At 42.2% G+C, this 121896-nt stretch overlaps 2 protein-coding genes across 2 annotated transcripts; one reads left to right on the plus strand and one right to left on the minus strand.

Moving 5' to 3' along the window:
* Window positions 1–29184: 29184 nt before the first annotated feature.
* Window positions 29185–56422, minus strand: LOC115102948 (protein Wnt-9a-like). The gene is made up of 4 exons (XM_029623414.2): window positions 56220–56422; window positions 33065–33324; window positions 32134–32396; window positions 29185–29769 (listed from the first exon to the last, which is right to left on the minus strand). Exons 1-4 carry the CDS (start codon window positions 56420–56422, stop codon window positions 29278–29280), a joined length of 1218 nt encoding a protein of 405 aa, XP_029479274.2. The 3' UTR covers window positions 29185–29277.
* Window positions 56423–67996: 11574 nt separating this feature from the next.
* On the plus strand, window positions 67997–99578 carry LOC115101762 (protein Wnt-3a). The gene is made up of 4 exons (XM_029621228.2): window positions 67997–68234; window positions 83189–83427; window positions 93728–93993; window positions 94181–99578. The coding sequence occupies exons 1-4, from the start codon at window positions 68140–68142 to the stop codon at window positions 94658–94660; spliced, it is 1080 nt and encodes a 359-aa protein (XP_029477088.1). The 5' UTR covers window positions 67997–68139; the 3' UTR covers window positions 94661–99578.
* The last annotated feature ends 22318 nt before the right edge of the window (window positions 99579–121896 follow it).

Genomic DNA, 121896 nt, shown 5'->3' on the forward strand with positions numbered 1-121896 from the left:
GTACATCTAATAAGATTAACCATATGACTGGACAGATACTGATCCCTGAATATGTTTTTTGAATGTTAAATGTTACCTTTCAGGTTTTTTAAATGTTTTTAAAAATGTTTTTAAAGTTTTTTAAATGTTTTTAAAAATGTTTTTAAAGTATTTTTGTCTGACCCCAGGAAGACTAGCTGTCATCATGGCAGGCAATGTGGATCCTAATGAAATTAAAATGAATTAAAGTACTTTCATAGATACTTTATTAATTGGGGTGTTTTCTTCACTTTTTACAACCTTAGTTATAGGAAGTATCTTTAAGGCATGATATGCTGTCATAAGAAATGGTTTTGGTAGAAGGTACAAGGCTGAAGACACGTCATTTACCTTTTCAATTACAACGTGAACAGTTTGCACTTTAAAACCATTTAAATTGCCTTTCGTCTGACAGTTTTCACATAATGTTAAAATCACTGTAAAGTGAATGTAAATTCCATTGGAGCCCGTCTCAGTTTTCGCCAAGCTAATCCCCATCACATAATCACCCCTGAGGTTTCCCACTGATCTAACTGTTTGTTGACCTCTGACCTCTCCTGGTTCCCACCAATGCTCTGGGGATTATATAACTTGTCACAACCCTGGGCTGTACACAGAGGGCGCACAAGTACTGCTTTCCTCTGCAAATGTTTTTCCCTCTGAAAAACGGTCTAGCTTGTGTTAGCTTGTGGTGGCTAACTGTGGCTAAGTGTTGGTCTTTGTCCAAACCGTTCAGATGCTGCTTTAATTTCCTTAAAATTCAATGTGATACAAATTTGACATTAGAGAGGCCACCTTAATCCCCCCTATCATTTCCACAGTTTGACCTCTGACTGCCTCATCTACGGGATCAATGTACTGTAGCCATCTACACCTCAGCTTTAAATGTAATGGGAACAAGATTGTCCAAGTTACTTTATTAGGAAGGTCCTCAATCTCTTCTCCTCTCTTTTCTCATTCTCTCGTCATCTCTTTGCATTGGACTATAGCCCAATTGTTCTCCCAATGCATCATGGGAACATGTCTTTCATCATTGTCATCCTATCAGAAGTTTAGGGTCTAGTGTGAGTGTTGTGTGTCTGTAGGGTCATAGAGTAGGCCAAAGATACAAATAGTCCACCCATGTATACTCTCCTCCCACTATTTCTCCTCCGAGACTCGTACAAAGCCCCATCACCCAATAGAGTATACCTCCATCAGACCAAACCGCAAGAAAGGGAGGAGAATAAACAGTAAAACAAAGTAGCGGATCAGCAGTGGGATCAGTGGTCTAGTGTCAGGAGGACTGACTGGCATTCTAGTTTCCCAGGCAGCCTCCAGCCTGGCCCGGCTCTGCTGGGCTCCGTGCTCAGAGGGGGCAGCTCCAACCAACTCCTGCTGGCTTCTTATGGGCTTAGGCCACTGGACTGGTGGCACCTGTCTCCTCTTCAACGCCAGCCAGGCCGGGGAGACTGCCCCGCTAGCCCTGATCCCAGCACTAATTACTGCTCAAAGCAGTACGGATTTATTGCGCTCTTCTACAGGCGCCAATGGAGCCGCAGCGCAGCAGCTCACAGCTCCCCCAGGCAGCCAGGCAGCAGATTTAATTTGCCTCTCTATTTGGCCCGGAGGTGGGCAGACGGATGTGTCAGACATGTGGAGGACACCAGAGAAATGCCTTTGTACTGTTCATCTTCGATCGTCACTTGGATTTGGATGGTCTGCCATGTCTAGAATATGTGAATGTTGTTCTAATGACAGGACAGAAATACCCTGGTTCATCACATATTTTGAGAACCCCTTACATGTCATATTCTGATGATACTGGGGGGGATTAAACAAGATACAGTAGCTACATACACATACTTTACCTTTGGAATAAGAATAGCCTGAATGTTAATCACCAATTACACCAATAATAACTGAACAAAGAGTTAGCTAATACACGATCTTAGTCACGTCACATTTTTTTTTTAACTCCCTTTCCCTGGAAAGAATTACCACAAAGACAATAGCTGTGATACAGCAGCTAGTAATTGCTACTCATGCACCAATCTCAAGACTAGAAACAGGGGCTGGCTAATCAGGCCTTTGAAGGTATTCCAGTAGCCTAATGGGACGGGGAAAATGACATGAAATGCTGCGACAGTTTGTGACTTTTGTAGATTGACATATAAAGATCAGCGTACACCCACACATGCAATACGCATACTTATTTCTCCCCTTCCTTGTTGTACCATTATTACCATACAGTATTAGGGCCAAGTCAATGACACGGGACGTATAATCTCTGTGTGTAGAATGACTGACATGCCACGGACCACACGTTTCGGTGTAATCCATCCCACTGTAATATAATGATGCACAGCCAGCTATACCCTCACTGACAACACACATGAGCCACACATTTTTTTCAGATTGTAAGTAGGATATGCAAGCAACGTCAGATTACATCTCCAGAGGCAAGTAGTGCATTTGATGGATTAATCGCGGCCAGGGCTTTGAAAAGTAAAACATAATGTTACTACACTGGCGGACAGGTGGAGGAAAGGCTCCCTGTTCTTCAGAGACTCTATTACATCCTAACTGGCAAACAGTGCGGCTGATACATTTTTGTGGATGGTTATAATTATACTAAAATACGGGGGAAAAACGTGGAATCATCACTTGACTTACTGAGAGAACCTAGTTGGAATAGTGAAAGACGTGTGGACTAAATCAGGTCACTTTCTACTAATGTGATTATCGCTGTGAACCCCAATACAGCAATCCCTTGTGGACTGAGACCGATTCTACACAGCAAGTAGATGCTGTCTACAAAACAAACTACGGACAATTTACTGCACTATAGAGGCATCTTCTCTTTGTGGATGTTTCATGGTTTATTGTATTTTTTTATTGATGTCAATGAACCACTATTTAATTTCTTTACAGCTGTGTGTATTCTAAGCAAATAAGCACACAGTTCCAGATATACTGTAAATGCTCAAGCCCTACACCCCAACCCGAGCCACCTCTGGTCTCTTGGCTGTTCCACCCCTACAGGGGTTCAGTTCCCAGTCAGCCCAGTCCAAGCTCTTCTCTGTCCTGCCACCCCAATGGTAGAACCACATTCCCCCTGAAGCTATGACAGCTTAGTCCCTGCCCACCTTGCTGATGACTACTTTTTGGGGGGGGGAAATGTCCTTGCTACGACCGTGACACATGGTTTTCTCACCCAGCTATCTCAAGTCTGTCACTTTGCATAAGAGCGTCCGCTAAATGACTAAAATGTCAAATGTACAGTATTTGTTCTGATTATAACCAGGTGAAGGATTTGTTCCACTTCCTAGGCAGCTGACCATAAAACACACAGACCGTGTGCAGTGACCCCTTTCACACAGTAGCCTATTCTCACCAACTCTTTGTTTTGCCCTGAATTCAGACTGGGTCATTCATTTTACTAGTTCCCTATGGCTTAATACATCCTCTGATGTTTCCAGCACACTGCACTTAACATTCCTGATGTACTTCTGGTCACTTGTGTGTGTTGAAGTGACAAAAAAAGAAGTTATACCCCATGTAACGTGCACTTATCCAAAACACCATACAGACAAAAGTTAGAAAAACAAAACTGTCTGTAACTCTTGGCCCTCTGCCATCATATACTGCTGAGATAAGGTCCTTGCTCGATGAAGTCATCGGAATGAGGCCAGCTCTGGGAGGTCAGTGTACTCTTAACCCGGCAGCACTCATGCAACCACATCTACTGAATATAATGGGCCAATTGACACAGGTTCAGGTCTGTGGAATGATAAATATTCCTTCCTTGACTTTACAGTGACAGCACCCGGAGTGGACCATGTGCCTCAGCGGTTCCGAACCTTTTCAAATAAAGAAATCATATTGATAACATTGATAGAGAAGTCGGAAGTTTACATACACTTAGGTTGGAGTCATTAAAACTAGTTTTTCAACCACTCCACACATTTCCTGTTAACAAACTATAGTTTTGGTAAGTCGGTTAGGACATCTACTTTGTGCATGACACAAGTAATTTTACAACAATTGTTTAAGACAGATTATTTCACTTATAATTCACTGTATCACACAGAAGTTTACATACATTAACTTGACTGTGCCTTTAAACAGCTTGGAAAATTCCAGAAAGCTATATCATGGCTTCAGAAGATTCTGATAGGCTAATTGACATAATTTGAGTCAATTGGAGGTGTACATGTGGATGTATTTCAAGGCCTACCTTCAAACTCAGTGTCCCTTTGCTTGACATCATGGAAAATCAAAAGAAATCAGCCAAGATCTCAGAATTTGTTTTTTAGACCCCCACAAGTCTGGTTGGTCCTTGGGAGCAATTTCCAAACACCTGAAGGTACCGCGTTCATCTATACAAACAATAATATGCATGTATAAATACCATGGGATCACGTAGCTGTCATACTGCTCAGGAAGGAGACGCGTTCTATCTCCTAGAGACTTTGGTACGAAAAGTGCAAATCAACCTGGTGAAGATGCTGGAGGAAACAGGTACAAAAGTATCTATATCCACAGTAAAATGAGTCCTTTATCGACCGCTCAGCAAGGAAGAAGCCACTGCTCCAAAACCAACATAAAAAGCCAAACTATGGTTTGCAACTGCACATGGGAACAAAGATTGTACTTTTTGGAGAAATGTCCTCTGGTCTGATGAAACAAAAATAGAACTATTAGGCCATAATGACCTTCGTTATGTTTGGAGGAAAAAGGGGGAGGCTTGCAAGCCTAAGAACACCATCCCAACCGTGAAGCACGGGGATGGCAGCATCATGTTGTGGGGGTGCTTTGCTGCAGGAGGGACTGGTGCACAAAAAAAATAGATGGCATCATGAGGTTGGAAAATTATGTGGATATATTGAATCAACATCTCAAGACGTCAGTCGGGAAGTTAAAGCTTGGTCGCAAATGGGTCTTCCAAATGAACAATGACCCCAAGCATACTTCCAAAGTTGAAATGGCTTAAGGACAACAAAGTCAAGGTATTGGAGTGGCCATCACAAAGTCCTGACCTCAATCCTATAGAAAATCTGTAGGCAGATTGGCAGAACTGAAAAGCGTGTGGGAGCAAGGAGGCCTACAAACCTGAGTCAGTTACACCAGCTCTGCCAGGAGGAAGGGGCCAAAATTCACCCAACTTATTGTGGGAAGCTTATGGAAGGCTACCCGAAACGTTTGACCCAAGTTAAACAATTTAAAGGCAATGCTTCCAAATACTAATTGAGTGTATGTAAACTTCTGACCCACTGGGAATGTGATGAATAAAAGCTGAAATAAATCATTCTCTCTGCTATTATTCTGACATTTCACATTCTTAAAATAAAGTGGTGATCCTAACTGACCTAAGACAGGGAATTTTTGCTATGATTAAATGTCAGGAATTGTGAAAAACTGATTTTAAATGTAGTTGGCTAAGGTGTATGTAAACTTTCGACTTCAATTGTAAAAGTGAATTGAATAATGTCATGTCATGATTCAAGGGGAAATTCCTTGCTTGATGCATGCAATACATTTCTGTTGCAGCAAGACTCAGCTCACGCCAATTCGTATATATTATCAAGACCTGATTTCTTTTATGTCTACGTAATGAAATATGTGATTATTTTCCTCTGTACAGTAAAACGAATGAATCATGTTTCCTATAAAGGTATGCCATCTTTTAAATCAGGTATGGGCCTTGTCACCTCCAGATTTTCATTTCAACATGATATGAGTTGTTTATACTCTACAGATTGACAGGATGAGAAAGACCAGCTTGTTTCTAATTGACCAACTGGCAGAGGTGATGTAGCTCCTTATTGCTCACAGGTAACAGGCCTTCAAGACATTAACCCAGCATCCCAAAGGGATCCTAGGAAAAACAAACCACAGTGTTTGACCTTTTCAAGAGACTCTTGTACCATCAGGCTCCCCTTACAACTCATATCAGCTTCCATTGAAGTCCAAACAAAGGCTCAGTAATAGTAACCAAATAAGAGACAAGCTCTGAGCAAGAGCCCTGCCACTAGAGCCAAGACACCGAGACATTGTGGGACGTGTGATTGTTGCAATGATGCAGAACCAGCCACCCAGAGCGAACATTTTGCAGTCAGACACAGTCTATACAATAGAATACACTATGTCAATTCAATTGGTGTTCTCATTTTTCATCCTCACACAGTATTCATACACAGACACCACAGTACACTATAGGAGAGAGAGAGCAAGAGTTGTCTTATGTGGATATTATAATTGATTGCTTCTCAGATATACTCAGTTCTGTACTATAAGATTTGCTGGCCAGAAATGTGTGACAGCCTTAAGAACCTACTTTAACACTTTACAGTATCAGTGGTCTTTGTGGTATTAAAAGTCTGCTGGATCCTCTCTATTCGTATACATTATATATTGCATTGACACCTAAGGATGGTACTGCCAGGGGAGTAGCCCATTATGACTGATTTTGTAAATATTTAGGCTTAGCCACATTAAGCTGATTTGGGTACTTTACTCTGCTGGTCTGCCATGAACACTTAAGGCTAAATCTCCTTAAATTTGTACTGTGCCACTCCGCGCAAGCTTCACATCCTCCCTGGGACAATATAAATGCCTGATTTGGCAAGTTACATCATCAGGATTTTAAAATATTTAATAGGGGATTTATGGACGGTTTATGATTTTATGTGGCTTTTTAAACTCTCTGCCTTGGCGACAGTGTCAGGGGTATGGCGATTTCTTTTGGATTTGGGTCTGGTGTTTTTGGAGATCATTAGAGGAACGCTTTCTTTCTTTTTTAGAAAGTTGGGAAAGTCTGGGCAGACCTGTAATAATTGATTTGAGGGGCCAAGGAGCCGAGGGTTTCTGTCTGAGTGTCAATCTACTGGTCTATTTGGTAAACGAGAGGCCCAGTACCAGGTTCTGGTGGCGAGACAGCAGAGATGTTGTGGTGAAGGGCTAGGCTAAGCTCTTTGGGTGAAGTGTAGCTATCCCTGTGGTTAGGCCCTGAAGGAACAATTACTGGAAGCCATAAAAAGGGTTTAGAGAAAACATGATGAGCATTAGGCTCGAAGTTGAAACAGAGATGTTTGTTTTTCCAAAACAAACGTCGTCTGTTTTAAATGTTGAGACATTTTTGTGGATCTCAATCAAAACGCGGAATGCAGAAAGAGAAAGAATGCCTGTGGTTGAATCTTTGATCCCTTCTTTCAAGGTGCTACCGCAGACCACAACGTCCAAAATAAGGGAAATCGAATTAAATTATGAAGTTATCCTAAAGGGTTTTGTTTCCTCCAAAACATGAAACAAAACTGACATTTTGGGGAATACAAGATAAAAGGGGTTGTCAAAACGTAATCCTGGGAGGGTTTCACCATCCGTGATTTTATTTGCAAAGAACATGGAATATGCAGTAAATGAAAGGGTGACATCAGTGTTCATTTCAATTGTGGTGTCGCCTATCAAAAGCTCTGTCCCCTTCCCATCAACCCCATGTCCAAACATCACGTGTGTAGTGCAACACAAATTAATTGGTTTCTGTGATTCCATCTCCAACGTTAGGAGGGCTGTGTTACCCCAGTAATCCCTGCACTGAATCTTCTATCTCGGGCAAAATTCTTAGCACAAGCCAGCCTGAAGAGCCAATGACAAGCTGGTCACACAAGTATTATGTTTTATGTTTCCCCATTACTGTCTACTGTTTCACATCGAGGTTAGGACCATCAAGCAAACTGCAGCTTACAAAAGAATGGGCCCATTGATTCCCCAAGGAATAATTTTAGTGGAGGGAGAATTTAGCACAGGCCAGCTAAGAGAGGGCTATTAGCTTCTTCTACAGCTCTGTGATCCATGACTGGGGAGCCTCAGTCTCAGTCAGAAGGGAGAAAGGGGACCCCAGCCTGGCACCGATTCATTCCCGTCAGCTCACTCTCCAAGCCAACAGCCAGTGTGTGGGAGTGGTGGTGAAGTCACGTTTAGTGCGGTGTTTGTTTGTTTCATTATCGAGCACACAATGGATATATGGGCTGCTTCCTACCTGGAATTCGATACAAGATAATTCATCAGGGTCTGTTTTCCGATATGTCAAAGATAAGCAATACCTGTGAGATAAATATATATTAAATAGTTAACTTTAAAAAGCTATTATCAGTATTCAGACTGTGGTATTGCATAGGCTATGTATTCACATGCTATAACACTTCCCAGCTGTCCACTTAACAGCTTTATCACACATACAATATACACATACATCACAATCACAATGTGTCCCCTTAACTCTCTCAGTTTGGTCCTGCTGTGTGTCCTAGGTCTCAGAGTCCAATGGAGAGCCCCATCTGCCAGGGTGGGGCTGTTGAATTCCTCTTTCTCAGGAGAAATCAAAGTGGTCCATCATTACCTCTCCAGACTCCCCTTTTCCCATTTCAGCACCACACTGAACTGAGATATCAGCTAACACGTTATCCTCTTAGCCCCTGAGACTGATAGCCAGCAAGGGCCTAGAGCCAGGAGCGGCCATAGATGCCGGTGAATGGAGCAGGCGTCACAATCACAGAGACTGTCAATTGGTCACAAATAAGGTTTTCCATTCACACTTACTGGCCAATTGCAATCAATGCATGTTCATATACTGTAGCCCAATAAATCTTACCCATAATGGTATGTCAATTATATATTTTTGTGCATTATTTAAGAGAGTATTTAGTGTACTACTGTGATCCTCACTGTAATTATCACCCAATGGTCAAACAATTTTATGTGACGATGGCTGCGTTTACACAGGCAGCCCAATTTTGTTCTTTAGCCGGATGATTGGTCTTTTGAACAATCAGGTCAGCTTTTTTGCCAATTATTGGGCAAAAGATCAGAATTGGGCTGCCTGTGTAAATGCAGACTTTGAAGGATTATACAATTACTGTGCCATATTAATTATCCCAAAAATTGGTAATCTATGTATTCATGATGTCACTGAAAAAAGAAACAGACAGGTTGAGTGGATTTCCCATATTAATATGAAATGGGGGAGTTTTGCACACATCGGTTAAGTTGTTGAATTCATAAATAACTTCTCTGGTCACCTGTGGTGGATTACGACATTTAGCGGTAACCCATATATTGCAACACAACACTACCAATGAGTAACAAAAAACACCATTAGTATCGTATTGTTACTACAAACCATTACCCCATGGCAATAAATATTGGGTGACATTGTCCCATTAGTTTTGCCTGCCTGGACTACTTATTCAGGAACATTTGATTGAATACCTTGGCTCACTTCCCCCATGTCAATACAGGAAGCCAAACTCACCAGGTTTTTATGATTAAATGGAGAAATTTGGTGAGGGTCCTATTCCAGACACCTTGCCAAGTCATTGTATATCACTCAAAAGGAGCCAAAGAAGATGGAGAAGAAAAAAACTGTTTACATGTAAAGGACTAACATTAATATCTTCAATGTAAAGTCTTCCAATAGCTGTGAGATGTTTCTACAAGTAAATCTGGCGTTTCTCATGTTGCGTTGTCATTCGAACAGGGTTAGCCTAGTGGCGTGAGGTATGTAATAGCTTATCTGAAGCCCAAAAAGTGAGATGTCAAGAAGCAAAAAAAAACATTTCAGCAGCCCAAAGTGCTGGCAACTACCCAAGATGCACCTGCACATTCAATTACTCAGAGGGCAAAGGGGGGAGGGAGCGAGGGAGCGTTACTCTGTTACTCCTCTCTCTTTCTCTCTGTAATAGTCTAGACACCCAGCACCTGCTACACATTAATCTCTAATAGCCGCTAGATGCTGGATACAGCTGGATAACATGACAACATGGACGTCTGATTGACGACACCTTTTCCCTCGGCTCAGTTCCGTCCCTGCAGGGCCGGTGGCATACTCCTCAGCTTTCTCTGTGAAGAGTTAGCATGCAGCAGCAGCCAGCAGCATGGGTTTAGCCTCCACATCAACTCGGCCGGGCAGGAGGAGGGATGTTTATGGCTGCTTGGAGGTGTACTCATGGGGGAATCTAAAAAGGTGCCAGTTATGCTTCACACGTTCCTGTGCCTGTCGTCTTTGCAGGTGCGTTGCCGGCTTGTTGGCAGAAGTCAAACACTGACATACTCTTTACATAAGACAGGAGTGTGGTTCTGGAAGTTGTGCACCCACTGCAGGGTTGGGGTTGGTTCTCACCAGCCACCTCTTCACCAGCCTGCAGTACCAACATCATTGTTTCCTACAGCCAGAGCAGACCAAGGCACTAGCCCACCCCATTGGAAGTAGTCATTCTCATCCGACCTACTCCCAGTTTATGGGGCACTGCACTTTTATTTTGAAAGATCTAGCCATGGCTCACACTTGGTCCAGTTGCTCCCTTTTTCTTTGTATATGCACAACAAGTGCACTTGTAAATGATTCCAATGCATGCTCTGTAATTTTCAATTCACATACTTTAATAAACAGTGACACATCGTATGTGTTTAACCCTAATTAATAACCCTCCTGCTGTGTTCTGGTCGAATTGTACCGATTTCCAAGTTTTCTCTCTGACAAATGTAGTTCATTTAATCTGATTGTCATAAGGTTCCATGACTTTGTCCACACAGGGCACCTGAACACACAAAACACCTTTTGATGATTTTCATTACATTTTGGGTGTTTAATTTAACTTTTGTACACCTGTTGTGTTCCCAGTCAAAAATGACCAGTCATTAGAAATTAATGTGTGAGAGTACAATTAGTGTATAAAATTTAGTTCATCATCAGATGGACACACTTCCTCTCCTAGACCCCCACATGCATGTGTGTTTATTATGGATTTATAATCAGCTATAATGGGGCGGTCATTTTGGGCCGGGAACACAGAATTAATTAACAGGAATCGAACATAACAGGAGGGTTCAAATCTACGCCACTTAAACAGCTGCAGATTAGAAGAGCCACTTGCTGTGGCTGTAACAGTACGACGTTGTGAGCAGTCAGGTAGGTCATGATCGTTGGAGTATGCAGCACTCCAAAACAACTCTGTGACACTCCTGTGGAGCAGGTTGTACTCTAGTGAACTGTCGACACCTGACTAAAGGAAATATGTGCTCTCTGTGTGCATAGTCAGCCAGTGGAAATGTCGTACAACATTTTTGAAATCCCCCCCTCTAAAATACACCCATACATCACACTTGAAACATCTTGGATTTCAGAGATCTTTTAAGGCAGAATTTTTCAACTAACACCAATTTAACCTGTTAACAGGTAAATAATGAAATCGTATTTTGAATATTTATAGTAGATATTCAAAAGGGTCATGCCTGCCAGGCTAACCCTTCGTTATGCACACCTGTCACCATCATTACGCGCATATGCGCTCAATGGACTCACCTGGACTCCTTCACGTCGTTGATTGCCCCCTCTATATCTGTTTGTTCCTCAGTTGTGTTCCCGTATCAGCATTATTGTCATTTTGTTTTCGCCTGTCTAGACGCTGTCCCTATTCTGTTCCTGTCCGTGTTTCATGAAATGTTCACTCCTTGTACTTGCTTCTCGTTTCCAGCGTCTGTCCTCACACAAAAGTATAGGCCTATTGTATTCAGGGTTCATAGAGTTCATAGATCCAGAATGAATTATGTAGTACTAGATGCCTTTTAAAAACCCGTCCTCAACAGTGTTTGTTACATTGAGGCCTCATCAAAATTGTAACATCTCGTGCTTTATGGAGTCGTGACTGAACGACGACAATATCAATTTACAGCTGGCTGGTTATGTGATGTAATTGGTAGGATAGAACAGTGGCGTCAAGGGGAGGGGTCTATGTACTTTTGTAAACAACAGCTGGTGCACGATATCTAAGGAAGTCTCGAGCTATTTCTCACCTGAGATAGAGTTTCTCATGATAAGCTGGAGACCACACTACCTACCATGAGAGCTTTCATCTATATTCCTTGTAGCTGTTTACACACCACCACAGTCAGAGGCTGGCACTAAGATAGCATTGAATTCCGCCATAAGCAAACAAGAAAACGCTCACCCAGAGCGGCGCTCCTAGTAGCCGGGGACTTTAATGCAGGGAAACTTAAATCCGTTTTACCAAATTTCTATCAGCATGTTAAATATGCAACCAGAGGGAAAGTAACTCTGGACCACATATACTCCACACATAGAGATGCATACAAAGCCCTCTATTTGGCAAATCTGACCATAATTCCATCCTCCTGATTCCTGCTTACAAGCAAAAATTGAAGCAGGATGCACCCGTGACTAGATCAATAAAAAAGTGGTCAGATGAAGCAGATGCTAAGCTACAGGACTGCGTTGCTAGCACAGACTGGAATATGTTCCTGGATTCCTCCAATGGCTTCATCAATAAGTGCATCGATCATGTCGTCCTCATAGTGACCGTACGTACGTACCCCAACCAGAAGCCATGGATTACAGGCAGCATCTGCACTGAGCTAAAGGCCAGAGCTGCTAATTTCAAGGAGCGGGACTCTAACCTGGAAGCTTATAAGAAATCCCGCTATGCCCTCCGACAAACCATCAAACAGGCAAAGCGTAAATACAGGACTAAGATCGAGTCAAAATACACCGGCTCTGACGCTCGTCGGATGTGGCGGGGCTTGCAAACCATTACAGACTACAAAGGGAAGCACAGCCGAGAGCTACCAGACGAGCTAAACTACTTCTATGCTCGCTTCGAGGCAAATAACACTGAAACATGCATGAGAGCACCAGCTGTACCGGAAGACTGTTTGATCACACTCTCCGTAGCCGATGTGAGTAAGACCTTTAGACAGGTCAACATACACAAGGCTGCAGGGCCAGATGGATTGCCAGGACGTGTACTGCGAGCGTGTCTTCACTAACCTTTTCAACCCCTTCCTGTCCGAGTCTGTAATACCAACATGTTTTAAGCAGACCACCATAGTGCCTGTGCCCAAGAACACTAAGGTAACCTGGCTAAATGACTACCGACCCGTGGCACTGACGTCTGTAGCCATGAAGTGCTTTGAAAGGCTGGTCTTGGCTCACATCAACACCATCATCCCAGAACCCTAGACCCACTCCAATTTGCATACTGCTCCAACAAATCCACAAATGATGCAGTCTCTATTGCACTCGACACTGCCCTTTCCCACCTAATCAAAAGGAACACCTATGTGAGAATGCTGTTCATTGACAAAATCTCAGCGTTCAACATCATAGTGCCCTCAAAGCTCATCAATAAGCTAAGGACCCTGGGACTAAACACCTCCCTCTGCAACTGGATCCTGGACTGCTAATGGGCCGCCCCCAGGTGGTAAGGGTAGGTAACAACACATCCACCGCGCTGATCCTCAACACAGGGGGCCCTCAGGGATGCGTGCTCAGCCACCTCATGTACTCCCTGTTCACTCATGATTGCCCGGCCAGGCACGACTCCAACACTATCATTACATTTGCCGATGACACAAGAGTAGTAGGCCTGATCACCGACAACAACGAGACAGACTATAGGGAGGAGGTCAGAAACTTGGCCGTGTGGTGCCAGGACAAAAGATCAAGACAAAGGAGATGATTGTGGACCAGGCACGCCCCCATTCTCATCGACGGGGCTGTAGTGAAGCAGGTTGAGAGCTTCAAGTTCCTTGGTGTCCACATCACCAACAAACTAACATGGTCCAAGCACACCATGACAGTCGTAAAGAGGGCACGACAAAACCTATTCCCCCTCAGGAGACTGAAAAGATTTGGCATGGGTCCTCAGATCCTCAAAAGGTTCTACAGCTGCACCATCGAGAGCATCCTGACTGGTTGCAACACTGCCTGGTATGGCAACTGCTCAGCCTCCGACCGCAAGGCACTACAGAGGGTAGTGCGAACCGCCCAGTACATCACCGGGGCCAAGGTTCCTGCCATCCAGGACCTCTATACCAGGCAGTGTCAGAGCAGTGTCAGAGGAAGGCCCTAAAAATTGTCAAAGACTCCAGGCACCCTAGTCATAGACTGTTTTCTGTGCTACCACATGGCAAGCAGGTCCAAGAGGTTTCTATTTTGCTTCTACCCCCAAGCGTCTACCCACCAGCTTCTACCCCCAAGCCATAAGACTCCACTGCCACTCTCTGTTGTCATCTATGCATAGTCACTTTAATTAACTCTACCTACATGTACATACTACCTCAACTAACACATTGACTCTGTACTGGCACCCCCCTGTATATGTTGTCATTTTATGTTTTACTGCTGCTCTTTAATAACTTGTTACTTTTATCTCTTATTCTTATCAATATTTTTTGAAACGGCACTGTTGGTTAGGGGCTCGTAAGTAAGCCTTTCACTGTAAGGTCTACACCTGTTGTATTCGGTGCATGTGACTAATAACATTTGATTTGAACACTTCATTCCAAACAAACAAAAAATTTACCAAACGGCTCCACAAGAGCTCATTCGTCAGCCAGATAATTTGACTAGTGTTGTGGGGAGCTTACCCAAAGGATGACCCGCTGTCAGTGTGATCAGAGAATGCAAGGTGCACCCAGCCAACCCCCGGTCCCAAATAGTTACAGCCAGAGGAATGGAGAGCACAGAGAGAGAAGGCACTGACAGCTGTGGAATAGTGATGAGTAAAGTGAATACATAGGAACACACAGCAAAGACAGACAGTTGCTCAACCTGTCAACAGAGTCTCCGTAATTCAATAAGTCAAGGTGGAGGACCATTCCTGTGTGACTGCAGCAAAACCATAAATAGCTGTCAGGCTTGTGAGTTTTTTTAATGGTAATCTCACCTGTCTCTCTCAACAGGTCTAGCTAATGTAATTGAAAACATTGTGAAGGAAAACGAGAACCACTGACACACGGAATGTATCTTTGTCCTCGTCTGCTATGTATGTGTTTGCTCTCCTGTTTTAACACGTTGCAAGAATCTCCCAATCCGTCTATGGGTCAATGTGTTTGACAATGCACCCCTTGTTCCTAACATTCTCTCCAAATGAAATGATCTGTCATTATGTTTGTGTTTGATACAAATGATGACAATGTTTGAATGTTTAGCATCGCTATGGAAAATATTTTGGGGTGGTATGTTTTGACAATACATATTTGTAAGAGATGGCAATGTTTGATTGCTTGATTTTTTTTCCCTCAGTCAATTTGTCTTTTTGACAATTCGTCTAGTCCAGTGGTTGCCAAACTTTTTATAGTCCCGTACCCCTTCAAACATTCAACCTCCAGCTGCGTGCCCCCTCTAGCACCAGGGTCAGTGCACTCTCAAATGTTTTTTTGCCATCATTGTAAGCCTGCCACACACACACACACTATACGATACATTTATTAAACATAAGATATTAAGAATGAGTGTGAGTTTTTGTCACAACCCAGTTTGTGGGAAGTGACAAAGAGCTCTTATAGGACCGGGGCACAAATAATAATATAATAATAATAATAATACTTCATTTTGCTCTTGATTTAACCATCTTACATACAAAACCTTATTTGTTCATCGAAAATTGTGAATAACTCAACACAGGTTAATGAGAAGGTTGTGCTTGAAAGGATGAACATAACTTGCAAAGGGCATCAGTGTCTTCAAAGCGCGATTTGCCAAGGCAGGATACTCCGAGCACAGCCCAATCCAGAAATCTGGCAGTGGCTTCTGATAAAATGTTCACAGAACCTCTTGTTGCAATTTGAATGAGGCTCTCTTGTTCAGATATCGGTAAGTGGACTGCAGGAAGGTCATGAAAGGGATAACTAATTCAGTTGTTTGTGTCATCCGTTTCGGGAAAGTAATTGCGTACCCAACTCACTCAGGTGCTTCCCTATATATCACATTTGACATTGTCCGTAAGCTTGAGTTAATTTGCACACAAAAAATCATACAATGATGGAAAGACCTGTGTGTTGTCCTTGGTAATGCAGACAGAGAAGAGCTCCAACTTCTTAATCATAGCCACAGTTTTGTCCCGCACATTGAATATAGTTGCGGAGAGTCCCTGTAATCCTAGATTCACATCCTTCAGGCGAGAAAAAAAAATCACCCAGATAGGCCAGTCGTGTGCAAAACTCGTCATCATGCAAGCGGTCAGACAAGTGAAAATGATGGTCAGTAACTTTAATAAGCTCGTCTCTCAATAAAAAAAAATGTTTTTAAATTTTGCCCCTTGATAACCAGCGCACTTCTGTATGTTGTAAAAGCGTTACATGGTCGCTGCCCATATCATTGCATAGTGCAGAAAATACACGAGAGTTCAGTTAACCATTTTCACTGTAGTGTCCAAAACGTCTTTCACGCTGTCAGGCATTCCCTTGGCAGCAAGAGCCTCTCGTGGATGCTGCAGTGTACCTAAGTGGCGTCGGGAGAAACTGCTTGCACACGCATTACCACTTCACTATGTCTCCCTGTCATTGCTTTTGCGCCATCAGTACAGATAACAACATGAGCAGCAGCTATGTTTAGCTACAATGGTTAATGTGATTGGATGTTAATTATTTGACTAGGTTACCTGTATTTGACATTGTGTTGTTAATTGCGCGAGAACACTAGATGGTTTAGTTTTATTTCTGGCAATGAAACGAGGATACTCAGGTGAGAGAAAAAACTCTTTGCCCCTTTGGAAAATATATATGGACTGTTTGAAAATGTGAGTTTTTAAAAAATGTATATATACACTACAGTTCAAAAGTTTGGGGTCACTTAGAAATGTCCTTGTTTTACATGAAAACATGCATGAAATGACATATAGTCAAGGAAATATAGTCAAGACGTTGACAAGGTTATAAATAATGATTTTTAATTGAAATAGTAATTGTGTCCTTTTGTCAAAGAATCCTCCATTTGTAGCATTTACAGCCTTGCAGACCTTTGGCTTCTAGTTGTCAATTTCTCGAGGTAATCTGAAGAGATTTTACCCCATGCTTCCTGAAGCACCTCCCATAAATTGGATTGGCTTGATGGGCACTTCTTACGTACCATACGGTCAAGCTGCTCCCACACAGCTCAATAGAGTTGAGATCCGGTGACTTGTGCGGGCCACGCCATTATAGACAGAATACCAGCAGACTGATTCTTCCCTCAATAGTTCTTGCATAGTTTGGAGCTGTGCTTTGGGTCATTGTCCTGTTGTAGGAGGAAATTGGCTCCAATTAAGTACCGTCCACAGGGTTTGGCATTGCGTTGCAAAATGGAGTGATAGCCTTCATTCTTCAAGATCCCTTTTACCCTGTACAAATATCCCACTTTACCACCACCAAAGATTCCCCAGACCATTCCATTGCCTCCACCATGCTTGACAGGTGGCGTCAAGCACCCCTCCAGCATCTTTTCATTTTTTCTACGTCTCACAAATGTTCCTCTTTGTGATCTGAACACCTCAAACTTAGATTTGTCTGTCCATAACACTTTTTTCCAATCTTCCTCTGTCCAGTGCCTGTGTTCTTTTGCCCATCCTAATCTTTTATTTTTATAGGCCAGTCTGAGATCTGGCTTTTTCATTGCAACTCTGCCTAGAAGGCCAGCATCCCGGAGTTGCCGCTTAACTGTTGACATTGAGACAGGTGTTTTGTGGGTACTATTTAATGAGGTTGCCAGTTGTCCTCTTGCTCAGTTGTGCCTCCCACTCCTCTTTCTATTCTGGTTAGAGCCAGTTTGCGCTGTTCCGTGACGGGAGTAGGATACAGCGTTGTGTGAGATCTTCAGTTTCTTGGCATTTTCTCGCATGGAATAGCCGTAATTTCTCAGAACAAGAATAGACTGATGGGTTTAAGAAGAAAGTTCTTTGTTTCTGGCCATTTAATCAAACCCACAAATGCTGATGCTCCAGATACTCAACTAGTCTAAATAAGGCCAGTTGTATTGCTTCTTTAATCAGAACAACAGTTTTCAGCTGTGCTAACATAAATGCAAAAGGATTTTGTAATGATCAATTAGCCTTTTAAAATGCTTAACTTGGATTAGCTAACACAACGTGCCATTGGAACACAGGAGTGATGGTTGCTGATAATGGGCCTCTGTACGCCTATGTAGATATTCCATAAAACAATCAGCCGTTTCCAGCTACAATAGTCATTTACAACATTAACAATGTCTACACTGTATTTCTGATTAATTTGATGTTATTTTAATGGACGACAAATTTGATTTTCTTTCAAAAACAAGGACATTTCTAAGTGACCCAAAACGTTTGAACGGTGGTGTATATATATATTTTTTTAAATGTGAATCACATTTTTATTTGACATACCCCCGATGGCATTGCGCGTACCCCAGCTTGGGAATACCTGGTCTAGTTCAACATAGTTTGGATAACCTTGATTACAGACATCTGACAGCCTTGTCTGATACCTTATCCTTTATATCTTATATATCCACTTCTTTTCCACATAAACGTGTAACAACGTTAACTACGTACGTTAACTAAATCGCTAACAATGATTTTCAACTAAATTGCATTGATCAGGTGGAGGAGATGAGGAAGAGTATCCATGGAGTTGGTTTTAGAGTGAAACAAACCTACCGCAGGCCATCGTTCTAATTTCCTCTTCAGAATGATCTTCAAATTCCCTCTTTTTCTCAAAGAAAAGCAGCATTTCAACTTTCCCACCATCTCCTCTCAATATCTGTCCTCCACTCTTCATTGTGACTTAAGTCTCACTTGGACCCGGGCCAGTGTGTTAACTCCTGCAAAATCAATGGATTAACACATTTCACCCCACTAATCTTAAGGGGCCGACCTCAGTCAACAAATGACCAAATTCACACAAAATGGAGATCCGCCCCTCTCTCCATGTTTTTTCTTCCTCTAGAATAGTTCCCCCTTCTTTACGAGAGGCTCCCATTGAAATCCAGCAAGCCACTCTTGTTGAGCTCTTTGTGACAGATCTTTAAGTGCCTCTCGGTTAAACAAGACCCCCCCTATCCACTGGGATTCAATTTGGTTGGCAAACACGGGCCTGGCTGAAAAAAACTGCCAGGGTGGGAATTCACACTAAGACAAGCTATCTAGCATTTGTGGTTGGGATTACAACAGTAGCTAGGGATGGAGGGCTGTAGGGCTCAGTGCATTCCTCAAACTCAGTCACACATCTACCACCTTTCATTATGCCATTCACTATTGGCATGTCTCAAGGTGTTAAAATACTCGGAAAAGAAAAATAAACTCACGGGGACGGACCCTTATTTGCACAACAACATAATTAACTATAACACTGTTGTTTGACGATTAATAGACACAGTTTTATTCAGTAAATTGAAAGTGCTTGAATTGGCATCATGGACTTTGACGTTGACTCGAATGAGTACAAATTGTGACAGTGCTCCATGAGACACTCTATAAATGTCGGTAGCTAAATAGACTGGTTGAATTGCACAGCTGGTGAGACAGAGGGTGTCTGCCCACAGCCTCTCACCCCCAACAGTAAATGTCTGTTCTGCTGCAGCTCTACAACGGTTTTCCTTATACAGTGATACTGCTTAATATTGTTTAATACTGTTGATAGACCACCAGAAATATTTTGTCATCAAGAGAGTGAGAGAGATAGCGAGAGTGAGAGAAAGAGAGGGAGGAAGAGAGAAAGAGAGAGAGAGAGAGAGAGAGAGAGAGAGAGAGAGAGAGAGAGAGAGAACGAGAGAGAACGAGAGGGTCAGAGGGAGAGAGAACGAGAGAGTCAGAGGGAGAGAGAACGAGAGAGTCAGAGGGAGAGAGAACGAGAGAGAGAGAGTCAGAGGGAGAGAGAACGAGAGAGAGAGACAGAGAGAGCAAGTATAAGTTAGCGGCACTGCACTTTCACAGGTTGAGCAGAGAATATTTTTGTTAGAATATCTGATTTTACGGGCTACTCAAATGCTTTCACTACCTTACTTTAGCTAACGCCGGTTATGACCCATGAGGTCAGCGTTTCTGTTGACTCTGTGCCATAGTGTCTGGTAGTGTGTGTGGACTTTCTCCACCGTGTGCAGCTGTGCAGGGCTCTGAGCTGGAGGGATGCGGCGCTCACAGCACGCACCACGCTGTCACACTGTTTGTCATTCCACATGTCAGTCAAAATTGAGCTCTCAGCCAACATGAACACATTTCGGTAAGAGGATACAGGCGGAAAGCTAGAGTTCTTACCGTTAACATCAATGTTTCCCATGTTTCCCATCCGGACCTTTGTCGGTTGTTATTTTTGTAGAAATCAATAACTTCACAAGAATTACTCTTCAGTGAGAACATGTATTAGATGTTTAATTATATGCAAAGGGGTCTTCTCATTTATGGTCGTTTGGACTATATTAGAATCAACACATTCATCTGGGTGATTGATTTACGGTCACATTTTAATTTGAAAAAAATGTGCCCCATTTTTCTAGATTTATTTCATTTAAATGTATTTTGGTACATCTTCCCATTCTAAATAAATAAATGTGGTGGCTTAATGACTTTAAATCATTTTTACCATTATGATGACATTGTGCCATCATTGTGCCATATGGTAACATTTATGAAGGTAACACCAATGACACATTTTTGGTAAATAAGGATTTTCTGAAATGGAAGCCACAAATGATTAAATCTAAGGTTCTCAATCCTTTATAAATAATTTGCCCAAAGTGATATGATTAAAAAATTTGCTCACAATTGTTATTTCCCTTCATTTAAATTGACTAACACCAAGTGACACTTTGGATTTAGACAAACCAAATTTTGAATGGAATCCTCAAATTTATGACATACTAAAAGGGTGTGATTAGCTAATAGACACCTCCCCCAGTAACAGAGAACGCTGAAGCTCCTTGTGTATCTTTGCAATGAGTGACTTGCAACTCAATATTAGGAAGGTTATTTTTTACTTATCTATTTTTTTACATAACACTTATTTTTCTTGAAACTGCATTGTTGGTTAAGGGGTGTCGAGTAAGCATTTCACTGTAAGGTTGTATTCGGCGCATGTGACAAATACAATTTGATTTGATTTGATGTGTTCTTAATGTTTTGTACTCACTGCATTACATACTTCTGTTCAATTTCTGGCATTCAAAATAATAGACAGATTTCTCTAAATCTCCAAAACATGTCACTACAACTCTAAACATCACTACTGGGTACAAGCCATCACCCATCCCATGTCCCATCACACATTCCCCGGGTGGGCCAGAGGCGCCTGGTCTAGCCACGATGCCATGTGGCCTAATCACATAAGCACACAGCCTAATCCTTGGGACAGCTGGGGAATCTTTACTGGACAAACGTTAGCAGGATCTCACCATCCCCATCCCCATCCCCATCCCACAGAACCCCCTGTTTCATCAGGCTGACCAACAGGCTGCAGGCAGACACCCCGATATAGACACAACCTGATATCCCATAGTCAATGATCATGTACGTAGAGAGCAGAGCCACGATTATATGTTCGCTAATTGGCAACATGCTAAAGTGGGTATAGAATTTCACCAATGTTTTTGTATTTTATTTTGACTAGACGTTTGCAGTAAATTGTGTTATACAGTATTAATGTTTACCATGTTGAACCTAATTCATCCAGGCCTGTCATGTCATTGAATTATTTTCTTTTCTTTTTTATTTCACCTTTATTTAACCAGGTAGGCTAGTTGAGAACGAGTTCTCATTTACAACTGCGACCTGGCCAAGATAAAGCAAAGTAGTTCGACACGTACAACAACACAGAGTTACACATGGAATAAACAAACATACAGTCAATAATACAGTATAAAAAATAAGTATATATACAGTGTGTGCAAATGAGGTAAGATAAGGGAGGTCAGGCAATAAAATAGGCCATAGCGGCGAGGTAATTACGATATATCAATTAAACACTGGAGTGATAGATGTGCAGAGGATTAATGTGCAAGTAGAGATTATGGGGTGCAAAGGAACAAAATAAATCAATAAATACAGTATGGGGATGAGGTAGTTGGATGGGCTATTTACAGATGGGCTATGTACAGGTGCAATGATCGGTGAGCTGCTCAGTACATTCAGTACAGTACAGCTGAATGTACTGTAGAGTACCTGGAAATTTTGTGAGAAAGCACAGCCTCTCCAACTAGTCAATATTTCATGTTTCCCTGATGCAAACAACATATGTTTATAGGTCATAGGTCATAGGTCCGGTGAAGGGAGTTTTCCCTTTCGTGATAGCAAGCATTTGTTATAGTCCTTGGTTTTCAATACTTATCACAGATACCTCTATGCTGTTGGAAGGCACTGTTGGAAGGCACTCCTCTGAAGAAGGCACTGTGCAACTCTTGAGTGATGAAGTCAACAGGATGTGTGTATCCCACATATCCTTCAGCTCTGACAAATAATATGCACTACTTTCCTGGTTGGATATCCATGGGGATGAAACAGTTTTTTTTCGGACTCGTCTCTGCTACAGCATTTAGGGCATTCAACCCCTCCGAGAATGGGATGAATAACGGAGTAATAGGAGGAATTTCCTCTCAGAATAAAATTCTGCTAACCCTGCACCTCTCCTGGCAAGTGCACCAATTCCCCCTGTGCAATCGCGAGCACATCAGCCCTGCCAAACGCAAAGGCTTCTACACAGCTCTATGTTTATCCCATCCCCCTAGAAACCCCGCTATGGGATCTCCAGGGCTTTCCTCACTCCCCAAGTATGTATGCCAATGAAAGAAACACATGCTCCACTATTATTTATAGATTTATTTGTTTATTTATTATGATTATAGTTTTCCTGAAGGAAAATGTTGACTTAGGCCCATCTGAACATTATAGAATTTATGTTCTATATTGACCTATTCTCCTGGATTTGGGTAGGAGTGGGAGCATGTGAAAAAGGTGGGGATTTTGAGCGATTGGCTTTGTCATGTGAAGTTGACATTTTTATGATTGGGAACAACGGTTGAAAACCTCCTGAGCCAGTTATGATCCTTGTCCATCTCATCTTGCCTCAGACAACGTCTGCTAGGGTTCTCCTGACGGTGGGAAAGAAAGTGCTAGCAGAACCTCCTGACTAGTGGCAGAGCGGTTACAAGTGGACACACTTAAGGCTGTATTCAATCTGTGAAGCTGAAGTGTTACAGATTGCGCGCTAGAAATTTGAAGGCAATTTCCGATTGAGCCGACGTAGGCAGCGTTTTACCATGGATGCAGCCTCAGCTATGTCGGGAACATTGCCTTTCAATTTCAATCATGGCGTTAAGCTGAACATCGGTGATGCGGATTCAATAGAGCCCTTACTGTCTCGATAACTAAAAGAACATTGCCTCTCGACATACGACGAGTAAAGGCAAAAACAAACACCCATCATTAGTCATACGTGTTTACTAACTATTGATCCTCATTACCATGGTGTCAGGTGCCATGAGTGGTATAGGTTGCTAGTAGCTTCAAATTGCGGAGTATTTACCAGTTTGCTCAGACAGCTAACTGACAGAAAGATGCCAATTCTATCACATAACACGCCAGCATTTGAGCTTAAACAAAGGAAGTCCTTGTCTTCACAGCAGATACCTTAGCAGGGGTCACAACCAGATGCGCAAGTAATTTTCCTCCGCCTGGTGCATTTTATTTTGCTCTTGTTTTGAGAGATGCTGAGCTCACATGTTTTTCCAGGCATGGGGGGACAAGTGGGAACCTTGACAGGTACTTGACAACAATCAAAAACAGTTGTAAACAGGGGACGTTATTGGGCAGGGCGCAGGAAGTGAGCGAGCTAAGGCAGCACTGCCTAGCACAGACCCCTCCTATCACACTTTCCAGACAGGAACTAACTTTTTCCCAAAGAGCTAAAAAAGACGAAGAAAAAACATCTAAATGCACAGACCTGTATGAGCTAAGGTGTTTTTACAGGGCAGGGAACTCACTCCCTGTTTCATCCTGAGATCGTCCTTGGGCAAAAATGTACGGTTGGGGCATTCTGATGAACAGTCTGAAGTCATATGGACTGCTGTGTACTACTGGTAAAACTCTGCATTTTTCAGGTAATTGTTAAATGTCTGTCACTGGCCAGTCTCGACAGTCACTTTTAGGTTGCATTCTAGCTCTCCAAGCAGCAGTAGCACACTTAGTAGCAGCTAAGCGGCAGCTATGGCCATGCACCTCGTAGGTCTCAACACTACATTTAATTACAGAGGAATCAACTAAACCACAATCAACAGTCCTCAGTAAAACATCTACAAACTATAAGAAGTACACTATCCTCTTGTAGGATGGGGGGCGGGCATGATGGGATGTAAGCATTTAACAATTATATGCCATTTTCAGCAGTTCAAGGGTTTCCAGTTAACATTATCTCATAGCCTTCTTCACTAAGCTTTGAGCATCTTGAGCCTATCCGCCTATCCCATTGTGTGCCTCAGCAGAGCAGAAGGATGAGAACGATAGAGAGAAAGAAGGGGGGGGTGTATTTGAGGCTTTTATTCGATTTTTGATTTTTGAGGCACGTACTCGATTTTTGTTAGTCTGTGCTCTAGTGGCACCCACTTCCTACATGGTAGCAGCTGTCAAAACGTTGCTGGATGACAGCACACCGCAGAGCTACAGCTCATATTAGAGCCTGGTACTGGGCAGGAAGTATAGAGGGGTGGGGCAGAGTGGGGAATATTCAAGCCACACTGTTCCTCAGGGCAAGGTGAGTAGGACCCTGGGGAGGCATATCTAACACCAGGGCCCTCCTGCTTGTAACTTTAGTGGCTGGGTAATACAACTACACGTGTTGAGGATATCTCTGGGCTTTTCCAGTGATGTTTTAGGTATTAGAACAGATACACTCCCCTGTAATTGAGTTTTGTTTTCGCAATCTGATGTGAGTTTTTCTTTTTTTTCACTGATGCAGATTCAGGGACTCTAGGTCTCTTTCTTTTGGATTAAGTCAGGAGTTCCAGGCATGTGCGCATTGAGCCATGAGAAGCTTCGTCCACGTAGCTTGTTGAGAAAGAAAACTCCCTTAATTCTTTACACATCTGGTAGGGGAATTGAGTTTGTTTAAATAATACTAGTTCAACAGGGAGATTGTATCAGTTTTGGCAAATGTGCCCAGTACTGTCTAATCCAAAAGAGAGTGAAATGTTTATGTTGATATCCTATAGTAATGAGCTACAAAATAAATGTGTTTGACTTTCTGGTAAGCAGACACCATGACAGATTGATCATGTGTACTGTACGATGAAAGACTAGGGTTGTAAGGGCTTGATAGTCTCATGCTACCCTTGGGCGTCGAAGGAAGACATTTGAAATGTCCTAGCAAACAGAGGGTGCGTCTCCATGATGTATATGGCAATCCAACAGGAGTCGGTATCAGATTCTAATGAACACTTATCTCAACATGGCGTAACACGTCGCAGACATGGCCTTTCTTGTCCGTGACATCAGTCCATGACAGGGGACGCACAGCGTTTTCCAACTGAGAGTGGCTCTAATAGCCGGACGTACTTGTCTTGAATTTGATGACGGAGGTGTGTACCTCTCCCTCTATTTAGCTCCACTACTCTTAACCCCTTAAGTCTCCAGAACTCCGAACAGCTTGGAAATACTATTGCATATTGGAACCTATATCAACAAGTCGCTTTGAGTTATGGGTAGAAGGAAAGGTGGATTATTAGTGGTGTAGAACTTTTACTGTTTGCTTGCTGCGACTTGGACCAAACTCCTCTTAGCAATGGCTATATAACCACTGGGTATGAATGAGACCAAACGTTCACATAATTTAAAAATTCATTTATTATTTCAGGTTTTCTTGCCTTTGTTATACAAAGATGTTAAATAACTTAAATACATTCTTACCAGTCATTCGTGATCTGTTTATACCTACAAGCTATACACATGAGGTAGAGGACAATAATTTAGGTTCCCATAAGACATGAATAAGTGAACATGGACAAAGCTTTGCTGGTATAGTATTATCACAAAGAGGAATAGATGTTTGTTTTGTTTATTGGCAAGCACAGCACAAATCCTAAAACAAATGTACACAGTGAATGTGACCCTCTCATCAGAGTATACCAAAAGTTGAATGAGTTCACACCAATACCACTCTGTGTTTGGTCAGTATGTTTATCTGCACAGAAGGTTATGTTACGGGGTACAGACAGAACCCATACACCTCTCGCCAACCCCTCAAACAAACTGATCACGCTACAAATCGGAACGCTAGAAAAATACTTGCGCAGTACTGTGCGATGTCAATTACATAAAAGCACCAAGCTGATTATGATCTATTTAATTGCCTTTAGAATTGCCTTCAGATGTGTTGTATATAACAGTTGAAAAAGGGAAGAGAAGTGTTAAGTTACTAAATTTGTAAGGATTTGTTTTGTGCTTAGGAACTGCAAATGTTAGAGTTATCTATAGAAACGGACTTTATAGAATACACTGCCTCTTGAAGCCTCCACCCCAAAGAAGCAAAACACTCATACAAGCCTAAAGGAGAAAAATAAACAGAGTAAAAAAAACAGGTATATAAAATCAGTTTTGACTTTACGTTATTTACATTAAACACATGCTCATAAAATATCTCAAAATAATTTATCTTTCTTTTATTTTCACTTTTTCTACAAAATAGATTTTTATACATGATCCACTGACAACTACACAGTGCAGAGCTATGAGTTCAAAAAATAGAATATGAAGGACTAAGACAATCACAATTGAGAAACAACCGTTGCATCATGCCGTCCTTTGTCTTGAAAAAGAAAACGTGTGTGTGTATATGTACAGTATAAAACATACAAAATACATGCAATGTGCATCCTGTATTCCTCCCGTCATGACTCTGTTGACCTTTTATATACGTTCAATAAATTACCACTGTAGAGAACCAGTCTTGTGCAGAGGAGCGTGTGTAGAATACACTCACCAGAAGCTGTGGGAAGCCGGCATTTATGCTCAGGCTCCTTAGCAGAGCCATTATGGATTCCATGTAACGTGCAAAGTTCTATGTAGGTTTTGACCATTCGTTATTTGGCATGTTTGGAATCCAGCTCTAGAGGATGAACCAACCAACCTTCGCTAGGCTAGACGCCCTTCTCAAAGCATGCTGCTATTCCTTGATCAGTCACGGTGGGTTGAATCATATATCAATCCTGTGTCACCGCTTCTAACGTAGCATGCCAATGCCCTCGAAAACAGCTCGGACCACAGCTATCTAATAATGTTTTTTCACTTACTGATGATCACGTACAATCAAAAGTTTTCAGCAGCAATGTACTCCATATTCATGATTTAGCCGTAGGCTTATGCATCAACTTAAATTTGACCACTTGCCTTTCCAGCATCAAACGTCTTGGTCCTAACCTCCTTATTGCTACCAACTTCCTCTTTACTTGCCTGTGAGATTTTACCATGTGCCTCACTCTTGTCTCTATACCACAGGAGAATAAACCATTGTTATTTACAACAAGCAAAAGGAAAACACAAACATATGCACTGTTTATACTCATAAATACAGGATCTTTAAATACTTTAAAAGGGGAAATGATAAAGGACTTCTGGGGCTTCAGTGCGTGAATGGGGCTATCTTACAATGTCGGGTTCCTCCCTCAGTAGTTCATTCTCACCCACCTGAAACAGGCAATGGTTGTATATCTAAAGGGAATCTAAGGGTGACTTGGCATCTCATGAGTTATTGTGGGTGTTTTAGAGGGTTGGCTCTGCCTTTTCCGCCAGTCATTTGAAGCGTCGCGCATCCAACATGACATTTTAGACATGTGCAACATAACAGTAACCTGCCAGAGAGAGAATTACTGTCAAAACAACACGAAAGGAGATTGTAACCTTTGCAGTCGTGGAGTTGTGGTAGCCACGCCCCAAAAACAATGGATAGACAATGCATAGGCATACAGCTAGAGCATACATTTGCTTTGTCGTCGCAACACACATTTTTGTCACCTTGTTGTTGCGAGCGTCAGCGGGACTATATCTGAAATACCAAATTTGCTTGAGGGTGTAACTGTGTAAGCCATTTTTCCATTGGATCATACTGTTCATTTTCAATCTCCACCGTTAATACTTGAATGGGGGTGTAGAGAGGAAGGAAGGAAGGATATGAGAGAATAGTGTTATTATAGTATTATTACAGGCAAGATTTGCTTTTCTTTTTTTAAATAGAGGGCTAAGTACCAAGAAGCTGTTCTAGTTAGAGCACTGTTCATCTGATTGGAAGATGCATTCTCCACTGGTCAGGCGGTCTCCTGTTGTCACGGTGACAGCAGTAGACACTAAACTCAGAAAAGCAAGTCCATTCTCTCACTGAACTTTCATTACATACAGGTTTTCTTTTTTCTTTTTACCATCAGTCCAAATAAGATATAGTGGTTTCAGTTATTCCCTGAACATTAGTTGACTTCGCTCAAGGCCAAGAGTAGCCTAAAATGACTGGCAAATGTATTCACCAACAATTTCACTCTAGTGTAAAAGAATCAAAGACAAATGAGCGTGTTTTCTCTCCTCGTGAAGGAGTAGTCCCAAAGGGTCCATAAATGATCCACAGAGTGAGACAAAGGACACACATGTGCTGCTTTCCAAAGGGCCTTGTCAAAACAAAATAAAAAGCAGAAGAGAGCGAGAACACACAAACAACAAAGCATTTGTGTGGTTAGTGGTTTGTTGAAACATATTCAGATAAGTAGCAAGTGTATATAATATCATTATAATACAATTTAATTTATTTACATACATATGCATACACACAATGGTGTGTGTGTGTGTAAATATGTGTGTGTAGAATTCCTCTTACACCCTGTCTTCTTAACAGTTTCTGAATATGGTTACCATGATTGCCATATGAGTTGTAATTTGACCCACCTCTTCACCCTCACTCGCTAACACACACACACGCACATTTCTACATTGGGCAAGGCCCAAAAGCCAGGCTTTTACCATTACGGTCATTCTATTGGATCCTCATTAACAGCATGCTAGCCGGAGACAGCGGCCAAGTGCTGCTTTTTCTCACTGACACATCTGACTGCATGTTGAATAGGTGAGGTAGCCTTTCCTCCAAAGCTCCAACTCTGCAACGAGAAAACATGAGACCCACGTTGACCCTGTTGTCAGACAAGGCCAATCTCCTCCTGCAACCCCAACCACCATTGGCTGGGGCCACGGGGTATTAAAACAAAACCCATAGAACAGAAAATCCCTCAAAGTGCTTATAAAGGTCCTCCATCTCCATCGTCTTGCTCTCTCCTCTGCCGCAGAACTCTCTCTCTCTCTCTCTTTATGACAGCCACAAGGGGGTTGAGTGAGAGTCAAACCTCTGTCCTAGAACACCATCCCCCCCCCCCCCCCCCTTCACCATCAACAACCACCCTCCACTTGCTGAGTCCGGTCAGAGGCAAGGGGCGAGCAGGAAGCTAAGACTGGGCTAACCTTTACAGGTGTAGACCTCTTCTCTCTGCGTGCACTGCTTGCATTCGACGTAGCAGCACCAGCGCACCTGACACTGGCATGGCCGGGTCACCACGCGGCTCTGGGTGTTGTGGCCCCTGCCGCAGCATATGGCGTCGCAGTTCTTGTCCTTGTAGCACTTCCTGGCCGAGGTGCCCGGCGAGTACTTGCTGGGCCGGCAGAAGCTGGGCGAGTCCTCGATGTGGAGCAGGTCCATGGTGCGTGGGATCGGGTCGTTGCTGGGGCCCGTTGAGGGGTTCTGCTGCTGCTGGGGCCGGGCCTGGGAGATTTCCCCCTCCCCCGTGGCCTCGTTGGTGGAGCTGCCCACCTTCAGTGAGGTCTCGTAGCGCTGTTTCAGCTGCTTGCCGATCTCGTGGAAGGGCGAGAGCTGCCTCCAGCACGTCTGGACGGTGCAGGAGCCCGAGACGCCATGGCATTTGCAGGTGGTCTCCACCCCTGCTTTGATCACCTGGTGGTGGGAGAGGAGAGGGACATACAGTCAGCCGTCACAGGGCATCAAAGGGACTACCTGAAATGACATAATATTAGCTTTGACCCATTTTGCACTTTGTATGGACAGCAAGGTTTCAAAGAAGAAGAAAATGACCTAGACTCCCCTGTAATTTCTGCAGCACAATGGGCCTATGTAGTAAGTCCTAATTTCATAAGAAATGTGTCCAATAGGAAGCCTTTACGCACACAGAACATCAGTGTATTAAAATGTGATGAGAACAGAGGCCATGATTATCTTCTCTGTGTATACTCATACATACCACAGAGTTAGACGATCTAGAGCCTCTAATTATTGCTGATATACTGCCATTAACATAATACAACATTGACATGACAACAATGTCACATTGTTGTCACTCCCCAACCAAAGAATCTTAATTAAAAAAATTCTACACTATAAGCAATAGTTTCAAAGATAATGTTTGTGGGTGGGAGGGTGTCGATACGGAGTGCTACGATAACATTCGGTAATAGAGTTTGATTAAAGTCATCATGGTTATTACTAACAGTAAGTGGAGGACACGCTGAGGGGCACTTTTTCCGAAGAAAAGATCCATTGAGTTCCTCGGCCATGGGAAAGAAGGAGACAGAAGACTCAGACCCTGGCCCCTGTTCTTGGTTTGTTTTAAGGTATGTGGGAGTCAAAAACCCCCAAGGTCCATCTCTTTCACCAGGCCAACTTCATAACTCTACTGTTTCGATTCAAGTAGGGGGGGGGGGACTTTAGGCTAGCAAGTGTAAAGCAAAACAAAACAATTTTTTACGTCAACTATGTTGAGGCCTGAAGATTTCTCATAATACATATAACGGGATCTACCCAACAGACGACACGGAATGTGGACTCGAGTTGAACTTGAGAGAACACCTCTGACCATTAATGCTCGACCAACTTTAACTTGTGGGGGTGTGAACGGGTGTGTTTAAGGCTCCTTGTTTGGCCAAAGACAGCACTGAATAGTACACGTTGCGACGTTGCTTGAAATCTCTGTGGCTGGGAATGGTTCATTTGTGTACAGCTCAGTAAGCATCGGCCGACCACAACGTTAAATTAAAGGTTATGTGTTAAAATCCATAACGTGTATTCTCCAGAGGAGGCCTGGAGTGGACAGACGGTCTCTCTCCGGTTCTGTTCTCACACACTGGGAAACAGATGGGGGAATACGAAATAAGTGCTGCATTATTCGCCACACTTGCAGTTTAGTTCAGGGAAATGTGAAGTGTCAGCTTTAAATGTTCTAGGGATTCCAGAGGCTGGCACATTCCAAGATTTGTGCTTCATGTGGGACGTAGTACACCTCACTAAATCTGAAAATAAGAAAAAACCTGGACCAAAACAGTGTTGTAAATCTTTTATCACAAATAAAAGAACCTGAGAATGGATTTGGAGAGCCAGGCTGAAAAGGAAGAGCACACACCACGGGTCTTCGGGGAGAGGTTTGTGTCTGCTAACATTTGGGGAAGTGTGCTTCTGCTATAATTTATATTCATGCTAAAATTAAAATGGCTACAATAGGAGAAAATCTGAGTCAAGGTAGCGGCTGCCAGGACCTTGAGTTTGCTTTGGCTTGACATTTTAACACCATTCTCTCTTCTTTTTGATTTTACTATTAAAATCACGTCCAAGCCGGGGAAAAAAAAAACTCACTCCCTCACCTCAAACAATTGTCGAATCTCGCTAAGGCACAAACAACGGCAATTAAATCTCTAATTTGAGAGGAAAAACCAAAGTTTGATTAACGTGTGGCCAATTTAAGTGATTTAGGCTGGCCTTTCATCTCACCATTAAGTGGGATGCTTGAGGATCTGTAGTATTTGTTTAATAACCACAGGATGTGGGTAAACGATTCTCTGTCGACCATGGGAACATAGCTGTAAAAACTCTTGTCATTGTTATTCCTCTCGTGGTCACATTAAATTCCTCTCTGGTCATTTTCACTGGTTCTGGTCATTTTGCTGTGTCTTTAGAGACTGAGGTAAATTTGGAGAACAATAATTTACCAACCCTACATTATATAGTTGTCTGTAGGAGATTCAGAAAATATTCACCCTAGAATACACCCACGGATCTTAACCATCTCAAGACAGGACAACATAGGCCTACGTCCTTAAAGTAGCTGTACAGGGCAAAGGTAAAGCAAACTACACTGTCAGTCAGTCAATCAATCAATCAACCAGCCAACCCAAAAATATTCATTGTTTTTGTTTTACAGGAAAAGTTGTGACAAAAGGGCTGTTAGCGGGATACACTAATTACTGTATCCCATAATTCAACAAGATGAAATGTACCGCGTCATCCAACACGGCTCCCCTCCACACTCACCTTCATGCCCACGTTAGTGTTGTGCATGTCCACGCGGGCACGCAGGTCCTTGTTGGAGCGTTTGCCCAGGAAGTCCTTGACAAACTTGTTGCTGTACTTCAGGTTGTCACCACAGCCGCCCCACTGCCAGGCCTTGCGGTTCTCCAGGTCTGGGGCTTCATCGCAGGTGCAACGCTCCATCCGCCCGGCGCTACAAGCCTTGGCCATGGCGTGAGTCAGGCCTGCTGAGGAGACGGCATACAGGAAGGCTGTCTCCTTAAAACCTGGAGTGAGGTGTGGAGCAAGAGGAAGGATATCAGCTACCAGCTTCCTAATGGACACTCAAAATGAGCAATTGAAAGTTGCCATTAATGGGAAAATACACTTCAGCTTTCTACTGTACTATCTACTGTGGCCTCTCTCTACTGTACTATCTACTATGGCCTCTCTCTACTGTACTATCTACTGTGGCCTCTCTCTACTGTACTATCTACTATGGCCTCTCTCTACTGTACTATCTACTATGGCCTCTCTCTACTGTACTATCTACTATGGCCTCTCTCTACTGTACTATCTACTATGGCCTCTCTCTACTGTACTACCTACTATGGCCTCTCTCTACTGTACTATCTACTATGGCCTCTCTCTACTGTACTATCTACTGTGGCCTCTCTCTACTGTACTATCTACTATGGCCTCTCTCTACTGTACTATCTACTATGGCCTCTCTCTACTGTACTATCTACTATGGCCTCTCTCTACTGTACTATCTACTATGGCCTCTCTCTACTGTACTATCTACTATGGCCTCTCTCTACTGTACTATCTACTATGGAATTACAAAAATGTTTCTCCACCTCCACCCATGAATGTCAGAAAGGAGTTATCTGTAAGTTGAAAACATATTACATTTATACTTCTATATGAAGTTGGAATGCTTTTCTGTCCCTACCTCTTTTCAAAAGGTTGGCTCTGTAGCGCCCCTCTAAGGTGCAGTTCCACCTCTCAAAGCGGAACTGGTACTGGCACTCCAGGGCACTCATGCTGATGGCCTCCATGAGGGTCTCGGCCACGCCCGGGTCCCGTCGACACATCCTCCGCTGTTTCTTCTCCAGTTTGAGCCGGTCACACAGCTTGTAGTGGGCCCTTCCCACGTTCTCCTCAGGTTGAGAGCTCAGCGGTAGAATGGACAGGGGTTCATTACCTGTCAATCTGGGGAGAGAAATAGACACCCCTTAGCTACTGACAAATGCTGCTGCAGTACCCAAAGGTCTACCTAAGTCTTATTACAGGCATTACCTGTCAATCTGGAGTTGAGGGGGGGACATGTTGTACTGTAACACACTGTTTGGAGGGTTCGGAGAATGAAAAATAATTTATGGGAACACTCAGTCAGTACAGTGGACTGAGAATATGAGGAAATGGTATGCTAAGTCCCAAACATAGAACGCTGACCTTTATGATCTAAGTCAGAGCTGGTTAATGTTCGAGGGAATTTGGCTGCAATTGTTTGAAGGTTGCAATCGACTTAATGGTTAATGTGCAGGGGACTGCAACACTTTCTAGAGATTGAGATCAACATTCCCCATATGTGAGGTGAGTCTCGGCCTCCCGAGTGGCGGAACGGTCTAAGGCACTGCATTGCAGTGGTTGAGACATCACTACTGACCCGGGTTCGCTCCCAGGCTATGTCACAGCAGGCCGTGACCGGGAGACCCATGAGGCGGCGCACAATTGGCCCAGCATTGTTTGTGTTAGGGGAGGGTTTGGCCGGACAGGATTTTCCTCCTATTGTGCTCTAGCGACTCCTTGTGGTGGGGTGAGTGCCTGCAAGCTGATCTCAGTCACCAGCTGGATGGACACATTGGTGTGGCTGGCTTCTGGCTTAAGCGAGCAGTGCGGCTTGGCTGGGTGGTGTTTTGGAGGACGTGTGGCTCTCAACATTTGCTTCTCCCGAGTCTGTAAGGGAGTTGCAGCGATGGGACAAGACAAACTACCAATTGGGGAGAAAAAGGGGTAAAAGTAAAATAATATATTTAAAAAATAAAAGGATAGGCGTGGCTGTGTATATAGCACATTCTCAGAAGGGGAAGAGCGTTCTGTGCTGATTTGTCTTCTTTAGGGTAGCTACCAATAAGGTTGCTTGTCATAACATCGCTGGCTAGACAGCTAGCTAAATTGACACAGGTTGGTTTAAGAACAAGCGTTTGTAAATTCACTCAAGGGTGTCAGAGTGAGCTCAGAGTGCGCTCTGGGCGTTCGTAATTTCAGAGTGTTGTCAGATTGTCCGTTAGTAAATTCAGCGTGTTTCGCTCTCAGAGTTTTCAGAGTGCACACTGGACGCTCTGGCGGAGTAGGGTTGATTCGAACGTTCTGACCTCAAAACGGAAGTCAAACACCCAAGCTAACTGGCTAAAGTTGGCTAGCTTCCTAGCTAATTCCAGACAGAAATGAGAACACCTCACTCTGAACATTTGACTTGCCATACAGAGCTGGTTAGAGTGTTAGTGACTGTAACTGTGTATTTTAATTAAGTTTTTTTTTTTTGCCAGTACAGAGCGTTCAGATGATATGACAGATTTAAAACAATGGTCCCACACATTCAATTTGTCCGTCACATCACAGGCATGCTAAACAGTAGCCAAACCAACAGATACATTGCTTAACATTTATATCATATCCCGGGGACCGTCACTCAAGGGGACCAGCAGTGTTTAGATGTAAACATGATCACACAGCAGGCTTTACACTCATTATAGAATCCCCATACAAACTTCCAGTGTTCAGGACCCTAAAGCTGCAATTCATTTGAAATATAATGAGTATAAGCTTAGTTTCTAAACACGGTATAGGAGGAGAACATGTGGTAGAGTTGCACTCCTTTCGTCAGTTTATTTAAAGGAAGTGTATATAAAACACACAAGCTAGCACCGGGTCTGCCACATAGCTGGCAAAACCCTCCCTGACCAACTAGTGTTCTGAGGTTGCGATGGATGGGGAAAGCAGAAGCATTACTTTCACAAAAACACGCAGGGGACATGACTGTCAGCCTGTGACCATTTTGGTCACACCATCTGACAGGATTGGCAGGGTAGTTGCTCATTATGTGCAATTTCAGGGCCTCTTTTTACACTGTTAAAGTAAAAGAGAAGAATACATGGATTTACAGAGGAACTCACAAACACATTCCTGCAACGGGCCCGGGCCCATAACGCCATTACTGAAAGAGTTTGATGCCTTTTAAGTGTCAACATTTCCCTGCTAATATTGACACCAGCTAACAATCTGAGGTTGTCCTGACAACAACCGTAAACAAGGGATAAACATATTAGATGTACTCTGGAGGTGACAATGGGAGGTTGTTTCTTCTTCTCTCCTCTATATAACTGAACTGCTCTGCTCAGTGACACACGGTGACCTGTCTCTGGCCTCTGCCATCAAAATGTTGAGCTTAAGTGAATATCCCTTCTATCAATCTTGATAAAACAGGGGAGGTTTACTTTATCTGACTGCTTTAGCATGTTATCAGGAGAGCTGAGGAGGAGAGGATCCTAGTTTAATTGTCATGTTTAAGTGAATCCTGCTGTGTCTCATTCACAAAACAAAGCTCTGATTATGCCATGTTCAATGAGAGGCCCATGCAGATCTCACCAGTCACATGGCCAGAACAGGAAGTGATAGCTAATCTAGTAACTATGAACCGAACAGTAACTTTTCAGTGAGGAAGGATTCAGGCCAGGTCTGCAAGAGTAGGACACAAGCTAATGAGAGAGAGAGTGAACAAGACACAGCCAGCCAGTCAGACACTATTAGCATTTAGCTAGCGTGTTACTGCTGCCAATGAACCAGAAACCTATTCAATTCCATTTCCAGCCCATGAGTCATTTGGGTACAACTATTAACCAAATCACAGCCATAGAGCTTCCTTCCAGATGTCCCGGGCATGGACCGTGTTGCAGTGAATGTGAACGCTGATTGATTCACTGTCTGTACCTCAAGAGAGTTACTGTGTACTTCTCCCGTCTGTGTACTTCTCTAGTCAATGGTGCTACACGTTCACTTACGACCTAATTTGTCTTCTGTCACCATTCAGAGCCAAACGGCCTCACTGAAGAGGTCACAGAGGTCATATTACAGAGAGAGAGAGACATCTTTTAGATCTGATAATAACTGATTGTGAAGTCTTTCTCCTGATCCAAAATGGCAGCGTACCTTTAGGGAGATATTGTGTTGGATATAAACAGTTCTTTTTCACACATTGTATCGCCGGAATGACTGGTAATGACTGGTAACGGCATCCAGATTATAGATTTGTCTTCGGTGAAGGGAAACGTTTCTGCGGAATAGGTCATCCAGAGTGATGGTAAATATGTTTTTGGGTACGGGATGTCATCTTTAGGGCGGGAAGATCAATGTGTAACATTACAGGTCTCCCGGAGTGAAGAGGCTAGTCAAATGGCTCGTCTCTCTTTTTTGCCTTTCCTAACTTGTCTGACTACTATAGATTTCTTAAATGGAAACCTGGCAAGCTGTGTCTTGACAGAAATGGTTCTCCTGGCTGGCTTTAGGGAGGAAAAGAGCTCAAATACATTAGTCTGACTGTGCCACATTCTGCACTGTATGTATAGAGACACTCCATACATACAAATGCTATATTTATCCATCTTAATTGTTATTCCTTTTGATACTATGTGTATCCACTACGTATACAACACCGTGAGGAGAAAAAGAAGGAACTCAAGAGCAAATTGTACCAGTTGACGAACTGTTAGAATCGTGATTGACGAACTGTTGTAATCGTGACTGACAACATTTCTGCAACATTTCTGCTGTGGGCTGAGGCTCAATATTTGATTGATTGCAACACCATTTAGAGTACCTGGCTAATTAATTTCGACATGTCATCAGGAGAGCCAGGATAATGTAAACTCCAGCCGTGATAAACTCAAGTCCTATGATTGATGCCTGAAATGCAATAACATACAAACTTAACTGAATGTAGATATCGCTGGGGAAATTAAATCAGCAACGTTACCCAGGAGATGCAAAGTGGAACAGATTATTTTTGAAGCTTGGCAGCCACAGTAAATGAAGCATATATTTTTTTTGTATGATTTAAAATTCCTAGAGATTTTACAGTTGTATGAATCATGCTTCTGAAGAATGTAAGAGCAATAGAAACAGCAACCGGGGGCTGAAATATAGTCTATGCGTTGTATAGTACGCAACGATTCAATTATGTTAGGTACATTTCTTGCTAATGGCATAACTCTAGAATGTTTACTACTTGTTGCACTAAATATACATAGGCGTGCCATTATTATCAATAACAACAGTGGTGAAACTCCCACAGACAAAAAAGGTTGTCTTCATTTTCCTGAATCCTATCACCATGGCGTGTTACATTCCTCAACCACTACTGTCACTATCACCGTCTCCTTGGTGTTACCTCTCCATAGATCACATATGGCTGCCTGTCTGGCCCTCCAAAACAAATCAAGTCAAATAAAATGCAATTTCTCAAAAGTGTCTTTGTGCTGCGACGTCATTGTCTGAGGCAAAAAAAGATACTCTGAAGCTGGAGGGAGGCCAGAGACAACATGAATCTTTTGGACTACTGCTCTGCTGTTACTGACTTCCATTTTTTGTTGTTGCAAGTTACCAAGAAGGCTGGGGGGGCAAAGTGTGGATAGGAGGAGAAATTTCAGAGAATGGAGAAACACTTCTTCAGGTCTCGGGAGAATAAGCTACTGTGGCTCCATTCTTGTGCATGTTTCCGCTCTGTGGCAGACCAGTGTATAGTCAAATGATATCACAGATGTGCTTTAATTTCAGTTTCCCCCGTCTTCTAAAGGATTTCTTATATCTAGCTGTGAGGCTGTATTTTAAAGGTTTTACTTTTTGGGCTTTTAGAACACTGACGGAAATGATTATTTTACTTCTTAAAGCTATCCTAAATATGCACAATGGTAGTTCTAGTGCTTTGATTAATTGTGCCACTGCATATTTCCTAACAAGCACATTTGACGAAGTGTAAGACGAAGAAGGAGAACACAAAACCATACAGGTAAACTAGCTAGCTGGTACTGGGTCCCTAAAGATCCCTTTACCGCCATAACGTGACCAAAAAGAAACCCAACGTCACACATACTCACACAATGCTGAGCAGAACCCAGTGTCACACACTCAACAGGACCACTGCTGGCTTCTGCAGAGCGAACTAATCTATTTAAACTCACTTGGAGCAAAGGATGGAATCAAAAGGAGAGTACGGTGCACATCTTTGGTCAAACATTTGGACACAGGACCTCATAGCTTCTGATTAGGAATAATGGAAAGCCTAACCACAATGCCTTAATCTCTATGGTCCTGAAACATGTGCAAACTACAGTGTGTACAGTACATGTTGACAGTGTAAGGCATATGAACTAAAGGGATTATAGGTTGCAGGGTACGGAGCTACTGCTAGGTCTATGTCTTACACATTAGAATGTAAGAGCATGTAGACCTGTGTTTTTCTATCATGAAGCGTTTTAGGAGGCTGTTTTTGTTTGAGGTGTTGGCACAGCAACACACATGGAACATAACACCAACAGAGACATAATAAAGTTCACTATTATCCTACGTGAGGTAGGATTCTTACTGCTGTTTTCTCAGCTTGGCTTTTTAAACTCACTCACTCACACACAGACATCATCGACCCGAGACTTCAAAGGAGAATAATCTCACTCATTGCCTTGCCTTTCCCCTCCCTGCATGCACCTTTCACTGGGTAAACGAACGGACTGAGTTTGTTTAGGCATTTCTCTCCACCTGTCAACGCTTCCCATTGCCCGGGACATTTACTTCATATAAATGTTTCAATGCACAGAATGGCAGAGTGAAAACGACTCAAATCATCAAATCAAGTAAATGTTCATTGGTCGCATACACAGATTTGCAGACGTTATCGCAGGTGCAGCGGAATGCTCCAGAATGAGCAATGTCTGAGTCAGGAATATAAATACACATGCACTATATACAAAAGTATGTTCACACACATTCAAATTTGTGGATTTGGCTCTTTCAGCCACACCTGTTGCTGATAGGTGTATAAATCAAGCACACAGCCATGCAATATCCATAGGGGAACATTGGCATGTAGAATGGCCTTACTGAAGTGCTCAGTGACTTTCAACTGCCACCGTCATTAGACCGCCACCTTTCCAATTTCTGCCCTGTTAGAGCTGCCCTGGTCAGCTGTAAGTGCTGTTATTGTGAAGTGTAAAATTCTAGGAGCAACAACAGCTGAGGCGCAAAGTGGTAGACCACACAAGCTCACAGAACGGGACCGCTGAGTGCTGAAGTGCGTGGAGCGTAAAAAATCGCCTGTCCTTCGTTGCAACACTGTCTCCCGAGTTCCAAACTACCTCTGGAAGCAACATCAGCATAAGGACTGTTCGTCGGGGCCAAGAAACACGAGCAATGGACATTAGACCGATGGAAATCCATCCAAATTTGTCCAAATTTGAGATTTTTGGTTCCAACTGCCGTGTCTTTGTGAGACGCGGAGTAGGTGAACAGATGATCTCTGTATGTGTGGTTCCCACCATGAAGCATGGAGGAGGAGGAGGTGTGATGGTGTGGGGGTGCTTTGCTGGTGACACTGTCAGTGATTTATATTGAATTCAAGGCACACATAAACAGCATGGCTACCACAGCATTCTGCAGTGATACGCCATCCCATCTGGTTTGCGCTTAGTGGGACTATCATTTGTTTTTCAATAGGATAATGACCCAATACACCTCCAGGCTGTGCAAGGGCTATTTTACCAAGAAGGAGAGTGATGGAGGGCTGCATCAGATGACCTGCCCTTCACAATCACCCAACCTCAACCCAATTGAGATGGTTTGGGATGAGTTGGACCGCAGAATGAAGGAAAAGCAACCAACAAGTGCTCAGCATATGTGCGAACTCCTTCAAGACTGTTGGAAAAGCCTTCCAGGTGAAGCTGGCTGAAAGAATGCCAAGAGTGTGCAAGAGTGTGCAAAATGCAAAGCATTTTGTTGACGTTGAGGGTGAGGTTATTTTCCTGGCACCACTCAGCCAGGGCTCTCACCTCCTCCCTGTAGGCTGTCTCATCATTGTTGGTAATCAGGCCTACCACTGGTGTGTCACTTAGAGATGAGCTTGGGGGGCAGGCACTATGGTGTTGAAGGCTGAGCTGATAAGTTCTAATCGTCACCATGGGAACAACATCCTCTATGCTCTTCCTGAAGAACCCAGTCACCAAGTCATTGTATACGCTGATACTATTCTCAGAGGCGACCTGGAACATTTCCCAGTCCACGTGATGAAAACAACCTTGAGGCATAGATTACAATTGGTCAGCTCAACATTGAACAGTCCTTACCACGGGTGCTTACTGTTTAAGTTTCTGCCTATAGGTGGGGAGGAGCCAAATGGAGTCGTGATCTGATTTGCTGAAGGGAGAGTAGGGGGCCTTGTACCTGTCCCGGAAGGGTGAGTAGCAATGATCAAGAGTTTGTTATGTCCGGGTAACACAGGAGATGTGTTGATCAAATTTCGGTAAAGTTTCCTCCTATTTTCTTTATTAAAGTCCCCAGCTACAATAAATGCGGCCTCAGGATATGCTGTTTCCAGTTTGCACATAGTCCATTGTAGTTCCTTGAGAGCCATCGCAGTGTCGGCTGGGGGAAAAGTATATAGGGAGGTAATGCGTTCAGCATTTGATGGTGAGGTATTCCAGATTGGGAGAACAAAAGGACTTGAGCTCCTGTATGTTACCACAATCACACCATGAGTTCATTCTTTTGCGCAATGGATGTAGAACCCCATAGCTAAATGGACATAGTATGTTACAGTTCCTGATGTCTCTCTGGAAGGAGATCCTCACCCTGAGCTCCCATACTTTATTGTCCAGGGACTGAACGCTAGCGACAAATACACTCGGAAGCGCTATTCTCCCCGGCATCTGCGGTTTTGTGCAGCCCCCAGGATGAATAGAGCTGCCTCAAGTTTTTTTAAATGGTCCAGGTCAGGGAAGTGGAATTTCTGGTGACTGCCAATCTAATGTCGAAAAGTTATTTTTGGATGCAAGTAATCATACAAAAAAATGATGTAAGAAATAACACGCCAACAAAAAAATACTGGGAGCTAGAAACAGGGCGACAGTGTCTGTCGGTGACATCTTATTGACTCATTACTGTAACACTCGTCGAAATGGGTAGACCAAGGCGTAGCGGGATTTGAGTTCATCATCATTTAAAAAAATGTGAACCAGCAACAAAACAAAAAAGAGAAACAAACAAACGAACGTACAGCCTTGTAGGGTTCAAAAGCAACAATACAAAAACAAGATCCCACAAACAACAGGTGGGAAAAGGCTGCCTAAATATGATCCCCAATCAGAGACAACGATAGACAGCTGCCTCTGACTGCAAACCATACCAGGCCAACATAGAACTACAAAAACTAGACTACACATAGAAATAATAAACTAGAACACCCCCCAGTCACACCCTGACCTACTCCACCATAGAGAATAAAGGCTTTCTGTGGTCAGGACGTGACGATTGCGCAGGGTGAGTTTGTGTGTGTGTGTGTGTATTTGTGTGTGTGTAGCCACACAGCCCTGGGTCCCTGGTGGAAATAATGTATTCAAACTAAACGTTGCGGTCATCACCCTTCTGTGTTCATGTCAGAGCCCCTACCATGACCCTGGCCTGCACTGCCGCAGCACTGGTTAATATTATGGCTGTTAATGTCGCCCTTCATCTGGGGTTTATAAAGGGTTTTTGAACGTTTATTATGGGTTACATGTGAAGGGGTAGTATAAGAACATTCAATCACATATTAGCAGCTTGATAATCCTTGATATCACGTACTCTTTGGCCTAATATAATTGCTCATCTTAATGAGTATGTAATCACTAGGGACGTCAACGTTAATGTGTTAACACATTACATGTTTATTGACGTTTGTTTTGTTGACGCCATTAATCGCCTCTCCATTTCTTCGCTGCATGGAACATTTTAAGCACAGAACACAACAAGGAACACAGCTACAAACAAGGCTAGTCCCTTTCTATCGCTGGGGACCGTGTGCTTCTAGCTAAAATACGTTTTGCCCAATATTACAGGGAGCTATCGTTTCATTCTCAGACGCAGATTCTTGCGTATGTTCCTAGCTGCTTTAAATGACTCGCGGGATGCTATTCTTTGGTTTGATAACAAACAACATTGTTTAGCCAGTCATGTTACCTACTCAGCCAGCTAGCTAGCAACGTGATAACTTGACCACTAACCAGGGCTAGGCTATGCACACATTTGGATGGCACAGGGAGAATTCAAAAGGAATAGGCTACTCAAAGAGATGCTTCATAGAGTGGAGTGTGTGTGTGTGTGTGTGCAGGAGTAAGTGAGAGAGAGAGAGGGCGTGGGAGGGATGTAGGGTGTTGTAGGCATATAAGTGTGTAAAGTTATCTGAACAGTAAAGATGGTTACAGTGTTTTCATAACATTGTTGGATTCAAATGCACTTTGTATCCATAGAGCCAGTACTTTTTCCTATAGTCACACTCATTTAGAATGCCTGGAGCTTTAACAGTACTTAAAACTGTATGTGTGTGTGCGAGAGAGAGAGAGAGAGAGAGAGAGAGAGAGAGAGAGAGAGAAAGAGAGAGAGAGAGAAAGAGAGAGAGAGACAGAGAGAGAGAGAGAGAGAGAGAGAGAGAGAGAGAGAGAGAGAGAGAGAGAGAGAGAGAGAGAGAGAGAGAGAGAGAGAGAGAGAGAGAGAGAGAGAGCTGTGCGCAAGTGTTAAACTTCAAGGACATTGATAATAGGGAGTAGGCCTACTTAAACATTGGGAGCATTAATAGCTTTATGTTAGTGACTTTTGTGTTGTTTATGGTGAAAACGCTATTAAAACCTTCTAATATAGATCATTTTGTGTTTCCGTCCCTCACGATCAAAGTATGCCTGTAACTCAGTGCACTGCGCCTTAAATGGAAAAATCTTTCTTTAGAGCCAAATTCTAAAATTGCGATTAGCTACAGAAAAGCACGCGATTAATCGGAAATATACAAACACATGCAGAGATTTGGGCTCGTCAGTCACACTTCACAACAACTGTATGTAAAAAAAAGTGCCGCTCAGTGCAAATTCTGCAGAGTCACATAAAAAACATGCTGTGACAGGGAGAGCTGCAGTGCAACACACTGATCGCTCTGTGACAAATACGCCCTTTCTGTTGTGAACTACACGATGACTGATGAACGTAAGACGGCAACAATGCCTATTAATATTCAGTGTTGAATTTGATTGGCATACAATGACGCTGAGAGACAACAAATGATAACTGCCCCCCCCCCTACTCCAATCAGAGCAGTGTTTTTTTTAGACTGCACACCATTGGTTGTTTTGAGAGTTCCAGTAGAGATTTGGGACAAGGCATTGCATACTACACTTGAGTATCATTGTCTCCATTGCCCATGCATGGTTATTCTGGTTGCACTGGTTGGTCAGCAACATTGGTTGAAGGTGTTGTCACAAAGCTGACATGTCAGACAATACAATGAACACATTCCTACATGTACGTGTGAGGGAGTTCGTTTTGTGAGGAGCACAATAGCACAAATGAACTGGGGCATATACTGTATGTTAAAGGTTAAAGGTCTTGAGTACTTCAACTCTCCACTGCTTTTCATAGTTGAGGTCAGGTTCACTACGGCTTCTATATATCAAACATAGGCTACTGAAGGTTTGACAAATGTGCAGCTAGTGTGTACCCTTTCACCATCTCCACCCCACTTGACCAACAGGTTCTGTGCAGGTACTGTACATGTGACTGCGTGTCTGCGTTTGTGTGTGCATGTGGGCGTCATACGCGTGTGTGCAGCATTTGTATGTTTGTCTGCATTTTGTGTGTCTGTGTGGGTGTGGGTGCATGTGCTGCTACCTATAAAGTCAAGATTCAACCTTGGCTGAACCCACCCAATCAGCAAAATCAAGAAAAAACCATCTCAATCGTTATCCCGATTTTCATACGCCATACCGTTTCTGTACCACACTGGGGTATACGCTATTACAGAAGGTGCACACAAGGGGTGTTATTTCCCAAAATATATATACAGTACCAGTCAGAAGTTTGGACACACCTACTCATTCAAGGATTTTTCTTTATTTGTACTATTTTCTACATTGTAGAATAATAGTGAAGACATCAACACTATGAAATAACACATATGGAATCATGTAGTAACCCAAAAAAGTTTTAAACAAATCAAAATATATTTCACATTCTTCGAACTACACAACCTTTGCCTTGAACACTCTTGGCAATTACAATTGTTTCACCTTTATTTCACAAGGCAAGTCAGTTAAGAACAAATTAGTATTTTCAATGAGAGCCTGGGAACAGTGGGTTAACTGCCTTGTTCAGGGGCAGAACGACAGATTATCACCTTGTCAGCTCAGGGATTTGATCTTGCAACCTTTCAGTAACTAGTCCAACACTCTAACCACTAGGCTACCTGCTGCCACAATCTCTCAATTGTTTTTTTGGGGGAGGGGAACAATAATTTAGGCAACAGGGATCTTGATCCAGGAGGGAATTAAATATTTGTTCTGTAACCAAGAAGGTTGATCTTGACATCTAGTCACTTAGTTAGCAAGTTAGCAAACCAAATGCAGAGATAGAGCCCTGAGCTGGATTTAATTTATTTGACATGTCTTTGATTTTTTATAGTTATACGTAACTTATAGCTAGCTATAAGCAGTGGCGTAGCACACACTCCCATCGGTATTTCAAAATACCCTGGTACACGGTATAAACGGTATACCGTCCAAGCCTCGTCTCAACTTGCTGGTGTCCCTAAGGTCAACTCCCTCCCTCCTCTCTCCCTCCCTGTCTAACTTTCCTTCCCTACCCCCCTAGCTCCCCCTCCTCTCCCCCTTTCTCTCTTTCCCTCTGCCACCCCCTCTGCTCTCCCATCTCCATCCCCTATCCCTCCCTCCCCCCTCACAAGGCTGCCTCCCCCTCCTCTCTCCTTCCTCCTCCCTTCCTACCCCCACAGGCCAATTTACTCTAAACAAATGCCAATCATTCCCCCCAGCTGTTGGCTCAAAACAAAGCCTGCTCCCAGACAAAGCGAACCAACCAGCTGTCTTACTAAAGGTAACCCAAAACAATGGCAGCCAGCCAGACAGACGTGTGAAAAGTATGCGAGGCTAGCAGACACAACCATTGCCCGTATGTAAGCACTCCCCTGTCCGTATAATCTTATTCAATATGATCAAAAAGGCCAAATTGATCCCATATCAGCACTCCTGTAAGACTGTTTGTAAATACAAACCCTTGGTTAGTTTACCTTTCTCCTCTGACAGTTAGGGACCAACCACCATGCTCACCTCAGAAACATGCACATGTTGTCAAACCCTATGGTGGTAGCCAGGCTATTGTAAAGATGTAAGGGGGAGTTTTGAAAAGAAAATCTGGGCTGGGTGTGACCTTGCCCTGATCCATGTGTGTGCCTGTTTATTCCGTCCCTTCCTCCCTCCTACCATTCCCCTGCTTGGTTTTCCCTTCCCTCCTCCACAGTATGCTCTAGCTAAATGCTCCCTGCAGGAAAAGAAGTGTCCTCCTCTCCTCAGAAAGAAGGTTTTGGATTCACTTCAGACCACCCTGCCCAAAGCCCTCGTCCCATCTGGTGTCTCACAGGCCCTGCCAGAGGTAGTAGGAATGTCAGTGTGGTATACTCCCTCTGGCCCAGCCTGAAACCAAGGCTGCTGCCTAGGCTATGTCCTACTACTGACTGAACTGAAGCTTTGAGTAATGGGGAGAAAAACTCAATTTTGACTGGGGCAGAAAATGTTTAGGTTTTTTGATAAATTGATCTGTACTGGTGGAGATTAACAACACGTGGTTCATTACAACTTGACAAACTCTACCAATTAACATTGCTTTGTAATTGTTGTCATCATACTTTGCATCATTATGTCCAAGTTGAGTCACAGTTTGGACATGTCCCATTTAGGAAAGTGACTAGAGGGTCAGAGATGACATCATGCTTGGTCACGTCCTTTATGGGTCAGCCGTTGAAGATTCCGCCCTCACCCCCTCCACGACTTAGTGAACAAGATTGTGTAGTGTTAACAGACTATGCATCATGTCTTCCTTATTTCGGGAAGGTGCATTACTCAAACGATAATGACTTACTGAAATGTGAAGTTATATTGGTCTGTTTTGGCACAGAGAGGATCTGTCATGTGTCCTGTAAGTGTACAGTATTAATATCAGGCTATAACCATATCACTCAATCCTCTCTCAACCAATGGCTAATCTTAGCTTTACCTTCTCAATAACCATTTACTCTTTCCCCCATATCTGTCTGAAATGACATGTGAAATGGAAACCGTGTCACTAAGGTTGGCGAAAGAAGACCGCATATCTCCATTCTCAACAGGGCGCAGCACTGCACAGGCCTTCCCGTACCCTCTATACAGATGTAGGATCTGCGTAGAGCACTCTTTTGAATTTTGTTTTACTTTTTTGTTTTTTTACCTTTATTTAACCAGGTAGGCCAGTTAAGAACATGTCTTCATTTACAACTGTGCCCTGGCCAAGATAAAGCAAAGCAGTGCGACAAAAACAACAACACAGAGTTACACATAAACAAACGTACAGTCAATAACACAATAGAAAATAAAAATAGAAAAATCTATGTACAGTGTGTGCAAATGTAGAAGAGTAGGGATGTAGGCAATTAATAGGCCATAGAGGCGAAATAATTACCATTTAGCATTAATACTGGAATGATAGATGTGCAGATGATGATGTGCAAGTAGAGATACTGGGTTGAAAAAGAGCAAGAGGGTAAGTAATAATATGGGGATGAGGTAGTTGGGTGTGCTATTTACAGATTGGCTGTGTACAAGTACAGTGATCGGTAAGCTGCTCTGACAGCTGATGATTAGTTAGAAAGGGAGATATAAGACTCCAGCTACAGAGATTTTTGCAATTTGGCAGCAGAGAACTGGAAGGAAAGGCGGCCAAAGAAAGTGTTGGCTTTGGGGATAACCAGTGCAATATACCTGCTGGAGCACGTGCTACAGGTGGGTGTTGCTATGGTGACCAGTGAGCTGAGATAAGGCGGAGCTTTACCTAGCAAAGACTTATAGATGACCTGGAGCCAGTATGTTTGGCGATGGATATGTAGTGAGGGCCAGCCAACGAGAGCATACATGTCACAGTGGTGGGTAGTATATGGAGCTTTGGTGACAAAATGGATGGCACTGTGATAGACTACATCCAGTTTGCTGAGTAGAGTGTTGGGGGCTATTTTGTAAATGACATCGCCAAAGTCAAGGATCGGTAGGACAGTCAGTTTTACGAGGGTATGTTTCGCAGCATGAGTGAAGGAGGCTTTGTTGCAAAATAGGAAGCCGATTCTAGATTTAATTTTGGATAGAAGATGCTTATTGTGAGTCTGGAAGGAGAGTTTACAGTCTAACCAGACACCTAAGTATTTGTGGTTGTCCACATATTCTAGGTCAGAACCATCCAGAGTAGTGATGCTAGTTCGGCATCGGTTGAAGAGCATGAACTTAGTTTTACTAGCATTTAAAACCAGTTGGACACGGAAGGAGTGTTGTATGGTGTTGAAGCTCGTTTGGAGGTTTGTTAGCACAGTGTCCAAAGAAGGGACAGATGTATACAGAATGGTGTCGTCTGCGTAGAGGTGGATCAGAGAATCACCAGCAGCAAGAGCGACATCATTGATATATACAGAGAAAAGAGTCGGCCCGAGAATTGAACCCTGTGGTACCTCCATAGAGACTGCCAGAGGTCCGGACAACAGGCCCTCCGATTTGACACACTGAATTCTATCTGAGAAGTAGTTGGTGAACCAGGCGAGGCAGTCATTTGAGAAGCCAAGGCTATTGATCACTCTTTTGTTGCTGAGAATTATTCTGCACAGCAGCAAATGCAAACTTGTAATGTATTCAAGTTTTAAAAAGGCTTCTAAAGTTTGTAATTTCCACTTTAAAATGTCCGACTTTATTTGCCCTAACGGAAAATGAATCAACTCCTACAAAAAAATGCCCATTAATTATAATCCCCATAATAATTCCTGTTGCTGCAGGATTATTTTCCTGCTGTAGCAAACTGTCTCAAATTAAGATCCTACATCTGTAGGATGTACTGTACAGCAGTCAGGACACTCCCCCCTACCAGAGAATCATTATGAACCTGACCTACTGTATACTTTTTAATCCAGCAAATTAAATACATCACCTTTTTCTAGACATCAGCAGAGTATTCTTTCCCAACCTTTTATTCAAAATGCTACCCTGATCTTAACTGTTGGCTCTGTTCAACGTGCAATTCTGAGTGCTGACTGCACTGTAGACCCTAGCCATTGAGCGGTCGGTAATGTATTAATAAAGGGATGGTTGGGGAATGGGAGCATGGAGCTTGGTAAGAGGTTTAACTACAATGTGAGAACTCAAGTCTCCTAGGGTCAGCGGCTCAATTGTAGTCACTGTGTGACTGGCACAGATTGGGCGCAACGCAACAGTGTCCGCATGACTCCCCTGTTCTAGCCTATGCCATGGTACAGAGCAGCGCAGGGCACCCCTGTACCAGCACACCAACTGACCGACGCACCAAACACGTTCAGTCACGGCACACATTCATACACACCCACCCCATTCAGACACACACACCCCAGTCACACAAACACACGCACGCACGCACACACACACACACACACGAGCCATGAGAATCAGATAGAAAGGGAACCTGTGTATTTTAAAAGTGTACTTTTAAATAAGACTCTGTACATACTCTGTACAACAAGTAATTGGTTATGTAGGTTATAGATTTGTAATGCACACATTTATTAATTTACTCTTACTGTAGAGTGAGCACTTCCCAGGGGTAATCCAAGCATGTAAAGTCAAACCACTATTAAAAAAACAGTAGCTGCGGGCCTCCAGAGTGGCACTGTGGTCTAAGGTACTGCATCACAGTGCTAGAAGCGTCACTACAGACCTGGGATCAATCCGCAGCTGTATCCCAACCAGCCGTGATCGGCAGTCCTCTATAGGGCAGCGCAGAATTGGCCCAGCGTCGTCCGGGTTAGGAGAGGGTTACGCCGGGAGGCTTAACTTGGCTCATCGCACTCTAGCGACTCCTTGTGACGGGCCGGGCGCCTGCAGGCTGACCACGGTCGTCAGTTGAACGGTGTTTCCTCCGACACATTGGTGTGGCTGGCTTCCGGGTTAAGCTGGCGGTTATTAAGAAGCACAGTTTGTCGGGTCATGTTTCGGAGGACGCATGAGTCGACCTTCGCCTCCCGAGCCCGCTGGGGAGTTGCAGTGATGAGACAAGATTGAAATTTGGGAGAAAAAGGGGGTACAAAAAATAAACCAACAGTAGCTGGTTTCAACCATGCATTAGTAACTGCAAGTGGCTAAAGTTGAGTCATATTATTAACAGTTATTTACAGTTGCTAAGGAAAGATTACAAGGTTTCCTTTCTTCTCTCTCTCTGGGAATTCAAATTAGAATGGCGGAAAAGCCAGCAGTTGGGAAATTCAATACTCAAGCTGTAAAGCCACCAAGGGTGGTAGTGGTACAGTATATTGTTTGCACTGCAGTCTTAGTAGAAACATGAATGGATGAATGAATGAATGAATGTGATAAACTACCATCCTGTAGCTACACACTGGTTATAATATCAAGGTACTAACCATTGGTTACAACTGGAAGAGGTGTAATTTAGTCTCACCTGTCTCATCCGCCTGCATTCAATCTAGTCATAATGAGATTCTTACGGTGTTCCATTTGGGCAAGAATCATCACACACTGACACTTTATCACCCAATTAAATACAAATTTCCTCTGCGCTGACTGCCTGACTGTGATACATGGTAAGACTGCATGTATCACACACACACACACACACACACACAAGCATGCTCCCACAGACTAGGGTAAAGGAGGAAATTGGCCTGTGGTTAAGGACGGACAACATATGACATGGCAAACCCGCCAATTAACGTCAGATCATCAATCTCAGGCCCATAAAAGTATTATGATTCTATATTGGCTTGCAAATGATCCCTGTCGAGGCTATGTCCCATCTGTAAAGGACATCATGTGTCTAACTCTGTATACCTTCACTTACCAATGAGAATATGTTTCCATTCCATATCTGTGGACTACCCAGCCATGAAGTACACGGCTGACTGGCAAGGGCTGGATAGGAGCAGGAGCCGCTCCCTCCTTTTAAAAAGCCAATATTTCTTAACTGTGGTCGGTCTCGGCATGCCGACGATACCAGAACCTTAAGCCCTTCGGATGTGAGTGGGCCAACGCGCATTTTAAAGACCTTCCCAAATGCAATAACAATGTAATCTTCAACATATACAGTAGAACCATATCATTATACTGCACAGTGTGTATCCGGACTATCCACTGCCCAAGCCACTGCAGACACCATCCATTAAAACCTTCACAACAAAGGTATGTGAGTATATAAACCTCCAAAATAATTCATCTCTAAAAAAATGTATAATTAGAATCTCACTCCAACAGGCAACATTTGGTCGAGGAACCATTTCCATGGCAGACTGCCTTAACCTGCTATTCAAGGAGCAATCGTGGAGTGAAATGAATTATTCCTTTCACAGCACAATACAGCAAGGCCCTGCTATGAGTGAGTAAAGTTGAAAGACATTGGGCATCCAAGTGGATCAAATAATGCATTTTGACCACAACTAAGCATACATGAAACCATTTTATCCTGAATTTGAATTTACACAGTGTCCGGTGACTTTAGATTTGGCTGTTTTCACATCTCATTTCCCACTCTCCTAAGGTTACACAAAGCGGGTATAAAGTGCTGATTGAGACCCATCCTGGGCTCCACAAAGAGGCTGCTCCCCCTTGTGGCAGGCTAGCACTCCTTTCACCAGGTTGACTGAGCAGACATAGACCTAACACTACACAGTGCAAACTCTAACTCATAAGACAAGCTTGCAACAATACTGTGCCAAATATATCAGGACGGACAGAAATACAAAGATAACAAAGCTCTCTCTCTCTCTGTATTCACAAAGGGCATAACACAAAGGGTTTTTAGCTAAGCCTCCAGCAGGTTTGCGTGGTGTAATCTCACCACCAGCCAGACTCCATATGATCACAGCTAACCCCAGGCAGCCAGCGGTGAGAGAGAATCCTATCTTCTTGGCTCACGGTAAGGTGATACCCTTTGAGGTGTGGCTGCAGCCACAGGATATCCTCTGATGTTGGGAAATCCCTCTATCCCAGGCAGGGAGCCGCTCCCCACCCTGCCTGTGAGCTAGCCTAGCGTCAGGGCTAATCAGTGCTTAAGGCATCTGTAATGAGAAGCCCGCCACCACTGTCTGCCAGCCTAGCCCCACGCCAACGTCATCCCTGAGCCCACACTCACTCTTAATGACTGGTAATCACCCGGCATCTCTCCACAAACCACTGGGATACTAGCAGCAGCACTCCCATTAACCAGTAGACTGAGGTGGGAGCAGGAGGGAAGTGTTTAAATGGAGACTGACTGTTGAGTAGACTACAACCTCTTGTTTCATCTCCATGCAACACTGAAAACCGACCAACTGGGGTTCGAACCTGGGTCTTCCGCCCACCACAACTGTTTTAGCACTCTGAGCTAAAGCCTAGGCATTAACACTGGAGACTGTAGAGAAGCAGAACAGTGAATCTATTGCAGGCAATGAATGAATCTGCTTTATGGCATTGTGTTAGGCATATTACCACTCTCTTAATAATGGGGTTGAAAACTATAGGTGGACATGACCTTTGGTAGCTTGAACTGAGGGCAGGGTACATGAAGCTGTCGCAGAAAGAGTGATTGGTGATTCACCATACATAGCATAGCTGTGGGTAGGATTCCTGTATATGCCGCAGCATGTGAACTAAATAAAAACAACGTCGGTTTTAGTCAGTTTAAGACTTGCATTGAACGCAGTTAACAAAACCACAAAATGCCTTTATATGGGCCAAAAGTAGCGTGTAAATGAATGGAGTTCGCTTGTTTAACAGCATCTTGCTGAAACTCCATAACATGAACCCTTCAGTCGGGGTTAACTAAGTGAACAATCTCACTCTTTTCCCTTCCTTCTTGAAAATACCACCCAACAAAGAATATTCCCTCAAGGTACAATTTGGTCAAAGCCAAAGAATGAAACTGCAGCAAACTTCCTCAATAGTAAGCCTAATGATACTGGGATGTGAGAGAGAGGCAGCACCTGCCACAACAGGCTGAACAGGGGAAAGTAAATGAGTGCTCACATTCTTGTGGCAAAGGATGACAATTTGAGCGGGTGCTTGACTACGCTAGGAATCCCGCCCCGCCCTCTGCCGCTGCAAACTACGGGCAACAGAGACTGTGTTTATGTTACACTTACGCTCCACCGCACTCTGGAAATTGGGTATGCAACATCGACCATCTATTTTGAGTAAATCAGTACCCAGGAAGAGGGCCGGAGGATGTGCTGTCCTCGTGCTCATGGCAGATATTTATTTGAACAAGTGTGTGTTAGTATGTATACTTCACTCAATGTCAGCCAGCCCAGGGCTGAGCCTGTCTGTCTGTCTGTCTGTCTGTCTGTCTGTCTGTCTGTCTGTCTGTGTGTCTGTGTGTGCGTGTGCGTGTGTGTGTGTGTGTGCGTGTGTGCGTGCGTGTTGCACAGTGTCAATGGTGTCAGGTTTCTGGCTTAGCTTTGGGGAAGTAGCAGTAACATGTTGCATGTATCCATGTCACCTGGGCCGGGTCTCTCTGTTTGTCTCATGATCTCTGGCTTAAAGTTCTAAATCACCCACTGACAATCATCTCCATCATATTCTGTCCTCAGGACATAAGTCTGGACTTGTATCCTCATACCAGATCACCCTTTGCACTTCCAAGGCCACAGATCAGATTGATTAGAAGGAATTGGAAAGCTCTACCTGAATAAGTAGACATGCTTTAAACGGAGTGCCAGTTTTGCGCTTCTTAATTGTATGCAACTGGTTAGTTACTGAGGGCCATTGGTGGTGTTGCTGGATGGTTATGATCTACCGCTATCACTAAGTCTCTAGGCCTCTGAGAGAGAGAGAGAGAGAGAGAGAGAGAGAGAGAGAGAGAGAGAGAGAGAGAGACACAGACACAGACAGACAGACAGACAGACAGACAGACAGACAGACAGACAGACAGACAGACAGACAGACAGACAGACAGACAGACAGACAGACAGACAGACAGACAGACAGACAGACAGACAGACAGACAGACAGACAGACAGACAGACAGACGTGACTTAGAGATGATGGGGTTTCCATGGCGCCGGGCTGCTGAATCATACATAATTTTTCACGCATCAAGACAGCATAGCAGTCTAGATCCTAAAAACACTAAGTAATGACAGTTACCCTAAAATGAAAAGGTGACATATGTTTATTATCTGTAGTAACATGTCTGATTTACGGCGATAATAACTTCCTCTAGTACCTGTCAGGGGACTTAACCTTTTGAGAAGTGACACATTAGGACTAAATGGACACCCCTTATTATTTCATGCAACTTCCGGCAACTCAAACCATGAACGTTGTCCAAAAAGTCCTTATTTCCAAACAGAACTATTCCTTCCACCCTTACATGAGATCTGAAAGATCCAATTCAGCTGTCCCGGAGGCCTAACAAACCAGTTTACAACTGCATAATGTCCACAACAGGTCCTGGGGGGCCCGTCCCTGTGTTCCCCCACTGGTTCACAGCTAAATGATGTCCTTATCGCCGAATACCCCTGGAACTACTGCTGGTGTCATCGCTCACTCTCATCACTCTACAATTAAAACAGCCACAATATTTCCGTGCTGCCAGTCGTTCCAATGTGTTTGGGTGCATTGACTCACCTCAACTTCATAACAAGTACTGTTTGCAACACGAGGGGGTATCGATTACCGCATGCTGCAGACAGACTGTGAGAACGATATATCTGTGTTCGTTGGTAGAATAAAGGATCCATAAATAGGATACCAAGGATTCGGACTGAACTCTCTCATAGTTGCTGTGAGATTGCAGGTGCACCAGGAAACGGAACGCAACCTGGGAAGGAGCCGTCTGTTATAGCATATCCAAGCTATAACCTGCCTGCTTGCTGTAGGCTACTTGTATACTTTCACACCAGAGCTTTGAAGACCCTGCTGGTATTGCATTCATTTGAGCTCTCCTTAGGGTTCATTGACAGGTTAATAGTCTTCAGAAGAAGTCTGAAGGATGACGAATGAAATTCGTCAGACAGGACAAAGGCTGCCAGCAGCCTCGGTATATTGAGGTGCAGGCTACACCTGACAAAGACAAGGCGTTGCGTGGGAATAACGTTTTTTAACTGCTCATTCAATTTTTAAAAAAAAAATACTGTCCTTGACATGAGATTATCTCCTAAGATTTGGAAACAAACTATACATTCAGGACACATTATTTAATGTGTTTTAAACTGTTTTTAAACTTAGTGGGTGTGTGAACCCTACACCAGAATTCTCTCTATCCCGATGTTTATGCTGGATGGGGAATTTTCTCTGCAAGCTGAAGAGACGTTTCATCCACCGGTTGAGCTGCATTTCTTTATTGTTACCAGCTGTTGCGACTGAAGCCTACACTCACCTTTCGCTCCATGTCTGTTTTCAGTGCCGACTTACAATAGTATTACAAGTGTTTCAACAAAATATTCACACAGATGTCTGCTACCAGTCATTTAAATATGCCTGGTATCATCAATGTCTGAGTAATGAGCATACCTGTATCTCTCGCTTTCAGGATCACCTTTCTGTTGAACAACACTTAGAGCCTAAATGGGTTGTCAAAACTAGTCTCGGGGGAACCCCTCTGAAAAAGGGTCTTCGAGGAACCCATGTGTGAAGGTTCAAACCGGAACCTTTTTGTGATGGGTGAGATTCAATTTGGAACTTTTTTAATAAAATATTGTAGATGTGGCAGCCTATCAGAACATTGGAGCCATGGCTTATTTGAGGCGTGGCTTTCAGACAGTTATTCTTGGCCACCCGTTAGGGTGAATGTCATTCCTGTTTACTATGTTAAGTTTGTACACTGCAAATTGAAATGTTCCTTGAATATGAATGCATATGACATATTCTAATATAATATTAACAATGCTGATTACAAGTAGTAATAAATCATTAACCATTCCAACTGGGGGATTTGCATAGGAACTCATACACCTCTGTAAGCATCAAGTTGAAGCTACAAAAGTGTCCGTGTTCACCATTAACATGTAATGACAATACAACAGAACAGGAATGACATTTACTCTAATGGGTGGCCAAAATAGATCTATCTAAAAGCCACACCGCTACTAAGGCAAACCGCCAGTCCAGGGTTCCTCCAGGAACACCCTTCGCCACATTGAAACATTAAAGGTTCATCCAAGAACCCCTCAACTAATGGAAGATGCAAATATGAACCACTGGCCAGTGTTCCTTACGGAACTCCAGGTGTTCCTTGAGGATCTCCAGGGTTCCTCCAGCCGCCACTAATTCTAAGTGTGTTTGAGAACCCCCAACCCCTCCCTATCCCCTTAAAAATCTGCTTCGGCATACACTTTCGGTAGTCTGAGCTATTACACTGGTCAATCAAATCAACCATTTCAACGCGACGGAATAATCTCACGTCAACCTGCTCTCACCACCGGTTGTGACAGCCTACTGCGCTACACAGGTGCTGTTGAACTGTCAGTTAGTTCTATGCAACAACATTGCAGATACCTGAAACAAATCACAACGTAGCGACAAGGACACCAGTATCTGATTCATTTGCACCGCATTTGATTTTAGAGGAAACATCAACAGTGATGAATGTACGTTTCATATTTTCGGACATATTTAGGACTACGCAATACGAAAGTAGAAACATTTCAATGAACGGTAGGCTAATATGAGTAACGTAATTTATCCGGTCTATCAAAGTTGATCTAAGAGCGCATGACATGTCTCGTAACAAACTCAAATCAATGACAGTGTCATGAACATGTGGATGGATCCAGTGCCTACCCGAAATACGCTGTGGTCGGTCCGGGCAAGTTGAAGAGGTACACTATAACTGTGAACGATAACCATCCCAGGAGTAGCTGTCCATCCAGCATTTTGCTGCGGCTCCAAGGCAGATCATTTCGTTTCTCCTGAGTAGCTGTGTAAAATCCCTTGTTGTACGTTCGGCACTTCTTATACAGAGAAGAATTTTGCGCTCCTCCCATTAGCAAGAGAACAAGTCTGAGTGAGGGAGAGAGAAGGAGTGGGTAACAGAGAGATACAGAGAGAGAGAGAGAGGGACTTGCTTTGTGGAGCTGATTGTTAGAGATTATAATTATGCATGATGTTCAATATTCAATATTTTACATTATGAAATCAATGATATTGTCAAGTGTTTCCAAATGTGCGCAGGCACGAGCGTGCACACACAACCACAGCCTTACTTTACAGACTGACAATAGACCTTCTAATTGAAAAGTATTTGTTATAACCCAACATTATTATTTTTATGGAGTAATTTCCCTGCATACAGACAGTAGGCCTAAGGAACTCTGTGAAACTGGGTGAACTTGTCAAGAGCATGTTTAGAACCTTTGAGGTAGAGGCTAGTGAAGTCAACAACTCCTGATTTTGACATTCATGAGCTGTCCCTCTGTGTTGGAAGGTGTCCAGTAGTCGTTGTGCAGCATGCTAACTGAGGTCAGCTGAGCAGAGGTGTCAGTCTGCTATATCCTTTTTTTTTCTTTTTTTTACTGCCAATTGGTCAATGACATGTCATTTCTGGAATGGCAAGCTAGCCTTTAGGGGCTAGGGGTTGTGCAATAGTTGCATGTAGCCTAGCCTACACCACTAAATGGCTTGGCTTGGAAAAGTTTATGCGTTACCTATTTTTCACTGAATCATCACTTCTATTGCTACAGTATTCTGTGTAGCAGTGACTACACTGAGTATACCAAACATTAGTAACACCTTACTAATATTGAGATGCGCCCCCCCCCCCCCCCTCCAATGATTTCCACGGTTGTGTCAAGTTTGCTGGATATCCGTGGACCATTCTTGATAGACACGGGAAACTGTTGAGCGTGATAAACCCAGCAGCGTTGCAGATCTTAGAACAAACCCGAAGTGCCCCGGGAACCTACTACCATGCCCCATTCAAAGGCACTTCAATACTTTGTCTTGCTCATTCACCCTCTGAATGGAACACATACACAATCCATGTCTCAATTGTCTCACGGCTTGAAAATCCTTCTTTACACCCGTCTCCTGCCCTTCATCTACACTGATTGAAGTGGATTTCACAAGTGACATCAATAAGGCAACATCGGTGATCACCTGGATTCACCTGGTCAAGTCTGTCATGGAACGAGCAGGTGTTCTTAATGTTTTGTATTCTCAGTTGGCACTATATGCTCATTCAAAATGTGTTCTGGTGCTGGGTACTTCTGTCAAAAAGACATTATGGACAAATATAATCCCCCGTGTTGCTCTGCTCCCAAAGGTGAATGTATTGGCTACATGGAGAGAAACACTGTTTAGATCACCTGCAGACGCCTGCAGCTGGCCTGCATATGTTTAGCGAAAGCATAATATATCACAGACAGTGTAACCATTACTCATTCTTTTTGGTCAAATATTCTCCACCTACATCAAAGATCAGTGAATGTGCCTATAGCATTTGTGGAATCTCCTTTTCAGTGTTATTTCTCACAAGAGAAGAAAACTTAACTAAGTTTGAACTGAACTAGGTACAAACTGAACTAAGTACGGTTCATTTGTAGTTCACAAACTGCATGTGCAAAGCGTATTTCTTTAGGCTAATATTTCGCAAGAGCAGAAGATGGAACCTTTTATTAGTAAGCACAAATTCATACTCAAAGCCATAAATCAATAGGATTTTGGCAAGCGTGCTTAGGAAAAGATTGTCTATGCTCGTTCTGGTACTTCTATTCCGATCTATAGTGTTCGGTTGCATAATAGAAACGTTCATGGTCATCAATTTACACACATAATCAATACATTGCATGATTTTCAGACACATTAAGATCGTTGTTTCGTTTTTTAACAGGAGCCTGCTGCCTGACATATTGTGCGCGCGCACCTTAATCTATGAAGCAAGGAGTAAAAGATAGATATGGATCTGGACTTGGGAAGAATCCAGCTTTCTTCTCCTAGCCTGCACTTGGGGAAAACTCATGCCAGAACCAGGGATGAAGTCTATTCATCCCCCAGAATGAAACAACACATCCCCATTCATCACAAAGATCACAGTAACGTTCACACCTGTACCAGGAACAGCCATGCTTCTGCCAAGTTTCTGTTTACCGATTGGCCAGTTCTGCTAGATAGACAGCATCACAAATAGGGGATACGAGTGAATGAGAAATGAGTCCAAGGAAGTGTTGTGCTTGGTATGACTACATACAGGTGTCCACTTTGCATCCCACTTTTTTCAGTCAGTTCAGTTCTGAATCTGCGCCCCAGTAAGAGAGAGGTCCCTGGTCTGCTTCTTATTAGCACCTGGTTTAAAGGAGATCAGCTGGAGGATTTGTCGGTTACAGTACATGACAAGAATGAACAGTAATCCTGGCAGGCATTACCCACTGGTCCTGCATGTCTGGTGAGTGGGGTAATTGATTCCCACACCCTGCTTAAGTTAAATGCTCGCCCTTCTCATTACACCAGGCTGAGAAACCAGGAAAACAGTCCTCTGGTGTGTGTTTGTGTGTGTCAGTACTTTTCCCTTCAACTTGTTGCAACTACTCTACCCTACTCCTCTGTTCTTCACGCCTCTTGACTTTAATCTCTCTCTCTCACACCTCTGATATGGCGGATATGATGCCTGACTGAATTTTTTCATCAATTTGTTATGCATTTTGCATTGAGGAACGTGAATAATATAAATTATTTTGTATGTCGAAATATCAAATATCGCGTGAAAGGTATCCGTAACTAAATGCGGGTGTAGCTTTTGTCTTTTCTTGTGAAAAAGCCAACCTGGTCTAAACTCATAGTGTGACTACAATGCTCAGACAGGATTAGGAGTTAGCCTGCAGTGTTGCATTTCTTTGCAATTACAATGAGTTTCCTCTGGGCATTGAGGTTAGGAGCACTTCTGAGCGCAAACCATTCAAATGAGCTGGAATGTGCTGTAGGATGTTGATGAAGTTCGAGGTATTTCTTTCAGCACAGGCTAAACCTAAACCTGATGGCTGATGTTTGCATGGCCCCAGATATCTTAACACGTGTAGACTATCTGCACCTTTTTCAGACACAATTGATGCCCACAGTAGATGCCCTCAACAGTTTGTTCTTTGTCAGTCCTGTGACTGAACCAGTGAGCTCAGAACACGCCAGAGAAGTTCTAGCGTGGGGTTTCTGGTACTACTACAGTACTTCCAGTCTCTTGTGTATTAGCCTTGCTCTGACCTTGTCTTGATACCGTATCCGTCCAATCCGGCTCTGCTACCACCACCACCAACCTCCTCTCTTGCTCTCACCACCCCTACTCTGCCCGGCCAGCCCACAAGATCTTTTCCATGCCCCAGACATAATTTGTGGCTTGGGATGTAGGCTGACGGTGCGTCTGCGCTCACTGCTGTTTCAGGCACCCGGTCGTTCAGGTCGCACCATGTGCACTGTGCAGTTCTCAGGACCAGCCAGCCAGTCCACTCTTCCTTCGGAACCGGATAAGTAACTGTTGTTTTTGAAACGGCAGTACATGCACTGTCAATCCCTGGATTGTTTTGATTGTGTCCCTGGGTACACTCTAAATGACATAACTCATCCACTTACCCAACACTGCTAACTGGGGAGGAGTGAGGTAACTATGTGGGGGGGAGGGGAGATACCCTCATCAACTCTGTTGGTTACACATTATTTAACCACAGACCTGCGGACGTGATTGAATATCATAACAAATAATGTAATCAATCTAGGGGGGCTGGATTTGGAGTAGTGTAACCAGGCAACAGGTATTTAGTCCTGTTGTAAATTAGTGACACCAGGATATCCCACATGCAACTTCACCTCATCATCTGAACTCCCCAAGGATGTACTTATTCACAGTACAGGTTTCTGGCATGTATGACATAATGAAATAAAGGTCAAAAGGAAAGCTTACAATGACAAATACTGGAATTAACGTCAGAGCTGTAGCTCACTACACATGTAGTATACAGATTATGCTGAGGTCTTTGTTGATATTTTTCACAATGGGACAGTACTGTATGATCTGTACACTAATTCAATTCTATCACATTTATTTTATAAAGCCCTTTTTACATCAGCAGTTGTCACAAAGTGCTTATGTACAGTACTAGTCAAATGTTTGGACACACCTACTCATTCAAGGGTTTTTCTACATTGTAGAATAATAGTGAAGACATCAAGACTATGAAATAACACATGGAATCACGTAGTAACCCAAAAAAATCATTGTCCTGTTGAAAAACAAATGATAGTCCCACTAAGTGCAAACCAGATGGGATGGCGTATCACTGCAGAATGCTGTGGTAGCCATGCTGGTTAAGTGTACCTTGAATTCTAAATAAATAACCAACAGTCTCACCAGCAAGTGCAGTCGCAAAAACTATCAAGCGCTATGATGAAACTGGCTCTCATAAGGACCGCCACAAGAAATGAAGACCCAGAGTTACCTCTGCTGATGGTTTTTGCAACTGTACTTGAAGAAACTTTCAAAGTTCTTGAAATTTATCAGATTGACTGACCTTCATGTCTTAAAATGATGATGGACTGTCATTTCTCTTTGCTTATTTGAGCTGTTCTTGCCATAATATGGACTTGGTATTTTACCAAATATGGCTATCTTTTGTATACAAACACAATTGATTGGCTCAAACGCATTATGAAGGAAAGAAATTTAACACGGCACACCTGTTAATTGAAATTGCATTCCAGGTGACTACCTCATGAAGCTGGTTTAGAGAATGCCAAGAGTGTGCAAAGCTGTCATCAAGGCAAAGCGTGGCTACTTTGAAGAATCTCAAATATAAAATATATTTTGATTTGTTTAAAACTTTTTGGGTTACTACATGATTCCATATGTGTTATTTCACAGTTTTGATGTCTTCACTATTATTCTACAATTTAGAACCCTTGAATGAGTAGTTGTTTCCAAACTTTTGACTGGTGCTGTGTATATATATATATATATATATATATATATATATATATATATATATATATATACGTCCACTATATATATATAGTCAAAAGTTTGGACACAACTACTCATTCAAGGGTTCTAAATTGTTGTATATATAGAAACTGTATGTAAACTATATATATAAAAATGGTTGTATATATATATAAACTGTTGTATATATATATATAGTATATAGATTGTCTATAGCTTTTAAGATAATACAGTAGGTTATATGGCAGCATAAAGTGGGAGCTCTCCAGTCCCAATGAATACCTTAATGGAACTTAATCCCAAGACTTCATTTGTGACATGTAACTTATGGTCCCTGCACATTTTCTAGTGAAATGTTATGACATAATTGAGCCAAATTGTATGTGCATGTAGTGGCATGTCCATTCTCGAAAATCCCTGTCTAAATGACACCTTGCTATGGAGACTTCGCTAATGGAGGACTCCAATGTTTTTGAGTGAGGGTTGAGTTCAACTGAAAGTGCTAGCCTTTCTTTGCCTTGTTATTCTTCCAACGCAAAGAATAACAACATCAACATTGTGAGATTAAACATTTCTTCGTGATAGTAAAGTTTGATCTTAGTTCAACAAAGTCCAATATTGCAGCACGTTATCGTAGACAGTAGAGAATTACACTGTATGCGGGTTAGCCTAGGAAGCACAACAACAAAGTATATTTGACAAGTTGATGTCGCATTTCAAAGGTCTATTTATTAACGAAACACTATATCTTAATGTGTGGTCTGTTTAAATGGACAATTCACTCAATTGACTACATTCCGTTTCAAGCCAGTGTTACTCGTTGTGCATTATAAACCCAGAACATATAGTCTGTCATTTGCATAGACCCCCCCATCGGACATAGATATTATTCATTTATTCACCAAAACCACAAGATATGATCAGTCCAGTGGTTGCCAAGCAAACAAGTGAACACTCAGGGTAAACCATGTATACAGAGTGACAAATCTCCAGGATCTGCTATTTGCCTTTACTCTCTTGAGTACATTTTTTTAAACAGGAAAAAGCATTGAACATTGCGGGATGTCATTTTATTTTATATAGTTCATGTGTATCCATTGAAATGTGTTATGGTGTTGACAAGATTATGTTTTATTTTTCCTTTTTGAATAACTAAAGGAACAGCTGTGGTCATTGGTGTCTCTCTTAGTCAGCAATGATGACCTGGGATGACCCGGAGATAGTGTCATTGTCTGTAGGAAGGGAGGGAGAGAGGGAGGGAAAGAGCGAGAGGGAGGTAGAATACGTGGAGGAGAGATGCCTGTGTCCCTGCTCCCTGTGTCCGTCCTGACAAGCTGCAGTTGATGAAAGCCATTCTGTCCTGAGTTGACAGGGAGGGTGTTCCTGTGATGTCAAAACATCCACTGACTGACTCTCCTGTTCAGACACTCCACTGCTTTATCTGTGACCTCAGCTCTGACACAACTGTCCAAGTGCCTTAGAGGAAGAGCCCAGTGATCAAAGGCCAGGGCTGAGGCGACACATGCAGATAAAGGGCATAGCAATGGGTTAAGGCCAGTTGCAGATGAAGGGCACAGCAATGGGCGGAGTGAGGCTGTACAGGCTACCTACAGCTTTCCTCCCTTCCCACCCATCCGGATCATAGCTCATCCTGACACATACACAGATCCATGCGCACACACACACACATACACACACGTCTGCCTGTCAATTTGTGTCCTTAGTCCTCAGAAACTGGAAGTACAACGGCCATGACCTTGTCCATCCGTCCTGACATAGTATGATGTCATACACATCCAGTCCACAGATGTTGGTGACTCTACTGTCCTAGAGACTGCCCAGAGAGGATGTGTCCAGAGTGGAGGTCACCTTCAATGCTGTCTTATTAATATTATGTCTGACAGTCACTCAATTAGCCCTTTGAAATGAAAACGTTTCTCTCCTCCATTAAAGAGGGTAGCCACTAAAATGTTTTGCCCGCAAGGCAGAGGGGCCCCCTGACCAAATCTCGCCTAGGACCCTCAAAAGGCTAGGGCCGGACCTCAGAGGGAGACAGAGTGGTATCAACACCAAATGGCAGCGCCTATCCTGCCAAGAATAGCAGCTTTAAGCATGTCTTTAAGTGAAGGGGAAATTGATGGGTAGTTTCCAGGTGTGAGCTGAGCTTCTCCTGGGGTGTGTCCTGACGTAGACTGACACTTATCAAGGCACAGCTAACTCCCTTCTCTCGTTTCCTTGGGAACTTTGTAATGTAAACAGAGCAGCAGCACTGGAGGACTGGCTGGCTGTATTTAATCAATAGGTTGTGTCTCCCTGGCCTGGGCCGCTGCTATGTGTTCCTGTTGACTGCATTTGAACTCACTCACAGTCAGGACATAGTGGAATCGTGTTCCAGACAAGAAACATTTGATCGTGCCGTTACAGCTCAGATGGGACACTGTACACATCTCAATTGCCGTTGTAGTTGTCAATGTTTGTTTGAATGCTGATTTTGCATAAGTATGGTTTTGTAACTGAACCTGAAACCAATTTTTGGGAGTTGGTGATTGACATGCAGTTTGGCTAGACTTGTAGCTTGACCTTTTGTTTTGTTATCTTGTCTGTAAAAAAAAAAATCATACTTTAATATATCTTTGTTAGAGAACACATTCTATTGCAGGAAATTAGCAAATACTTAATTATCCACTATTGATTGTCAGATCTGTTTGTTTTATGTCTGATAATTGTTGCCAGTAATCTAAATATAGTCTATATGACAAGAGGAGCCAAGGAAACACAAACAGAACAATACTCAATGAGAGGTGAAACTATCATTTCATTACGCAATGCTGACATCTAGTGGTTGACATACTTGCACAATTAATCTTATTCAAGTGCGCTACAAAAATACTCAGATCGCCCACCCAGCTATTGGGTTATTTTCCCTGGATAGCAAATAAAGCAGATATTCCAGTCTATGAGTCAATGTAGACTGAAACATGAACATTAATAGACCGTCAAACTGCAGAGAGAAATGAAAACCGGGAAAAGAAGGAGAAAAATGTCCTCACTGCAATAATTTAGACTCTGTACACTTTTGAGTTATAGTTAAATAACAGTGGCATGTCACTGTTCTGTAAATGCATAACGGATTGACTGTAGGCGCTCTGAATGAATGCAGAGAATCATGTTGTTAGAATAAATGAATGATGTGTATGAACATGTGTACAGTGTGTCTATGGAATCAACTAACGCGCGTCTCAATCCCCGTGTCTGAATGGCACAGTGTAATCGTTTATTTTCACGCCTCAGCTAAAGAATCACATTAGTAATGAAAATAAAAAAGTATGATTGATTCGATGTTTTCTAAAGTCATGTCATTATAGTATGCTCTGCTGTCTTTTGTCAACGAGAGGCTGAATGAGCCATGTGCAACCGGAGACACATACAGGGCTGGCTGGCCAGGGTCACTCACTGCTATGGACATGGCTTGGCCTTGACATCATGCTGTGGATGACATCATCATGGCAGTGAGGTCACCCTGGCCACATAGAGGTGCCATAGTGGCCAACTGACACAATGTCGCTCTGTTCCCCTCGGAGGAAAAAAACTGAATGGGCTAGCACTGCTGCTGCCGGAAAAGTAGCAACAACGACAGATGTATAACACCCACGGGAGAGAGGACAGGGTCACACTTTCAATCAACTTGCACGGATACTGTTTACGTATATTTGTATGTATTGGTGTGATTAAAACAGTAACTACATAGTAGCTAACTATACTAAGAGCCACTGGTAATCTGAAACATGATTTGATCTGTTATTTCAACTCAAGTAAACAGTCATCATTCTCTCGTAAACCTGAGAGGCAGCTAGGACTTGGAAGGCTCCAACACTTCAACCACGACGTCAATCTGACATTCGGCTGTGCGTGTACGCAAGCTGATTCATAAAAACTAATACTGGCAAAATCATATCACACAGACTTCATGCAGTATAAATGGTGTGATCGTCACCTCCAGGCTGGGCAGTTACACTGCACAGACATTCACATGACATGCCATGCTATTACTGTAAACTGAGAAGACATGTGTTTTCCTCACCACCCCTGACTTAGACCGCATGCCAATGCTGACAGCGGTTGGAAAAAAGGCATCGTTCACACTTCCTCCCTGCCAGTACCCATTGACATATGGTCAGTACCCCCTTCCTTCTGCCTGCTTCCAGATTTTCCCTTCTATCCGAGGCAGGTTTGGCACCTGGTTCTCTCTGCACCTGTAGCCCTCTCTAGCTGCAGCCGCTGAACACCTTGGCTTCAAACGACGTTTCAAGAGAGACTATTTATAAATGTATTTCAAAGTATCTGAAATCTGGTGTTTAATCGAGTGTTCATGGTTAAATATGACTCACCAAGAACAAGAACGACAATTTTCAACACAACTCATTTTGTCTTGACACATAGTAGTAAAGGAAGGAATCACTTTCCTGTGGAGAAATTGTGACCTATTGTCTTGTCTATCAACAAGACCCCCTTGGCTCATCAGAACTGAACCACAAAGCATTCTATGTCAATCAAGTGGTCAACTGTAGTGTACCGGATACAGACAGTTTAGGATGCGTACAAGAGCAATCATTGAGAAGACGGACGTTTCTGCAACCCGTTCTAAGCAGTGTATGTCTCGAGGTCCTACTACGGTGACATTATCTTCCTGATAAAAGCTGTTGATCCGTTTGGTCCCCTGGTCTTGTCTGCTGAGTGGTTGTGCCACCCCTGCTCCTTATAAAAATGCACCGAGTTCATAGCACGCTCAATGTCCACAAGATGGCGCTAGAACCAAATGTTTCACGCTGGGAATGCAACGTAGCTGGGGGTAGTGCCTCTTCAGACGGCTCTCATCCTACTTCTGATGGCTCGCGGTTTGGAGGCTTTTGAAATGAGAATGAAATACATTTATGAGTGAGTGAGGGGTGGAGTTAATGAATTCGTGAATCAACTGATTGATGAATGTGATTGTGTATCACATTATATTAACCAACATAAATGTTTTTAAGGCAAAACATCCATTAAAAACGTATTGATGAACAAGAATGAAGTCCGTCATTTAATTCATTAATGTTGGATTCACAAAAAAAAATGTGTATCTTATTAGGGTTTCAAAAATGTCCGTTTGTTTATTGGGTATAGAAAATGTGTAAAACTGGATAAAACTGCTGCAGGAAATATATAATTTAAATGGGTGACTGGATTTGAGTATAATCCATTTGCTTGGCATTTTAGTAGTTGTTGCCTACTACAACTTGGTTCCCCTTTCTCGTCAATTCAAAGCTTATTTCAGTGTGAGTTTACTTTAACATGACAGTCCGTGCAACTATAGGTCTATGATAAGCTATTTATTTAAACAATCACCGCAAGAATATAGTTAGAGCGAAGATATGCATCCGTGAGTGCATATCAATGGGGAATGAGGACTAGTCCACTTCCTATTAGATCACATATCAACAGCCACTTGACATTGAGAGAGAGGAAGTACAACACCATGTCATTTAAACTCACCACAGCTAGGGACAGGCAACCATATGTACTTCATGCTGCAAAGACATGAAGTACATAGATAGCCCGACATATGTGTATGGACAATTCATTTTTTTTAAATGTATGGTTTATCTCGCCAATAGTACAAATTATATTATATTCTGTAAAGTGAACAATATTCGATTCCAGATTAGGTGGTTCCTTATTTGTAGATATTTGATGATACTATTTGTACAACCGACATGCATTTCTCTCTTGTAGGCCAAAACTTTTGTCATGATAAATGAGATAAATGGCATTAATTATGTGAAAGTGAATCGATAAGAACCAAAAGCTTTCAATTAACCCTAACATCGCAATTTCAACGGATATCACAATGTGTAAAAAGTAAGCATGTTGTCAAATGCTGCAGAAAATGACAAAATATAGTCACATAAAATGGATAACTGACGGATATAATTACATGTTCCATCTTTCAAAAATAACCCAAATTCGTTACATCATTTTTTCTACAACCTAGGCTATCTGAATGGGTATAATAGTATAAGGAACATTCTAAGGATCATGCAAATATGGTTTGAGGTACTAATTTGGGAGTAATGATATAACCACATCTGCAAGTTAAAGTTCCACGTTTTTAGTACTCAGCTCATCACTTACAAAACAACTTCTCAGGTGTATGTAGATGCATCCATAATGACATACAGGGGACAAATGAAGGATTAGAAAACTGAATAGCGGGGCTCAAGCAATTCACACATATTTATTTCTGCATTTTAGCAGCTTCAAACCAGGGAGTGAAATCCGGACAGGTTGTTATAGCTACCCAATCCACGGGGGTTCCATGTCTATTTAAAAGACCTCGGACCCTCCCTCTTCTCCTTTAAACAACATTATATATCACACACAGCATGCCAATGCGACCACGTCTTAATGAGCACTAAAACATTATCTTCTTAAAATGGGCTCATTCTTGTGTTTGCGTTCAGCCTAACTGACTCAGGCAAAGAGCGCACGCAAGGGAACGAACAGCGCTCACCAGAATTTCCCCTTTGGCAGTACCTGCTGATTGGGTCCTAAAAGCAAGCTGGTTTTAACTTTTAATATTTGGCTCCTGTGTTCTGCCATGACTAGTCGCAAAATACTGTTTCTCTAACCTAGCACTAGTTTTAGGACAAGGTGAGACATTTTGGTAAGCAGCGCAGATTGTTTCGTTTTTTCTCTCATTGAAAAACGAGTGTGCGCGTATGTGCGCGCGTGTATCTGGTGAAGATGTTTAGCGAAACTTTTTTAAGGATGATATACCTTGGATGTTTCCTGTTTCTTTGTGGGCTTACGCATGCCATACCAAGTTACCCTATCTGGTGGTAAGTTTACATTTCACTCTACTTTTAACTTCAATTCTGCAATATCATATGATTGTTATGCCTACCTGTTATTTCAACAATATACAGTACTTTATGTTAATTTATTGTTGCTTTCAGTTCGTTTCTTTGAAAGGATAGGCTAATATCAGCATGTGGTTTCCAACACTGGGCACCCTGGCAATTAAGTTGTAGCCCATCATACCGGTCTAATTGACCCTGTCAACGGACAGTTGGTATCGACGTTAACAAGCTGAGACGGAATCGTGAAGATGGGTTACAAAGCTAGTCGAGTGAAATTGTATGAAGAAAAAAAAATGCACTTGAGTCAATGACACTATTGATTTCAAAGTGCACACTGCGGAAACAAGGGTATAATATCGACGCAGACTGGCTATGCAGAGTAAAACATTTTTTTGTGCAAACTAGTTTCAGCATGATTTGATTAACTTAAAAAGGGGTCATGCTCCGTTCTGCTTGATTCAATATTCGATGACAGACATTGGCCTAATGGCAGGTGCAGAACACATTCGTTTATGAGAGAGGCAGTGGGAAAAGGGAAAGGTACATTTTTGGGGGGAACCAAAATTAATGATGTTATTATTTTAATGAGACTGATATATTTAAAAAAAGAAGAAGAAGAATGTGGAATCATAATTCAACAAAATAAGTGCAGTTTACTTTCCTTCCAATTATTACTTTAAATCAGAACATGTATAACGCAAAATGTACATTTCCTAGTAATCTCAATTATTTTTTTCGATATCATGTAATGAATCCTTTATACACAAATTTAATAAACGGATTTCACTATTAAGAATATTGATTATTTCCCAAGTATTCAATTGAAATCGGCATATCAGTTATGTTATCCAATGCAGTTGTGTAAACCCATGAGATAGAGGCTACACTACAATCATGTGGATATAGCCTCAGCCACTGATTCAGCCACTTTCAACGATGCTTCATTAACTACAGGTTTATTTGGTCTCCATAGCCAAATAATCAAATGACATTTATTGGTCTTCTTATGGCACTGATGTTGATCATTTCCCAAAACAGTCAAATTCCCTTTGACGTCTTATTGTGTTAAGCAGTAGGCCTTAGGAGAATGAGGGATGCCTTCAAGCCTTGAGTTGGGGGCCAGTTGAAAAATGAATGAAACCCAATTGCCCATTCCCAGATTGTGGAAATTAGGGTGGGAGATTTTCAACTGGAATTTTCTTTTGATTCTAAGTAATCCATCGTTGACCTAATATTTTATTTTAAAGGTAAGAGCTGTCCGTTGTCATCTCTTGACAAAATATGAACTGTTTTCTGAGTTATTGACTATTGAGTAGGCCTATTGCATGTTATAATATTATCACGATTGAAGTCACATTTGGAATTGAAGTAGATTGACTGACAGGCCATTAGAGGAGCTTTAATTGATAAATGATTGATTTCTGTTGAGAAAAGAAAAATGATGAAAGAAAAGAGTGGGATTTGAGCCAACTGGGCATTAGGTGGTCTGTTAGAGTCAGCTGATCAAACTGAGAAAGAACAAATAATGGAAAGGTGCAGTTGGAGGATAGGAAATTGGATGCATGTGAATTCCATTCACTCATCTTGAGGATGGATTTCACAGAAAGGCTTGTGGAACCCTCTTGTTGAACAACTCATCTTCCCTTGAGAGAGCAGACATTTGTCGGATTCTGCAGCTCAGAGGCATTAGAGCCAGAGGATAGGGAATGCTACAGGAAAATACACAGTCCTAGATCAGAGATCCTCAGTCCCAAGAAATTCACTACAGGTTTGCATTTCACCAATCACACACTGCATCCTTCAACAAATCAATATTTTCCTGTGAAATATTAAAGATGCTGTGTCCTGCACTTATTTCAGCTAATAGGTCTCCTGGTGGTAATACTGATGAGAATCTAATTACATGCTCAGCTGGACAGAAATCCATCATAAACAGTGGTGGGCTCTCTAGTCCTAGATCAACACTCCTACTCTTAGACCCAGGGCTGGGAAAGACTGGCCAAAATCAGGATAGGTTCATTCTGTGGGGAGAAATCTAATGGTCTACTTCTGTTTTTTGCAAACCTCTCTTTGAGTATCCCCCAGACGTTCCCCTATTTGATCTATACCAGTACCCAATTCAACTGGTGATAATCATCAAGCCATTTATCAGCCGTTTTTATGTCAATATCAAATCATTTCTGGGTAACAACTTAGGTTCCGTACAGTGATTGCTTTCAATTAAAATTGTCAAAAATAAACAAAAAAATAGCTTTTTAGCAAAGGGCAGTTTCTCAAACAATAATTTTGATAGGAATGTCTCGGAGTGCTCTGAGTGGGGAGGGGAAAACTGAAAATTAACCGTTATTGGCAGAGAGGTTTGGAACTACCTTTCTTATTGATCTATTAACTCATTTTCTGCAATAGTTTTGGGGCGACAGGGTAGCCTAGTGGTTAGCGCATTGGACTAATAACCGAAAGGTTGCAAGTTCAAATCTCCGAGCTGACAAGGTACAAGTCTGTCATTCTGCCCCTAACAAAACACTGTTCCTAGGCCATCATTGAAAATAAGAATTTGTTCTTAAACTGACTTGCCTAGTTAAATACTAAAGGGAATTATTACCATTTCACAGTATTATTTCAACCTCATATTGTGGAAATATATTATAAAACACAGGAAATCAAGTTTTTGATTGCACTGGGACTTTACTGTGCCTTCAGAAAGTAATTACACCATTTGACTTATTCCATATTTTGTTGTGTTACAGACTGAATTAAAAATGGATGAAATTGTTGTTGTTTTTCACACCCATCTACAGACAATAATGGCATAGTGAAAAATATTTTTAGAAATGTTTGCATATTTATTGAAAATGAAATTCAGAAATATCTCATTTGCATAAGTATTCACACCCCTGAGTCAATACTTTGTAGAATCACCTTTGGCAGTGATTACAGCTATAAGTCTATCTGGGTAAGTCTCTAAGAGCTTTCCACACATGGATTGTGCAACATTTGCCCATTATTCTTATCAAAATTTTTCAAGCTGGTTTTCAGGTCTTGCCATATATTTTCAAGTATATTTCAGTCAAAACTGTAACTCAGACACTCAGGAACATTCATGGTCTTCTTGGCAAAGAACACCAGTGTAGATTTGACCTTGTGTTTTAGGTTATTGTCCTGCTGAAAGGTTCATTCATCACCCAGTGTTTGGTGGAAAGCAGACTTTCCCGATAGGATTTTGCATGTGCTTATCTCCATTCCGTTTATTTTTTATCCTCAAAAGATTACAAGCATACCCATAACATGATGCAGACACAATTATGCTTGAAGATATGAAGAGTGGTACTCAGTAATGTGTTGTATTGGATTTACCTCAAACATAATACTTTGTATTCAGGACAAAAAGTTAATTTGCTTTGCCATTTTTTTGCAGTATCACTTTAATGCCTTGTTGCAAAAAGCATGCATGTTTTGGAATATTTGTATTCTGTACAGGCTTCCTTATTTACACTGTGAATGGGGTTAGTATTGTGGAGTAACTACAATGTTGTTGATACATCCTCAGTTTTCTCTTATCACAGCCATTAAACTCTGTAACTGTTTTAAAGTCCCATTGGGCTCATGGTGAAATCCCTGAGTGGTTTCCTTCCAGCAACTGTTAGGAAGGACACCTGTATCTTTGTAGTGACTGGGTGTACTGCTACATCATCCAAAGTGTAATTAATAACTTCACCAGGCTCAAAGGGATATTCTATGTCTCCTTGTTTCTATAGGTGCCCTTCTTTGCGAGGTATTGGAAAATCACCCTGGTCTTTGTGGTCGGATCTGTGTTTGAAATTCACTGTTCGACTGAGGGACCTTACAGATAATTAATTGTATGTGTGGGGTACACAGATGAGGTAGCCATTTAAAAATCATATTAAACGATATTATGAGTATTATTTGACATTATGGGGTATTGTGTGTAGGCCAGTGACACAAAATCTCAATTTAATCCATTTTGCATTGAGGCTGTAACAGAACAAAGTGTGGAAAATGTCCAAGGGTGTGAATCTTTTCTGAAGGCGCTGTAAGTAGAACTAGCTGTGGCTACTCAATGAGAGGTCTGGGAAACACTGGTCTAATACAATGCTGACAGGGAGGGTTGTTCCCTGAGTTCCACCAGAATCAAAGTGACAGAGTTATGTACAAACCACAGTACAAAGTCATTCACCCTCTCTTTTTCGATCATAAAAGAGCTGTCTTGTGAATTTCTTTTTTTGTGGGGCCAAGATTGTATCAAAACACCAGAACCAGTCATGATGACTGACAGAAGATGGCAGGCTTCCATTTGGTCACAGCAAACAGCCTCTGGCACCAAAATAAAGTCATCAACTTGTGTGTCTATGATTTGCTATTGGTGGGTGGGTCAGAGCACTGATTCAATCTGGGCAAGAGTGCAACGACGAAAGCAAAACAGAGGCGAGCGTATCCAAAGACGCCGCTGAGCGTTCTCTGGGCTTATTGTGTCACCCCTACCAATACAAACAACGCTCGGCTGAATCTGCAGCACCAGGCTATAAGGAGCTGAAGTGAAGTCACCATTGAACTCTGCATAGTTTATGTTATATTGAGTTTTGATTCATTCTGGCTTAATGGAAACTAGATACCTCACTAAAGAGTGAGATAAGAAGCTAAAATATAGGCTTGTGTTTCATGGTACTGTAACCTAACCCTCCTGCTGTGTTCCGGTCGAATTGGACCGATTTACAAGTTCTCTCTCTGAAAAATGTTGTTAAATTAATCTGATTGTCATACGGTTCCATGAGGTTCCATGACAAAATTGACCGGTCATTAGAAATGAATGGGTGAGACTACAATTAGTGTATAAAATTGAGTTCAGGCACATGCCCATTCATCAGATGGACACACTTCGTCTCCCAGACCCCCACATCCATGTGTGTTTGAGCACACACACACACGCACGCACGCACGCATGCACACACACACACCTCACTCCCCTTCTTGGCTTCCATGGCAACCCCCATTGGAACCTTTCCCCAATAGAATCTTTCCCCCACGGGAACCACACCTGTTGGCATTCTCACAATAAATCGCAACATTGTTTCAATAATATATTGAACTTTTCTCACAGCTCTGGTATATAAAGCTTTTTGAGGCCTTGCTCACAATTCATTCTGTGGCACAATGACCAAATTCTATACTGTATGTGAGGCTCTTGATCATATCTTTGATCATGACACTGGTGAGGAGGAGAGAGTCCTTGTTAAACTTTGACACAAAGTAGTCTGTGATAAATAGCACAATATGTTTCATCTGAGTATTTGTTATAGTCAAAATAATCCATACGTTATGCTTTTTTTAACTCAAAATTTAGTTGTATGAGCTCAGGTCAATGAGGCCTACAGGTCATAAATAGCAAATAGAAGTTCACAAAAACTTAAGTTGATAAAAAGATCTAACACAACATTAGGTGATAATATATGTATTAATATGGATTTATAATCAGCTGTAATGGGGCGGTTATTTTAGACCAGGAACACAGAATTAATTAACATGAAACGAACACAACAGAAGGGTTAAACCCATTTTTTTACATAACACCTTGCTATTAAACAATACGTGCCTTTTAACTCCTCTCACTAAACGTGTCTTTACTTTTGCAAATAACTGTCAATCATCCAAGAACTGACAGATATTATTATAATGAAAAGTCGCTTTGTGCAGGTTTGTTGGCAGAAGCTGGTGCCTGAACGCTGCTTGGAGTTAGAATGGTTAGAATGTACAATGGTGGAGGATTGGTTGAGGATTGGTGGAGGATTGGTGGAGGATTGGCTGAGGATTGGTGGAGGATTGGTGGAGGATTGGCTGAGGATGTGGGTCTCGACCAACACAGGTTCATGTCTCTCCAACTCCTCGACCTGTCATGGCTCAGCCTGACTGCACCCCCCACACACACACACACACACACACACACACACACACACACACACACACACACACACCACACCCACCTTAAAAGATAAATACCTGGAGGTGAAAGCTTGCCGCACATTCCTTTTCCCAAACGTGCTCTCTTGATGTCAAAGTCGGCTCCAAAGCCCCAGGGCCTGCAAGAGTAAAGTGGTAATTCTACGGTACCCTGCTTGGGCTTGCTGAAATATGCATTAAACCTAGTCTGGATACACTTAAATGAGAGGTGAAAAGATCTATACTGACTGAGACTAGAATCAAACATGATATCTATTATTTTCTCTTGTGTGTGTATTTCTGGTGATAACACGCAGCTACTGTTTATGGAGATGACACAGGCAAGGTTTCGATGAATCCTCAATCTTGGTTTTGTTTGAGTTTGTGTATCACCTAGAGGAAATGGTTTTGTCTTCTCAGTGGCAAGTGGTAAGGAACAGTAAAGGAATCTGGTATAAGACACATGATTAATTCTTTACCTTTGAGAAAATAGAAATAACCTTTGTAATCAGAATCCCTTTTATTCGCTAAGCTCATTCACACATACCCAGAATTGTACTTGGTGACATGGTGCTGCTGGCAGTATACATAACCTGGTCTCAGAGCAAAACAAATTATATTTGACAGAAATCTGTGCCCCTCCATTTAGTATGATCTGTTACTTTACGTTATGTTACATTACATTAGCCAAAATGTTAATGTTGTCTGTGATGAGGTTCGAACGCGCAACCTTTGGGTTGCTAGAAGTTTGCGTTGTCTGTGATGAGGTTTGAACACCCTACCTTTGGGTTCCTAGAAGTTTGCGTTATACACCCACCCAGCCACCCAAACCAAACACTGCACTTTTTGTTTCTAACCTACTGTCTTATCGAACATAATATATCATACTAAACTGATCAAATAATGTAACCTAATGTAAAGTAACATATCATACTAAATGGAGTAGCACAGATTTTTGTCAAATATAATATGTTTTGCTCTGAGACCAGGCTCTGAGACCAGGCTGGTAGACAACATATTATATTATAGAGACAGGAACAGAGAGAGGAATTTAGTTCACATTAGAAGTTAGATCTATGAATTACAAGGAGGAACAATTTACTAATAAATGAAAACATTTTGCATTCAACTTAAGACCACAAACTCCATATATCTTAAATGGAGTTGTACAGCATGTAAAATATGTATTTGTTAGTACTCAATAACACCATGTACTCCATAGTCTACCTCTGTAATAAATCCATAAATCCTATGGTTGAAGCTTTCCCCACTTCCTCTCCTCCTACTTCCTAACAGTAATAGAGGTGACCTGAATCACTCAGCCTGTATCGCACGTCCTCAGAAGCAGAGCCAGCGTGAGGGCCATGGGTCTGACTGCCCTAGGGCCCACACACCTATAGGGGCCCTGTAAAGGGCCCCCTGTTCTTGCAGATACAAAGAAATAGAAATAAAGAATAAACATTATTTAACACTATGAATCATGGCAAACTGGATAAATATTATATAATATATAATAAAATGTAATCAAATCCTGGAATTTGTCTGAGCTGGTGTTGGTTATTTTATAAAGCAATGTGCAGCTGTGTCTGTCGCTATACCCCCTTGAGGGGCCCCCTGCATGGCCTTGGACCAAAACGCAATTATCAGAAATACACCATTCTAAAGCTCAACTGATACGAGTGGTTTCATGTGACAGAGGTGAAAATCTCCATTAGAAACATTGAAAGAGGTGAAGTCTAAAGATGCAACTCGGACGTGTTGCTAATATGACTAAGATTGTGACTTTGGCTTCTGGGCAAAGAAAAAACGTTGGTATGAAAACCAATAGAACACGAGAGAAAAGTTGCCTTCAATGGCATGTCAGGAAGTCTTTATAAAATACAGAGTGGGATTTGCCATAGCTAAAGGTACTGAGACACCTGCGCATGTGCGTGATTTTTGTTACATAGCTGCTGCCCACTCCATACCGTCTCTCCCTCCTTCCAGATTGTTTTATGTAGCTGAGCTCACAATGCTGACTACGTAGCTGCTGCTTCCCCCTCCTTGATCGGCCATGTACGCCGTTGTCTGGTGTAGCCTACAAACTCCACGTTGTACACAAAAGACATGGTCAAGTCAACATGTTCAAACTATCGTAGAAGAGTAGGCTATTAAGCATAAGCACGATTTCATGTTATTTTTCAGGAGGGGAGTTAGGCTAAATGCAAAACAAAACTGCCCACTGTCAGACTCTGGTTATACATGCTTGGCTGCCTAGAACCTTCGCTGCCCAGAGGTGGAACAGCTACCGTAGGTTGCCTACTCGTGCTGTACTTCCATGATCATTGAGAAGCTAAATAGCAGTTTAGTGCCTGTGTGTTTCTAAGACACAGATCGTTTTTTACCCCAATGCAAAACTCAAGTGGGGAGTGACACCTAATTAGTGTTGTAATGTTATTTTTTCATCATCATTGCAAACATTCGCTCAGCAGGAGGTAGACAGGCAGTCAAAGTAATAGTGTTATTTTTTCAGTAACTGTGGCTAGTGGCTACAATATGGCAGCAACTATAGCCTACGTCATCACACAAAACAATTACTGTTTTTGCAATGTGTAGGGACTGCTTCCTGCTTGTGCACCTGCAATATTCATTGCAACAGACAGAGAAGGTTGTAGCCTTCATAATGGGCTATATATTTTTTGGAATGTTCATTCAAATTGCCGCAGGGTTTTTTAAAAAAATTTCAGCTGTTTAGAAAGATAAGGCAGACATAGGCCACATCATCATGGTTAAGAAGAGGGCGAATAAAGACAGAAACGTCAAAGGATTGGGGGAGTGTCAGCAGCTACATATATTTAAAAAAAAGGGGTGCTTAAAATAACACATGCGCAGAATATGATCCGGATCCTTAAATTTGAGAAAGAAGTTTCCGGAGTGGCCATGGCCTACACAATAATCCCCCAAATGTTTCTACGGTTGGATTTTGGCTAGGTCACTTTGAAGCAAGGTAAGACATCCCTTGTAAATAGGCTAGGAAGTTAAACTTCCAGGGTTCAAACAGTTAATTATATCTTCTCAACATGCAGACTGCCTTCAACCAAAGCCAACCCTAGCCGTTAGGGGGCCCTCTGTGAAATCTTGTTTGGGGGACCCCCTACCTGGCGGGGAAAATATTTTAGTGGCCCCCCCTCGATGGCGGAGAGGAAAACAATTACGTTTTTGAGTTAATTTCCTGCAATGCTACACATTTTGCCATGGGGTGTAGACAGGGCTCTAAAGTGCGACTAATTTCATTGCATATACAATGAAATATTTTGCTGTGCAACCTGAAGTTTTCATTTGGGAGCAACAGTTTCTAAAACGAAAATCAAATAAATTCAATGAGTAACAATATTTAGCCTCAACAATGTTTTCTACTCTGCTCAAACAAGCTGTCACATCATGCTGTCAATTCATTCACTCAACATATTCTTCCAAAACAAGAACAATGTTGCTTTCCACATTGTTTCTGAAGATGAATCGATATGTTCTCTATTATACTATTGGTTTGTGTATCTTACTCTCTGCAAAATGGGAGTTAGTTAGCTAGTCTAAGGCAGCTGGCATGTGTTTAAAATAATGCTAATCGCTAACTAGCTAGCATTTAGCTAAATGCACTAGCTAGGGCAAAGCAAACGTTAGCTCTAATACAAGTTGCTACCAGTGGTGGTGTAGATCAGTATGTTGTAATCGTTGTCTAAATGTAACATCATTTCAAATTTGACTAGAGTCCTCTGGGAAATATTGAACAACACTTTGGTTCCTACCCTTTCATAACTCCTACCTGGCTTTTTGATATGTTGTCATGCTAAACACCAACCATAGAATTAGAATAATCATTCTATTTCTATGATTCCAACAGTTCCAACAGTGGCCAATTTGACAGAGCTTGAAGAGTTTCATTTTTTTTGTTGCACAATCCAGGTGTGGATAGCTCATAGTGACTTCCGCAGAAAAACTCACGGCTGTTATTGCAGCCAAAGGTGCCTCTACAAAATAGTGACTGAGGGGTGTGAATACTTATGGAAATTAGACATTTCTGTATTTCATTTACAATACACGTTCTAAAATTTGTTTTCACTATATCATTATGGGGTATTGCGTGTAGATAAGTGAGAAAATAAACAAATGTAATACATTTTGAATTCAGGCAACAAAATGTGGAATAAATCAAAGGGTATTGCTTCGTTGAGGTCAAAATAGCTCTTACAATATTTCAGTGGTATAAATACTTGGTAGAACTGTAATGCAACTACCCTCTGAAAAAAATGTTATTCTATGGAAAATGTTATATAAATACCAGAATTCCTAACCTCCAATATTCTGTATGTGCAACTTGTTATGGTATTTAAGTTGTTTAACATTTGGTTTAAAGTGACTGAGGATTTGGGCATGCTTTTTTAAGCATCCTGCCATAGGCCCTACCACTCCCATTGTTTCACTAGCAGCAATGCTAATGCTGGCTGTGGGGTTAGTAAATAAAGAAAAACTAAGCCATATTTTTGGTCATTATCTCTCAGGATCAATGGTTGAATAATTTTGTCAATAAAATTAAGTATATTTCAAATGTTGGTGTACCGCCCCGTTTTTAACACATAAATAAGACACAATTCATATTTATTTCAAAATTCTAAAAATGAAATGATACTACTATCAAATTATGGTAAATCAGCTTTTTAGTACTAGGGTGGATTGCACTTTGGAAAAGAGATGCTCATTATTTATTAAGCGAAATATATATATATTTTCGATTTCCAGAATATGGAAATGAAATGTTTTGGTTATATTTTATTTCAGGTAACATTATTTACATGTCTAATGATGTAATTTTGATAAAAATTAAGTTTGATATTTTGCTATGATTGTTGCTTTTTCCAATAGTTTATTTTTGGGGTCAAAATTATCCCAGTTATCTATGTATGTAAAATAGGCCCAGTAGTAGAAAGGTCGGTTCCTCCTATTTTTAGAAATCAAAACCCAGTTTTCTCGCACAATTGCGTGTAGAAAGGTTTTGCAAAGACTGGGTTTATAAGAACAGATGTTTGAGGAGCTGGGCAGTGTGAGCGTTCACTACGAGACAGGGTTTTTCCAATAGGCTCTGTATGCGATGCGCATGTGATAAATAAGAAACATGACGAACTAACAAAAATACAGACATTTAATTCCACAAAATTATGCAAATTAACCTGTAGACCGATAAGCTTGACCAGTCAAATTTATTTTCAGCAGTTAACCAACTAACGGTTAACTGTTGACATCCCAAGTGATGATGCCTAATTTGCGTTTTATGATCGGCCATATCAGCTATTCATTTTTTTTAAACGATTTGGTCAGAATGGCGCCTCGAGAGCACCCCACTCCCTCTGTGCTGAGACTAGCGCCGCTCCTGTACGTCCCGAGACTTATGACTGTGTCTATTGTCCAGGCAGGTTCTGTTTGTCTGTCTGGCCTGTTCTGATCTGATCATCTACAGTATGCACTCACACAGTAGTCATACAATACTAGCTTTAACCAGCTCACACATGGTCAAACAGGAATCAACAGGTAGCACCTAAAATCGTACAACCATATTACCAGGCATGGGGAACAGCATAATGCAATACAAAAAGAAGCTCAGCACAATGGTGAGATAAAAACATATACAGCAGTACAGTATCTATGTAGCTAGCTGGATAGGTTGAAACCAAGCCACTGTTTGTTTTCTTACACCTGCTGACCTCACTCAACACCCACAGAGACATTCACAGGTTCTTCCTGGCAGAACAGAACGTCTACAGGTCAAATGAAAAGCTGTGCCACTTGTTTTCCCTTCTTCCTCCCTCAGTCTTTCCCAGACAAGATCTTATCTGCTCACACTTGCGGAGGGGGGCTGTACTTGTGTGGCTGGTTTCACTTGGCATGGTTCAGAAGTCATCACATTCCTGCTCTACATGTTATGGCTATTAGGAGCAAGTGTCTGCGGTGGGTTGTGATGTGGACTCAGGTTTCTGTTGTGCGAGGTCCGCCGTGCTCAGCTTTAGCGCCTTAGGGTGCGGATTGACAAGCGCCAAAGAGAGGTCCATTCGGAATAGGAGTTTCCTTGTTTACTGGCATGCTTTGCTTTCGCTCATATGTATCGCAGACAACATGCAGGCCGGGAGGACTTGATATCCTCTCAGACACTTCTAGAGCCTGTTTCCCCCCGTCTTTCTTTTTTCTATTTCTCATATATGATTAACCAGAGGTCTAGTCATGTCTCTGAGCCAAGGAAAATAATATGGGAAAGCCTTTAAAGTGAGCATGACACATTGCTCCGCCATTTGCTCGGGGATATACTTTGGAAAGTACTAAATGGCTACACTTACTCGGTAACCCATTGACGTACGTAGGCTACAGACAAGAGGTTGAAGGCAGACGCATGAGACTGGGTGTATTCAGTTCAGCTTCATTTGTTAGCGCAAACAATATATCTGCTACGTTGACTTGATTTGCGACGCAAACGTCTGGTACACAAGGTCAGCCTGTCTCTCAGGAACGACCTGGGTCTCGGGTTCTCCAGTTGCAATGTAACTTAATTAAGCGTTGTGATGATCGTACCAGTCGCATCGTTATTTCCAAGGCAGCGTTTTTAAGTGTTTCCCGGGAACAAGCCCGCAGAGAGGACGATCGCTAAGTGCAAAAATGACAGGCAGTAGCCTAGTGGCAAAAATAAAACTCAATATGATTTCAATATGATTGAAATATACTGTATAGGCCCATGTAGCCTATTTATCTTTTAATGTAGTTTTCTCCGTTTTCATTTGAAGCATTATTTGATCCGTCACTTGTTTGTAGTAATTGCAAATACTTTGGCAACTCTGTATTTGTAGTCAACTTCGTTCTGAAGTTATTGGAGCTTACAGTCAGACAGATGCCTAGCCTAAACATCTTGATTGTATGTTTAACGGAGATCTTCTGTGAGTAAAGTCATGTGGAAGGGCAAAAAGCATCTAACGATGCACTTTAGCTGCTCTACAAGTGTCTGGATCACTCGTAGATGTGCAAACGTCTTTAAGGGCAAACGTTACTAACAAAGCCTCTGGGAAACAGTTCGGCTACTAAAGATACATCGTAAGATGGTTCTAATGATGATCTCAACGCTACGAAGTCTCTGGTAAACCTCTCAGTGTAGAGTGATACGCTTAAATCATCACTTTTTTTAGAGTGGAATTTAGAAATGCCTGGGGTGAGACTCTGGCTCTGTATGTTAATCTCGTTGTTGTGATCACAGAGTGATTACTTCTTTTACATCGTTGCCCAGGTCAACAGATAGTGAGATAATTGAGCTGCACAAGTCCTGCCTGCTCCCACCTGCTCTGGCTTGAGGCCTACTGTCGGAGCCACGTTTGGGAGTGTCAAAAACAGTGAGCGGATATCCCTTCTTTCTATGTACTTCATCTTCTTTTTGTCCAGCTCCTGTTATTTTGGATGAGTGTAAAATTCCCTTGTTCTACTGTTGGAGGTTGGAGCAGATCACTGTGCAAACAAACACTGCACTCTCTGTCTCTGTCATAATGGCCAAATCACTCAGACGTGGATCGCCAGATTACTGTCATCAATAGCAGCTTCAGCGAGGACTGAGTTTACTGCAGAAGGAGCTGTTGACTGGAGTGCCAACGAGGAACTTGTTGCTACTCTGCAGTAGTTGCCTTGCCAATGACAATAGGAAGTCAGTTATTAGATCAAAGTTTATGTTGCGGTTGTAATATAATACGTTTTTATTCATGGTGAACGGATTAGTATAACAATCCCATTCATATAATGAGGTTTATCCAATCCTATTGTCTCTATGAGTTGTAATTTACCTGAGCTGACAATGATGGATAGTAATTGGAATGGAATTAACCCTAACTGTATGTGGTACTCTGGGAGAGGGTGAATGGAAATGAATGCATGGTGGCTAGATGAAAACAATGTGAGGGATTATGAGGAGCAGAGCAGAGGAGCAGTGAGTGGGGAGTGAAGGAAAAATACTCTATGTTAAAAGCTTGATGTGGAAGTGCATGAGTGTGGTCTGAGTGTATCTTATTAATAGATTGTAATACATGGGTGAAATACAGTTGGATCTCAACCAAGCACTTATATTGTGGAATGGATAATCGAAGTGAAATATATTTGCTGTCATGTACATGCTTCCCTTTATCCTCATTGGATGGTTGTCATCCTCCCACTCTCGACCCTCCCACTGACGGTAGTAGGCCACTGCAGTGGAAATACAAACTGACTAGAGCCAGATTGACTGGTGCGTTCTGTAGATCAAACAATTACAATTACAGCATGCTGCCTCAAAAGACTTCTTCAAAAGTACCACAATGACATAACATGGGATGACACAGCACCGAGAGAGTTGTCACATTTCCATGGTTACGAGCGATGTTAACACCTTAATTGAAAGACACACACACAGACAGAAAGATATTATCAGAGAACAATCAAGTTTGCACTTGTTGCATCCCAGAATATCCGTCCTCAAAGAGAAATGGGGATGGATGGATGGATAGATATGTAATTAATACATCCGTCTGAAGTCTCAATGTACAGTTGTACTCTCATTACCCTAAGTCAAGGGCCTGTTTAGCATGTGGACACTTAAAAAAAGGTGTGGTTTTCTGTAATAACAAGGTGGAGTTTCCAAGTTGTCAACCTAGAGGTCTATGAACCACTTTGGGTTCACGGGGGGACTTTCATCTTTCCTTGTGGCGCGGTTACCTTTGTGGAGTATAGCACTGGGACTGCGGTTTCAACCCACACAAACGCCAGGTGGCTACAGAGGGGATAGATAGAGGGATAAGGCATTGATGCTTAATGGTAACACCTGATACACACACACACACACACGCACACACACTGCACGTACACACATAAGCACAACATACACACAAAGAAAGATAGACACACACAAGTAGTCAGTATATCATGTCACTGCCTCCTCTCTCCCCATGCAGGTCCCTAGCGGTGGGCCACCAGTACTCGTCCCTGGGCTCCCAGCCCATCCTGTGCGGCTCCATTCCTGGCCTGGTGCCCAAGCAGCTGCGATTCTGCCGGAACTATGTGGAGATCATGCCCAGTGTGGCAGAAGGGGTGAAGATCGGCATCCAGGAGTGCCAGCATCAATTCAGGGGCCGTCGTTGGAACTGTACCACCATCAACGACAAGGCCATCTTCGGACCAGTGCTGGACAAAGGTAATGTATGATAATATAATTAGAAGAGAATACAGGATACACTCATAAACAGTGGTGTAAAGTACTTACAGTTTTTCTCAGTCGCTTTGGTGCATTTCTTAGATCAAAAGTGCAATTCTTGAAACTACTTGTACAAATTCCAAATCATCTAGTCACTTGTGCACATCATTAAAGCAATTTCTTATTCCTTTAGAGCAAATTGCAATTGATAATGTACAAGTGTCAGCTTTTTTCCACATTATCAATTGCTCATGTCATATTGATCAAAATGTAGTAGATTGTTCTCTGTTGAATAGTCTTACCCCTCAAAACATCTAGGCATTAGTTCCTTGCATAAGCCATTACATGCAAAATTGTTGAACTATTTGTCATAAACTGTCAAGCATAGTTTTACACATTTCTATTAGACCTTTTGTACAAAAACATGAATTGATGAATCGTGCAGGTGAAATTGACCCTCACTCATGAAGGAATGTAAAGTGTTAGTTCAACCAACAATCAACCAGTTGTCTAAATTTCTCAAAGGTGCATCTCATGAAGAATCAATTGGCAAGCATATATAGACAGACCAAAAACACAGAGTTGCAATTTTCCAATAATGGATGGACCAGGAAATGAACAGGGTCAACAGCCAAGAGGAGGAGGAAGAAGAGGAGCAAGGATGCATGGTGGAAGGCAAAACAGAGGAAAAGGCAGAAGAGGACATAGGCTCCACCTGGCACAGCCAGAAGAGGACTGGCCACCCCACATAGCCTGGTTCCTCTCTAGGTTTATAATCTCCACCCGGCACAGCCAGAAGAGGACTGGCCACCCCTCATAGCCTGGTTCCTCTCTAGGTTTATAATCTCCACCCGGCACAGCCAGAAGAGGACTGGTTCCTGGTTCCTCTCTAGGTTTATAATCTCCACCCGGCACAGCCAGAAGAGGACTGGCCACCCCTCATAGCCTGGTTCCTCTCTAGGTTTATAATCTCCACCCGGCACAGCCAGAAGAGGACTGGCCACCCCTCATAGCCTGGTGGAAGGTGGAAGGAACATGCAATATATGTACATGTTATGTCACTCTTCCTTACCAAAACAAATTCAACTGTGTGTTCTGGGATATAGCGTATAATGGAGTTGGAATCAAGTTAACCCTCCCACATGCAGAAGACGGGGTCGGAATATCATCGGTCACAGGAAATATCACCATGTGTGCTGCTATTTCGAGCATGGTGTCCTAACCCATATCCCCCTTATAGGGCCATACAACACCCAGCATCTACTCAACTTTTTAGAGACTCTCTACAGGGCTCTCATCCCTGATGATGAGAGGGGTCTGTTTAGAGAGGATTTGCCAAAGTATGTGGTCATTTGTGATAATGTGAGTTTCCATCGATCAAACATAAGGCAATGGTTTGTGACCCACCCGAGGATGCTCATAAAATTCCTCCCACCTTATTCACCATTCCTTAAGCAAATTGAGGAGTTATTTTCAGCATGGAGGTGGAAGGTGTACGATCGTTAGCCACACACATAGATGACCCTGCTGGCTGCAGTGGATGCAGCATGTGAGGACATCACAGTAGACGCCTGCAGAGGATGGATAAGGCATTCCAAAAGATTCTTTCCACGTTGCATTGGAAGGGAAAATATCCGGTGTGATGTGGATGAGAATATGTGGGCCGACAGACAGGAACGTCTGGATGTGTAGAGACAGCACAACAGTGCTGCGGGCAAAGTTGTGCCTTAGGGGTGGTTTCCGGTGTTTCTTTCTAATTTAGTTTTTTTTCCTTTGTGCCTCTTGGGTTGTCCAGTCTCTTTCAATCAATAACCCACATACAGTAATAAGTAAATAGCACTGTTAAAATTGATATATGCCATAGAAGTGCAGCCTTGTGCATTTTCAATACAGTAGCTGTCATCCAAACTGTAGCCTAAGTTTACATCAGGTAATACTGTCAAAGTACACAGTTACATTGACAACATGCCTAAACATTTTGACGACCTTGTTCGTGAACAATGACTCAATGACTTATCATTCTGATGACACTGACATGATCATTGGCATGAATATTTACTTTTGAGAGATGTACTAAGGATTTTTAGTGACTGACTAGCTTTAGAAACATATCTATTGTATATTGCAATTTGTACAAATTGTTCTGAGAAATGCACTTATTATTTTGCACATGTTAGGGATGATGTGAAAAATGCACCAAAGCGACTGAGAAAAACTGTAAGTATATTTTAAGACAAGTAGAATTTCCCTGGGTGACTGTTACTTTTACTTGTGTCATTTTCTAATTGAAGTATCTTTACTTTTACTCAAGTATGACAGTTGGATACTTTTTCCTTGGCATTTCTCCTGCTGGGCTACTCATCCACAGAACAGGACGGCTATGGGTGACAGCCTACAATATACATTTAATAACACTTGAGAACCAAGTCTTAACTGTGAGAACCAAGTCTTAACTGTGAGAACCAAGTCTTAACTGTGAGAACCAAGTCTTAACTGTGAGAGCCAAGTCTTAACTGTGAGAACCAAGTCTTAACTGTGAGAGCCAAGTCTTAACTGTGAGAGCCAAGTCTTAACTGTGAGAACCAAGTCTTAACTGTGAGAACCAAGTCTTAACCGTGAGAACCAAGTCTTAACTGTGAGAGCCAAGTCTTAACTGTGAGAGCCAAGTCTTAACTGTGAGAGCCAAGTGTTAACTGTGAGAGCCAAGTCTTAACTGTGAGAGGCAAGTCTTAACTGTGAGAGCCAAGTCTTAAAACTGTTTGCTACATTAGAAAAAAACATTACTGTGCTGTATAATACAAGTGACAAACAAATTATTTTCCTTCATGACTTGAATACATGCAGTGAGTGTTTTCCCCGTGCCTGTTCCCAAGTTCTTGAAAGAATACTAGTGTACGGTAATCATTTCCTTGCCTGTCAATGTTGGTAATGCGTGGCATTTCAAATGAGAAACGGTACCTAACCCTGTCTCGACTAAAACTCTACCACTCACTTTAATCAGGGCTGCAACTGGTGTTGATATTGAGAGGATAGAATAAGACCATTGTGCTGTAAGTTGTTGTTATATTATGTTGGTAGTTGAAAGATCAAACAAACAACTATTTTAACTCCATCCTGCCTCAGTCAGTGTGTGTGTGTGTGTGTGTGTGTGTGTGTGTGTGTGTGTGTGTGTGTGTGTGTGTGTGTGTGTGTGTGTGTGTGTGTGTGTGTGTGTGTGTGTGTGTGTGTGTGTGTGAGAGAGAGAATCATATGCAATTAAAATCCTTGTTCAAATAGACTTGTAAGAGTCACTCAGCTATGAGCTGTTTGAACAGATGAAATGATGTGTATACACACTTTGGGTGGAGAATGTTGTCTTTTGTTGGAATTTTCTCTGGAAGGGAATCCCCTTCAAGGCTCCCCCTCTCCCTCCCCTCAGCTTCTATGTGAGGTGTGTAAAATAGGGATGAAGTCAGACCTTATCAATTAAATTCAAGCAGAAAATGACGTTTTCTCATTTCTGTTCCATCATCTCTATTTGAGATTAAGTTAACCGAAGAAGAAGCGCCCATATTTTACTCTAAAAATGTTAATTCTTGTATTATTCAGCTGTGATATCATGAAGCTAGTGCATTCTCTGTCTCCACACTATTGCACTGTGACCCTGGGATTAGTTGCCTGTAGTCAATGGTAGAGGGATGAGCAGAGAGGAGCATGGAGGGGTAATGGAGAGGAGTAGGGGAAGAGGAAAAAGAGAAGGGGGGGGGTCTAAACCTGTCAACTGGGTTTGGAAAAGACTGATGTTTACTAGAGTGGGATGTGGGGTTAGTTGGGGCAATTGCTTTTAATAAACTCTTGAGCCAGTTGTTACATTGATGGAGAAGGCTTGAGCTCAAGTAGGTGGGTAATGATAGGGGTTCACAGTCCCTGGCCTCATTGTGGTGTAAATACCTCCACATCACCCCCATGGCTTCTCTCCCTCCTTGTCTAAATTGCAGGGGCACTGGGTGGAAAGGGGAGGTGGGGAGAGAGGCAGCCAGGCCAGGCTACTCTTTGGGTCTGGGGGGGGCTTTAGTAAATCATTTTGATTGGATTAAGGTCAGTGAAGCCCTTAAAAACGTGAGAGGTCAAAGTGGTTGGATTAAGTGTCTTTGTCAGGGTCCCGGGGAGAGTGACTGGCGGGGCTCAGGGTCTTTTGATAGGGCTTAGTAAGGGAGAAGTTTCTCATTTCATTTGCTTTGATTGATGCTTGTATTTGTCTGTGCATCGGGTCCATTGTCCCCCGGCAAGGCTAGAGTGTCTGTTCTGTTTGTCTGCCGAGCAGACGGATGTGTGTTTGTTTCCTCCTTAGGCTTTTTTTTATTGGGAGAAAGGCTGAAAGGAACCATAGGCCTCAAAAGCTTTGCACCTATCTGTCAGTTAGCCTATTAACACCAATCCCTTGTCTTAACCAGTTTATTGGCAGGCATCCCCCTGTGAACAGCTTCCAGGCAAAGCTGAGGAAAGAGCAGGACTCAGGTGTTCTCCTTCAGATACATAACCTACTGTATATGGCATCACTTAGGTAGGGAAAGGATGACTGAAGGCAAATATGTGTGATTTAGAATGGATTTATACACTGAGGTTACAAAACATTGGGAACTTCTTACCTAATATTGAGTTGTACACCCTTCTACCCGCGGAAGAGCCTCCATTTGTCGGGGCATCGACTCTACAAGGTGTCGAAAGCGTTCCACAGGGATGCTGGCCCATGTTGATTCCAATGCTTCACATTGACTGGATGTGCTTTGGGTGGTGGACCATTTTTGATATACACATGGAACTGTTGAGCCTTAAAAACTGTTGAGCCTTAAAAACTGTTGAGCGTTAAAAACTGTTGAGCCTTAAAAACTGTTGAGCGTTAAAAACTGCAGCGTTGCAGTTCTTGGCACACTCAAACCGGTGCGCCTGGCACCTACTATCATACCCCCTTCAAAGGCACTTAAATCTTTTGTTTCGCCCATCCATCCTCAAACCTTGCCCAATCACCCCCAAGAAAGACAATCCATGTCTTCATTGTCTCAAGGCTTGAAAATCCTTCTTTAACCTGTCTCCTCCCCTTCATCTACACTGATTGAAGTGGATTTAAGGTGACATCAATAAGGGATCATAGGTTTCACCTGGATTCACCTGGTCAGTCTATGTCATGGAAATACTTTGCACACTCAGTGTATGACAGAGAATACACTTATTTGAATAGACACACAGGTTATAGAATGCCCTGAAACACTGAGTGAGTTATTGCTGGTTCTGGCAACAACCCGTTGTACCGATCACACCTTCTCACTCACGCTATCTCTCCTTTTGTTCAGTACACATCAAACAAACAGTATCATGCAGATGTGCTGTTATGCAAACGTTCTACATAGTATTCGGGTCTATTCGGGTTTTGGGACAGTTTTCCTTGGTGTTTTCCATCATTTGTTTACATGAATGCATGTGGAACCATCCCTAACCGATAAGCATGACAGAGATTATGGGCAGCCAGTTATCTTTCTCCCTCACGTTAAACGGGGGCTCTTCCTGAGGTCTCTTCGTCTCTCTCACTCTGTCGCTCTCTCTCTCTCTCTCTCTCTCTCCCTCTCTCTCTCTCTCACACTCTCTCACTCTCCTATCTCTCTTTCTCTCCCTCCTCTTTCACTCTCTCTCACTCTCCTATCTCTCTTTCTCTCCCTCCTCTTTCACTCTCTCTCACTCTCCTATCTCTCTTTCTCTCCCTCCTCTCTCTCTCTCTCCCCACTCTCCGCCCGCCCTGCCCTTGTCACAGGGCCTAACATACCTCCAGGCTATGTCTGCGTCAGCACTCATTAATTTACATTAACCAAAGTGTCAAAACATGTGCCGCTGGAATCTGTCTGTGATGAAAGGGGAGGCAAACTGTGCAGGTGTTCTCAGTTTGTGTGTGTGCGCGTGTGCGTGCGTGCGTGTGTGTGTGTGCGTGTGCGTGCATGCGTGCGTCGGACAGGACAGGACAGGGACATTCGTTGGAGAGCTTGTTTGGCGCACTTGGAGTAGGAGAAGTAGCCAAACCCTAGCCTAGTGTGACTGATAGAGTTGCTTAGAACAGGGAAGGCCAACAAGAGAGGACAGACAGTCACACGAACACAGACACAAAAGCTGAGTCTCACAGGTATAAACATGCACTGTTAGTCACACCAGTGGATTAAATGGATAACGAAAGATATTGAGTGTCTTTCTGATAGGCTAGGTCTCCATTATGTAATACCTGTAAGTGATGATATGGACTCACAATTAGCAATAATATGTGGTATTGTCCCGATTGTGAATTATAGTTCAGGTAGTCATTTCACAGTTGGACTTTATAGTACTGCAGTACTCTGGAGAATAATGTGCCACCGGCAACCACAGTCACAAGGGTTGGAGAATCAGGATATTTTTACCTGATTGATGGACTGATATACACAAAAAACTGTCTTAGATGGAAAATAAAGGCAAGTGCATCTGCTTCTGTATTCTAGGTGTTCAAATGTCAATGAGTTCAAATGATGCACTTTGTATGCTTCTCCTAGGTGCTTAATGCCTCAACTAAACCAAGCAGTGAAAAGGTCAGTCGGGGAATTCAGGTTATGACCCCTGACCTCCGGATGAGAAAGTGTTACAGTTTAGGATGTGCTAAGAGGGCCCTGCTTTTCATAAAGTGCATGTTTCTCCATGCTGGGGGAGGTGAGGTTAGCGCACCATAATATCATTAACTCTGGCTAAGAAAGAAAGAATGGGTGTGGTAAATGGAGTTGATGGGGGGACCTTAGCCCCGCACCCCACTGGGCGCTGCTCGAAGCACAATATCTCCGCAACCATGAGATTAAGCCGGGAGAGAAAGCGCTTTTCCCCATTCACACGCCCTTTAGATTGTTTTATTAAACCATTTGAATAGGGATTTCCCAGTCTGCCGACATGCGGGGTCTGGCCAACGCATAGTTCTCTGTTGCTATGACTTAACTTGGTCCCCACTAATCACTGGCGAGGGCAGAATTCATATAAAATATCTGGGGCCATTGTGGGGCTAACGCGGCGTGACAGTGGCTGCACAATAGGGGATTCAGCCCCCCAGCAGGTCGTTGGGACCACTTGCCATGCCAGGGTCCGGCAAACTATGATAGGGGGGGTCACAAGTAATCAGTCCACTTAGGCTGGGCACCCCCCGGCACATTCTGTTCCAGGTAAGCCCTGGTCTGTCCCACCCACCACCCACCCCTAGATGTCAGGACCTAGTTCTCAGTCTCTCCTTCTTTCTCTCATCTTGTCCCCAGAGGTCTTATTTTCCTTTCTTTTGGTCTCATCCCTCCATTTCTCCCTCCTCTCTCCCCCTTTCTTTGCTCCGCGGCATCAGTGTCAGTAAGCCGTAAGGGTTTGACCCGTGGTTTATTGGCTTCCTGATAATCAAATAGAAAAGACAACCTCCCAAGCTTTAGACCATTCATACCTCCAACTACCAGCCACCACCTAGTGACTGCTTCAGGGTAACGGAACAAGAAGACAGTCAACATCAACTGCGCTGCCATTTGTAAAGTTCTATCTGTACGTTTCAACGGAAGACATTTTCTGACGAGGTCCAAGCAAATAGATTAGCCCTTTATTCTGTTTTTATTCTGTTTTCCCCATCCGCGGCATATATATATCACACAATTTCAAAACATTATGAGCAAGGAGCAGCGAAGGATATTGGAGTTACTGGGGATAAGGTTGGGTAACACTTCTTTGGATAGTCCATCTATAGATACTCAATAAACTCTCAGTAACATGTCAACTGGACTATAGACGTTCAACTAATCTATACTAGACTGTTAAGTGGTCCGCATCCTTCATCCTTCCCATCCGAAACGGTTTGTGCATATATTATGACGACATTTTGGTCACATTTTGTGACACATTTTGGTATTAGGTCCGTTTTTTCAATGATGTTCGTGCACACCCCAAATTCTTTTGGAGTACTTTCGGTAGCCGAAGCCTACGCCCCTTCATCGGTCATTGGTCAACAGTAGGGATTCTTCAATGAAGTGATTGTTGTCGTTCAATGATAGACGACTCGTTTTCATGCACATTTTTTCACTTGAAATACAGCACCAAACATCTTAGTTAAATTAAAAATCGCACGAATAACATCTACTGGGCAAAAACATCCAAATGAATGACCGATTTCTTGACTTATTTACGATTAATTCTGACAATGTTGAGGAAGTGTATACTGTCTACAGCGTCTCAAGTACCATTGGCACTTTTTTCAATTGAAATAAAATGAATCTTGTTTTTCAAGCGAAGGTCTTTTAAGGGAGTGTGTGTGCACGCTCATTCGGTTCGCCTAGCTGAGTTCGTCTAGGCACCAGCCGAACCGAAGCATGCAGAAGCCTTTCGTTTCAATGCTGAGATGCGACATCCCAGAGTAAACTATAATAGTGCTTGGTACAGTCCTGCTAAGGGAGGGTGTGATGGAGAATGGATGCCAGTAAACCTCTGTTGCATCATTGTTCTTAATGCCCCTTATTCCTCAAACTGGTTGAAACCTGCAGCCTGGGAGGAGCTCACACAGTACCTACTCCCCATAGTCATTTACTTATCTCACCCCCCCCCCCCCCCAACTAGTTCACTCTTTCTCTCCCCCCCAACTCTCTCCCTTTTTCTCTCTCTTTTTTCCTCTTCTTGTCCAACTCTCTCCCTCTTTCTCTCTCTTTTTTCCTCTTCTTGTCCAACTCTCTCACTCTTTCTCTCTCCTTTTCCCTCTTCTTGTCCAACTCTCTCACTCTTTCTCTCTCTTTTTTCCTCTTCTTGTCCAACTCTCTCACTCTTTCTCTCTCCTTTTCCCTCTTCTTGTCCAACTCTCTCACTCTTTCTCTCTCTTTTTCCCTCTTCTTGTCCAACTCTCTCCCTCTTTCTCTCTTTTTCCCTCCCGTCATCCTTTTGCTCTCCTTTTCCCTGTTCCTCTCGCTCTCTTCCCCTTCGACTACCCTCTCTCCCTGGCTGTCTTTCTGTTCTTGTCATTGTGCAAGACCATACAAGACCTAAGCACATATATCCAGGGAATCCTTCCTGTCATAAGGGATCCTGTAAAAATCAGGGACAGTGGAACATCAACGAGACCTCAGTGAAACATTGCACCTCATATTAAATGGTTATAGTTTGACATGTACGACACATCACCTGAACCCCCCCCTCCCCTCTCTCTCTCGCTCTCGGCTTAGTCTTATAGTGTGAGGCCATTTTCCTAACCTTTCAAAAGCTTAATTGAGTCTGTTAATTATAGTCCTGTCAGGCCTGTCTCTTCCTCTCATCTCCCTGGAAGTTTCTGATGATGAGTCATCAGTAAACTATGTCAGACAGACAGAGACCTCCCTCCCTCTATCGCTTGCTCTCTCCCTCCCTCTCCCACCACACGCACACACACCCAAGACAGATGACTGTCCTCGATTGCTCAAGCAGATCAGATTGGATTGAATCGAACTGTATTGGCATGCCAATCAACATAGTCATACATTGCAGATGTCTATGACACTGTCGATGGAATGTGTATGGATCGTAGCTTGATGGAGCATTGTTTCACGAACAAGCGTGGTCTAATGATTACGTCAATTGAATCTTTGCCTTGGTAGGGTTGATGTGTGACATTTACAGTATTATATAGCATTATACAGGACAGCACAGAAAAGTAGCAGGTGCCAGCATCATCGTTCGGTAGACACTGATCTGAATTCCTACGTGGTTTTTGAGATACATTAATGGGTACATTCCAGCAAAGTTATTGGTGACAATTTATCATTCTCTGCACTGCCATGGTTTCAGATGTATGGCCCTGTATGTAAACCATATACTGTAGATGTAGGATCTTAATTTGAGCTGGTTTGCTACAGCAGGAAAATAATCCTTCAGCAACAGGAAATGTGGATTATTATGATGGACATTGATGGACATTTATGATGGACATTTAATGGACATGTTTGTAGGGGTTGATACATTTCTCGCCAGGGCAAATCAAGTCTGAAATTTCAAAGTGGAAATTGCAAACTTTAGAAGACTTTTTAAAACTGAAATACACTAGAATTGTGCATTTCCTGCTTTGTGGGAAAATTTGCAGCCACAAAAGAGTGATCAAATTTAGATCCTACATCTGTATGAACTATACTCATTGACAAACAGAGATCCTTCACACAAGAACTGAGCTGCCTACAAGCAGCGTTGTGTAAAGACCTATGTGGTTGTTCACGTCTGTAAGAATGTACCCATACGATAGATATATAAATCTGACATCTACTTCTCCCTCTCTTTACAGCCACGCGTGAGTCAGCATTCGTTCATGCCATCGCATCAGCTGGTGTGGCGTTCGCGGTGACACGGTCCTGTGCGGAGGGTTCGGCCACCATCTGTGGTTGCGACACGCGCCACAAGGGTCCGCCCGGCGAGGGCTGGAAGTGGGGCGGCTGCAGCGAGGACGTGGAGTTCGGCAGTATGGTGTCCCGGGAGTTTGCAGACGCTCGTGAGAACCGGCCCGATGCGCGCTCCGCCATGAACCGCCACAACAACGAGGCGGGTCGAACAGTGAGACATTTTTTCTCTCTCTCTCTCTCTCTCTCTCTCTCTCTCTCTCTCTCTCTCTCTCTCTCTCTCTCTCTCTCTCTCTCACTAATAATATCCGCATTATGGATTAAACATTCATAAAGATCCCCAAGTGTTAGACTTAACATTCATTAAATTAATTGCATCCCTGCATCTATCTCTCCCTCAGTCTCTGAATGACAACATGTTTCTGAAGTGTAAGTGCCACGGCCTGTCCGGCAGCTGTGAGGTGAAGACATGCTGGTGGTCCCAGCCTGACTTCAGAGTGATTGGAGACTACATGAAGGACAAGTATGACAGTGCTTCAGAGATGGTGGTGGAGAAGCACAAGGAGTCCCGTGGCTGGGTGGAGACGTTGAGAAGCAAGTACAACTTCTTCAAACCACCCACGGAGCGAGACCTGGTCTACTACGAGAGCTCGCCCAACTTCTGCGAACCCAACCCAGAAACAGGCTCGTTCGGGACACGCGATCGCACCTGTAACTTGACGTCGCACGGCATCGACGGCTGCGACCTGCTGTGTTGCGGCCGGGGACACAACACCCAGGCGGAGAAACGGAAGGAGAAGTGCCACTGTATCTTCCACTGGTGCTGCTACGTCAGCTGCCAAGAGTGTGTTCGAGTCTACGATGTCCACACCTGCAAATAGATAGGGCCTCTGGCACCACTCTTTCTGCACCTCACCCCAATTTATTTTTATTTTTAAGACTTCAACATATAAAACAAGAAGCTACTGTACGAGTCGGGCTCAGAGAACTTGAGAGGCTTTGATTTGACTTTGATCTAGCGTTAACCGACTCAGCTATAGTACAGTCAGCTAATAGGCAAAAAAATATATAGCCGCCTGTCATGTGTGGTGGATTCAGCCCCTGTCTTAGAATGCTGAGGTAGTTCTAGAACACAGAGGTGCGCCCATGGAGGCTCCATTCAGACAAACAACATGATGATGTTGATGAACACCATGTCATCGATAGAGGCGAAAGAGGAGACCATTACAGAGTGGGCTGATTGTAGCCAAGGAGGGACTTCAAGTGATTTCCAGAAAGGTGTTTCAAGGTATTGGTTTCCTGACACAAGAAAAGAGAACTAGGTTTTATACGGGCTATATAAACTGTGCTGTTAACAAGCACCATATTGGTGAATTATCTGTGTACTCTGTGTTGTCACCTTCATGTAGAGCAGAACAGCACTGTCTAAACCTTTGGGACACCATACAATCTATGATGAACATGTCATATTTTTCTATTCCCACCTGATAGGCCAGCAGCAAAGTAAAAAATTGGCTATATTGTAAAAATGTATGAAAACAAAATGTATATTTTTGATCTTAATTCAAGGTTACGGTTAGGCATAAGGTTAGCAGCATGGTTCAAGTTAGGGTTAGGTTTAAAATCAGATTTGAGGAAGATAAATTGGAGGGGTTTACGACTTTGCCGCTTGCCCAGATAGTGACAACAATTTTGTTGTGGTACTCTCTGCTCTCCACCCTCATGGTGTTATTTTTTAAATAAAATGCGGATGAGTTTATATATCTACAAAAAAACAGCATTTCTGAGCTATGTTCTCAACTTTGTGTTACCATAACCAGGTTTCCATCCAACATTTTTACTTGCTTATAAAGTTCATGTCGGATATAAAAATGCAATGAAAGGCCTGATGGAAACAGCAAATTTGCCGGTAAACTTTCCAAATGTCGACAAAACAAAATACTTTAGACAATGTGCAAACTTTTTGTGTTGGTAAAATGAATCATGCAAAAAAATGGAGGTGGAAATGCTTTTATCTTGGTGTCACGGGATGACTTGTTGTTTGGTCCTCCCAATACGACTTGGAAAAAAATGCCATTTATTAGGCTACAGATTAAATAAATTATGATGAACTTTCCAGAGGGGTGAAATTACACTGTGATGAGCTTGATGGACCTTTCCAATAAATATCAAGATACTTATTCTGGTGACATGATGATCGATGCTTGGCTACAGTTTGACAAGTAAAAATAATCTCGCTATTTTGTCCATGATAATCTCATCATGTAGGCTATACCCACATTGTATCTCTAGCTGTTGGCTAGAGCACACGTGCCAATACCAGAGTGGGCATATTCGCTATATAACGCAACATTTTGGGACAAAACGATCAGTAGAGTTGAAAATGTGATGGAAACCCATTTAACTTGTGTGGGAATTCAACCGCGAAAGTATGCTTTATGTGCACTACGTCATCACGTACAGACTTTTATCTGCAACAAGTCAATTACATGGAAACGCATATCTGGTGGGAAAATGTGCATATTTCATTTATGCAGATTTTTGAATATTCGCATGAAAATCAGTAGTCAATTGGATGGAAACCTAGCTATTGATACACTCAAAAGCACATGTTCTACTCAACATTTGTGGTATTTAAGTGGTAACTAACTTTTCGACTGAGTGAATGGGATTTTTTCATGTTAAATATAGATCTAGTGTTAACCTGTTACTAATGTTGGGGTTAGAATGCAATTGTACCTAAGTGAATGTTGTTTTTACATTTCATGTATTCTCAAATCCTCTGGCTTTTTTTTTATCTGTGGTATTAATTGGGATTATTCTGATCTCAAAAAGCACATGAGCACAAGTCAACCGAACAACAGGCTTGAAATTAAAGAATATTAAGAAAGCAATCGACGTTTATCCCTATACAATATACTCTAAAAGTCTCATGGGAACTTTGCCGCAAGAGGTTTGGCCACAGTACGGTCGATGATAAACACAAACGTTTAGCCCAAAGACAAATAACTTTCAGCTGGAGGAGCAGTTCGGTCTAAAGTGAGTCTGAAAGTTCAGCACTTGTGTCTAGTTGAAGAGTATGAAGCTTATTCTCCTCGTTTTTATCAGTGTTAGTAACGTTCACCGAAACACGGTGTGTATATCACCACGTGGCCCGGTGCAGACAAACCCATGCTATTTAGTGTTTGAGAATGAACGTTTGTGAAAGGGAATTGCCCACTAGAATAATTATTTCTTTTTTTTTGTTATGCCCAATGAATGCACATATGCTATGTTATCTGTAAGCTATTACTTATTGTAATCTGAAATGCTCCTCAGTGTATCATTTGTATGTCATGAACAGCAATCTGATGGCAAGTGGCAACCCAGCTGCAGTTGCTGTAAAACATTGACCAAAAACTGTGTATCTGATTCAGATTCTGATTCCGGGCTTATTCTTTCTCCTCCAACCTTAGAAATAGCAGCATCACTGAAACTATCAAGACTTTTCCCTTTGTATGCTGCTAATTATTAACATGTATGTAGGTGCAGTGCCTTCAGAAAGTATTCATACCTCTTGACTTATTCCACATTTTGTTGTGTTACAGCTTGAATTATGAATATATATTTTTTTCTCACCCATCTACACACAATACCCAATAATCACAAAGTGAAGATATCATGTTTTAAATGTAGCGAATTTATTGAAAATGAAATACAGAAATGTCTAATTTCCATAAGTATTCACACCCCTGAGTCAATACATGTTATAATCACCTTTGGCAGCGATTACAGCTGTGAGTCTTTCTGGGTAAGTGTCTAAGAGCTTTGCATGCCTGGATTGTACAATATTTGCCCATTATTTTTTTCAACAATCTTCAAGCTCTGTCAAATTGAATGTTGATCATTGCTAGAAACAAATATTTTCGTAAATCGGCCACTGAGGAACATTCACTGTCCTCTTGGTAAGCATCTCCAATGTAGATTTGGCCTTGTGCTTTAGGTTATTGTCCTACTGAAAGGTGAATTCATCTCCCAGTGTCTGTTGGAAAGCAGACTGAATCAAAGGCAAGTTCAACATGGCTTCCGTTTGCAGGGAACATGTTGCCAGAGTAACAATTTCAGTTGAACGATTTTAATGAACATTCAAAAATGTTATGGTGAAATATCAAAAAATATAAGGATTACTGTGGCTTTTTAGCGACAATATTCAACCTGAAAACGACTTAGCTATTCCTACTAAATATAGTAGAAAGTATACATGGCGGTATTTTAGCGGTATTTTAGACCTGAAACAGACACTTATGTTCGCCGCACACTATCTTCTCAGGCTGTTAGCTAACGTTAACAAACGGAATATGTTAGCTAACATTAGCCAACATTTGCAAACTATTTCCCTTGTTGAATACACCACAGCTTTTCCTCTAGGAAAACCACTATGCTTGAAAATATGCAGAGTGGTATTCAGTAATGTGTTGTGTTGGATTTACCCCAAACATAACACTTTGTATTCAGTACAAAAAGTTAACTGCTTTGCCCCATTTCTTGCAGTATTACTTTAGTGCCTTGTTGCAAACAGGATGCATGTTTCGGAATATTTTTATTCTGTACAGGCTTCCTTCTTTTCACTCTGTCAATTAGGTAAGCATTGTGGAGTAACTACAATGTTGTTGATCAATGCTCAGTTTTCCACTATCACAGCCATTAAACTCTGTCACTGTTTTAAAGTCACCATTGGCCTCATGGTGAAATCCCAGAGTGGTTTCTTTCCTCTCCAGCAACTGAGTTAGGAATGACGCCTGTATCTTTGTAGTGACTGGAGGTATTGATACACCATCCAAAGTGTACTTCACCAAGGGGTTGGATACTCATTGGCTCTAGACATTTCAGCTCTTCATTTTTTATGAATTGGTCCAAAAAAAAAAAAAAAACTTTATTCCACATGGACTTTATATGGTATTGTGTGTGACAAATAAAATCTCAATTTAAAAGCATTTTAAATTCAGTCTGTAACACAACAAAATGTGGAAAAAGTCCAGCGGTGAGAATACTTTCATAAGGAACTGTATGTTTATGTATGTTATTATTCTTTCTGTGAAAGAAAGTGTTTAGACTTAGTTCGAACAACAATGTGAAGTTTTCTACTAATTCATTTTGCAAATAGACAGCATAGACATGTATGTACATTAACCAAATAGACATATTTTGATAAGTATTGTTTGCTATTCTTTGTTTTGGTTGGGGAATCATGCATTTACTGGTCCAACTGTGGATTCACAATTATGTAGAGCATTTTGCTTAGATGAACTACTCATTGCTTGGACAAATCTGACACCTGTTTCACAGGTCTACTGTACATCAGTACACCTATATTATATGAGATCAAATGCAAAACAATATTCATACCTTTTGCAGAACAAAAATTACACTACTGAACCTTGAATCAAGAGTTATGAAGACCATAAGGAGCAAAGAACTTCAGCAATAGTGTTGCTGGTTCCAGAAGCGCCTGAGAAATAGTAAAGGTTGATGGTTAATGAAATAGTCAACTATATATTTTCTGTCTCAGGCATGTGTAGCTCTCACCATGTCCATCTTCCATAGACTTAGACATTCCTCATACATTGACTGCTGTAATCCTGTTGAAATGAAAGGCCAGCCCCAGAATGTCCCTATCGCGGGTTCACATGACATGACTTTTTGACTACGATAAACTACTGAGCAACCATTGTTGATACCAGGTGTGCTTTTCTGCATTTATATTTCATTGAATGTTTTGTGTCTGTCTGTCTGTCTGTCTGTCTGTCTGTCTGTCTGTCTGTCTGTCTAAACAATTTGCTTATAAACGTTTTCTTATGGTCTTTAAATCCAAAGTTTTGTACAAATTAGTTTTTGTGTTTTTATGGATTTCTAAAGTCTGATGTTTTTATGATTATTTATTTTACCGTAAATGTATATATTAGTAAGTAAGAGTATATATTTGCAGATAAAATCATTTTTTTTCGAGACAGTGTCGTTACTTGTAGCACTGTAGCAGTTTTACCTCAATGTCTGTTTTAAAACTGATTGTACACAGGATATTGTTTGTCCTATTGTCTGTACTAGATTGATAGATGTTAACTTTATAATAACATAATAAAACAACATAAAAACTACAAACATGGAGTCACTTTAAAAAATTATTTTTTTCTATATAGGCCTAGTCTCATAGGATACACATTTCCATGCAGAATGATTGCTAACAGTATGGGTGAGGTACTTCCATGTCACCATCCTCTTTCCATCAAACACAAACGTGTTTACAGTGAACAAAAAAATGTATATGTAACGTGTTGGTCTCATGTTTTAAGAGCTGAAAAAAAAGATCCCAGAAATGTTCCATATGCACAAACTCTCTCAAATGTTGTGTACAAATTTGTTTACATCCCTGTTAGTGAGCATTTCTTCTTTGCCAAGATAATCCATCCACCTAACAGCTGTGGCATATCAAGAAGCTGAATAAACAGCATGATCATTACACAGGTGCACCTTGTGCTGGGGACAATAAAAGATGTGTAGTTTTGTAAACACAAGACATTGCCACAGATGTCTTAAGTTGAGGGAGCGTGCAATTGACACACTGACTGAAAGAATGTCCACCAGAACTGTTGCCAAATAATTTAATGTTCATTTCTCTACCATAAGCCTCCTCCAACATTGTTTTAGAGAATTTGGCAGTATGTCCAACCGACTTCTCAACCACTGACCACGTGTAACCATCCACATCCGGCTTCTTCACTTGCGGGATTCTCTGAGACCAGCCACCCAGACAGCTGTTGAAACTGTGGGTTTGCACAACCAAATATTGTCTTGCACAAACTGTCAGAAACCGTCTCAGGGAAACTCATCTGCATGCTGGTCATCCTCACTAGATCTTGACCTGACAGTAGTTCGGCATCGTAACCGACTTCAGTGGGCAAATGCTCACATTCGATGGCCACTGGCATGCGGTAGAAGTGTGCTCTACATGGATGAATCCCGGTTTCATCTCTACAGGGCAGATAGCAGACAGCACGACACATCCTCTTTTCATAGAGTTGATCAGGCTGTTTGTTGATTGTGGCCTGTGGAATATTGTCCCACTCCTCTTCCATGGCGTCGTGTGAGCGACGATTTACTGATGTCAACGTTGTGAACCGAGTTCCCCATGGTGGGGTTGGGGTTATGGTATAGGTAGACATAAGCCATGGACAATGAACACAATTGCATTTTACCGATGGCAATTTGAATATACAGAGATAAATCAAATAAAATCAAATGTATTTATATAGCCCTTCGTACATCAGCTGATATCTCAAAGTGCTATACAGAAACCCAGCCTAAAACCCCAAACAGCAAGCAATGCAGGTGTAGAAGCATACTGTGATGAGATCCTGAGGTCCATTGTTGTGCCATTTATCCACCGCCATCACCTCATGTTTCAGCATGATAATGCATGGCTCCATGTCATAAGCATCTGTACACAAGTCCTGGAAGCTAAAAATATACCAGTTCTTCCATGGCCCGCATACTCTGCTCTGGATAGCTGTGTACGACAACGTGTTCCAATTCCCATCTATATCCAGCAACTTCGCACAGCCATTGAAGAAGAGCGGGACAACGTTCCACAGGCCACAATCAACAAACAGCCTGATCAACTCTATAAAAAGAAGATGTGTCGTGCTGCATGATGCAAATGGTGGTTTCTGATCAGGTTTTCTGATCCACGCCCCTACCTTTTTTAAAAAGGTCTCTGTGACCAACAGAACCATATCTGTATTCCCAGTCGTGAAATCCATAGATTAGGGCATACTGAATTTATTTAAATTGCCTGATTTCCTTACATGAACTGTAACTCCGTAAAATCTTTAAAATTGTTGCATGTTGCGTTTATATTTTGGTTCCGTGTAGTTCTAGAGATTATAGTCCTCACTGTAGATATAGGTAAGAACAGTGAAGGCAGGTAAGAACAGTGAAGGCAGGTAAGAACAGTGAAGGCAGTCCTGTCACCACCCCATTCTTAAAAATGACTCATGTAGAGGTGAAATCATGCTTGACTGATGACACCTATAAAAACAGAGAAAATATGTGACACGGGACTAGGTGGGTGAGGGAGGAGTCAGGCGCAGAGAGCAGAGAGTTCCACAAGGAAAAGGATGCACTTTAAAGCGCCACAAAACAACAAGCCCACAACACAGGGCGCGGACAATAATATGGACCACCCAAAACACAGGGTGCTCAGGTCCAGAATACGAACACCTCTACCTAACACACACACGTAACACAAATTCAATCCCGCACAAAACAAGGGCGGTTACACGTACTTTAAATAAGGAAGCCCATCAAGCACATACAACAGGACTAAGGTGAAACTAATAAGACAAAACAAACAGATAACGAAAAAGGGATTGGTGGCGGCTAGTAGGCCGGTGACGACGACGCCGAGCACCGCCGGAACAGGCAGGGGAGCCGACTTCGGGCGGAAGTTGTGACAAAATAAACAAACAAAAAGACATCTGGCCATTAAAAACAGATCACACTGTTATCTTTCTCGCCAAAAATCTTACCATGTGGAGGATGGATGCATCTGGCATTTCAAAAACAACCAGACAGGTCTCCAGAATAATGTTTTTTTCATTCACTATATTGCAGCATTGAGCATAGAGATACAGAAAAAATTCCAAACTTTGGAGAGAGGAGAAGATTGATCAATTTTGATTATTTTTTATTTTAAATGGACGGAGCTGAAGGCATCTATATCAGTTCTCTAATACTGGACTACTAAAGGCCCAGTGCACTACTTTTGTGAAAAAATGTTAACCAAATGTATTTGAGTGTTTACCAGCATCTGTAACTTGAGTCTGATAATTATAAGACTCAACAAAAAAAGTGAATCTAATAATACTTGTGGAATATAAAAATACTTGCTTGATATATGTTTTCCAGTTTCTTTAAATACTTTGCAAATGCAACTTATTTCTATGTGAAAACTGAAATGGTCTATTTACTTATTTTCCATAGACGCTCTTATCCAGAGTAATTTACAGTGAGTGCATACATTTCCTTACTGGTTCCTTCTGGGACTTGAACCCACAACCCTAGCATTGCAAAGGCCATGCTCTATAAACTTATCCACGTCATCACAAACCACTTGGTGTCTCAAAGCACTCAATTACTGTATTGGGCATTGTTTTTCTTCATGGTGATGCAAAGTCTACAAGTACAAACCTAGATGACCAAACTATGAACAATAATGTACATTTACATTGTGGTTTGTAAGGATGGTCAATTAATTCTGCACAAAAACTGGTTGTTGACCATGTTATTTGATCGAGACGTTGATGTGGATGTTTTGTGTCTTTGCCCATAACTTTGCACCTTTTGACTCCAAATGTTTGAAGAAGATAGTCTCCTTCAAATGTTGCTCTTTGGTCGCGTTGACAACCAAGCACAATTCAATATCAGGTTTGAAATGCAGTCAATAGCCTATTAACTTGACAACAAGTTAACAAATGATATGTTGGATTCACATCTCCAACTCAACTAAACATTTAAGTGAAAGAGTGGGATTAAGCCGGTGGCACAGATAGAGCTATCCAAGCCGTGTGTATATACACATCTCCTTGAACTACTGCAGTGGGCTAAATGAGAGTCACACAGAGTGTTTCTTGGTAGTCTTTACTTTGAAACACGAGTATACAACCCACGCACATGGTTATGGGCTCAAAAAAAAGCAGACACCTGTACCGTGTCAGATATAGAGTTGAAATGACTTTGACTTGACTTTGCATCCCAAAATTACACTTCATATACATCACAGAATACTGAAATATAACAAAACCGTTTGACTTAGAAACACTGGATTTTCAGCGTATTATTTTTTTTGGGGGGGGGGGGATTAATTATGAAATTATGAAAAATATTAATAACATTCCAACCATGAGGCCACTAGAGGGCGATTTGGTCATTTGACTGCATGGAATGGCCACATGTTGATATTTGGTTGCGTTGAAAGTATGCATGTTCAACATCGCAGGTCTGTGGGGTTCTACACAATTGCTTTAATAATCTGCCCAGAATCTTGAACAGCATTGATCACGTGCACCATGTACTCAACTGCAATTCAGGTAATTTGGTTGTTATTAGATGTGTACATTCAGTTGTTGTATACATGAACAAAATATATGTCATTGTATTCCCATTTGAACTGTGTCGTGCTTTTAAGTATTTAAAGTGCAGTGATACACAATTAGGTGACAACTAAACCTAAATAAGCCATTGTTGGTAATCAGGCCTACCACTGTCGTGTCGTCAGCATGATTGAGTTGGAGTCATGCGTGGCCACGCAGTCATGGGTGAACAGGGAGTACAAAAGGGGGCTAAGAACACACCCCTGGGGGGCCCCCATGTTGAGGATCAGCGTGGAGGAGGTGTTGTTGCCTATGGTCACCACCTTAGGTTTGGCCCGTCAGGATATCTAGGACCCAATTGCTAACCCAGTTTTTTTGCATGGGCTGCATCTTAATCCACTGCATCCGCCGATGTCGGCCTTCCCGATCTGCGGTGGAAGGTGGCAGAGCGACAGCGGTGTTTGCTAGACCGGGAGACATCCCGAAAATCTGCCTTCTCACGAAAACGTCTGTAGTGACCGAACGGTTTGGACTAGAAACTATTCTCTAAAGCTAAGACTCTCACAAAAGTGTTATCTATTTTGCTCTAAGACACCCACAAGCTTCACAGGACTCACCTCAAGGTAACCCGGCAACAGCCGGTAAAAAATGTATGAAAATTAATAGGATTTTTTGGGGGTTACGCATGAAAAAAAAAAAACATCCTGATTGCTTTCCAATATTTGTCAGATACATTTCAGACACCTGAAACCATACTTCCTTTTGATAAATATTTTGACTATCTGTTTTGGCGTGTATGAATGTGTTATTCAATGTGTTTCTATGGGCTAAGAGCCGTAAGGCCAAATTCAATGTTTCATCAAATCGTTTTTTTAAATATTTTTTTTTTTACCTACAGGGGTCATAAAATTCTATATCAAATATCGAAAGGATCTTTGGTATGACCATCTTTAAAAAAAAATGTATATGTCAGCTTAGTAGACCCCTACACGTCATTTCATAAATATAATTCAATGTGATGCCGTTAAATCAAGGTGGAAAACGGATTGTACAGTACACCACTGGGGCCATGCTTCCTGCCATCCAGGACCTCTATACCAGGAAGGTGAGGAGGAGAGGAAGAGGAAGGCCCTAAAAATTGCCAAAGACTCCAGCTACCCTAGTTATAGACTGTTCTCTCTGGTATCGCACGGCAAGCGGTATACCCTCACCCCCATTTTTACCCTGCTGCTACTCTCTGTTTATTATCTATGCATAACTTTAATTATTTGTTGTTTTTCTATTTTATATATATATATATATATATATATATATATATATATATATATATATATATATATATATATATATGTGTGTATTTTTTTAAACTTCAGTTTATTTTAGTAAATACTTTCCTAGCACTTATTTTTCTTAAAACTGCATTGTAGTTAAGGGCTCTTAAGCATTTGTATTCGGCGCATGTTGTATTCGGCGCATGTGACAAATAACATTTGATTTTAATGTCCAAAAAGTAATCAATGTAAGGGAATTTCATATTTTTACATATACCTTTTAACCTAAAATCCAATAATATGCTGGTATGTTGTGTATGTTGTGGTATGTTGTGTTGATTTCACATTTATTTCACATCAGCTGACAACTCAAATAGACGGTGAGCTGATGTCTGCGCTTAGATTCATCATGACATCTCTGATTTAATGATTTGCAAACAGCGACAGTTTTGTTGCAAACAAGACACGCTGATTTACAGTGCCTCCAGAAAGTATTCATTCCTCTTGGCTTCTTGCACATTTATTGAAGATGAAATGCAGCAATATCTCATTTACATAAATATTCACACCCCTGAGTCAATACATGTTAGAATCACATTTTCTGGGTAAGTCTATAAGAGCTTTGCACACCTGGATTGTACAATATTTGGCCATAATTTTTTTCAGAATTGTTCAAACTCTGTAAAATTGATTGTTGGTCATTGCTAGAAACCATTTTTACTGTCTTCTTTGTAAGCAACTCCAGTTAAGATTTGGCCTTGTGTTTTAGGTTATTGTCCTGCTGAAAGGTGATTTAATCTCCCAGTGTCTGGTGGAAAGCAGACTGAAGAAGGTTTTCCTCTAGGATTTTGCTTATGCTTAACCGTTTATTTATCCTGATGTCACAACTTCTGCCGAAGTCGAAGCCTCTCCTTGTTCAGGCGGTGCTCAGCGGTCGACGTCACCGGTCTTCTAGCCATCATTGATCCATTTTTCATTTTCCATTGGTTTTGTCTTGTCTTCCTACACACCTGGTTTCAATCCCATTCATTACCTGTTGTGTATTTAACCCTCTGTTTCCTCTCATGTCTTTGTCAGAGATTGTTTGTTATTTCAGTGTTGTGTTGTATTTGGTGCGCGATCGGGTCCTCGTACCCACTTTGGTTCATTTGTTACATTTAGTATTGGAGTTATGTTTTAGTCTGTTATTAAATAACTCCATTACACTCAGTTTGATTCTCCTGCACCTGACTTCCCTGCCACCTATACACACGACTCTGACACCTGAAACTCCCCAGTCCTTAATGATTACAAGCATACCCATAACACAATGCAGCCACCACTATGCTTCAAAATATGGGGAGTGGTTCTCAGTAATGTTTGGTGCAAATCCAATACAACACAGAACGCTTTATATTCAGGCCAAAAAGTTTATTGCATTGCCTATTTTTTGTAGTATTACGTTAGTGCCTTGTTGCAAACAGGATGCATGTTTTGGAATATGTTTAATTCTGCACACCATCCTTCTTTTCACTCTGTCAATTAGCTCAATTTTGTGGAGTAACTACAATGTTGATTCATCCTCAGTTTTCTCCTATCACAACCATTAAACTCTGTAACTGTCATCATTGGCTTCATGGTGAAATCCCTGAGAGGTTTCCTTCTTCTGCGGCACCTAAGTTAGGCAGGACGCCTGTATCTTTGTAGTGGCTGGATGTATTTATACACCATCCAAAGTGTAATTAATAATTTCACCATGTTGAAGGGGATATTCAATGTCAGTTTTGTTTTTTACCCATCTACCAATAGGTGCCCTCCTTTGCATGACATTGGAAAACCTCCCTGGTCTTTGTGGTTGAATCTGTGTTTGAATTCACTGCTTGACTGAGGGACCTTACAGATAATTGTAGGTGTGGGGTCCGGAGATGAGGTAGTCATTCAAAAATCATGTTAAACACTATTATTGCACACAGTGTGTCCATGCAACTTATTATGCAACTTGTTAAACACATTTTTACTCTTGAACATATTTAGGCTTGCCATAACAAAGGGGTTGAAAACGAATTACCTCAAGACATTTCAGCTTTTTATTTTGAGTTCATCTGTAAAACAAACATGAAAAACACCTTGATATTATGGAGTATTTTGTGTAGGCCAGTGACAGAAAATCTCAATTTAATCCATTTTAAATTCAGGCTGTAACACAACGAAATGTGGAAAAAGTCAAGGGGTGTGAATACTTTCTGAAGACACTATAGATTTGGAAAAATGTGATAAGATGAACGTATAGGCCTATCTGCCCATTCTAAGACAGTCATTTTGGTCATTTGTGTGGTATTAAAAAAAAGATTCTGCTAAGGTCTCCAGACATGTAAAATGACGTAGAATTGCATTTTTCTCTGACCCGCAAATACGATAATAGATTCATCCAATGCAAAGGAGATCTTTTCGCCCCTGCTCTTGTCTGTGCTGGTCTATGAACCCACAACCTTCTGGCAAGCAGCCCTGCACACTATCAAAATGGCTAATTTGCCCTTAAATGCCTACAGGAAGAATAACATCGCTAAGGCTCTGGTCCAGGGCTCCCCAACCCTGTTCCTGGAGAGCTACCCTGCTGTTGGTTTTCGCTCCAACCCCAGTTGTAACTAACCTGGTTCAGTTTATCAACCAGCTAATTATTAGAATCAGGTGCACTAGATTAGGGTTGGAGTGAAAACCTACAGGACGGTAGCTCTTCAGGAACAGGGTTGGAGAACCGTGCTCTGGTCTCTCCTAGATGTGAGGGTAAACGGTAGGCTATGTTCGCTGATGTCCACTTTATGTTTTAATTATTAGTTGGGGTACAGGAGAGGGTCACTTGTTATTTTTTAAAGCATTCAGGGAGGGTTTAGTGAAAGGGCGATCATGGTAAACCTTAATTTCTCATATCTAACAACGGTAGAAAATGTCTCTCTTCCTCCTCAGCTGTATCTTACCTGGTCAAAGTGAGAACCCCCCCCCCAAGGCTTTGCACAACACTGCCTTTTGGCATGCCAACTGCCAAACTACCTGTTGACTTGTAAATGGGATAAGATGGATAAGATGCCTCACTGCATCGATGCACTGACTGGCTGGACAGACAAATGCAGCCAGCCTCAGTGGGTCCTTCACAATAACTATCTCAACAGGCAGACAAAAGTACATTGAGACTGAATGGACCTAATCCCCTGAGATGCCCTTTCATATGCCTGAAGGTCATTGTATCATCCATGGTCATCTCCTGCTGATGGGGGAGACTATAGACAACACAAAACAAATTAATAAAGCTGAATGCTTTTAAAATGCCAGAGATTAAAATCTGGATGAGTTGGTACAATTAGAATCTGGGAAAAGTCCACAAGCGGAGGGACAATGCTGTCGTTATCCTTGGCTTTTCACAGGAGAGAGAGAAAAAGAGAGAGGCAGAGAGAGGGAGAGAGGCCGAGAGAGAGAGAGAGAGAGAGAGCGCTTTGGGAGGAGAGAGCACTGATCTGATCTGGGGGTAGATAGATTAGAGAGGGTGATCTGATGAATAGAGCCCACCAGTGCTCCAGCTCAGCCCCGAAGCCCCGACCGGACCCCTGATACTCTTTCATACCCACAACAATGTCACCACCAGAGGCCAGGGCTCAGTGCTATCTAACCCCATTATAAAATAATAAGATTGATACACAACCCCCCTCTGAGAGGAATGGCTACAATATAGCCAGGCAACTATGATACCTATTCCTTTCTGTTCTTATTCATGTGGATTCATTTGTCTCCTAACTCAAACTGTATAGCTGGCTGTCATTCATAAGTTCTTCATGGGCCTGGGGGTCCAGCAATACATTAATGAAGGACTGATGGCAGTTCATGAAGATTCAAGAAAGCACCGTTGTTTGTCTCGTACCATTCACTTGTGTGTGCCCCCTCAAGACGATAGCAGTTTTGCAGCTAGAGACGGAGTAGATTTACTTACAGTCCAGACCAGTATAGCTCAATCATTCCACACACTTTGATTCTTCCACTTTTCACATTGACTGAAAAGGACCTTGAAAACCTAATACAAAACATGAAACAACCAAACAACAGAGAGATCAGAGGACGGACAGAAACTCCCCTTCAGCAACACCGAGGGGGGAAATGGGCCCTTCCCTCCCTTCTCTTCCACCAGAGTCACCTAACTGCATTATCACCCACGTGAGACGTACCTTGTTAGCAGATAGTTGCCAGAGGAGGATACAGCGGCTCCAGCTATGAGAGCTGGCATCCTGACTGTGAGAACTTTGACACGGCTAGACCCTCAAGTGGCAAATCCCAATAACCATATAAATGGGAGACAATGGTCCTAATTGCAATCAGTGCCCTCCACCTGATTTGATTTCCTGTTTTTGCTGTTGTCGGATACAGAGAGAGAGAGCGAGAAAAGCCAGGGATTCACAATAGAGGGAGTCCCGTCCCCATCCCATGCATTTCAATAAAGCTGTGGTATTCTGGAGGGGTAGGTAGACTGGGGCATGATATATAGTGGTTGGGGTGCTGTGGTCGTCTGACACAAAGCCTGTCCTCTACAAGTGACATGATGCGAAACACTCCCACTGTCTAAAGTCACACTTTACTTTCAACAGTCCCAGGCCTTGTCTCACTTTTCTTAAAACCTTTTGATGTCCAAACAATGTAGCATGGATTCCTTAATGTCATATTTGCATACAGATCACATTGAAATGTTGTTATTGTGGTTGGCCTGGGGAGGGTGGTCGATGGCTATGGCTTTTGACAATTTTGTATTTATTGTTTTGTTAACACTGTACATCAGTGGAGGCTGGTGACTTCAAAAATGGAGGAGGATGGGAGACCCAAAGTATTGGCGCGGGAACGCATGGAGAAGAAAAAGTGTTTAAAGAATCGTCAAAGACTAATTATTTTAACCTAAAGCATTTAATAAAGACATTTATAGTACAATATTATAGGGAATTGGAATGAGAGGGCTACTTACACAGCGTTGGGAAGGGATCACAGCAGAGATTGAATGAGGGTATGATGCATGAGTTGAGGTATTCAGGGGCTTGACTTCAGTGCAGGACAGGGGTTGAGGTGGTCATAGGATTCAGTGCAGGACAGGCTCATCATAAATGGATGGTGTTGGAGAAGAGGCCAACTCTTCCACTGATACCAGAACAGGATTTGACTGGGAAGACAAAAATTCAATAGCACAAGACACTACACAGTTAGACAAAAGATCTAAGAAGGAATTAGTCCAAGCAAGGAGTAAAATCATTGGTGTGTAATAACGTGATTGTGTATGTGATTGACTCTACATACAGGAATGAGAGAAAACTGATACGGGTGCTCACAGTGCGTGGAAGGGAAACCTTCAATGTGCCAGTGAATGAGTGGACACATGAGACGTGGCTTCAGTTCATGTCAGGAGAGAGTTGACACTGGTAGTGGAGTGGAGTGGTCATTACCTCTTAATCAGGGAACAGGAGGGGACTTAGCTGTAAATACAAATAGCAGATACATTCCATTACAGCAGCGCCATCGTAAGTTTCTCCATGAAGTTCAACTCAGACATCTCAAAATTCACAAAGTCAAACACAGAAAGCTCATCTCATCTTTGTATTGAAGTCAATATACCCAGAGGAGGACAGAAGCTAGCTGTCCTCTGGCTACACCATGGTGCTACCCCAGAGAGTGCTGTTGAAGTTACTATAGACCTTCATTGCAAAACAGTGTGTTTTAATCAATTATTTGGTGACATATGAGTATATTTAGTATAGTTTTATCTAAAAAGGATAAAAGTGTTTCACAATTTAGTGTTTCACAATTTATTTTAAATGGAATTTCACTGAGGAGGATGATCCTCCTCTGAGGAGCCTCCACGGCTACATACTGTATGTAATAGCTAGTATCCTAGTGTCACGGCTTTCGTCGGAAGAAGAAGAGGAGTCATTGGACCAAAATGCAGCGAGGAACGTGTTCATCTTTATTAGCTTAACTGACTGAACACTGAATACAAAATAACAAAATAATAGCTGAAACAGTTCTGCAAGGTGCAACCAACACTAAACAGAAAATAACCACCCACAATTAACAGTGGGAAAACAGGCTACCTAAGTATGGTTCTCAATCAGAGACAACGAAAGACAGCTGTCCCTGATTGAGAACCATAACCGGCCAAAACATAGAAATACAAAACCTAGACATACAAACATAGAATGCCCACCCACATCACACCCTGACCAAACAAAAAATAGAAACATACAAAGCAATCTACGGTCAGGGACACCTAGTGCACTTATAATTCATAAGAGTGTCAAAGAAATGTTGATTTGATCATCTAAGAGCCTCGTCACACTTATTATACTTTTCGTAAAAATACCGTCTGCAACACATATAACTCAAATGTAAACTTGCATACTTGCTATGGCGGAAGCGCATGCCACTAGCTAACAATTGCCCCCCTTGAAGCGACGTAGTGTAAACAGTATTGTCTGGTTGAGCCAACACTCCTTCCGTATAAATGGTAATAGCAGAGCAAAGTTTTTTGAAACAGCTGAAATGTATTGACATTTTCCTAATACTTGAGACTTGTTTTAATGAGTTTTTACCTGAAATTGCAGTAACAGCCTGATGCAATCTGAAATTGTCACAGTAGCTACCAGCTGCAATGATCCACGTAAAACCATGGAAGCTCAGCCCCACCACCAAAAAACATGTCAAATGTAGATCATACAAACAGGATATTTTTTTTCATTTGTAACACTGTGTGGTGATTTCAGAGGTGGCGCCACAGGTCCTGGGGTGGTGGGGGGAATTGTTTTCCTGGGGCCCAGAGTTTTTCCTGCCTCCGGACCTTAGTTGTAGCATATGACATAGTATTAAATCAGCTGTAAAAAAATATATATATAAATAAAATGTATATGGGCTATGATCGGGTCATATGTTGTTAGTTTGTTTTACTCCTGGACAAATTTACACAGACAAAGAGACAACAACTGGGTTTTGACAAAAACAAACAGCGCTTGCTGTTTGCAGGGTTACATCATGTAGGCCTTTGCATCAGCAGTTAAAATGGTACTCATACTGTATGTCATCACTATTGTGTTGTTATTGTTTGATTAAAAATGTCTAGGTAGACTAGCTACCTGAAGAGGGAATGTACACCAAATTTGGTCAAATTGACATTTTCTCAGATCACAAATAAATGGGCCTATTTTAAGCTATAAATACATAGCTTAGGTTATAAAAACATGATGGTATGTTTCCCCTGGCCAGGCCCAGATGGAATTAGAGTAGGCTACCTGCAGCTGTGGTTGTTATCAGTAGGCTACAGTTGATCAGACTTAAGTACAGACTGGTAGTTGACAAATCACAAGGTATTTTATGTTATTGTATTATTTTGGTGGGGGGGAATGAGCCTCCACATAAAACAGCTCCTTGGGGTGAATTCACTTAAACCCATGTTTTCAGCTGCAATTTGCTTTTACCACATGTAATGATTTGCATGATATTGATACAAATGAAGCCTGGTTTGTTGTAATGTTGTCAGGTACTTTTAGAGGGTTAATCGTTCGTGTTTGATAGGTTAATATTACTAGATGAAGACTTGCTGTTATAGTAACTCTGCTTTTGTCTTGATGCTCAAATGTAATGAGTGTGGCCTTCAGACAGGAAAATAAACCCTTTAATTGTCTGCACGTACTGTACCTGCTTGTGAGTTGTTGCATTATTCAATAGTGTGATATAGTTTGGTTGTTTCATTCAAAAGTGTAATTTGTTTTCCAGAAAACCTTCTGTCATTAGCTAAGTTTCCATCCAATTGGCGACAGATTTTCATGCGAATATTGTCAAATATATATTGTAAAATATTGTAAAAACAATACGCGCATTTTCCCACTTGAGATGTGTTTCCATCAAAATGACTTGTTGCAGATTTAAGTCTTTGCGTGGTGACGTACTGCACATAGAAATACATTTTACGGTTATATTCCCACGGACAGAATAAAGAATAGAAGTTAAATGGGTTAAAAAACACATTTTCAACTGATGGTTTTCCCACAATTTTGGGGGGACTTATATAGCGTGTGTGCGCTCTAGCAAAGAGTGCTATCGGCGCACTGTTGGCTAGAGCGTATTTATAGCCCACATTACGAAATTATTATTGAAAAAAGAGCGAGATTATTGTTATTTGTCAAATATCAGCCAAGCATCGTTTGATCCTGACACCAGAATATTTATTGGAAAGTAGCATAAAGCTCATCACCTTGAACTTTCACCACTCTGTGAAGTCCATCATCATTTATTCCATCTGTAGCCTAATAAACTAACTGCATGTGTTTTCTGATGACTCATAGTGGGAGGACCACACAACATGTCATCGCATGATTATATCAACATTTGCTCATAAAAGCTTTTCCACCAACATTTCCTGCATAATTAATTTCATGACACAAAACCATCCCACCTTGTCTAGCATATCTTGGTTTCTCATCATTTTGAAAGCTAACAGAAAAATGTTTCTATCAGGCCTGTCATTACATATTTTTTTTTACCCACATATACTTTATTTTCACAAAAGGTTAAGATGAAAACCTGGTTATTGTGGAACAGTTTGTCCTTACTGGCTCGTGGCTATTTCAGCTGTGGACCAAAAATGTCACTGTCGCCAGCCACAATGAAAGGTAAGACAAGGATGTCGTGTGAATTGAAAAGTCACTTTCCGCCACCCTGCTCCTCAGACTCACCTTTATATATCCTGTTTTATATATATATATATATATTTTTTTTAACTGTGATACAGCCTGAGATCAAACCAGGGTCTGTAGTGACGCTTCTAGCACTAGCGACGCAGTGCCTTTAGACCGCTGTGCCACTCTGAATCCCCTAGTGGGAATGGGGCCTCAGATTGAATCACATCAACACTTCTACCTAACGATATTAGATTTGAACCCTCGCTGATGGCATTACATAGCAACGGGACCAATTCCTGACATTGATCAGCATGTCGGGAAAGAATGTGGCAGTCAAAGTACTATTGGTATATCATACGTCCCAAACATCTGCCACAATGATGGATGTACAGAGCAAGCTACTTGAATGTGTGGACACTTTGTTGTGGTTAGGGCTGTGAAGTACATCTTTTGATGTGCCTGTGTGTTTCAGATCCAGTGCAATATTGCTCCACATTCACTGAACTTCCACACACCAGCTTGGAGCAAAGCAATGAGTGACACGACGGCATGATTATAGACTAACTCATTATTCTACATTTGTTAGGTAAACTATGTTGATAATGCTAGATTGAGGTGTGAGTATTATTGAGGCCTACAGTAAATGTCTTTAGAATACAGAAGTGCAAAAGATTATCACTTGCAAGCAATATATATATATATATCCAGTTGCACCAAGTCAAAGATGTGATTTCAAACACTTACATTTACATTACATTTAAGTCATTTAGCAGACGCTCTTATCCAGAGCGACTTACAAATTGGTGCATTCACCTTATGACATCCAGTGGAGCAGCCACTTTACAATAGTGCATCTAAATCTTTTAAGGGGGGGTGAGAAGGATTACTTTATCCTATCCTAGGTATTCCTTAAAGAGGTGGGGTTTCAGGTGTCTCCGGAAGGTGGTGATTGACTCCGCTGTCCTGGCGTCGTGAGGGAGTTTGTTCCACTATTGGGGGGCCAGAGCAGCGAACAGTTTTGACTGGGCTGAGCGGGAACTATACTTCCTCAGTGGTAGGGAGGCGAGCAGGCCAGAGGTGATTCCACTTCCCTTAGGTTAAACGTAGACATGTGTTGCTTCTCACACAAACCTGATTACTGAGAGTTAACAGTACTTTAAGATAAACAATCAACACAATCACATTCCACCATTAAATCTAGACTGTGCCCAGGGCCGAAATATTATTGAAGTATCTTCATATATTTAGGTTTGTATGGTAACTTTTTACTGGATGGGGACTCAGTTGCTGATACAAATGCCTCTGTTCTGTTGCTGTGAAATATCTTATAGCTTTAGTTGTGGCAATCATGGCCCTAGCCAATTTAGTATTTTACAGCCATGGAGGGGAAACATGAGAAGTGTGTCACCTGCCCTGAATGAGCTGGTTGGGGCTATCCCCTGGCTTTCTACAGATGAGAGCAACAATCGGGAGAACTGTGGCACCTGTAGACCATTCTTCTTTCTTTTGAAGTGCTTGTTGTGAACAAAGGAATTTTGCCACCTTTGTACTTTACAAATGTGGAGGATAATAGCAGGGGGGATGCTAATGATGTGAGATGTGTGTGCGTTTATGGGTGTGTGTGTGTGTGTGTGTGTGTGTGTGTGTGTGTGTGTGTGTGTGTGTGTGTGTGTGTGTGTGTGTGCTACTGTAAAGGCAGTCTGTAGGCTGGTGTATGTGTGTGTATATGTATGTGGGGGGGGGGGGTTGACAAAAGGTCAGCTAGGACCAACGTAGGATGCAGGGCAGGGAAGTGGGAGCAGACATGATCAGTCACCTTTTCACCCCCTAACCTGAAGCAGTTCAACAGGTATGACTTGCATGGACAGGGTTGGGGATCAACTGATTGCATGTAATCTGATTACATTTTTTTACTGCAGTCAGTTACAGCATGTCACCAGCAAAAATATTGTAATCAGATTACAGATACTTTTGAAAAATTAGATCATTACTTAATTTAGAAAGGATGTTTGTAAAAAAAAACACCATTCTGTTTTCTCAATGACATTAAATTCAGCATTGAAAAAAGGTGCAAGTTTAAGTTTGTCTGACCACAAGTCAGAGACCAATATGATGAAACACCAAATGTGTTGGATGGATCATTTTAGTCTTCTTCTAATGCCTTTTAAGGGGAAAATAATCAGATTACAGTACTGAGTTTGGATAATCCAGAGGTTACGTTACTGATTACAATTTTGGAAAGGCAACTAGTAACTATAATGTATTACATGTATAAAGTAACCTACCCAACCCTGTGCATGGATTTCCTCTCAGTTGATCTTATCATTGTGGGACAACATGGGTTCATTCATGTTTTCAGTCATTCATTGAACAAGGACCCTGTACTGCAGCTCATGGCAGAGACGTTTCCTATTAAGATCACTTGCATCTGTAATAACTGGACAGGTTCAGATGTAGGATCTCTTTTGTTGATGATCATTTTCAGGCAAAGCAGGAAATGCAAAGTTTTAGTGTATTCGAGTTTTTAATAGTCTTGTAAAGTTTGTAATTTCCACTTTGAAAATTCAGACTTGAATTGCCCTAACAGAAAATGTATAAACATGTACAAAAATGTCTATTAATTATTATCCACATAATCATTCACACGCTCTGTTGCTGCAGGATTATTTTCCTGCTGTACCGAACAGGCTCAAATTAAGATCCCACATCTGTAAACCAATCAGTTACAAAAAATACACTGCGTAAAACACAACTAATGCAGACATTTTCTGTGCTCTAAATCACCATACGAGACTACTTACAATACTACAGCAGGATTTATGTCAATTTATGTTTTAAAATGTTGTCAACACTGATTGTGTGTGGGAGCGTGCATGTGAGCGCGCACGACTGTCCTTACGACTGTGCATAAAATGTGTGTGCATGTGTCCGTGCGTGTGTGTCCCCGATAGGGTGTATCAATGACAAGGTGACTAGCATGGGGAGTCCCCCAGTAGAGGGGTTATCATTAGCAGGGACTGGCGCTGGCCTCTGCTAGTTCCAGTAATTACCTCACAAAGGGCGCTGCCTGCCTTCCCACTGCTTTTCCCACACAGGCTCAGAATTCCAAGCTGCCCCAGACCTGCAATCTCCTTGGTTTTAGCCAGCAAATTACTGACAAGTCCCATTCTTCACAGCGCTGTAATTGCATTTTAGTGCTGTTTTTATTGGGGTGCTCCTCCACTCCCACCCCCACCCCCTTCACCCCTCCTGTGCCCATCGGGGTGGCCCCCCTCCGCAGTCCCCATTGAGGAAGGGGGAGGGGTTAACATAGATTGCATTATTTCTCATATTGGAAAATCTAAGAATGGAGGGAGGTACATAACCAAAAGAGTCTTCCTTTTCTATTTCTCTCATCTCTTCTCAATGTCCCATTATCACTGATTGTCTTTCCACCATTGCCGGATTCTGACATCATGACATCACTGCTAAGTTAACTATTCGTCAGTTGCATATTTTCTGTCTAGAAAGTAATTGAAATGGTCATCATTTTTATGTTTTTTTTTTTTTTCAAATAAACGTTTTGCCCTATTTAAAATTGGCATTTAAATGTTTATGTCCTGGAAGTGTATGGGTCAGTCTGCTATTGACTGACTTCTTGTCTCATATCAAGCAATATAGTAGTAGCTGAGCATCTTGGCTTGTCTACAAGTGTAATCACTGCGTGTTGTCTTTCCCAACCCTCCACATTATTCCCTCGGCGTTTTAATGTGTGGAAATCATTAGTCTCCATGTCAATACAAGCTCCGAGCAGAGAAAACACCTCATTATCACACTTAAACAGATCCAGTTGCATTCTTAGCTCTGCCGAGCTGTTCCTCTCCTTTCCCTTTTTTTTCTCTTCAATATAGTTACTTTTCTTTTCATGGAAGAGGGGACAAATTCTCAACGTTCCAGTGCCGGACAACCAAACAGTGGCTCGTTTTGAAATGAGAAAGGAGAAAGGGACGGAAAATGGCTAGAGGATTAGAGGATCTAGACAGGATAAAAGAATAAGAGATTCTCGGTGTGATCCAGTTTAGTTTGAAAGATGGAGGGTCTTAACAAGGATTTGAGACTTTAGACTGCTTTGTGCCATTATTTCCATCCGATACAGTTTCATCTAAATTGTCTGCAGTTTGGTGGTCCGGACCGTGCAGCACACACACGGCCTCTTGTCATACCTGAAATCATATGCTAATTAGTTGCTCATTTTCACTCTTAAATAGATTGAAAAAAACACACACACACAATTGCAAATATGTTTGCATTCCTTTTTAATTTGCTGTCCTTCTTTTGAGACGCAATTATAAAGGATAACAACAACAAAAACAGGAATGTAAGGCCACGTTACACTGCCCTGTGTTCTTGTTTTCAATTTTTCCGTGCCAAAAAAGTGGAATAAAATGTGATACAAAGTATGTCCAGCTCTCCCGATTGTGTGCCGTGGTGCCCCAGGGTAGGAGCTGGTCGTTGACTTAGGGAGCAGACCAATTCGTCTCTGTCATAATCTGTCCATCCCTCCCTCCAGCCACCCTCCGTCTATCAGTCAGAGCAGGTTGACACCTCTGACCCTGCTAAGTGTCTAATGGGTTGTCAGAGGGCTTCAATAAAGCAAAATGACAAGCCCTCTAATGCATTACTACTCACGGAGCCGCAGTTCCAGCCAGCAATGAGAGGCTGCTCACCGTGGCCTATTTAGCCTTGAGGTAGACAGGTGTGCTCTGCTCTGGAACAACACACACACACACAAAGTGGGAAAAATGCATCAAGCAACAGAACTCATGGGGATTGGGAGAATACAGGTGAGAGAGAGAAGTCCTCTCTTGATAACAAAGAGTTATGGTGCTGTTGATTCCACAAAGTACACTGGCTGAATGACATGTTGGGAAGAAATCCCTGATTCAACTTCTGTCAGATGATTGTAGGTGTATTTTCTGCACTACCGCAACTATTTGGATTGTTTTAGAAACGACACTAATTCCATCAAAGTGCACTGTCCAATTACCAAGATGACATACCAGATGTACTAAGGCTACACAATTGGCCCAGCGCCGTCCGGGTTTGTCCGGTGTAGGCCATCATTGTAAATAAGAATTTGTTCTCAACTGAAATATATAAAAATATAAAAATATGATATATATATATATATATACACAAACAATAATCACAATCCAAACACAATTTGGAATAATCTATAGCTTCTGGCTTTATTATATCACTGATGGACATACATACACACCAAGGAAACACAACACTTCCAGGAAAGTTGTCAGTAGCAACACAGACCCATACCCCAGTCAGCCCATCCCCAGACCACCTTAGAGTGATATGTTGTCAGCGTGTTGGCTCTGTCAGCATCTCTCTCTCTCTCTCTCTCTCTCTCTCTCTGTGTGTGTGTGTGTGTGTGTGTCCAGACACACTCACATTCACCCTGTCAGTCTGACGGAGGCTTGAATGAGGGTTGGTTACAAATCATTTGACATCGATGTTGTTGAAGGCAGTAGGTACCTTTGATGCAACAGGCTTTCAATTGGCACGGGGTCTCTCTGCCCTCCTCAGTCTGTGCACCGACATGCTATTACATTCCAACAAATGATCTAGCCCAAGGTGGAACAGGTTAACATCTTACCTTTGATGCCTCCTCTACAGAGTCTTTGATTGAATCATGGCAAACTGAAGGTACAGGGTGGGGCATGCTTTGTTCTTTCTCTAGTCCTCATTCAGGTACTGTTCATGGCAGACGAACAGGGACAAACTTCAAACGGAGACCACTGAGAAGAAAAAAACAAATTCTCCCTCCCTCTTTGATTAACCGCAACTATTGTTGATAGTTTTGTCAAGTTTATGAATATTGGCCACACGATGATCTGAGTGCATGTTCTCAACTCAGAAAAACAGTCCATTTCTGCACACTGCAACGGAGGTCAAACGGAGTCTGAAAACCGACTCCAAGAAATCTGACCCCTTTGACCAAGAAATCTGACCTCTTTGGCAATGACACAGAGTGCCATGTGAACTCTCACACATTGCTCGCCAACACACACATCTTACATCATGGCCCACAATGCCCATGGTATGGTTGATAATACATGGCCCCGCTTCCCCCCGAGGAAGTGTATCATTGAAGCGCTTGTCTCAATCATCCGTCACACATGTCCCTAGTAGATATCCCCCATGGCTCCAATGGCCCACACAATCACCCCTCATTTCCCCCATTCAGAACCAATGTGGAATTAATGTGGACCAAGTTAGCGCCAACAAGAAAATGTTACTGATTAGTAGATACGTTCTACATGATATTATTTTTTGCATCTGCTATATGGAATCGCTTCCTCATATATTCACAGAAGTTAGGGTGGAGAATGGACTGCTTGCTGTCTTCAGTCCCCAAACATGTTCTAGAATAGGTGCTATTGTTTTATTGTCCTGTGTGGTCTGCATTGGATTCTTGGTATAACTGTGAGAATCTTATCCAAACCCCTAAAGACCCAATTACTTTTGATGACGGTATTGCATTTATGGTAATACTTGTGTCCAGCAATTGGTTTACTTCATCATGTCTTCTTCTTTGCACAATTCGTCATCAAAATCTCATCGAAGATGAGGGTTCTCTGTGCAACGGAGCACCCTCAACGTGGTACCACACATTTTGTTACGCACCCAAGGCGGAGTATACTAAATGTTATGTAAATCCCCTTAACGACCTTTTCAGGCCACCGACAATCGCCACACAAAGGTGATTGGCAGCCGACACCATGGTTCACATTTATCCTTTACCCCGCACCGCCTCTCTCTATGGCGCCCCCTACTGTGAGAGGCGTGGGGTAGGGTGCCCAGTGGCGATCGTTGCCAACGGGGTAAAGCCAGCATGGATCCTCTCACGGCAACCATGTGGGTCGTGGTAATAATGTTCGGTTTGTTTCCTGTCCCACACACCCCATTCCCTTTTGGCCTGGGCCGATATTCCGGCACATCAGGCGCAGAGGGAGGCATCCAATGCCTGTTCGTCTGTATTCCAGCATGGATTGGCCTTCTCTCACTCCATTGTACGGCTCACATGGAAGCCTATTGGTGGCCCCATTGGACCACTCCACTCCATAATGTTTCTATTGTCATCATTATTATGATTTTAATTATTTGCCCCAACCTCCATCCTCGAACCCATGTCTAGCCCTCCCAGAGAGGGATATGCATGGGCTCCATCCATACACAGACTGTCTCTCTTCTCTAATGTCTCAAAATCTGAAGGACCACTATGCATCTGCTGATGACAAAATACCCCCCTGACACACACACACACACACACACACACAAAGTCCACTGTTCCCAAGCCCCTTACTGAGATTGTTTATTCTCTCCAGGCCTCATCTCAGAGGGGAGTACGGCTGCCCCCTACTGAGTCCCATACCCATTTCCTACAGCGAGGGAAGCCTGTTCTGTTCAGCCCGCTGGCCACCTTCCTCCATTCAGACACTGCTGACTAGCCCTGCCGACTCCCTGCCTGGTCACCCATAAATTTGCTTTGATTTGGGCATGAATGACTCAGCTACATGAATAACACATCCATGGTTGATGACCTAAGCTGAAGACGCTACTTCAACGTTTCCCATGGTCATATGTAGCCTACAGCGGGTGTAATAGACAGTAACTCTTGGGGGCCTTGCTGTCCTTGCTGGGGCCCAGTCTCCTGTCACAATAGGATGATATGGGGAAGACATCGACGAGTGTGTGTGTGTGTGTGTGTGTGTGTGTGTGTGTGAGTGTGTGTGTGTGCGTGTGTGTGTGTGCATGCGTGCGTGTGTGTGTGCGCAAATTCGTATTTGTTTGTGTTTGTGAGTGTGTTTTTCCCGAAGGGCGGGTGTAAGATATACGCCCTGTGTTATCTCAAGTTGTAACAGGCTGTCCACACATCTGAACTGTCACTCTTTAGACAGCTAGGAAGCGATGAGGAAGAACCCCAACATATGGATGCGACCACTCTTATGGACCTGTATGACCGGACGATGGGAGGATGTCTGCAGGATCT

The sequence above is a fragment of the Oncorhynchus nerka genome, linkage group LG20, assembly GCF_034236695.1.
Source record: "Oncorhynchus nerka isolate Pitt River linkage group LG20, Oner_Uvic_2.0, whole genome shotgun sequence".
Classification (NCBI taxonomy): Eukaryota; Metazoa; Chordata; class Actinopteri; order Salmoniformes; family Salmonidae; genus Oncorhynchus; species Oncorhynchus nerka.

Bases quoted from the DNA above. Each gene is read 5' to 3' on its own strand.
- LOC115102948 (XM_029623414.2), bottom strand. From the start codon at position 56,422: ATGGGAGGAGCGCAAAATTCTTCTCTGTATAAGAAGTGCCGAACGTAC. The intron at 32,397-33,064 runs GTAGGGACAGAA...ACCTCACTCCAG, and splicing joins AGCCAACCTTTTGAAAAGAG to GTTTTAAGGAGACAGCCTTC. The intron at 29,770-32,133 runs GTGAGTGTGGAG...TCCCACCACCAG, and splicing joins ACACTAACGTGGGCATGAAG to GTGATCAAAGCAGGGGTGGA.
- LOC115101762 (XM_029621228.2), top strand. From the start codon at position 68,140: ATGTTTAGCGAAACTTTTTTAAGGATGATATACCTTGGATGTTTCCTG. The intron at 68,235-83,188 runs GTAAGTTTACAT...CTCCCCATGCAG, and splicing joins CCAAGTTACCCTATCTGGTG to GTCCCTAGCGGTGGGCCACC. The intron at 93,994-94,180 runs GTGAGACATTTT...TCTCTCCCTCAG, and splicing joins ACAACGAGGCGGGTCGAACA to TCTCTGAATGACAACATGTT.